At 42.3% G+C, this 123,510-nt stretch overlaps 2 protein-coding genes across 3 annotated transcripts; one reads left to right on the top strand and one right to left on the bottom strand.

Moving 5' to 3' along the window:
- Positions 1–5,125: 5,125 nt before the first annotated feature.
- Positions 5,126–101,172, bottom strand: MGAM (maltase-glucoamylase). Of its 2 annotated transcripts, none has more exons than XM_060415169.1 (48): positions 100,941–101,172; positions 88,879–89,005; positions 86,484–86,602; positions 73,147–73,267; positions 71,915–72,024; positions 70,919–71,070; positions 69,890–70,061; positions 66,563–66,662; positions 61,704–61,816; positions 61,271–61,396; positions 60,241–60,372; positions 59,974–60,090; positions 58,792–58,905; positions 57,237–57,321; positions 55,133–55,250; positions 53,983–54,154; positions 52,569–52,685; positions 50,803–50,957; positions 48,152–48,236; positions 47,331–47,387; positions 46,691–46,815; positions 43,143–43,231; positions 41,797–41,846; positions 41,231–41,398; positions 38,289–38,441; positions 36,897–37,097; positions 34,216–34,370; positions 32,967–33,135; positions 32,577–32,673; positions 31,388–31,500; positions 30,370–30,495; positions 28,731–28,859; positions 28,378–28,488; positions 27,794–27,856; positions 22,750–22,884; positions 22,195–22,282; positions 21,226–21,364; positions 19,917–20,050; positions 19,767–19,801; positions 19,316–19,432; positions 17,837–17,985; positions 17,182–17,266; positions 16,222–16,278; positions 12,029–12,153; positions 10,457–10,545; positions 9,095–9,144; positions 7,956–8,126; positions 5,126–6,151 (listed from the first exon to the last, which is right to left on the bottom strand). In XM_060415169.1, the coding sequence occupies exons 2-48, from the start codon at positions 89,003–89,005 to the stop codon at positions 6,068–6,070; spliced, it is 5,499 nt and encodes a 1,832-aa protein (XP_060271152.1). In that variant the 5' UTR covers positions 100,941–101,172; the 3' UTR covers positions 5,126–6,067. The 2 variants fall into 2 exon arrangements, with proteins under 2 accessions (XP_060271152.1, XP_027824191.1); XM_027968390.3 differs by lacking the exon at positions 100,941–101,172 and adding an exon at positions 93,256–93,358.
- An 8,535-nt stretch (positions 101,173–109,707) lies between these two features.
- TAS2R38 (taste 2 receptor member 38) lies at positions 109,708–110,709 on the top strand. Its single transcript, XM_004008306.3, has one exon. The coding sequence runs from the start codon at positions 109,708–109,710 to the stop codon at positions 110,707–110,709; it is 1,002 nt and encodes a 333-aa protein (XP_004008355.1).
- Positions 110,710–123,510: the final 12,801 nt, after the last annotated feature.

The following is a 123,510-nucleotide window of genomic DNA, read 5'->3' as shown; positions in this document are numbered from 1 at the left end:
GTATCGGTACCTGCAGGTATCAGTACTTTATTATTATTTTTTAAATCTTTTGGCTACACCATGCAGCATATGGGATATTAGTCCCTGACCAGGGATGGAACCTGTGCCCCCAGCATTGGCAGCATGGGACCACCAAGGAAGCCCCCTGCACTCCTTCTTCTGGCCAGATGATACAGATTGTAGTGGCATTCTGTTTATTCACTCATCAGCTGATGTACATTTGAGTTGATTATACTTTTTAGCTATTATGAGCAATGTTACTGTGAATGTACATGTACAAGTTTTGTGGAGATGTGTATTTTCAATTCTCTTGGGGTTATACTTAGGAGTGGAACTTCTAAGTCATATGGCAACTCCAGCTTTAACTTTTTGAAGAACTCTAGAAGTTTTTCAAAGTAGTGGCAACATTTTACCTTCACACCAGCAACATATAAGACTATTGCATATTCTATGTATAGCAATATATAGGGGCATACCATCTTTTGAGGGCATCCAAGTAATATAACTAAGGGCTTCCCAGGTGGCACTACAGGTAAAGAATCTGCCTGATAATGCAGGAGGCACAAGAGACATGAGTTTGATCCCTGGGTCAGGAAGATTCCCCTGGAGAAGGAAATGGCAACCCACTCCAGTGTTCTTGCCTGGAAAATCTCATGGAGAGAGCAGTTTGGTGGACTACAGCTCCTGGAGTTGCAAAGAGTGAACACACACAACACACAAGTAATATAGTACCCATAGGAGTTTATTTGCTTCAAATGTTCAGTGTATGACCAGTACACACCCACATACAAACACACAGAAACTTGGTTGGTTTCTGCCTCTACAAACTCGTGAAATGACGTATACACCTTATCTTTTGCTTTAAAACAGGAGAGCCTTTGTTAGAGGAAATAGCACCTGGATCCCATTTCAGACTGGGACAATATTCTGGCAAAAGATCAAGCCAAGAGATTTATTGTTACGCAAGATCTTTCTATTCTTTGCGTGGTTGTTTACACTTCACTCCCCACATCCCATGCCCACTGGTGACATCTTTCATGCTAAATGTTAACTGATGATCCCAGCTATCATCTGTTCCTAAAAGGCAGAAAACAGTGAGCTATGTCATCCCTTTTTGCTGACTAGCAACTGCAAGATCCTGGGTCACATGCTTGTGCTGACCCATGAAAAAGTAACAAACATTTTGAAGGAAAGAGACAAGTTTGGTAGCCAACATCTTCCCATTGCTTATTAACAAGAAGGCATGGGAAAGTGAGTACTGGCATAACTCTTTTCTCTCAGAAAGAGATAAAAGCAAACCAATGGTAGGACTCTTCAGATCAGAAACCAACAATATGTATGACCCAAGGCCAGATGCCAAACTCTCAGTGACATTGCTGCCAAGAAAAGAAGGGGACGGATGTTGGTGAAACCCAGACCATACCTGCCAAGGTCAACATAAGCTTGTCTTTGTAGGTACCTACAGTCACTAATGTTATAACAAGGATGCTCTTAATAGAAAAGAATGACTTTCTTCCTCTTTAAGTAAAAATATTTGGGATTGTTATTTTTTATTTTGGCATACATGAAAAGATAAAGTGAAATTATATGACCTGTAGAAGACAGAATATGTCAAAAGGCCCCCAGACTTTTCCCTCATAGCTTACCAGGAGTCATAAGCATAGGTCCATGTTTTGGGAGCTGCTCTGGGGTAGCCACAAATGTATGGCTCCATGTGGAGTGGTCTTCAAAGTCTGGGCTGTGGATCAACCTCTGGGAGGTCTTAGTGACCTTTTCAGGAGTTTTGTGAGGTGAAACTATTTTCATAAAAACACCAAGAAGCTATTTGCCTGTCTTATTGTCTGTTGTGAGCATATGGTGGAGTTTTCCAGAGGCTACATAATGTGCTATCACAAAAGACTGAATGTAGAAACAGCTGTGAGAATTCTTTTTGTTAATCCATTGAGCCATATTTTAAAGAAATTTGTAAAAATGCAAAATTATGCAACTCTTCTGACTAAATGTGTTTGTTTTGGAAAATATAGTTACTTTAATTTTTAATATGATAACTATCAATAGCTACAACCCCATGAACAAAAGCTCTGGGAATCCGCAACCGTTTTTAAGAATGTGAAGATGTGCTGGGACCAAATTATTTGAGGACTACTGATCTGGTACACTGATTTTCAAGTTTTTTACATATATATATATGTGCTATATATAAGGATGCATGCAGGTATACTCCACTTAAAGGTTTTAAATATATATAATGTATACTAAGTATGTGAAAGTGAAGTCGTGTCTGACTCTGCGACCCCATGGACTGCAGCCTGCCAGGCTCCTCTGTCCATGGGATTTCCCAGGCAACAATACTGGAGTGGGCTGCCAGTATGTAAATATATATATAATATTTAATATATTTAAATATACATTTAAAATCCTTTGTTTAACTAGAATTCCAGTATGTAAGCTAGTGAATGACCGAAGCCAGGATTAGGCACTCAGAACCCTGCCACTCTGCCTTCTCCCCACTCTCAGAGGGTAAGGAAGAGCCCAAAGCTCTGCACAGCCCATCATCTGGAAGTCACTGCTTCAGTCTAACACCAGTATTTTGCAGATAAGGAAGCAAACAGCATCCCAGAGAGACAATGTGACCTAACCAAGTCTCTGACCCTAAAGCTTGCTTCTGAGATTTTCTCATTCAGACAAAAGCCGTACAAAATGCCCTGATCAGCAGACCTAACCCCTGTGATGGAGCAAGGTGCGATCAACCTTAAACTCAGAAAAGAATACCTCTGCTCCAGAGAGAGAAACTAAGGGAGACCCAAATACCCCACTGATCTCCTTTTCCAGAGCTGTTCAGAATCTTTCTAATTCTAGACTAAATGTCTTCATGTCCAGATGCCTGCTTAAAACCCAAAAGGACAAATGAATTCGAGAGAAGGTGACAGACCAAGGCTTGGAAACTCTTGCAACAGTCACAGTTACACAGGGTCTGAGTTGCTGAACCGAAGTCTGGGAAGCTGGCATGCCTTAAGTTCAAGAGGTTCTTGAACTGGTGTCTCCACCAAAAGGTACAACTTAGGCAGATGTAAACATAGATGGGGAAAATATATCTTTTTTCCTCAATTTCTAACTGAAATTCCTTAGATTATGAATGGAGGCAGCGGGGCACAGTAATTTTGCTAGTGCACAGGAGTTTTACAAAAACGGAATCAACAATATTTTCATGTCACATTAAGAAACTGTAGTAAATATCTCAAAATATTGTTCAAGCTGCTCATCACATTGAAGCTTTGACATTATTAGACCCACAGTTAAATCTTGTTATTTAATGTTATAATTTTAAAACACATCGTGTATTACTATATTAAACTTTTAAAACATTTTGCAGAAGTATATTTTATTAAAATGAGGGCTTCTCCAGTGGCTCACCAGTAAAGAATCCACCCACAATGCAGGAGATACAGGTTTGATCCCCGGGTTGGGAAGATCCTCTAGAGAAGGGAATGGCTACACACTCCAATATTCTTGCCTGGAGAATCCCATGGACAGAGGAGCCTGGCGGGCTACAGTCCATGGGGTCGCAAAGAGTTGGACACGAATGAGTGACTGAACACACATTTTAATATAATAAGATTCTTTTCCAACAGTGTGCATTAAACTTCATGCATTTAAGAACATCACTCTTGGGAGGGGTTCCACAGGTATCACTAGACTGCCGAGAGGGTCCTTGACTCTATAAATGTTGTCAACCCTTCCATGCCTCACTCAGAAACTTGGCAACCAGGATTCTCTAGTCAGAAATGTTCTTGAGCATTTTGTAGCAGCCACAGCCAATTTCTACCAATATGTCCTTGATGATAACATGAAATATTTCTCAAATAGCAAATAAATAATTGTTTCCTTCTGGTAGCCTCCCTGGGTTTATCATAGGATAGCTGACAAGTTTCCCACCTTTTTGATCAAGGGGTCCCTGTGGCTATATTTCCATGTTTCACTAGTTGCCTAAATTCGTGCAAGCCCTCATCCAAAAGCTCTTTATTTTGATAATTAGAACACTAAGTCAGTTTAATAATGTTATCTTTCTGTAGCCTTATGGAGGCACTGACACATGAGTATACAAGTATAATCTGGCTTTCTGGCATCAAAAATAAAAGAAAGAAAGAAAGAAAGAAAGGGGAAAGGTGGGAGTGATAAATTAGGAGTAGGGGCATTAACAGATACATACTACTGTATATAAAATAGATAAGCAGCAAGGATTTACTATAGACATGTTCTCTGAGTGGAAACAGTATTCAGTATCTTATGATAACCTATAATGGAAAACATTCTGAAAAATATATATGTATGTATTAACATATACATATATAGCTGAACTCCAGTACTCTTGCCTGGGAAATCCCATGGATGGAGAAGCCTGGTGGGCTGCAGTCCATGGGGTTGCGAAAAGTCAGACACGACTGAGCGACTTCACTTTCACTTTTCACTTTCATGCATTGGAGAAGGAAATGGCAACCCACTCCAGTGTTTTTGCCTGGAGAATCCTAGGGACGGGGGAGCCTGGTGGGCTGCCGTCTATGGGGTCGCATAGTCACGACTGAAGCGACTTAGTAGGAGCATATAGCTGAATTCCTTTGATGTACAACTGAAATTAACACAATATTGTAAATCAGTTATCCATCAATTTTTAAAAGAAAAGAAATTAAAAAGATATAGAAAAGTAAACACTATCTTCAATATACTCATTTTCAAGTAACACTTAAATATCTTTGTTAAACATTAGTATGTAATTTCTTTATTCCCAAATTCTAACCATCTAGTGTTTTAATCAATAACCATTCCAAATTCTGGTTTTTTCCAGGGTTGATATGTTACCAAACATAGTAATTTTTATGATGATTAAAACAACAATCATCCAAGTACACTCTCCCACAAACCTAAACCTTAAGAGAAACCCATGCCAGAGACACAAGGAAAAGGGTGGCTAATCACAGGTCTGTTCATTCCATTGATGAATTAGCCTGCAGGCACTCTGATGCCAAAGAGAACAAGACCAGTTCACAAGGGTTAGCTGAATAAGAAGTCTTAATACCAAAGTGAGATTACCCATGGTCAAATTATCACAGAACTCAACATCTCAAAATCTTATTAATCTGATCATTTATTTTCCTTTGGCATATAGATTGCATGCATCTGTGTGAACTGTGGTTATGTACATTAGGCACAGATTAGAGAAATAAGATTTACACATTTCAAAGCATACCACAGTAAAAAAAATAATAATAAGTTACTTTTTACATTCAAACTCCTTCCTTCAACTTTGCATGCTCAAATCTCACCCCAGCCCTATTCCCTTGTGCTAAGAATTTCCTCCAAACTCCTCCTCTTGCTTTCAAATGAATTGGCTCTTCCTTCCTCCTTCCAATGAGGCTACTGTTCTTCATGTTTTTGCATAATTCTCTTACTTGTCATGATCACTTTTGTCCTTATCACCTGCTGTCTCTCATCTTTCCTACTTATCTTCCCTGCATTGGCCTTTTCTTCCCTTTGGATCATGCTCTTGGCATACTATCCCATCTCCTTATAACCACCTGGCAGATGTTCTTCCTGGATTATTTTGTGTGTGTGTGTGGTGTTAGTTAACTCCAGGACCTGACCTGTCCTGGAAAGCTGTAGCTTGTATATTTAGCAAGAGTGGGCCCATCGCCTAATTACACACATATACACATGCGCACATGCTTCATCATGGACCCAGTGCATCTTCAGTCAATATGTAATGAGCCATCAGTACCATACTAATCACATGGAGACATCAAGATAACCCACAGCTTTCCACACCGCCCTCCAGCCTACTCCACAGGGCTAAACCACTGACCAAGCAAAACAAAACTAAGAAAACATTTTCACCATACTGGGTATAAACTGATTAGCAACACACAATAATTTTATGAGCATGAAGCATTGGTTTGGCCAAAAAAGTAGGTTCAGGTTTTTCTGTAACATCTTGAGGAAAAACCTGAACGAAGTTTTTTGGCCAACCGAATATACAAGTAGTTTCAAAGCCGTTTGAAGTTAGGATCTTGCTCTAAAAATTCAGTGTGCTTCTCCATGTCAATGAAGTGAAATTATGTAGGCTGATGTTTCTGCTGGTCACATCAATATTTAACACCTGTTGGGAAAATCAAAGAAAAAGTGTTGGACATCTGGTAATGGAAGTTTCCTGCAGTTGAACAAAACAGATAGAAGCCAGTGGTCCACAGACACTTTCACAAGTTATTGCCTCGCTTCCAACCACCCTCAGATTTTCAGGTGAGAAGGGTGTTTCTTAATCCCTTAGAGTACAAAAATCATTCAGTGACAGGGAAAAGATGACAAGACCCTAAGTAATGGAACACACCACCACTGCAGAGAAGCAATTGCGCAGACAAATTGGAGAAAATGTTCTCATTTCCATTACTCAGAGCTCTCTTTTCATTTCCCACTTCTCCCTCATAGTGCCTTGATGATTGTCCAGTAAGAGTCAATATTTCAGCATTTCTTTCTAGGCAAATACTTTCCATAGTTTCACCACACATGCAGCAGTCAGCTTGTGTGTCGGTAACAAACTTGGGCAAAGTCCTTTATAAGCTCTTGGTAGAGGTGGGGAAGTTGGTTGACAAGAAAACCACAAACATGAGGAAACAAGGCCTTGGAATTAGGAAGGATTATGAGAGAAAGAGTTCTGTGCAAAGCAAGAAGCAAGCACATAAGGAAAGAGCCCATTTACCGTGAGGCTAGGTATTAGGACCACTATACTGCAGTAATTCCACAGTGCAGATTTTTCACATATTTAATATTCATGAAATCAAGGTCTGTTCTACCATCAACAGCCTAGGAATTACTGTGAACAAGTAGCTCTCCTGACGACTGTTTGTCTGTGCGTGTGTGAACTTATTTGTTATTCCTGGTATTATGAATGGATGGACTGCAAACTACTTCAAGATTATTTCAGAAATGAATATAAATCTTGGCTGACAGTAAAACCAAGAAAATGCTAGGATGAAAACTTGTATAAAGCATATAAGTGGCTTTGGAGAAAATTTCATAGGCAGCAGTGAAAGAATTTTCACGAAATGATATATCACCAATACCTCTGATAATAGAGAGGAAATACCTTAACCAATTCCATGCCACATAGTCTCCTGTTAAAATAATAAAGTAATTTAGATATTAACATAGAAATTTAAATTAAATATTTTGTGTAAGTTAATTATGAAATTAAGTATTTAATTTACTTAATTGTTAAATATTAAATTAAATATTTAATTTAAATTGTAATTTAAAGTAAATTAAAATTTTACATAGAAATTTAAATTGAAGAGAATGTGTGATACAAATTGGTTATGTTTAATATCTCCTCACATTCAGATTTTACCTCTTTTAAATTATTAATACTTTGATGCAGATGTCTCAGTGTCCATGTGTCTCTACCCAACATTTTCCTCTGTAGTATCATATTAAAATGATAAAAATCTCTGTTTAAAGGAGTTTTGTAAAGCTTCTATACTTTTAAAATAGAAGTTTTAAGTGAGAGGAAAGCATTGTCTCATACTTTTGTGGTCTTATTTTCTTTCTTTGTGGCACATGAAAAAATGTAGCAACCTTCAACTGATGGACGTCTTATCACTGATGAAAGGCTACTGCTGTTTGAAAGGTTAAAGCTGTTTGAGAAGTAGATCAAAGACAAGGTTTCCTTAAGTTTGCAGACAGGAGGACATACATGACAGATAAGGATCCAGACCATCGATTCCAGATGATGACAAACTCTGAACTTTCCCTTTATTTCTATGTTGTCCACCCAGATACCCTGAACACAGAGGGATTCCAGAAAGGCTTTGCAGGAGAGGGTGTTGTTGGGAATGGGAGCAGGCAGGAATTGCACTCGATGGCTCAGGGTTGGGAAATACCATTTGGACTTTGAACTGGTCACAAACCTGTGTTGTAGAGTTGTAGGAGAAGGTGGGTGTTATAACCACGCCACTCACAGAGATGCTGACACTGGAGATGGAGTCACTGCCCACTCCCCAGACCTCAAAGTAGCCCAGTCTCAAAGGGTTTGTATCACTGATGTATTTGTTGAAAATTATATGACTCTGCATGGTATTCTGTCAATTGGAGACAAAAGAAACAAGAGGAGGAGGGAAAAAAAAACAACAAAATTTGTTCAATTTCTTACAATCTCTTTTAGGCACAAATGTAGAGCATGAAATAAGACAATTAAAAGAGTCCCCACCTTGTGACCTTGGACAGTGAGACCATGGATTTAACATTCTGCCTCCTATCGCCAGCCACCACCCACCTTTGCACTGGTTAAACACCAGTAAGGTCTCTAGAGTCACTCCAACTCTAAGAAGACAAAGAATCTCAGCTAGCAGGAACCTTTATATCCTGCATGTGGAGAAGTAACAAAGCATGCCAATCATTCCAAGACAACATAGGAACAAAGGCTAGAAAACATTGAAATGGTCTGCCCATCTTGCTTGGTGAATTGGACTAAGTTACTGATGAAATATGAGTGTGTTTAATCACAGAAAACTTCCTGGGAGCACTTGACATGTCTATCTGAAGTCTAGAGAAAGGGTAAGATGCAAATTAGGGTTAGGACTCTTGAGAGTCCCTTGGACTGCAAGGAGAACCAATCCATCCTAAAGGAGATCAGTCCTGGGTGTTCATGGGAAGGACTGACGTTGAAGCTGAAACTCCAATACTTTGGCCACCTGATGAGCTGACTCATTTGAAAAGACCCTGATTCTGGGAAAGATTGAGGGCAGGAGGAGAAGGGGACGACAGAGGATGAGGTGGCTGGATGGCATCACCAACTCAATGGACATGAGTTTGGGTAAACTCTGGGAGTTGGTGATGGACAGGGAGGCCTGGCGTGCTGTGGGTTCATGGGGTCACGTAGAGTTGGACACGACTGAGCAACTGAACTGAACAGAACTGAACTGAAGATGCAACTTAGGAAGGTGAACAGTAAAGGAATTCTAAGTGATGATGTGTATCCTGCGATGTCCAGCGCCCTAGCAAGCTGGCAGAACTCTACATTCACCCTCATAGTCCCAGCCACACTCACCTGGCTGACTGAAAAGTGGGCCAGGTAATATTGTCCTTTTTCATAGGTATCTGCAAACAGACAACAAAGTAAGCATGGCCTGGAACTGCTCCCTGGAATTCTAATGGCTTACCTAACTTGGTTGGAAAAGTAGGGATGTTTTTTGTTTGTGATCTTTTTAAATTTCATTTTTCTTCTTTACAGACTTTCATTCCGAGAGATGAGTCAGAATCTGCCCCCAACCTCAGTTTACACAGACTGTCTGAAACAAGTGTATACAGATGCCTTGGTCTAACAGAGGTCCCTCCTATAAAGGAGTTTTCTAACATCGCTCTTAATCCTCTTCTCTCTTTTGTGATTCCCAACTTCTTGGTAGTCACCTTGGAATTCCCAGATTTCTTCTGCTAGAGACATATATGCACACAAATGCATGCACACCCACATCACAAACACCAAGACTGGTGTACAATTGGTCGGTTCATCTTGAGTGGTTTTAGGCGATTTTTTAAAATGCAGTCTCCAGAGAAAAGACTTCTTTGTTCTTATCCTTAATTTATGCCACAGGTCCAGGGAGAATATCTTTAAGGGTGGACTAGCCAAAGCCTTACTATTACAGGTACTCCCACACACACACCCTAACTCTGTGGCTTCCTCCCTCTTCCCTAGACGCTTGCCTCTTTCGGAGCTCCTTATCACTCAGTCAGAAGGCATTGCCTATCCTCTAGAACTGTGCTGTCTGAGATAGCAGCCACTAGACAAATGTAGCTATTTACATTTAAATTAATTACAATCAAATAAAATTTAAGCTTCAGTTGCTCAGATACTCTTGTCACATTCTAAGTGCTCAGCAGTCACATATGCCTAATTGCTACCATGTTGGACAACCCAGATATAGATCATTTCCATTGTTGCAGAAAGTCCTATTGGACATCCCTGGGCATAGAAATAACAATAGTACTTGAGACATCCTTCTGAGAGTTTACTAATTCCTGTAAACTCTTAATAGAAACCCCCTCTTCCGAATAATAGCAAAGCTGATAGAAGCATTGCTTTTCTTAGTGGAACACATAATTAGGGAATTGCCTTTGAACATAAACTATATATGGAAGTATAGCTCAGCTGGCTGCAAAGAAACTTTCCCTACAGCTCCTTATACTGTTCTTTTTCACAATGGATTAGGACAACTAGATAATGGTGAGAGATTCTGAACTAAGCTTCATATAGATGAGGCACAAAGATCATGTATTATACACTTAGAGCAACAAATGACTATATTTTAAAATGCACAATTGTCTTAACACATAAAAGGAAAAAATAGCAGCTCTATAAGATATCCAGGAACCTGGTATTGACATGAAGGAATTGGAGGCAGCCCTTACTCACCAATGCTTTGCCCATCATCCCAGAAGAGCCAGCCTTCAGCAGTCCCCTCATCATCCAAGGCGACCTTGAAACCGAAGAATTTCTGACGGCTGCAGTGAGGTAGGAAAGAGACATTGCATAAAAACAAAGCCACAGCCACAAACCAAGCATTTTCATAGAAACAAAAAGGAAGAGCTTCAAGATGTAAAGACTGGATACTAGGATTCTGGAGCCTTGGGGTCTAGTTCTAGTTCTGACTCCATAAGCTCGACAATTTCATGTCAGGAATGAATGAATGAATCAGGGGGAATTTTAAGGCTCTGTAAGTTCACAGGAGTTCTACAGTGTCTGCAAAGAACTACAGGTAAATGCACTGGTTTCCTTTCTTCCCCCACTGTGAGGAAAGCCTAGTGTTTCCATCTTTCTTCCTTCACGACCTGATCTCCACATGTACAGCGAAGTTCTGCTTACAGATGTCCTAAGCCCTTCAGTTTTTAACTGAATTTTTGCAATCAAATCAATAGGGCTTCAAGGATTTTAATTGGACATCAGATAGACATGGATTTTAGATAGACATGGATTTTAGTCTCTGTTCAACTACTTACTATATGACTCTAAGTTAATCATTTAACCTCCTGAAGCTTCTCGTTGCTTATCTGCAAAATGGGGATGATAACAGTACTTATACCAAGGGCTTAGTTTTCCTTTTGTTAGGAAAATTAGAAAATCTCTAAATAGAAGTCTCCATATTAGTACAGTTCTAGGCACAGAGCAAGCATTCACCTGATGTCAACTATTATCAATTATTATATAGGTCTAGAATATATAGGTTATACATTAGGCCTAGAATTTTTAAACCTGGCATATAAGGGATCTCAGCCTCAGTTTCCATCTGGCTTACACAAGTTTTTAGCAATAATATTCTTAGCAAAAAGACAATTATGATCCAGATGGTCTTTTAAGGTTTTTTTGATGTAGACCATTTTTAAAGTCTTTATTGAATTGTTACAGTATTCCTTCTGTTTCACATTTTGGTTTTTTGACCACGAGATAGGTGGGATCTTAGCTGCCTCACCAGGGATCAAACCCGAACTCCCTGCATTGTGGGGTAAAGTCAAATCACTGGACCACCAAGGAAGTCCCTGGTGGCGATGGTGGTTTAGTTGCTAAATCACCTAGACTCTAGCAATCCTGTGGACTGTAGCATGCCAGGCTCCTGGGTAGTCTTTTAAAACTAGCATGAACCATGGTTGCTCCTATTTGACTTCCATTTCAAATGTCACTATTTAAACCTAACACCTCACCCACTTAGATCTCAAACAGCTGTTAATTAAGAATTGTTTGACGAGTACAAAATCCAAAAAAGGCTAAAATCCACACAAGCAAGCAAGCAAACAAAAATGTTTACTATTGGGTTAGCCAAAAAGTTCATTCAAATTTTTCCATACCATCTTACGGAAAAACCCAAATGAACTTTTTGGCCAGCCCCATAAAAGTGCTTTTGGGTCTGAGGGTACAGTTTACAGATTGGTGGGCTTCACCAGGATCTGAGTTAACAGGCGTGGAAAGGAGAAATCTGGGGCCCTTGTTCACCTTAAGTGGGTGTTCTGTGCAGGCTCTTGCCAGGGCAGGACGTAGCCCCCACGGACATGAAGATTAATGTGGTCAAGAGGCGCTGGCAAGGACTTCCACTCACCCATCGATTGGATGTCCACACCCTGTGGATGAGAAGAAGGTCAGGGATGATAAGGGAACGCCTCTGTCTGGACAATGATCTACAAGCCATCGTGTCCACGCTCAGGGCCTGCTGGCGTCTGGCCTCGGTTATCACGCTTTTCCACACTTACCACCTACTGTGTGGGCTCCAGGCTGCCCGGACATGAGGTCAGGATCTCAACCATAGCTGCCTCTCACCCTAGGCTCACTCCACATCTGTTTCTGCATCCAGCAGCACTGCCAGAGGAGGCTGAATGATCCTTTTATTTTATTCCACTCCTGACTCACTCCCCACAACGACATGTCCAGACCTTCCCTTTGCTCGGTCCCCACTCTGCTTCCATCTCCCTCCACTGCCCCATGCCCTGCTCACACCAACTTCACTAACACCTTTGACTCCTACTCGACAGAAATTATTAAAGTGAATGGACCTGCTTCACAGATCCTTATCTTTAAGTCACTGTATCTTCCTTTATGTTTTACTTCTTGATCTTGCCCCATATGTGACAGGGAGAAGTGGCTCTCACCCCAAGCCATGAATCTCAATTCCTTCCTAACATGTTCTCAAGCTGGAGCCCAGCTTCTCATATTCAGCACTATGGACATTCTGGGCCAGCTAACTCTGTTGTGAGGGCTGTTCTGTGCTTTCTGGATGTTGACCAATGTTCATCCCCTAGAGGCCAGCAGCCTCTCCCCCACCTTCCACCACATTGTGACAACCAAAAATATCCCCAGGCTTGGCCAGTGTCCCCTGGTAGGCAAGTCCTCCCATCGGAGAATCACCACTTTAGAGGTAAGGAGCAAAGCTACCATTTCTTCACTTTTGGTCGGTCCCTGATGTTCATTCTATACAGATTTGATCTCTATCACATTCCCTGGGTCAGACTGTTCATGGGCGGCCTTAGGACTCCAGAGTCTACAGAACTTAATACAAATTCCAGCCCATATCTCTGGGCTTCTTCAATTTCCTCACTGATATCATGAGAAAAGTGAATTATATGCTCTCTAATGAGAATTTATTCCAGTATCTTATGAATACTGGACTGATGGCTCTACCTTCAAGTGAAACTTGATACATGTAAAAGTTATCTTCTTACCAAATTCTGTATTTCTTTCAATGGTTTTTATTTTTCACTCTACCACACATTGTGGCTACATAGGATATGATACCTTCTCATGATTTCCTTTCTAGTACCTGATGAGTCACAAGTTTGTTTACTTTCCTTGAAATCATTTCTGACTGGGCTCGCCTAAAAAGTGCCTGTTAAAATATCCATAAAGATATGACTCTAAGGTCAAATCTTAAAGCAGCACTATTAAAATAAGAATAGACAACTTAACATGACTTTGTACAGAATTCTCACCAACCGCATAATCACTGAATATGACTGAAAAACACTGGCTTTAAAATCCAATATATAGTCTACACTGTGAACAAACAAAATACCCACAAGTGAAGTAGATGAGAACTGACTCACTCACACACTATATGCTCTCAGTCTTAACTAAAATAGGTAATCAGTAAGACAAGTCAGAATAGTTCCATGCTTCTCCGTGTCCCAGTAGTTTGCAAATGATAATGCCCAATACGAGAGAAAGGAAAGAGGGGCGGATAGAAGCCAACATCACGGCCTGTGCAGTCACACAGGCACGGCCGAGACAGGCAAAAACTCTGCGAAGAGCTAGCAACTGCTGATTCTGCAGCTTGTTTCCAGAATCCGAGAGTCTGAGTAGATGGAGGTCCAGCTTTGGCAGAAGTGCACCAGCCTGTCCTGCCTCAAGATACCTGCCCCTTCATCAAACAGGTGGGGGCCTGAAGATCAAGAGTAAGCAGGCCATGCTGCTTTTGCAGTCAGATGAGCCCAGAAGGGACAGTGGGGGATGAGAGTCCACAGCTACCAAGGCAGCAATGAGGAAGAGTCATGATCCCCGGGAAGTGGGAGCCACCAAGGTAGGGAGCTAGGAATCTTACATTCTTCGCCCACCCTTCCCTCAAGCAATTGCTCACTCCCAGTTCCTCTGGACAAGCAGCAGAGAAACTGCGCAGAAATGGGAGCTCTCAAAACAAATGGGCCTTCTTATTTTTTCTTTTCCTGCTTTTCATCTCTTTGCCTGTCTGTTCTACTTTCTGGGTAATTTCCTAGATTGTACCTTATAATTTCCTTTTAAGCAACATTCCTGCATCATGCCTTTAATTTGCAAGGATTGCTTTGTGAGTATATCTTGTTTAAAAGCATGCTTTCTTATTTTAGGCATATCTTCTCATCTTTCTGAGGAAACAAAAGTTAACTTCTTAATAACATATGTACAGAAAATTATACAAATAACAAGTACACAGCTCAATAAAGTTTAACCAAGTGAACACACCCATGAAACCACCACCTAGATCAATGACTACTACCAGCATCTCAAATGGCTCTCTCTTCCCCTCTCATAATAATCACCACACCAGAGGCAGCAACTTTTCTGATTTTTATCATTTTTGCCTGGTTTTGAACTTGAATTTCATAAGTTGTATCTGGCTATTTGTGCTCAAGGCTATGTTTGTGATATTTATTATCTTTATTTGTGTAGCAACACTTTATTAGTATCTAGTTTTAAAAATAGAATACAATCTACTTATCCATTTTACTGTTGATGGACATTTGGCTTATTTCCAGTTTTTTGCTCTTTTACAAATCTTGCTGCTATGAAATATTCTTGGACTTTTTTGGTAAAATATATACGCTCTAGGAATAAATCTGTAACATTATCATTTCTTCCCAGATATACATTAGGAGCCTGAGAGGCTGCAGTCCATGGGGTCGCAAAGAGTCGGACACAACTGAGAGACTTCACTTTCGCTTTTCACTTTCATGCATTGGAGAAGGAAATGGCAACCCACTCCAATGTTCTTGCCTTGAGAATCCCAGGGAGGAGCCTGGTTGGCTGCTGTCTATGGGGTCGCACAGAGTCGGACATGACTGAAGCGACTTAGCAGCAGCAGCGGCATACATTAACATATACATAGTTATATAATTAATTGGTTTATATTAATTATACAATTGATTTATAATAAAGTGATATATATGACATATTAATTACATAATTAAATAACATAATTATATATTGTTACTAATATATAATTATATAATGAAGTAGGTATTAATTATACAGTTAGTATATAACAGATAGTGATATACTATCTAATATATGTTACTTCAAGTGTGCTTTTATTTTCTGAATTGACAATATTATTTTAATGTAATCTGGGAGAATATAAAAAAATAACAATGAAAAGCATTTCTGAAAAAGGATGATGACATATTGATCTGTCATATTATACATATTTACAAAACCCTAAAAAATCTACCAAAATGAAAAAAAGGATCAAAGTCTGACTTCTCTGTATCCCAGCAAAAGGTCCCTGCTGGAAGCTTCTGTGAAACACTCTGTTTCCCCAGCTGAGTCTCTGGGGTTCAGACTAGCCCAGAAAAGTTGTATGATGGAGAAGGTTACGTTCCTTCCCTATTTCTAAATGCAGTTACATTACACCAGTTCGCAGGGGTCAGGCCTTATACTTCTATGTACCTTTTGCACACTGCCAAGGACCTTGCTTACCTTAGAAAGTACATTCAACAACCCTTTGGGCATCTCTATTATAGAAGGAGGTATGTAAAAAGACAGAGAGGAAAAGGCTTCTAATACTTATGAACTTCCAGTCTAACAGGGAGGATATAAATAAAAACCATAGTTTCCAGCACAACTTCAAGCATTTTTCTAGTGTCTGCAGTATACAGCACTGTGAAAAGTGGTGGTGTAAGGAAAGAGACAAACTAACAAAGAACACCCACCAAAAGCCAGGAACTGCAGGAGATGCCTTTATGCACTTCACAACAGCTCTGTGAGGAAAGTGGCCTTTCCCACGTGGAGGTAAGAAAACTGAGTCCACAAGGGTAAAACTGCCTCGTTCAAGAGCACACAGCAAGTGGGCTACAGAGCCAGAATTTGACCTGAGGTCTGTCAGAGTCTGAAGACTGGGAGTGCTATCGTTTCCCCAGGTTCTATAGAGGCAATCAGAAAAAACTTACCGTATAGTAATCATACCAGCGGGCTTTAGGGAAATATGCAGTGACATCTCTAGCGTTCTAAAATTAAACAAAAATAAGGCGTGAGTGCAGTAGGCTCAGCTAGGGAGGGCAGAGTAACCCATTTGCATAGTAGAGGAGCCAAAGCAACAGTAATGGCCTTGACCCACAGACCTCCCCTCTCTAGAGGTCGCTGGTGTTGGGAGTGGCTTCCTTCCCTGCCCTCTTCTCAAACTGGGAGATTTGCCTAACCAAAAGTGGTGGCTTCTGTAAAACCCTTTGGGATCCGGAACTTACAGGGGGAAAAAAAAAATCATCATTTGCCTATAAGCTTATCCCATACCCTCTTCAAAGAGACAAACTGAGGTTGGGTCTAGAGCAGAAAAGAAAAAGAAAAATTGCAGGTTTATGGACATCAATACTTCAGAAATTATGACTAGTGCAATAAGTTTTGGAGAAAATCCATTTAACTGATATTTTAATCAGAAGCCTAATCATAGATAAAAGAAGTAAAGAAATAGCTGCCTGGGGACCTCTGTTGGAGGAAGGGAAGGGCTGGCCAGTGATGACATTATACACATTGTTGCAAAAAATTCTGAAAAGTTTTGCTTTAACAGTGACAGAGGGTAGGAAGGATTTCTTTGTATTAATAGTACTGCCCCCACCTGACTCCTACTCATTTCAATTAAAGAAGAAACAATTATATCTTCAAGTATATCAGAGGGTTCTTTTCCTTCTTGACTGTTCAATGAATCAGAACTTGATATGCTGCTTTTAAAGACGAGGGAGCTGAAGACCAGAACATCTAAGTGAAGGACTTCAGTTCAGAGGGAGAAGAGACAAAGGCAGATGAAGGATAAGAAAGCACCTCCCAGGACCCCAATCCAATGAGGCCTCTGCTTCGTAACTAGTCTCTGGCCACACAGTCGGGACCCCCTATTCATCAGAAGCCTCCATACTCACAGCCTCCAGGACAGGGCTGACCAGGAAGGCTGGGCCCAGCAGGAACTGACTGTCTATAGTCCAGGTCACCCGGTCTGACACAAACCTGGGGAGGGAAACCGAGGTATCACAGTTAGGACCCCCTCTACAGGTGGCCAGGTCAAGGCCTTGAGGAAACTCATCAAATTCAGACCTAAGTTGGAAATCCAGCTGCATTCTATGCCGTCTTTATTCTTTCCCTAGGCCTACCTTAATCAGACACATCTTCACTTTCTACATGCCATGCTCTTCAAACCCAGAAATGGCTGGGCTTAGACATGTTCTCCGCTATCAGTATCTCCAACTTCTTAAACTTCAGTGCAAGAATGGTCTTCATTCCTCAGATATCCCCCGGAATACCATCTTTTATGATGTGAGCTACTACAAATGCCCAAATTAGAAAGAAATTATTCTATGTTGCATTGTCTATCATGTTGAATTTTTAAAAATATTCAATACCCTTTTATCAAAGAGTGAAGGTGTGACTGACACCATGCTTAAAAGAGTCATAACGTATGGTCTGTGCCTAGAGAGCTTTTGGCAAAGACAGTCCTGTCTTTAATTTGGAAGAATTCTGTAATAGCTACTATAGAGAAGGAAATTATCACAGTCACTGGGATCCTGGCTGGACACTCACTCATGAAGGAGAGGCCGCACGACGGTGCTGCCCTCTGTGCTGGCCTTGTGCATCAGGGTGTAGAAATACGGCAACAGGGTGTATCTGGTCTCCAGGACACTCTTGGAGATTGTCACGAAGGTAGAATTCCAGGACACGGGGTCTTGCCTCTAAGGAGAGAAAAAAGAGTGTTCAGCGCTTAGGGGAGCTAGGGGACTTAAAGAGGTCACTGCATGGTTAGTCCAAATGAAGATCACATACAGCTAAACCAATGATGACTACAGATGAGGCTCAGCGAGTATGTTTAAGAGACTGAAAGAAATCACTGAAGCCTTCCCAGGACAGTTGAAAAACTTTCTCATAAGAAATTGGGCTGGGGGTGGGAGGTACATATCCGGTACAATGCCCAAAGCAAAAGAATAATCTGAAGAACATTGAGGAATATGATTCATTGAAACATGAAGATTCTTTCATGTATCTGTTGGCTATTTGTATATCTTTTTTTGGAAAACTGTCTATTCCATTCCTCTGCCCATTTTTAATTCAGATTGCAAGATGGACAGAGATGGATTGTCAGTTAAAATATAAGAACTTCTTGTTAGAAGTTAAATATTTCTGGTGATTAAATGTACAGCATGGTGCCTATAACTAATGACTGTTGTTCAATTGCTAAGTCGTGTCCAGTTCTTTGAAACCCCATGGACTGCCACACACCAGACTGCCCTGTCTTCTTCCATGTCCTTCACTATCTCCCAGAGTTTGCTCAATACTTAGTTTTATATATAGTTAACAATACTATATAATAAGGGCTTCCCTGGTAACTTAGTGGTCAGAGAATTAGCCTGCCATTGCAGGAGACATGGGGTCAGTCCCTGGGTCAGGAAGACCCCCTGAAGGAGGAAATGGCAACCCACTCCAGTATTCTTGCCTGGGAAATCTCACGGACAGAGGATCCTGGAGGGCTGCAGTCCATGCAATTACAGAGTCAGACATTATTTAGTGATTAAACAACAACAACACTGTATTATAAACTTGAAAGTTGCTAAGAGTATAGATGTTAAATGTTCTCATCACAAAAAAGGAATGGTAATTATGTGAAGTGATTGAGGCGTTAACTGACCCTACTGTGGTAATAATTTCATAATATGCTTCAAGTTTTTTTTTTTTAAAGGAACATAAGGGTTTAATGGTTTATAAGATGTCCTTGGGGAATATAAACAACATCGTGTGCTATGTCTGACTCTTTGCAACCCTATGGACTATAGCTTGCCAAGCTCCTCTGTCCGTGGAATTTTCCAGGCGAGATACTGGAATGGGTTGCCATTTCCTTTTCCAGGGGAGCTTCCCGACCTAGGAATTGAACCTTCATCTCTTGCATCTCGTGCACTGGCAGGCAGAGTCTTTACCGCTGCACCACCTGGGAAGCCTATACATTACTTGGAGTTCAAATGGGAGTCTGTGTTCCTGGTGAACTTTTGAGCTCTGAGCTTAATGTCCTACCCTGGTCCCAATGGTATTGTGATTCCTTGCGAAGGGGTAGAAGGCCCCTAGTTGCATCCAGCGAGCACACATTTCATATTCAGCATCTTGAAAGAATCCACAAATATCTGCTCCTGTCTGAAACAAGATAGAACAAAATAGGCCAGTTAATGATTTCTGAAAGATGTTACCATCTGCATCGTGATTAAGAGTGATCCCAAGGACACCACAGGGACTTCCCTGGTGGTCTAGTGGTTAGAGTTCCCCCTTGCAATGCAGGTGCCAAGTGTTCAATCCCTGCTCGGGGAACTAAGATCCCACAAGTTACAGAACAACTAAGCCCACATGCCACAACTACCGCGTCAGTGTACTGCAATGAGAGACCCCACATGCCGCAACTAAGATCCGAGCCAGCCAGATAAATAAATAAATAAATACTTTTTTTCTAAAAAGAACAGAAAAGGACACTTACGTAGGATATACCAAAGAGACTAAACTCCATCATGCCTGCAAGAGAACCATGGCTGGGTCAGACGAGGCACTCATGACCTGCCTCCTCCTCCCTCCCCAGAGAATCCTTGATCCAAGATCCTGACTCCGCTCCCACCAGCAGCCCACACACCAATGATTGACTTCTTCAGCTGGTCCCACGCGGCCGTGTTGTCTCCCAGCCAGTGTCCTCCCCAGCGGCCAGAAGAGGGGAACGTGGAGCGAGTGATGACGATCCCTCGCTGTCCCGTCACCTCCTGCACAGCTCTGCTCGGAGGGGGACAAGGGCATGACTTAGGGCAGAGCAGGGGAGGAAAGCCCCAGAGCTCCTGAGCCTACGGCTCAAGGACAAAGCATCTCATGCGTCCCAGAAGGGAATATGGAAAACCAGGTCATGAGGTCCCGACTGACTGATTCCAGGAGATGGAGATAATATCAAAACTTGTGCCTTTATATGGTATTTTACAATGTTTTATAAAAACTACAGAACATAATAGACTCACTGGATCACCTAAAAATAATAGCTAGTCACTGAATCTTGCTATCTCTTTACTCAATACTCAGTTTAATATACTGGGGAAAGAAGAAGGTGAATTCCTGTATAAGGTTTTCCTTAGGATAATTCTTATTAAGCATGGACTGAGCACACAAAATGAGGCAGGGATAATCCAGTAGAACACCAGTTGGCTAGCCAACAGGAATGACAAAATCAATCAATCAATCAATCCCAATAGAGCTGAGTCACTTCTGAAGTCAAGGAAAGAGATACCCAGTCCTCTGTGTTCCCTTCTAATAGCTAAAGTTACTATAGCATCATCCATACCCTGTGATGATTGCCTGTGTCTCTGTGTGTGTTTCCTCCATGAGGACTATTAGCCTTTCACCAGCACGACCAGCTCTTATTTAAATCTGTCCTCCTCACTAGGATCACAGGATGTGGCTACATGCTCATGAGTGTTTAATGCTGGGTTGGCAAAAGTGTCCATTGGGGTTTTTCTATACGATGTTACAGAAAAACCCAAACTTTAAGGCCAACCCAATAAGTGAGAATTGCTATAGAGCTATAATTAAAATCTACCCAACTCTTGATGCAAAGAAACCAACTTCAATGGAAGAACCTGAAGAACCGACTTATTGGAAAAGACCCCGATGCTGGGAAGGACTGAAGGCAGGAGGAGAAGGGGACAACAGAGGATGAGACGGTTGGATGGCATCACTGACGCGATGGACATGAGTTTGGGTAGACTCCAGGAGCTGGTGATGGACAGGGAAGCCTGGTGTGCTGCAGTCCATCGGGTCTCAAAGAGTCAGATACAAGTGAGTGACTGAACTGACTGACTGAACTCTTGGAAGAGGGAATGAGAGGAGGAGCAGGGTGGCTTCCCCAGTCCCAGGCTGTCCCCTCAGGCTGTCCCCATTGGAGAAGAGCAATGATGACTCACTCGTATGTGGGTCTGGTCTGGGCCCACCCGTAGAGGCTGTGCACGTCGTAGTGGCGCACCGGTGAGCCGTCAGGCAGGACCTGCTGGCTCTCCATGCACAGGGTCTTGCTGCTCAGGCCCAGGTCCCTGGACTCCAGATCTGAGGAGAAAGATCTAGCGATGTAACATTGACCCCTGCCTGACCCTGTTTAGCCTTGACCTCGCTTCATGGGATTGAAGGAAGGCAGTGTCTGGCTCTTAAGTCTAAGCTGACCTCTGCATGGGTCCCTCTTCTCCCCAGCGTCCTGGAAATGTGCCTGGCTCTTAGTTACAGTGGCACCTGCAGGTGTTGTCAGCATCCAGGACCCCGGAGGAGAAAGCAGTGGCGTGCAGAGGACACAGTTGTCAAACACAGACAGGCTCCAACCAAGCTTCTAGCATGTACATTGTTTCATATAATACTTATCATGATTCTTTGAAGAAGATGTCATGATCCTCCCTTTACAGTTTAAAAAACTGAGATTTGGAAAGAGCAAGTCATCTGCTGAAGCTCATACCACTCATAGAGAGAATAATAATTGGATCCAAGTCATGAACACAAGGACAGTGTCAAAGTCACCGTCTCCATGGTAAGGGGAGGGAGCGTGCCCACCCACTGGTGACACAACCAATTCCTGGGGAGGGACTCACGTGAGCCTGCGGAAGTAAGACACTGAGCTATAGGGTCTGTTGGAGACATTACCACTGTTGAGTGTTTTCTGAAAAAAACTGAGAAATGCACTCAAAGGGGCCAATAACTTGCCCACACCCAACTGGGTAAAGTTCTCAGGAATGCACTTGTCACTTTGCCGCCCCCTCCACCCCCCTGCAAAACAGAGCATCAGTCAGGATGTCCCTGAGCATCAGGGCAAATGCCAGGCTGCTGGGCTCTGGCAGGGCTCACTCCCTGTACCCATGAAGCTGCCAGCAGAGAAGGCCAAGGGTCCTCACGTGGCATATAGGGAGGGTTGTTCAGAGTGGCATTCTTGCAGCCTGGAAGGACTGCTCCATTCACGAAGCTCGCTGGTTCGTTCATATCCTAGAAATATCAAACCCGGAGATACTTTACTTTTAAAAAGAGTTACATCCTGTCAACCCAGAGACAAAGAAGCAGAGAGTATATTGTTCACCATCCAATAGTTCCATAGATACAAGCCCAGGGAGATTCATCAAATCCAGCTTGAGAAAAATCAGGGAAGCCCTACAGAAAGACTGGCTAGAGGATTTGAAAAAACTCTCACTGAGGGTGTAAAGTAGGCTTGGTTCCAAGGAATTCCTGGTTATCACCTTGGACTTTTATAACCAGAACTTCAGACAAGGCACAAGCTAAGAGGCGTATCAGAGTGGGCTGGTCCTGACTGGAACAGCTGCAGTCTGATGCGTTCAAAGTCTTTCCTGGATAACTATTACCTCTTCGGATTAAAGGTCAGGGATACATATGCTGAGGCACGCAAAGATAGAAACGCAACTGTCCCCATGTACACAGACACAAATGTGCACACTTACAATCCACAAGCCATCGAACTTCAAGCTCTTCTCTGGCTCCCGTGGATTGGTGTACAGTTCTTTCAACTCCCTCTTCCACCATGCGATGGTTGAATTACGGAAAAAGTCTGGAAAGGCCACAAATGCCCGGTATTTCTGTAAGAAGGAAATATAATTTATTTGTCCCAAATAAATATATTAGACAGAAAACTGGCATTTCCTGAAACTTAACTTACAAAACCCATACTGTGCGGTGATAGTTAATCCAAACAGAGCTTAAGGAATGTTCTTAGCTTATTTGAAATACAATGAATGCAAAAAATAGAATTGAGCACAAATGAATGAAACCCCTTCTTATCATCCGGAAAGCATTCATGGACTGTTTTCCTCTTTGATTCAACATGAATGGTAGCTACCAACACCCTGAACTCACTGTTTCATCTGTTAGATACCCACTCCTCAACCTCCATCCTGAAGTTTCCTAAGCTCTCCTCAAATACAAACCATGAGCCAGGGAGACTGCAGCTTGAAGGGGGCAGAGAGCAGATGTATTATCGACAGGTTGGAAAGAAACATCCAGGTGATTCTCCCCTATTTCATTCTCGGGAGGAAAAGGCTGTAAGAGGTAAGTTTGCATTTTATTACATTAAACTATCTAACCGATATGTATCTGGGTTTTCTATGGTTTCAGAGTCACCTGAAAAGTGCAGTGTCAAATACTTACTGTGTGACCTAGGCTTTAAATATGTACATTATTTCATGTAATTCTTATCTTAATTCTATGAAGAAGGATTAATTGTGTGTCAACTAAATTGGAAGAATTTAAAGAGAAAGTTTCAACTCCCCTTTCTCTTATCTTTTTCAAATGATAAAAACAGTGTGTTTATTTTAACCTGGAAAATGGACCCAAGGTATAACTCAAGAACTATAACCCTTTGGAGAGGAAGGCCCTCGTTGACCCTTGTATTCCCCCACCACACTGAGCTTAGAAACTGCATAATTGTGAATTCATTCCACTTAACAACAGCAAATCTTCATAAATTTCTACATAACTATGATGCTTGTTATGGACACTTACGGCCCTTTGTATGTCTTAGTAAATCGGTTCTTCTGTGTTCATCAGTGCATTTCAAGAGTTAAAATAATAAATAATTTATAATTCAATAATTCAATAATAATAAATAATAAAATAAATAATAAATAATTGCCACTAAACAATGCTGGTGGCAAGGTTGTGGGTGGCATGGGAACAATAGGAAGAGGACTTGGACTAGGGGACTTCCAGTTCTGATACACAGCAGATAATAGGCAAGTGGAAAACCAACGTCTAGATAAGAGACCACAAGGAGCAGCAAGAAGAAAAAACAAAGATGGACCAGCACACAGGGATCCAGCTCGCAGAGAGCGTCAAGGTGTTGAGTCACATCACTGAGCATCTTGTGGAGGGCAAGCATGTCAAGAAGGCCTTTTTTGTTAGAAAATGAAGGTAGAAGTATAGAAACAACAAAACAGAACCTTTCACCAGAAACAGAGAGCTCCGGCTCAGGCAGAGGCGGAAAGTGGAGGATTAGCGTAGACAGAGTCAACACCAGTCGCATCTGAGAGGTAACTGAGTCTCGAATGAGACACAAGTGAGCGATTTGCCCATTCTGATTTATGAACCCCACTAAAGGGGCTCTTGCCCATGAAATGAAGACATTTCTGCTGCTCTCCAAGGTCCTAGTTCTACCTCACTCCAGTCTGTGTTCCACTCTTGCTTCATTGCTTCTGCAATGCTATTTCCCCTCATCCTCAACCCATGACGTACCCACCTGGCCCCATTTCTTAGCAGGTAAACGAAAACAACGACTGGTAAAAAAAAAAAAAATAGACACATAGATCAGTGGAACAGAATAGAAAAGCCCAGAAATAAACCAATGCATATGCAGTCAATTAATTTTTGACAAGGATGCAAAGAGTATAAATGGGGAAAGGTAGCCTTCTATTAACAGTGTTAGAAAAACATGAAGAGAATTCTCTGGTGGTCCAGTGGTTAAGACTCCATGCTTCCACTGCTGGGGGCCTGGATTCAATCCCCTAAGATCCTACAAACTGGGTAGAGTGGGCAAAATAGAGAAAAGAAAATTGTGGATATCCACATGCAAAAGAATGGAACCGGGGCTTCCCTTGTGGCTCAGTGGTAAAGAATGCAGTGAATGCCAGTGCAGAAGACACTCGTTTGGTTCCTGATCCGGGAGGATCCCACTTGCTTAGGGGCAACTAGGACCGTGTGTCACAACTACTGAGGCTGTACTCTAGAGCTCAGGAACTGCAATTACTGAAGCCCGCATGCCCGGAGCCCATGCTCCACAACAAGCGAAGTCACCACAATGAGAAGCCCGAGCATCACGACTAGAGAGTGGCCCCCGCTTGTCCCAACTAGAGAAAAGCCTGTGCAGTGACGAAGACCCAGCACAGCCAAAAACAAAATGAAAAAAGAATGAAACTGGACTCCTATCTTATACTGCTCATAAAGTGAAAGTGAAGTCGCTCAGTCGTGCCCGACTCTGCTCCTCTGTCCATGGGATTCTCTAGACAAGAATACTGGAGTGGGTTGCCATTTCCTTCTCCAGGGATCTTCCCGACCCAGGGATTGAACCCAGATCTCCCGCATTGCAGGCAGACGCTTTAACCTCTGAGCCACCAGGGAAGCTCTAAAACTTAATTCAAAATGAATTAAACATTCAAAAGTAAGACCTGAAACCATAAAACTTCTAGAAGAAAACACAGGAAAAAAGCTCCTTGACACTGGTCTCGGCAATGACATTTTGGATTTGACAACACCGAAAGCACTAGCAACAAAAGAAAATTAAGTGAAATACATCAAATAAAAAGCTTCTCCATAAAAACCAATCAGCAAAATGAAAAGGCAGCCTACAGAACAGGAGGAAATATTTAACAGGCAAATACTCAATGAGTTGATATTTTAAATACATGTGGAAGTTATAAAACTCATTAACAAGGAAAATAACCCACAAATAAATTGATTTAAAAATGGACAAAGGACCTAAGCAGACATATTTGGAAAGAAGGCCTACAAAGGCCAACAGATACACGAAAAGGTTCTTCATTTCACTAATCATCAAGGAAATGCAAATTAAAACCACAATGATAAGCTGTTTTGACAGCTTTTATGAAAAAGATAACAGATAACAAGTGTTGGCAAGCACGTGAAGAAAAGAGACTCCTTGGACACTGCTCGTGGGAATATAAACTGGTATAGCCAGAAAATATATACAGAAAACACTATGGAGTTCCCTCAAAAACTTAAAAATAGAACTACCAAGTGATCCAGCAATCCTATTTCTGGGTATATCCTCTAAAGGAAGCAAAATTAGTATCTTGAAGAGATATGTCCCATGTTCACTGAAGCATTACTCACAATAGCCAAGACGTTGAAATAAGCCAAGTGTCTGCCCACAAATGAATGGATAAAGAACATGTGTATGTATGTGTGTGTGTATACAGTGGAATATCACTCAGCTATGACAAAGCAGGAAAACTTGCCATTTGCAGTAACATGGATAAACCTAGAAGGCATTATTCTAAGTGAAGTAAGCCAGATAGAGAAAAACAGACACTGTATGATCTCACATATGTGGAATCGGAGAAAAACAAGATGAACTCTTAGAAACAGAGTGTAGAATAGTGATCACCAGGTGCGAGGAGGTGGGGAAATGAGGAGATGCTGGTTAAAGGTTGCAAGCCTTCGTTTATCAGATGAATGAGTTCCCGGACCTGATATCCAATATGGTGATTATAGTTAATAATACTGTATTGTATACTTAAATGGTGCTAAGAGAGTAGGTTCTCCCCACACACATACACAAACGGCAACTATCTGAAATGATGGATGTGTTAATTAACCTGATTCTGGTAATCACTGCATGATATACATGTATATCAAATGATCACATTGTATACTTTACATACATACAATTTTATTTATCAATTATACCTCAGTTCAGCTGGAGGAAAATACTAAAAACTAAAATAAGTAAGTAAAAGTCAAGGAGCCCATGACCCTGAACTTCTCTGGCAGACTCCTATGTCCATGTGGCCTGCCTGGACCACCAATCTTCAAGAGATCTTCTGTGAGAAACAACAGAGATTGCAGGACGCTAGGTTCTCTCCCTTGGATCCTCATCTGAGATCCATGATAAGTGAGAACCTGCTCCCAGGAGAGAGCAAGCGCTAACATATGGCTAGAAACTTGGAGGTAAGATCAGAGTTGAGGGACATCCCTGGTGGTCCAGTGGTTGAGAATCTGCCTGCCAATGCAGGGGACACAGGTTTGATCACTGGTCCTGGAAGATCCCACATGCCGTGGAGCAACTAAACCTGTGTGCCACAACCTCTGAAGGCCACATGCCTAGAGCCCATGCTTTGCAACAAGAGCAGCCACTGCAGTGAGGAGCCCGTGCGCCACAACTAGACAGCAGCCCCCGCTCACAACTAGAGAAAGCCTACGTGCAGCAACAAAGACCCAGCACAGCAAAAGAAAGAAAAAAGAGATCAAAACTGAGAAACCCAAGGAAAGATGGGGGGATTCGTAAGAGTGAAGATGGAGAAGTCTACCCCCAAAAAGAGAGATGTACCAATCAGGAAAGACAGGGGTGAGAGACTGTTTGAAAAGGATACTCAGAGCAAAAACTGCAAAAGGAAGAATAAATATACTAATTCAGTCAAAAGACAGTGTTTCTTAGCGGTTTCATTCAGTGGAAATTTCCTGGATGTTTATAATCTGAGAGTCATGGAGTGAAAACCATCACTCTCTCACCTGAAACCATGGACACAAGTAATTTAAGATCTCTGAGTCTTAGTTATGCAAAGCATAAAAATACCTACCTCCCACCTGGGGTAAAATATTGCATGCAAAGCGACTGGCACAGAGAGATGCACAGGACATGTTCCCTGTGTGTTTCCTCATCTCGCTCGTGCTCACGGCACAGGGATGTCCAGCATCCTAAGCACGGTGGTACCTTCTTGACATCCCTGATCCCCCACATCCACACAAGCCCCTTACCTCCACTTGACTGTCCCAGTCTAGAGAACTGTTTATTACCACATCAGGAAAATCAGGCCAGACCTGGGAGGAGAAACATATTTTAAAGCAATGCACTAGATAATTTCTCTTATATAGCATTTCCTAAGAAACCATAGGGCTTTCAGGTGGTAAAGAATCCACCAGCAATGCGAGAGACATAGAAGACACGGATTCAATCCTTGGGTTGGGAAGATCCCCTGGAGGAAGAAAATGGCAACCCACTCCAGTATTCTTGCATGAAAAACCCCATGGGCAGAGGAGCCTGGTGGGCTATAGTCTATGGGGTTGCAATGAGTTGGACTCAACTGAAGGGTTAAGCACACAAGAAATTACAGACCTTGTTCTAGGGCTGATAGTACTTCGATTTTCTTGTAGGATTGATCTAGAGAAAACTGGATCACACAATGTACACACACATTCCTTTAAAATTCCTTAATAGTGGTGACAAATACCAACGGAGAATATGAGAACTTCTGACCTCAAAGTCCAAATGGAAAAAAGAAAAAAAAATGTGCAAACCCACTGATAGTGTGGGGATTAGTGAATCACTGCTCAGAGCATACCTTTCCCCAGACAATGCTCCCATCACTCGGATCTTTGATGAAGACATCATCCTCTACACCCCGTGTGAATGGCAGATAGGGCTTGGTCTCATTGCCAGAAATGGCTGGGTCCTAAAATCAAAGCACAGGTCAGGTGAGGAAACCAAAGCCAGAGAATGAGTCAGGGTAGGGAAAAGGAGAATTCCTCCCAAGAGGAGGCATGCCTTCCACCCGTGCTATCGAGCTTCTGTGAACCCAAGGAAATATACTTAATTTCTCTACTCAGAGCATGGAAGAAAACACACATAAAGCTTTCTCCACCAAAGTCCATTCAGTCTTCCAAACAGACTCCACCCAGTCACATAGCAACTAACCAGAATGATAATGACTCGCATCCCATCGGCCTTCATGCGAGTAATCAGAGCTGGAAACCCCTCAAACTCGACGTCAAGGGTGAAGTCCAGCTGCCGCTCCATGTAGTCAATGTCCGAGTACTGCACATCCTGGAAGAGGACAGAGGAAACTTACACAAGCCCAGGTCCACGCGAGAACAACGGTCCAGTAACCAGGGCCAGTAACCAGGGGTGAAGTTCAGATGGCATCTTCTTGATTCTTTCAAATCCCACCTCTGTTATTTGCTAGGTATTAGGTTCTGGAAAATTCACCTAATTCTCAAACTTTTAGTAGTAAAAATAGAAAGAAAAAAACTAAATCAGCAAAAAGCAGAATGATAATGTCGACCTCCACAATTTTGTCTGGGGAGATACATGAAAAAAGTCAATGAGAGTGCTTTGTAAAGGGCCAGAATAAGGAGCAAACAGAGGAGGAGATGGTTGGATGGACATGAGTTTGAGCAAGCTCTGGGAGTTGGTGATGGACAGGGAAGCCTGGCATGCTGCAGTCCATGGGGTCGCAAAGAGTCAGACATGACTGAGCGACTCAACTGAACTGAAAGAGTAAACACAGTTATGTCTTCCAGGAAGCCAACTCAGGTATCAGGGGTTCAGATTCAGACAAAATAATATACTAACACAGTACTAGCACAGTACTAACACAACAAGGACAGTAAATCCACTAAAAATAAAACAAACAAAAGCATCTCTAAGTGCTTTGGAACTACAATCCTGGGGGTAATCAGACACAGCTTTCTTATTAAGAATAAGATATTGCATGCTAGACTTTACATTAATAGGAAACAAGAGAAAATTCAGAGAATAATATTGATTAATAGAAAAATCAATGGCTCAGCAGTGCCTGCCAAAGCAGGAGATGCGGGTTGAATATCTTTGTCAGGGAAATCCCCTGGAGAAGGAAATGGCACCCCACTTCAGTATTCTTGCCTGGGAAACCCCATGGATGGAGGAGCCTGGAGGGCTGCAGTTCATGGCGTCACAAAAGAGTCAGATATAACTTAGAGACTAAAAAACAACTCATCTTCAAGTAAAGGTGAAGTTTGTCTCACACATATTTCTTCTGGAAACCAGTCCCAAGATCCCTACATTCAACCAAGAATTAGATCAAAGCTGGGGGAGCACTGAGCTTTAGTGCTGGCGAAGTGTCGGAACTGAGGTTATATCTACAGACACAATGGTCTGACTGAATTTGGGTCAATTTCTTTCAACGAAGCAAAACTACTCTTCACCTTTTACAAGGTAGCAAGGATGTTTTTGACTAGATGCCATGAAGTCATGTGAAAGAAATGGAAGCATGATCTAGTAGAAAGAACCCTAGAGCTGACCCAACGCCCCCCTCCTTTGGCAAATCACTGTGACTCTTCGAGCTGGGGACAATCACACACACACACACACACACACACACACACACACACACACACACACACACACACCCCTGCTTATATTATGACCACTGGGTAGAGGGAGACTGAGCATGATCCTGTATGAGAAAGTGCTCTGTAATTTCGTAGAGACTGACAAAAATCAGACAAATGCAGACATCGAGACAAGGGCTGACCACGAGGTCCCAGAGCCAGAACCCCACAGGCTGACGACATACATAGGGGATCTGTGCGGCCACCATCGCATCGTACAAGCTGGCGATCTCAGAGTCGTTCTGGTATCCATAGCGACACAGCTGAAACCCCAGGGACCAGTAAGGAACCATCACTGGCCGACCAATCAACTAGAAAATAAACAGAAAATTTAGTCCTTGAAAAGAAGAATTTGGATTAAAGTTGTACACAAAGTAATAATGTTTTTCCAGTGTCCCCAGTTAGATAATCAGCAAACTCAAACCCAGAGATGACAAAGAGGGTGCAAAGCCACTAGGATAACTTGGAGAAATCATCCTGCCAGACTTGGCCTCTCTTGAAAATCTGACTTTACTCCTGTTTCCAGTGATTTCTAGCTTGCTGGTTAAGAACATGAAATTCAGAAACAAAATGCCTGGCTTGCCCTATAGGGTCCAATCTCTGCTGGCTATGTGACTCTGGACAAAAGTGAAATAACCTCTCATACATGTTTCTTCACTTGTAAATCGAGGATAAGAACGTATTTGTTTCATAGTGTTTTGTGAAGACGGAGTGAATTAATATATGGAAAGTGATCTGACATGCAGCAAGTAATATATCAGCGACATAGAGTAAGTTTTATAACACTGTTTGTTTGGCTGATGCTAAAGCAACTGTGACGACCTCTGCGACCACAGTTATCATGTCCACTATCCCCGCCCTCACCACAATTACCACCACCATCACCACCACACCACCATCACCACCATCACCACCCTACCACCACCACACCACCATCATCACACCATCACCACCATCACCACCATCATCACACCATCACCATGATCACCATTGCCACTGCCAGCTATAACCAGTGGTACTATTACTACTTCTGCTACTCTGCAATGCTCTGAGAGGCTATGAATTTAAGTTATTGGGATAGATTTATTGTTCATTATTCTATAACCTACCTGTCACCCAGAAAGACCAACAATTTCAGTTATCATCTAAGAACTACAGAAAGTGCTGTATAAATACTGGGTAACCAACTGAATTCCCTCCTACCTCAGTGTACTGCTGAGTGACAAGCTCTGGAGTTGGCCCTAAAACCACATAAAAGTCCAGAATTCCTCCTGTGGTTCGGTATGTCAAGGCAGGCAAGGGCTGGAAGGTCACATCTGGAAATGTAGAAAATACCAATCAATATGGAAACCTTCAAGTGAGAAATCACCCCTGAAGTTCATACATTCTCCTCCTTCCTATGCCTCTATTGTGGAGTATTGAGAGAAGGCAATTTGTACTAAACCTACACAGAATTTTAAAAGTTAAGTGAAAGTCTTCAGGGCATATGTCCGCTATCCCCGCCCTTTTTTCTCTCTGATGCACCTATTACCTTATTATATGTTTTGTCCTTCTGTTCTTTTAAAACTGCTATTATTGATTTTATTTCAGAACAGTTTAAGACTTATAAGAAATTGCAAAAATAGTACCTAAAACTTTTCTTGGACACTTCCCCCAGCATCCCCCAATGATAACTCTTACATAACCATTGTTATGTCATCAAAACCAGGAAACTAATGTTGATATAATACTATTAACTCAGATACAGGCCTTATTCAGATTTCTTCAGTTTTCACAAGCACGCTCTTTAACTCTACTTCTTGATTCCCCACTGTCTTTCCAATATACTACTCAAATTTTCTTTACACCCTCGTGCCACCAGAGTGAGTGTTCTGACCAAACTCTCATCACTAACTCAAATTATATAAATGGCTCCCACTGACTAACCTCTAGGACGCTTGGGACTCCCTTGATTTTGCTATCCCATCCTACACTGTTTATGCCAAATGAGTTAATTCTTATTACTACATTTTGTTGTTGTTTTTTAGTTGCTAAGTTGTATCTGACTCTTGTGCAACCCCATGGACTATAGCCTGCCAGGCTCCTCCATCCGTGCGATTTTCCAGGCAAGACTACTGGAGTGGGTTGTCATTTCCTTCTCCAGGGCAGCTTCCTGACCCAGGGATTGAACCTGTGTCTCCTGCACTGGTAGGCAGGTTTTTACTGCTGAACCACCACAGAAGCCCTTACTACATGTTACTGAACTGAAATAAACAGAATGAAGAAAAAAAAAGAAAAACACTGTCCACAAGATAATAATTTTGACTTCAGGGGCAACATGATTGAACACATTCTGAAGTTCCTCAAGAAGGACTGATTCACAAAAACAGAGAAGATGCCAGCATCACCTTACCCATGGCATTGCTGTTCAGCAGGAGCACTCCATGGGCACTGCCATCCTCCTCCATTGCCATGTAGTAGGGGTGGACACCGTAGCAGTTCTTCTTGTACTGAGAGAGTCATGGGGAAAAGGGCAGGAGGTTAAAAGACAGAGATTGAAAAGAGAGATTGAGAAAAAAAAAAAAAACACAAAACTCAACAAATTGATTGAAAAGGTGTGTCTAGTCTTCTCTGTGAAATGAACACATAAGAAACAAAGGAGCCTGGGAGTCGACCTGCTTGTCTAAAAGCAGACTGTGAGCCTCCGAGTGGAGAGTGGGAAGAGGAAACACCCGCTGCGTGACGTGTACGCAGTGTGAGTGGACAGAGGCAACGACCCAGATCCCAAGTGCTCTGCCCTTACCCCCGGGGGTTGGTCTCGGGAGAACATCCCCCACGTGTTCCATCCCAAGTCTCTTCGGAAGGCTGTGTGCTCAGTTTCCCCGAAGCCGTAGAGGTACCGGGAAGGGAGGCGCGTGGAGATGCGGATGAACATGTCATTGAAGGTGAAGCCGAGGAGCTGAGAGTCCCAGCTGCAACACAAGAGGGCATGTTTGGAAAAGAAATGGGCTGTTCTAACGGCTTCAAGCCGCTAGAGTCTCAGGGAAATTGAACTCTTGATTTCCTGTGAACCTCCCACACAAAACATAAAGTCAGTACGATTAACATAATCACAGCAGCCAGGTCTGCAAGTCCAGGAGCCAGCATCTTTTTCTACTTTCCTTTATCACTCCCTCCCTTCAGTGGTCCTTCCGGAATGCCAGATCTAATCACTTTCATCATCTCAGTTGCCCCACTTCACAGCAGCCCTAGTTTCCACTCTTGCCCCACCAGAGTCCACCTGCTATGCAGCATCCTGAGTTGTTTTGTTTTTTTTTTTTTAAGTATCTCACATCATGTCAACCCCTGTTTACAGTTCTTCAGTGATTCTCACTGAAGCATCTGGTGAAGTCTTCAAAGCCATTCCTGATTTGAAGCTACCTAAACCCCAGCCTCATCTCCTGCCATTTACCTCCTTATTTGTGAAACTACTCCACCCACACTGGAATTTTTCCCCTTCATAAGGCAAGTTGACTCCTATTTCATGGCCTGTACACTGACTACTCAATCTGTCTGAAATGTTGCCCACTTCTACCATCTCCACATGGGAGGCTCCTTCTCCTCCCCAAGGTCCTATTTAAAGCTCACTTCCTTGGAGACATCAACTCTGACCACAGTATCAAATGCAGTCACCTCCCTATTATTATCAATTACCCTGTGATTTTTCCTGCATAGCATTGTCACTATCTAAATCTCTGCATATTTTAACTTAAATTATTTTTGTTATTTCCTTATTCTTTTTGTCATAGAAAGAGAGACCTCATCTTCTATAACCACCTAATATGGAGAAGGCACTCCATCAAAATTGGTTGAATGAACCCCTAGGTACATGCAGCTGACTCAGGAATTACTTCCAGGACACTAAAGAGTCCTCATAAGAACAGAGGGAAATGACTTATTCAAGAATCTGGGAGTGGCTGGTGCATTGCTTCGAGCAGGGTATCTCCAAGGACACTGGACCAGGCAAGGACACGGGGGATCATCAACTCCTAATCAGGCTAAGGGCCACTAACATGACAGTGCCTGTACTCTTGCGGCGAATTTCAATCCCAAATGGATTCTCCTTGATGAGGACAGCATAGAGTTGACTCTCAGGGGTGCCAGATGGAACGTTGGGTATGTTGAGAGGGACTGGAACTTCATAGCGGTTGTTGCTGGGATCGTAAATCTAGACCAGAGGAGACAGATTTTAGGTGAATATAGTAGTCTTGAAACCTATACCCTTAGCAGAAACCTGATGTCTTTGACAAAGAGTCTGAACACTATATTTGTCTTCTTTAAGCTCATGATACTGGGAACTTAGTTAAAAAATTGAAGAACAATGTCAGATTTATCATTTTGATCTGAGTCTGCCATAACTTATTTTTAAATCCTCTTAGAGCAACGGTTCTACCTTGGAAAATCAGTCTGGAATTTATGGATATATTCTTTATTATTTTGTTTGTGGGCATGTCAGTGTACATGACTACCTGAAAACTTTACTGAATTGAAAAAAATTTCTCCCCTAAAACACATAAACTCTTCTTGATTAAAATAATCATAGATATTCTCACTAAAAACTGGGGTCTCAATTGATTCACTGTGTACCTTCTATATTCCTGCCTGATACTGTGCTAGACACAAGGTTTACTAAACTGAGTAAGACACAGTTATTGCTTTTAAGAAATTCACATGAAAGGTGAAAGAGTGTGCCCAAAACACCTGAGTGAGATTGCAGGGAAGGAAATGCCTATCATTGTTTCCAGAAGACTGAGATGGTTTCATGGGGAAAGGGGCTGAATCTTCAAAGCTTTACAGCCATTAATCAAGCACAGAAAGAAAACCAAGTCATTCCTGGCAGAGAAATAAACGCAATGGCACAGAGAATTAAAAGAAAGAGGCAATTATTTTGGAGAGAGCTATTGTATCATCCAGGAGGTAGAGCAGGGAAGAGTTAAACCTGAAAAGTTGAGTGAGTTCATTTATTTCAAACCCACTAGGCACCTGCCACATGCCAATACAAAGGTGAGGATTGAAAGATACAATAGCATCATCCCTGCGTTACAAGATGTAGAATTCATAGTCGGGGTTGATATCAGATTGTGAAGAAGCTTTCAGGCAATGCACACTTACTTGAATCTTTACTCTCTCAATACACATTGAGAACTTACTATCTACTCGGCTTTGTGTTACATCTCAGAAGTACAAAGACGAAAGGACAAAATCTTATCCTCGAGAAACTTATAATTCAATAGTGAAAAAGACCGTAAAAATAGCCCATCGTTAATGGTACAGATGAGCATATTTGCAGGGAAGAAACAGAGGCACAGACGTGGAGAATGGATGTGTGGGCATGGCAACGAGGGGATGACCTGGGAGAATGGGAATGACATGCACACACTGCCTTGTGTGAAATGGATAGCTAGGCGGAAGCTGATGTATAGTGCAGGGAGCTCGTCTCGGGGCTCTGTGGTGACCTGGAGGGGTGTGACGAATGGGAAAGAGGTCCGGGATATAGGTATATACCCGCTGATTCACTTCGTTGTACAGCAGAGACTAGCACAACACCGTAAAGCAACTACGTCCCAATTTTTTTAAAAAAAAATTACAGAAATAAAAAACGAAAAACAGACCATCACTTGTCCTGAGATGTCATTAAATCATGAAAGAAAAAGAAACCAGTACACTCTTCTAGGTATTTCATATATCCCAAATTCAGTGTCCAAAACTGAATTCATCCCTGTATTCTGCCTAAGCCCAAATCTTTCCAGTGTACCCCCTCTGGTTCCCCTTCATGGATGACAGCACCATCCATCTGGAGACGCAAGCTAAAAACTTGGTGATTGTCTTGATGTCTCTCCCTCCCTCATGGCCTGTTTGTAATCAATCACCAGATCCCATGATGCTACTTCTTATTCTCTTGAAGTTGTCCAGGTCTCCCTCGCCTTTCTGTGCCTGGTCTAAGCTCAGGACCTCATCTGGATTACCCAACTGGTAGCGTCCTAGCTTGTCTCCTTTTTCACCCTTGTCCTCCCGACCATTTTTCTTACGGTAGAAACAGTAATCATTTCAAAGGGTAGTTTGGACCAGGCCTCACTGTCCCGTCAATGGTCCCAAATTACTCTTAGGATAATAATCTAGTATATTGTGTGTGAGCTCAGTCACTCAGTCCTGTCCAGCTCTTTGTGACCCCATGGACTGTAGCTCACCAGGCTCCCCTATCCCTGGAATTTTCCAGGCAAGAATACTGGAGTGAGTTGCCGTTTCCTACTCTAGGGGCTCTTCCAGACCCAGGGCTTGGATCTGCATCTCCTGCATCTCCTGTATTGGCAGGCAGATTCTAGGGCCACCTGGGAAGCCCATGTAGGATAAACTATGTACATCAGCTAATTTTCAATGTGTTTTCAGTTGCTGGAAGTCACAAATTTAATGTGTGCAAAAATTCACTTGTCAAAAAATCAGGAAAAAAGCCTCCATTGTCAACAGTGCCTCAAAAGCCCATGTGAAATATCAAGACACATTTGCCTTGCTTGATCCCTACCCCAAACGGATGGAGAACAAAACTATGAAAGTGTGTGCCAAGGACACGACAGTTTTCAATGGCTAACTCAGAAGAGCAAACTGATGGCATGGTTCTGTGATCCTGACAAGCAAAAAAGAATGAAACTAAAAAAGTGAGAAGTAGGAACTTGATACGTATACTGTCAACACATACCTTAAACTGCAGCATGTAATCCTTATGGTAGGTCACAGTCAGGCGGAGGGAGTTCACAGGTACTGAGGGGAAGGAGTGGGCATACTGAGAAGTCTTTAAGGAGATGACAGCTGAGGCCCCGTGTGAGTCATACTGAACATCACTGACAGAGTAGAGGTCACTGACGAAATAGCAAAAAGGGACTACACGAGAACTGGATTCCTGAAAAGTAAAGGCAAATTCAGTTCAGCATGAGCTCGAGGATGACCAAATTGAAAGGGGCTAGAAAATGGAGTTTTCAGGGAGATAAGGATAAAATCAGTCATTTCCTTATATACCCTTTGGTAGTGACGTAACTTTTCACTCCTGGTCTCCGTGTAAAATTTTGTTTAAAGAAAGACCCATTTCTGTCCCATCTATTCTTCACATCCAGATAAAAACTCAGGTTCCTTGGAAGTCTGCCCTTTCTATAGATTTTAAGTAGTGACTTAGGCACTGGTGCCATGCTCGTGAAATTGTAGATGGAGTGTAAAGGACTTTGCACAATTACTATGAGGTACCAGGTTACATGGGTCAGAATGGCCATCAGTAAACAGTCTCAAATGCTGAAGAGAGTGTGGAGAAAAGGGAGCCCTCCTACACTGCTGGTGGGGATGTAAGTTAGTGCAGCCACTGTGGGAAACAGTACGAAGCTCTCTCAAAAAATGAAACATATAGCTGCCACAGGATCCAGCAATCCCACTCCTGGTCATACATCCAGATAAAACTAAAATTCAAAAAGACACATGTACCCCAAAGTTCATAGCTGCACTGTTGGCAATAGCCAAGTCATGGTAACAATTTTAAGGTCCACAGAAAGATAAATGGATGAAGAAGATGTGATATATAGACACAATGGAATACTACTCAGTCATGACAAAGAATGAAATAATGCCATTTGCAGCAGCATGGATGGAACTAGGGATTATCATACTTAGCGAAGTAAGTCAGAAAGAGCAAGACAAGTACCACAAAGACAGATATCACTTATACATGGAATCTAAAACGTGACATGAACGAACCTGTCTACAAAACAGAAACAGACTCACAGATGTACAGAACAGACTCACAGTGGCCAAGGGGAGCTGCGGGAGGGATGCACTGGGAGTTTGGGGTTAGCAGATGCAAACTATGATATAAAAAAATGGATAAATGACAAGGTCCTACTGTACAGCACAGGGAACTATATTCAATACCTCGTGATAAACCATACTGGAAAAGAATATGAAAAGGACTGTCATATATTAATATACATATGACATAATCATTTTGCTATACAGTAGAAATTAATACGACATGGTAAATCCACTATTCTTCTATTTAAAACAAAGTGTAGAGGATTGTCATGTATATTAACACCGTCAGCATGGTTACCTCCCAGACACAACCGCGGGCAGTGCAATTTTCTGCAGAAACACCAGTCTGATCAGGATAACAGTCTATTTTTTCTTCATCTCGTATCTTCACATCCCACTCCACCGTGTATGTTCCTCCCAGAACAAGATCAATTCCTGTGATAAGGGCCACCTGTAGGAATGGGGAAATATCAAGGAAATGTATCCTCAGGACAAAGACCTAGCAAGGTATGAGATTACTCTCAGGAAAGAAAATAAAAATCAGACCAGTCCCTCAAGAATCCAAGTAACATGGCACTGGATGGAGCTTCCATGAAGAGAGAGAGAGAGGGCAGGGAGTTAGACAATAACCACAGGGAAAATGGTGCAATTCTATCAGAATCTTGTGCATAACATTTTGAAAAGAATCAGATCAACCGCAACCTTCTGTAATCACCCTTTCTCTCCTCCCCTGACTCCTCTTCCTCTTCCTTATTTTGTCAGGAAGACTCTCTTCCTGACAGTTCCCTTGTAGCACAGAAAACACAAGCATGCAGCGTCATCCTCAGTTGAGCTCATCTTCTTGCCCTCCATCCCCCAAACCAGTATTCCCCACAGGTCTGGAGTCGGGGCAAGAACAGAGAAATAAGAATCATATGGCCTGGGTTCTCCCCTCCATCCCACTGAGGAAACTTGGACAGATTCTTTCAAATTCCCTGGGTCTCAGTTTACCAATTACAAAACTAATAAGTAGGCAAAATCATATCTCCTTCCATTTTTAATATTCTAGTCTCTTCACTGGTCCAAGCCCAGAGCCTCAAAACTTGAAACTTTCTTTGAGTTCCATTCACTAATTCAAATACTTCATTTTTTCTATGTGTTTTTCTTCTGGTTGTCTCCTTGGAAAATAGTAACTTCCATAGTGAAAGTTCTCGTTTATCTAGAGTCATAAAATCCCATGCTAAGGATTATCATCCTTCCAGTCTCTCCCCAGTCTACGTTCATCTCACATTTCCCTATACCTCAAAAACCACCACAGAACAACAGTCTCACAATGGTGCATATTGATTCAAGGATCAATAGGAGACCCTTTGAGAATTAGATCACATCCTTCTTAGTTTGGCACCTAAGACCCTCCAAAAGCTGACCACAAGTTAATCTGTCCAAAGTAGGCCCTCTTCCAGATGTGGGTCCTACCTATTCCAGTTATACAGACTCACAGGCTAACAAAAGGCTTTTCTTAGTCCCAGGATTGGCTTATGCTAATACCCCAACCCTGACTGCTTTACCTATGCCAGTGCCCTTTCAAGGATAATGGTGCCCATTTGTGAAACAGACTTCTAGCCACCTGCCCAGTGGAAAATTCCCTTCTTACTACTTCAGTTTGGAACACCAAACTTCCCAAAGAAGAACTTTTTTTTTTTTTAATCCGTGTAACATATCTGCAGCCATTCATAGCTGAGTGCAAGTCCACCGGAAGTGGCTGGCCAAGGGTTTCTTTCTTGATTTAATGGCCTACCCCTCCCTTTCTTTCATCGTCACCTTCCCCTTTTCCTTCCAGCTCCTTCTTCTTTGTTTTAATTTTTTTTCCCCTCTAACAAGGCTAGAGTGACTGGAATTAAGCCATCACTTCCAATCACAAGAGAAGAAAAGACCTCAGCACTAACAACCTGAGGCACTGAGCCCATGCCAGAAACTGAGCACGTCCTAAACTCTCAGTACCCTAAGGAAAAAACAATCCCCGTTTGCTTTAACCACCATTCTGCTGAGTTTCCTGTCACTTGCAGCTGAACAAATCTCTACACAGATGCACCGTCTTTAAGGTCCAGCTCTAGACCTAATGCCGCCAAAGCTTTTGCTCAATGACTCCATGAAGCTTTGAACATGAAACTGGAAAGAATATAAGTTAACATTTCCTAAAGGTAGGATTAGGTTGCCTGTCCGCCACCTAAATGCAAATAATAAAAGAGTTCTTTTGTTTGTATATTTATTAATCTGTTTATCAAACTGGTAATTAGTTTATTTTCATATGATCATCTTACAAAGGACTTGCTCTTCGCTGCACACATAAATGAAGTCGCTCCATCGTGTCTGACTCTTAGCAACCCCATGGGCTGCACCCTACCAGGCTCCTCCATCCACGGGATTTTCCAGGCAAGAGTACTGGAGTGGGGTGCCATTGCCTTCTCCAATAACCAGTCACATAATACTTTATTTCTAACTTTATAATGTATGCATCATCAATGTATGTTGTTAGGACAAAATGTCCAATGATACCAATATATCATTTTAGTAGAAGACAAAATTTACTTATTTTTCTCCAAATTTGGAAGGTTCCTCACAAACCATCATGACCCCACTGCTCCCTATCCCAGATTATCTTGAAAACCTGTAGCAAACAGTGTTATGGAAAAGGATCCCTCATAATGCTAAAATTTCAGAGGAATTGATAATAACCTATTCAAGAACATCATCTCATTAAAAGTGATGAAAAATTCTTTTATTATTATCACCTAACCAAGTAAGTAGCATTAGCTAAGCTTATCACATTCATTGACTCAAAATATTTTCTAAGAATGTGTTGGAGTGAGAATCTAGCTCTATAGAGTAAAGAAAAAAAGAAAAGCACCTGAAAATTTAAATTAATGGGAATCCCACCTCAACCCTTCTAGCACCAATCAATCAGCAGCTTTCAGACCCAGTTTTCCTCTAATCCTGTTCCCCAGACTCCTGTCTTTGCTCTTCTTCTGTTCCAGGCAGAGAGAACAGAAGACTGAAGGGCAGATAAGGGAAAAAAGAGGAAAGGACCAGTTTACTTCCTCCCAGTATCTCAGCAGCCTCCTTGGTCATCCCAGCTCTGGCTCCCTCTTTTATTTTTTTCTATCCTAACCCTCTAATTTCCCCACTTCTGACTTCAGAGTGTGCCCTGGTCCTTTAGAAACCAATGCAACCTTGGCAAGAAGGAACATCTAAGCTACTTACCTGTAGGTTAGAATCGTAAGTGACATTAGGAGAAACTTGAACTGGAACACCGTTCTGTTTCACTGCAACGTTCTTAAGCTCCTGGGTTCCAAGGATTTTAATTTCTTTAAATGCTAAATTATTGGGGTCTGTGTAGGTTGACTGCAAAATCTTAACCTCCAGTCGGTTCTGCAAAACAATTAAACACAAAGACCTGCCTTGAATACACAGATCCTCAAGCCACTCAAGTTGTCTGTCCTAGACCAGCTACCCAAATGACCCTGAATGCTTCTTAGTCGTCTCTACTAATGTGTGCTCAAACACAAACTTATTTTTCCCCTGAGCCAGGGAGAAGGAGGATGAGAGAAACACATACACACACATGAAACTTCATTTGAAAATTCATTTAAAAAGACTGACTCTTTGATTTATCCATATCATTGCCTCTTTTGGACATTAAATCATAAACAGAAATGTGTCCCCCTATTGATATAAGTGAAGCTACAAATACACATACTGACAAACAGATAGGAGCTAATTATCAGACCAAAGCTCACACTTGAGATTCATAAAAATATACTACTCACTTGGGTGACGGAGAACTCACATAAGAGATAAAGGTTGTTGGCCACAGTATCTGAAAGGGAGAGAATGGCAAGTCAGACTCTGGCCTGCCGAATACGGAAAAACAGATTTCCTCCTGGTGCTCCTTGAAGCTTTTACAGGGAAGAAGAAAACCTACTACAAGTTGGATCTGTTTCTTTTACTTGAACCTCTGTTTCCCATTGCTTTTGTTCACTAAAAGAATACTGTCTATACATAATGGCCTGCCTCGGGGAACCCTGTCCCTAAGCCTGAATGTTAAATCAAAGTGCCTTTGTTCAGGGAGCCGTCCTTACCCTAACTGCCTGTGAACAGTTGCAGGAAGGAAGAAATTAACACACCCCCTCTCCAAGGCTGGCCATTCCAGAAGATAAGTGCAAGACTTACGACCTTTTAACTTCTTCACCTCCTCGTCCTCTAATCTATAAAAGGACCTGACATCCAGACCTGGATATGTGGTTATTTTGAGACATTAGTCTGCCATCTTCTCCATTTGCCAGTTTTCTGAATAAAGTCTTTATTCTTTGCCTCAACACCTCGTCTCCAATTCATTGGCCTGTCATGTGGCAAGCAGAGCAAGCTTGGACTCAGTAACAGAGCTTCACGTTGAGAATGACAGATTACAGATAGAGTTTCCAAGGCTGAGCCACTGTTTTCTCTTTTCCTTCCTACCTTAACCTTGAAAAGGTTCCCTCCCAAGTGCTTCCAAAGCATATGCCTCCAGTAATCTGCTTCCTAAGCTTGAGCCACAAGACTTCTTAGTGCACGGCTGCTGCTGCTGCTGCTGCTGCTGCTGCTGCTGCTGCTAAGTCACTTCAGTCGTGCCTGACTCTGTGTGGCCCCATAGACATCAGCCCACCGGGCTCCCCCATAGTGCCCTGGAGACAGACAAATGAGCTGAGAAGAGTGGCTAGATGCAGGTCCACTAGGAAAGTGTCTTCTCACTGCCTCACTCGCATGGGCGTGTTTTACACGTCCTCCAGGCTTGTTCATAAGCATTTGGAGTGAAGGAAAATGCACTGAATGGCAGAAACAGCCTTGAAAACATATTTCAGGGGCTGACAGAAAATCAAATGAGAGCCTATACATATAAAATATAGCTGGCCAGTGGGAGAATTCTAAGAGGTGGAGGGGAGTTTTCCTTCCATCCAAGGAAAACATCTACCATCCTTTCATCTACCACTATTCCTAAACAGCACAACCAAAACCAGAATTCTTCTCTTGAGTGATTAACGCTACCATGCCTGGTGAGAGAGAGGTCTCCCACTGCTGGATGAGCAGCAGGAGAAACTCAAAGATGCACGTCTGGAAACCCCAACGTGGTACTCACCTTTTGTTTCCCCATCATCCCAGAAAAGTTCGCCTTTTGCTTCTTTGTTCTCATCCAGGGCAATGATTAGACCAAGAGGGTTCCGCCGACTGTGGGAAACAAGATTTATGTAAGAGGCAAAGACTTGGGGCTCAAAGAATTTTGCTAAATGAACTGTGAAGGATTCCATCAGATTTCAAGTGGGAAAGGTTCCTAGCAGCAGATGGCTCTGCTCGTCTTCAGGCACAAAGGCAAAATCTACAGGAGCATCATTTTCCAGAATCACTAGTGTCATAGGAGACAGAAATACCCCAAACACTGGCGAGAAACATTGATGTAGGAGGCAAGAATTTAATCACCAGAATTGCTACAATAGCTACAATAAACGCTGTTAATGCTGTTATTATTTTGAATACAGACTATTAGAAGAGAAATCCTAGATGATAATTGGTTCAGCCTAATCATTTTATAGCTGATACATGCAGGGGAAGTATTCACTGAAGTCAGGAGGACATATTTTTTCCCCGCCTGAGAACCACGTTGACTCAGAAACCACGAAAATACAATAGAATCCATCTGTATGAGGGCAATTTTCCTAACTTGATTATTTATTTTCAGTTCATTTTGAGACAGATAAAGGAAACATTCTAATTATTTGCTACATAACTTAGAGCAGCAGTCCCCAACCTTTTTGGCACCAGGGAGCAGTTTCGTGGAAGACAACTTTTCCACGGACCAGGAGTGAGACAGGCAGTTTGGGGATGATTCAAGCACATTACATTCACTGTGCACTTTATTCTATTGTTACTACATCAGCTCCACCTCAGATCATCAGGCCTTAGATCCTAGAGGCTGGGGACCCCGACTTAGAAAATGAAACACAAGAAACCACTCAAAAGATGCTGAAATATATGGACACAGAGACAGAGAAAGGAAGAGCAACTGCATTTGAAATCTCTCCCTATTTCATCCCACCCAAACCACCTCCCAATTTCTGGCTCCTGTTGCACCCCTTACATCCCCTATTGTATTCTCTCACAGTTCAACCTTCCACAGTGCCCTGTGCAAGCCAGATTCCATTATCCACAAAGTCACCTGCTTTCATTTAACACACACGTACTGCGCAGCTTTCAATGCTAGGAAGTCTAAGAAATACAAAACCAAACAGACCACAGCTCCACCTTAAATATTGTAAGAAAGATTAAACATATTTACCAAATAATCAAAGCAGAAAGTTGAGTGGCACAAAAGTTAAAATCCTTACAGGAGTCTATACTGATACTTCTAACATCACGGTGACTTAGATACCCTGGAGGGTGCCGTATACTCTGAAGGCATATGTGCACGCTTAGTTGCTCAGTCCTGTCCAACTCTTTGTGACCCCATGGACTATATATAACCCGCCAGGCTCCTCTGTCCTTGGGATTTCCCAGGCAAGAATACTGGAGTGGGTTGCCATTTCCTACTCCAGGGGATCTTCCTGATCCAGAGATCAAACCCACATCTCTTGCAATCTCCGGCACTGGCAGGCAGATTCCCAATCGGCTATGTGGGAAGCCAATAGCCTGAAGGACTCAACCACTAAACTACTTGGCTCTGGATAAACTGGACACCTGATCCCTGAAGGTTGCTAATGTGAAACCCAAGGTGACAGCAATCCTCGTTTGCAACCAAAAAGGAGGCTAATCATCTCTGAAAGAATGAGACCTATAATTGGATCCTTGCAGTCACTGCATTTGAAAAACAAAAAAAATGACTAAACACATGAGGTAACTAGCCAGCATGAAAGATAGATGGCAAAAGCAACTAACAAGAGATTTATTAAGAGTCTACTAAGAATTTCAGAGACTAGAAATCTCAGCTGCAAAGTATAAAGCAACTATGATTGAAATACTTAACAATGTTAAGAAGGGGAGAAAAATTAGCTAAGCAGTAATAAAGTATAAATAATAAGCAGAAAGCTGCAAGTACCCGCACTCCCTCTGCTGGAGTTTTGGGGGAGGATTTCTCACAGAAGAAATCTGAGTTTAATTGGAAAGATCATTAAGAACTGGAGCCGATTATACAGAGTGAAGTAAGCCAGAAAGAAAAACACCAATACAGTATACTAACACATATATATGGAATTTAGGAAGATGGCAATGACGACCCTGTATGCAAGACAGGGAAAGAGACACAGATGTGTATAACGGACTTTTGGACACAGAGGGAGAGGGAGAGGTGGGATGATTTGGGAGAATGACATTCTAACATGTATACTATCATGTGAATTGAATCGCCAGTCTGTCTGACGCAGGATGCAGCATGCTTGGGGGCTGGTGCATGCAGAATTAAAGATTTTAAAATTTTAAAAATAAAAAAAAAAAGATACTAAAAAAAAAAATAAAAAAAAATAAAAAAAATAAAAAAAAAAAAAGAATGTATCAGGCAAAGAATGTTGAAAAGGACAATAAATAGAGAAGCCCAAAGGCAGGGAAAGAGGTGAGTATGTTTGGAGAATAACAAGACTGTTGGCATTGCTAATCTAAAGGTGTGTAGCAAGATGTGTCAGGAGACTCGTTTGTTAACTTGATACCAGATTATTTGGCCTTCCACACTCTGCTAATGACAGATTTTGGAGTTTAACCTGGGAAGCAATAAGTTGAGATCCTCATTTTGGAAAGACAGTTTTGGTATCAGTATGCAGAACAGCATAGCATAAAGCTGAATAAAGAAAAAGAAAGCAGGTGGTACTGGGTATATAAATATTTTCCATCAGTATTACAAAGTCAAAATTTGAAACATTATGGTAGGAAGGAATGTTCAAAAGAAAAGGATTCCTAACCTCCAAAAACTTTCCTGACTATTAAAAGCTAATAAGCTAACAATTTAGAGACAGGAATATGAACATGAGTCTCTTTAGTATCAGATGGAATGTATAATTTGAGAATCAAAACCATCAAGGAGAAAGTAGTGACATGAAGGAGATTTGAACTGCACAGGAAATAATTTTTGAACACTGTTTTGCATCACAAGAAATGGCTTATGGGAAGAAAGGAACAGGAAACTGAAATTACAGGGGAGTGGAAATGGACCCGACTCCCTAGAAATGGGGTGTCAGGAGCATAGCACAGTGGAATGATGGTCCAATTAAGGCACCTGAGGAGATCAACAGACCTCCTTTACCTGGAATTGAGATGTTCCCCAAAACATGAGACTTTCAGGGCTAACACTGAAATGGTCCTAGGAAAACTAGCAAGGTTCACCACTGCAGATGTCAGTATGTTTTGAGGAGACAGTCAGAAGGGTTAAGGAAGGACAGAGATTCAGGTCTTTGAAAATCCATTTGGATGCAGCTCTAAACCACAGCCTCTCCAGAAGAGGCCTAGGGAAATCTAGGGACAGAGTTTGATGACCTCACACACACACACACACACACACACACACACACACACACACACACACACACCCTTCCTCCCCACAGTCCATGCAATGCATCAGCCTCTTCTACGCAGACAACAGATGGGAACGGAAATGACCAGGTTTGTCAGCCTCCCCCTCTGATAAGGAAACCCCCAGCCACACTGTACCTGGCCACTGTGGTCGTGGCTGGCTGCTGCGTGGGGAAGATGTAGCCTCCTCGCAGGTGAAGTCCAATTTTGTCTCCAGGAAGTTCCATCTCCACTTTTTGCTTCCTCCATCTCTCTTGGACCCCCTGAGGCACACAGACAACTCAAACACGTCAGCATGCACACGTCACCTCTTAACCACATGCTGACTTACCTACAGCTGTGTCCTTCTCCCACTTAGCTGAACTGCTGTCTAGCCAGGCAATCAAACAAGAAAAGGGAAAGAATTTAAGAACAACAGGTTCTGGAATCAGTTGAGGGCTTGGGGGAACACAATGTCTTGCTGAGGCTGTTTGACATACATTGTGGGAAAAGCATACTAAATAAGAATCTGACTCAAAACCAGGCTCAAATTGTCTACCAGCCCCAGTATTTGCCCATGAGACCTTCTACTTCCATCTATATTTTATTGCTGAATAAAGTACATGGAAGTATCTTTTTCAGATTTCATCATGACTGATGTCAAGTGACCTAGGCTCATTTTATTGACTCAGCTGTGAAATTACTACTGGAAGCACGGCAGAAACATTCCTCAGTACACAGATAGATGTTCCTCTCTGCCTAGCAGCTTGAAGAGTGGAGAAAAGTCAAAGCTACTTACAGTCTCATAGTCATACCAGACAGCGTCAGGCATGTATGCGGTCACTTTCTCTGCACCCTGAAATTAAAACAAAATCTTGTCCTTCATGGCCCAGCCTCTGAAGGAGAAAAAAAAATGGATTTCTTAGCATTCCCTAGGGAAAGTTTTAAACATGTACTGAGAATGCATACATGGCCTTTCTTTCTGTTATCAACTCGTGCTTTTCATCTAATAGAGGCAATAACTTGGCAACTCAAAGAAAAACCCCAGGTGGAATCCCATTAAGAAGAAGAAGAATAATACTGAAATGCATGTTGTGAGAAAATAACAGTTCCAGGTTTACACTGTATACCGCATTTAACCTTCCCAAGAGTCCCCAGTGATACGGGCTATTGTTATCTCACCTCACAGCTGAGGAACTAGCACGTCATTTCCCCCAGATATCACTGGTGCCAAGTGGCAGAGGTGACAACCAACACCACGGCCAGCCTGACCTTAGAATGAGTGCTAGGGCTCTGCTCCACCCTGTCTCTCCATCACGGAGCAAGTTATGATCTGCTGGGTGAATCTGACAATGCATAGGACCGTTCTTGATTCCAGAGTCACCCATAGATGCTTCTACACTGATTGGAAACTTGGTCAAGGACAAAAGACCCCTAGAGACAAAAATGTGTACCCGTCTTTCCCAAGCTCCAGCACGCTGCCTTTAAAGCTGCCCCAGCCAGGCATGTCGGAAATGGTTTGGGAATAGGAAGAAGATACATGGTTGCAAGAAGAGAGGAGTTTGGAGTTAGCCGAAACAAAAGCAGAGGTCGCCATGGTTTCTCTGTGGGAACACTTGCCTCATCCAGGACTGGAGTGATGAGGAGGCCGGGCCCCCATAAAAACTGCTGGTGCACATCCCAGGTGTTGCTGTCCTGGTAGAACCTAGACACGGAGAAATCTTCCCTGAGATCTGGGCCAGTGCTTTCTGGCGGCTCTCCCCCAAGCCTGTCTAAAACCTGCAGGCTCCCTGCCTGGGGCAAATTCTCCCAACTATTCTGTGACCCCTATTCAATCCCTAGCCCTCCCCGCACTCCTGCAGGCAGACCTAATTTCCCAGCCTCTCTACCCTCCTATGCTTCCCCTAATTTGGACAGAAATTCCTATTTCAGTACTTGTGCTGGGCAGGTTCCAGGCTATAATTCTGTTTGCCATATCTCCCTTCAAAAATAAAACAAGCAGGATATTTTTGAAACTTCAGCTGACTATCCAAAAAGAATTGGATCTGATCACCCTCCCTCCAAAAAAAGAAAAACGATTAAAAACTTTACTCTTTACTCTTTTAGGATACCTGCGTTTTAATAGATAATTCCAGGAGATAGAAAAACCTTACTCACAAGAATAAATATATATCATAATATATACTATAATAATATAATACCTGAAGCCTAAAATGTCAGAAACATAAGGGAATTAACTGTGCTTTGATTTTGACAAGAAAAAAGTCTCTTTATTTGTAGAGTGTAAAATTATTCAATTATTCTGTTAATTTAAATAAATGAGACCTAGATTCTTTTCTTTTCTTTTTTTTTTTCTTTTTCTTTTTTTTTTTTTTTTTTGTGGCTGGTGCACAGGGATGATCCAGAGAGATGATATGGGGTGGGAGGTGGGAGGGGGTTCATGTTTGGGAACGCATGTACAACCGTGGTGGATTCATGTCAATGTATGGCAAAACTAATACAGTATTGTAAAGTAAAATAAAGTAAAAATAAAAATTAATTTAAAAAATAAATAAAGGTAATTTAAAAAAATAGATTCTATTTTTTTATGTGATGTGACCAATATAGACCTCAAAGATGTCCCCATTGATGACCAGCAAGTATATCCTCCAATATCCAGGTATTTGGCTTTCAGAACATCTGTGCTCAAAACTGTTAGAATGAATCACGTACAAGCCAATCAATAAAACTGGTTGAATTCTATGTCCAAACTGAGGCTTTGATCTAATTAACAGCAAACACTAGTTCAACCTAATATCTCTATTTTTGTGGGTCACTTCAATCGTGTCCAACTCTTTGCCATCCTATGGACTGTAGCCCGCCAGGCTCTTCTGTCCATATGATTCTCCAGGCAAAAACACTGGAGTGGGTTGCCATGCCTACCTCCAGGGGATCTTCCTGAACCAGGAAATGAACCCAAATCTCCCACATCTCCTGCGCTGCAGGCAGATTCCTTACCCACTGAGCTACCTGGGAAGGCCAGCTGAGGCAGGGTCCCCACCTAAACCACAGCCTCTGTCTCAAGCCGGCTAGCTTCACATAAGCTTCCTAGCATCATCTCAATCCTCAGTTTCTAAACACGGCTTCCTTCTCCTGATCCTTCTGGGGCCACTCAGGAGAATGCCAACCCCACCACAGAGCGACTCATTCTGCAGCCACTAGAGGGCCCCACAGCATCATCTCGGAAGCAAGGACACACCCTCTTCCTAGCACAAATCTCTATCCAGCATGTATTTCCTCACAGCTGCTTCCAGCCCCAAAACAGGATTGCCTGAAGACCCCAGAGCTACCTGCTGGCTAATCTGTTAAGGCATTAGTTCATACTAAGTGGCCAGTTTTAAGGAGAGTCTTTTAAAAGTGCTCTTTATTAGAGTCAAATTAGATACTCATTGGGTGAAGATAAAAATTCTGATTTCTGGAAATCCTGCATAGTAGTATTCTTATCAGTGTGTAAATGACAGGCTCATTCCTAGAGCCCAAACAGAGTGCATTACAAAAGCGACCATCAGCTCCAAGATAGCAAAGCCTTTAAATCAATGATCCCCAACCTTTTTGGCACCAGGGACCAGGTATATGGAAGACAGTTTTTCCATGGACTTGGGAGGAAGGAGTGCTGGTTTCAGGATGATTCAAACATGTTACATTTATTGTGCACTTTATTTCTATCATTATTACATCAGCTCCACTTCAGATCATCAGGCGTTAGATACCAGAGGTAGGGGACATTGCTTCCCTTGTGGCTCAGCTGGTAAAGAATCTACCCATAATGTGGGAGACCTGGATTCCATCCCTGGGTTGGGAAGATCCCCTGGAAAAGGGAAAGGCTACCCACTCCAGTATTCTGGCCTGGAGAATTCCATGGACTGTATGGTCCATGGGGTTGCAAAGACTGTGACATGACTGAGCGACTTTCACTTTCAAAGAAGCTAAGGATGAAAGAACTTAAATGATTTGTCTAAGGTATGGAGTTAGTTGGGAGAACAAAGACCCCCAACTCCCAAGACTTTTAGAACACTTCTCGTTCCCAAAGGAATAAGGCTATAAGATTTAAATATACTTAAAATAGCATTGATATATAGGCAGTAATAGAATTGCAAATGCCAAATGATTAGTCAAGTTGAAAAAACATATCTGATTAACTGGATTGTTTTAATTTTCCCGCTTCCATTTGATGATACAGTCAGTTTCACCCAGTTATATTGACACGATGCCTGTGGATTCAATGAACTTACTCATGCAGAAGGGGCCTGGCCACGGTGTCTCCGCGGCTGTGAGCACGGTAGAAGAGGGTGTAGAGATAGGGCAGAAGGGTATAGCGGACGGTCAGGTAGTGCCTGGAGGAATTCAACAGCAGCGAGTCGGCGCCAAAGGAGGCTGGATCCTGGGCCTGGGAAGAAACAAGAGGTGGTAGTTGTCATCTGGTTTTGATCTCAGCGAAGCAGCAGTGAGCGCTGAGTTCCCTGCTCAGGAATTGAACCTGGGTGACCTGAATGAAAACCAGGAATCCTAGCCACTCTAACCAGCAAGTGTTAGAGGTGAGAAGCAAATTTTCCCAGGCTCTTGCCTCTGTTTAAAAGCAAGAACGTTTCAAGGAGGCAAACCATAAAAGCAGGTGCAAAGTTTATTATTAGAGACAGCACAAGTGTGAGCGCACACAGAGAAACAGTCTGTTTAGTTAAGACAGAAGCAAGGCAGAGAGGCATACCTGGACACAAAAGGTGTGGGCATTCCCCCGCCACCCCCCGGACTGAGGAGGGGCTCAGGGAAGAGGTGGTTAAGTCATTTATATGGGGCAGTTCTTCTGGGTCTTTACCTTTGGCCAGCTATCTAGTTTCTTTTTCCACTTCTGACCTGCCCTAGGACCCTCCCCAACATGCATGTGCGACTTTTTCCCAGGGGAAAAAGTCCAGTCCTATGGGGGGCCTTAGCATCACCTATTCTGGGGTGGTACCCCCTCCTTTTTGATCCCCAAAGAGCCTTCCTGCACATATGCAGTGTTCCCCTTGCCCCAGGGAGGGGACATGACCTTGATCTTTTACTCAAGCAGGGTTTGATTCCTCTCTCTGTTCCTGCCTGACAGTTAAAAAGTGCCCCGTCTATTTACCCTGTTCTTGTTTGTTTTGTTTTGTTTTTTCTATCTCAAAGTGCAAATGGGAGGCTGTAAATACCTAGCCTAGGTTGTAAATACCTAGCCTGGAGTCCACTTGCCTCCTTCCTCAGAAAATGTAAACAGGAGGCTAGTGATAAATGTCTAGCCTGGAGCCCATCCACCTCCTGCCTCAGAAGGATCTGCAGAAATCAGACTCCATCCATCACAACTAAGAGTTTTATTCCTGCCAGACCCGGAGCTGCCTTGCAACTTTGCTTCTGAGCAATAGGGCTGAGAAAAGGGAGTTCATTTCACCCAGTAAGTGGGTGCTCTTCACCCTGTGATGCCTCCCCCTCGTTCATTCTAGGGGTGCTCTCCCAGCAGTGCATGCTTGCTTAGTTGCCCAGTCGTGTGTGACTCTGCAACCCCATGGCTCCTCTGTCCATGGGACTTTTTCCAGGCCAGAATACTGGAGTGGATTGCCATTTCCTCCTCCAGGGGATCTTCCTGGCCCAGGGATCGGACCAGAGTCTTCTATGTTTCCTGCATTGGCAGGTGGATTCTTTACTGCTGAGTCATCGGGGAAGCTCTCAGTAGACTGCCATTTAAATATTTGAAGTATTTCCTATTCAAAATGAGTAACATAGAAGTCTAGAGGTTTGATTGAAAACCTTCACAGACTCGCCATTTCTTTGACTGCTGCAGCAGAAATAGCAGAGGCCACGGCAACAGAGCATTTTAACGGCACCTCAGGAGTTCTGGTCAATTGCAAGCAGTGGTCCCAGTTAGCCTAAGTGAAGCACCAGGGAGGAAGATGGCTCAGCAGACTTCCAGGTGAGGATGCAGGTAGATCCAGTCCTACTGAATGCCAAGTCCATTTTGATCATATCTCCTGGGAGACTGACTTGCCTTGTAGCCTTGGCCATTGTGATTCCTGGAAAATGGATAGAATGCTCCCAGCTGCATCCACCGTCTGCAGAGCTCTTCAGAAGTGTCCAGTATAAAGCCACATATGTCAGCACCCACCTGGAAGGACACACAGACAGTGACAGCATGTGGACCTCACTTCCATTGCTGCCCCCTGCCCCTGGGCTTTGCTTTCTACCGGAGATCTGCCAACCCAACTTGGCTGATCTCTCCCTGAGAAGGCGAATGCAGTGTGATGGAATTAGGCTGTGTCCTGTGTCCACTCCTTACTGCCAGGTGACTTCAAATGAGTTACCCAATGCTCTGTGCCTCAGTTTCCTCATTTTATTAAAGCGGGCACTCTAGGGTTTTAGTAAATGAGATGATATAAGTAAAACATGACATACAATAGCTTTTTGGTGAATAGTAACTAGAAATACTGCTGATATTATCACTTTGACCGCAGCACTGGCACAATTAATTTTCCAACGGCTAAATCTGATCAGGTCATTCATCTCTTCAAAAATTTCCAGGATCTCCTGCTGCTCGTCCTCCTGGTAACTCATGGTAACTGGCTGCAACTCACCTTTCCAGCATCATTTCTCATTCCAGTCCTACATACCCATCCTTACAGATACATCAAATGCTCCCTCTTGCTGGTCTTTTTCAAGTTTATTTCTCAGTCTTAAAATGATCTCCCCTAACCATTAGTCTGATAAACATACCCACTTTTAAGGGTAAACTCAAGTGCCATCTTCTATATGAAGTCACTATTGACTTCTTCCCGTGACTCCCCTTGTTTCTTGTAATATTAGAGTTGAAAATTCCCTTTCTCGGGATTTCTTTTAACATTTAAATTATATGTTCCTGTTGGCACCTTTACCCTAGCTTGCCATAATTTTGTGTGTGTGCTTGTGTATAAACTTGGGGGTGGGGAGGAAAGGAAGGTGTTTTCATTACTATATTAATGTTTCTCTTCATGTACACCTAGCTCAATACTTTGCTCAGAGTAAGAGCTCAATAAATAGATATGTCGAATTTAACTAAAAGATCCCAAAGCCATCTCTAGGATGCTGATAGTATTGTGCTTCCTCATTTGGGTGCAAAATACACAGATGTGTTTCATTTGTGAAAATCATCATCTGTAACCTTATAGATATGTGCACTTTTCCACATGTAGGTTGTATTTTAATTTTTAAAAAAAATGTTCCAATGATACCACTTCAAGGCGGTATCAAGGTTCTATTTTTATAAGGCAGTACAGGAAAGAATGGCGTGGTATCAGTGTCATACCAATGGAGATGAAGCAGTGCTCACCAGACACTTAATCCTGGGCTGCGGAGGGCAGAGGAGGGAGGATTTATTATTTGGAAACCATCTAGAATGAGGCATTCTGGGGACTGTCATGTGGACTCACCATTGGGATACCAAAAAGGTTGAACTCAAGTATGCCAGGGATGGACCATCGGAGGTCGTTCCAGGTGGCTGCATTGTCTCCCAACCAGTGGGCTGCAAACTTGCCAGAACCCGCAAATGTAGAACGGGTTAAAATGAGGCTTCTCTTGTTGGGGAACACAGTCTTGACAGTTCTAGAAAGGGACAGAGGGAATCAGTGTGTGACCTTAGTGAGTCTTAGCCCAGAGGTTAATGTGATGATATTGAAGCTCTCAAGTTAATACCCTACTCTTTTCTTCTAGTTCTCTCCTGTAGGGCTAGATTTGCTATTGGGAGCAGACTGCCCCATTGGGTATGTTTATATTTTGTTTTAGGTACTTTATGTACATCATTAACTCCATAAAATCAAATTTCAGTACAAGGATACTGAGCTGGTACCTAAAATCCTAGAGCACATGAAGTCTGTAAGTTACTTAACCCTCTGTACGCCAGTCTATAGAGTATGGCAGAGAGGAAAATACATGAAACCTTGGACTCATGCAGAAATGAGTCCAAATTTTGCTCTTACAATTTATTAGCTGTTTGACCTTGGTCGGGTTACTTCTCTTTCTTTCTTCCAACTTTCCATTCATGCATGTATTCACTCTTTCTTTCATTATATACATTCCATAAATATTCATTAGCTTCCTTCTTCCCTTTGGGTTTCCCTGACAGCTCAGTTGGTAAAGAATCTGTCTACAGTGCAGGAGACCCCAGTTCAATTCCTGGGTCAGGAAGACCTGCTGGAGAAGCGATAGGCTACCCACTCTAGTGTTCTTGGATTTCCCTTATGGCTCAGCTGGTAAAGAATCCACCTGCAGTACAAGAGACCTGGGTTCGATCCCTGGGTTGGGAAGAGCCCCTGAAGAAGGGAAAGGCTCCCCACTGCGGTATTCTGGCCTGGAGAATTTCATGGCCTGTATAGTCCCTGGGGTCACAAAGAGTCGGACACTTGCACTTTCTTCTCTACGTGCCCAGGATTTTCTTCATTCGTTCAATAATAGAAGCCTTACTTATCCTGCCAAGTTCTCAAAAATAACACAGTAGCACCTGGAGTCTGACAAGACTAAGAATCTGGTCATGTATTAAGTCGCTCTGACCACGTATCGAGCCCACAGGGGTAATGGCCGTACTCTGAGGTGGCGATGGCCATGGAGTAGCCGTACAGGTTGTGGACGTCGTACTGTTGCCCCCAGTGCTGCACTGCGTCCATGCAGATGCTCTTGCTGAACAGGTACCCATCCAGGATTTCTGCGACAAAAGAGGATTTGGTCAATGAGAGCCTGAGCTACACACTCCCCGTTTCTCGACTATCACCAGACCAGGCGGCTCCCTGAGCAGGCAACTTTGTGGCCATCCCGGAAGTGGACATACACCATCCGCACAATCAGAGAGCTGCATACACCTGCAGTAGTTTCTCTGTTATGCAAAACAATTGTGCTGACTTGACACCCACACATCCTCCCACCTGGGTGCTCAGGTGACCAGAAGCAAGCACTTAGAAGTAAGTGGGTCCAGTTAGATTTGAAGTTAAATCTGAAGTCTGCAGACTTAGCTGAGTGGTCCAAGAACAAAAATATTTATTAAAAATAAATCTCTATCCCTTCTCTCTGTTGACCAGATACTATAAAGGATGATCGACCAACCTGTCTTTCATTCACCCAATCTTCTCTGCTCCCTTCACACCACTCTGGTTCAGATCCAAATTACTTCGGATCTTAACTATTGCAATCATATCCTTAATGGCTTATTGACCTCTGATCTATCGACTTTCTAATTCATATTAGAAGCACACATAATGCCAGATCACTATTTCCAAAACCATTTGACTGCCATATTTCCATTACTAAAATATCAGTAATTTCAATCACCAAAAGAATGAAGCCTCCCATCTAATTCCCTCACTGTTTAATCTTGACCCATTTGTTCCAATTTCTTATTTTCTTGTCAGATTCAGTTCAGGTCAGTCACTCAGTCATGCCCAACTCTTTGCAACCCCATGAACCGCAGCATGCCAGGTCTCCCTGTCCGTCACCAACTCCCGGAGTTCACCCAAACCCATGTCCATTGGGTCGGTGATGTCATCCAACCATCTCATCCTCTGTCATCCCCTTCTCTTCCTACCCTCAATCTCTCCCAGCATCAGGGTCTTTTCCAATGAGTCAGCTCATCGCATCAGGTGGCCAAAGTATTGGAGTTTCAGCTTCAACATCAGTCCAACCAATGAACACCCAGGACTGATCTCCTTGGAGTCCAAGGGACTCTGAAGGATCTTCTCCAACACTACAGTTCAAAAGCATCAATTCTTTGGCACTCAGCTTTCTTCACAGTCCAACTCTCACATCCATACATGACCACTGGAAAAACCATAGCCTTGACTAGACGGACCTTTGTTGACAGAGTAATGTCTCTGCTTTTTAATATGCTGTCTAGGTTGGTCATAACTTTCCTTCCAAGGAGTAAGCATCTTTTAATTTCATGGTTGCAATCACCATCTGCAGTGATTTTGGAGCCCAGAAAAATAAAGTCAGCCACTGTTTCCACTGTTCCCCCATCTATTTGCCATGAAGTGATGGGACTGGATGCCATGATCTTAGATTGGAAGTCTTCAAAAGATGCTATAATTCTAGCAGATTATTCAAGATACTATTCCTCTGTGAGCCTCTAGTTTTCTTCAAAATACAACAAATGCTGTGACCCTAGGGCCACACCCTGGGAGATTCTATTGGTCAAAATTCAGTCAGATCTCTCTAGCATTGTATTCACTGACACTGACTTTGTCCTCCCAAGCCATGGGTTCTGGCTCCCTCTCATCCTCTCATCCATATCTCTTCTTCACTCTCTTGACTTGACCAAACTTAACTTCATCTGAAGACCAAACCTAGTTATCTGGTCTCTCTCTGGTAAGCCCTGACCTGTCTGGGTCCACACTTGAGAGCAACATGAACCACCTACTAGCCTCTGGTTTCTGTCCCACATCTTCTCCGGGCTTTCCCCTAGAAACAGCTCAGATGTAAGCAGAAGGACTAGGTTACCCCTTCTGAATTTATGCCTCATCTAAGAAAGCAGTGTTTTGATTTTCTTCTCTGGTTTTCTATAAAGAAAAATGGTACCCACATTTTCCTTCCCCTATGCAATTTATGTACAAAAATCCTCAGCAGGTTATTCATACCTATCCTTATGAATTTAAAATATGAGATATGTGTTGCCACTTTAATCAGACTAATCAACGCTTACTGGGAGTGAATGGGGGATAATTTAGATTGCTCATGGAACATCCTGAAACTGAGCCATCCACGAAGTTGGCGACTTCATTCATATCCTACAAGACAAAGAGCAAAAACTATTAAGAAAGAGTAACATTTCCTCATATGTTGCACAGATGGTGTCTTTTTTTTTTTTAAGGACTCAGAGAAATAATTCTACATATTTCTTTTCTAAAGAGGTCCTTAGGTTAAAGAGAGAAACAGATGTTCCTGCCCTGTCTTCCCTACCTATTGAAGGCTTTATGGAGAAGGTTGTTAAAATCCCTTCAAAATGATATATGTCTTCAATCATTTAAACTGAAATATTTCTCAAAATATTGGGTTGGCCAAAGGTTCATTTGGGTCTTTCCATAACATCTTACATAAAAACCTGGATGAAATTTTTGGCCAATCCAATATTAGGTGAATCGTATTTCAATTTATATGATCCCATATAAATCAACTTATATTGATACATTCTCTAGATATGCAAATATAGCTATGAATACATACATATATATATGCATTTCATATATAAACATATGTAGAGAGAGTGAGTGAATAAGCAGGTACCCACAGCTGTGCAAGTGAGAGGTCTGTAAAGATGAACACAGAAATACTGATGGTACATGCCCTCAGTTGATATCATTTTTGCTCTTCTCATCTGTTTAGCTCTTCTGTTTACATTTTCTACCTTTCCTTTATAAATAGAAAGAATTTCAATGCTAGCGCTCCCTAAATTGTGTTGAACACCTCCTGCTCTGCATTGGTTTTCATTCACTATTAGTCTATGAGACATTTGTCCTTTCTGTAGCCACAGTTCTGTCCACACCTGAGTACTCTGGCTCTGGTCAGTGTATCCAACTTGTCTGAACTGGCCATTGAACCATTCAGGTACCTTGTGACAATGACAACGTCTTCCCTGGTGGCTCAGAGGGTAAAGAATCTGCTTGCAATGCAGGAGACCCAGGTTCAGTCGCTGGGTCAGGAAGATCCCCTGGAGGAGGGCAAGGTGATCCACTCCAATATTCTTGCCTGGAGAATCCCGTGGACAGAGGAGCCTGGCAGACTACAGTCCATAGGGTTGCACAGAGTTGGACATGACTCAGCCACTGAGCGCACACAGACTTGGATAGAACTGACACCTGAGTTTACTTCCATTCTAACAATCTGCTTTTGAGTCTAAGCTACACGTCTTGGTAAGATTATTTGAATAGTAAGAGAGGGAATATTTGGAATCACTGCCACTCTTGCTTTCCTTTCCTCTTGACCCTGTGCTCCATGATTCAGTGACATAGAGTCTGAGTGTTAGCCGCTTACTCAACAGAATGTTAAGAACTCTAGATAGTAATTGAGAACCTACTGTATAGCTGAGGGAAATTTACTCAAAGCTCTAAATGGGAAGGAAATGCAAAAATGAAGGGATGTATGTATACGCAGAGCTGATTCACTTTGCTGCACAAATAGCAACTAACACAACACTGTAAAGCAAATATACTTCAATAAAAATTAATCTTAGGGAAAGAGAAAAAATGTTAAGAACTCACAATCCAGATTCCATCAAACTCTACTTGACTGTGGAAAAGCTCAAATTCATTTGTCCACCAAGCAGTACACTTAGGGTTGGTGTAATCAGGAAACACAGTTTTTCCAGGCCAGACCTTCAGGAAGAAAAGAAAATAATTAATCAGAGAAAGTTAAATGAGTACAGAGTAAAATAGAGTAGAGTACTTTACAAAGAAATTCCTAATATGATTATGGCAACAGAGCTGCCCAGACATAGGTCATTTTCAGTTAAGGATGTGAAGCACTTCAAATACTCAGGATAAATAGGAGTTGTCAACTGACACTTGAAGAAAAGAAGTTATTTTTTTTAATGATTAAATCGTTGTTAATGTTCAGCTCCCAGTCCCAGGAATGATAAATGAGGGAATGGTGGTGGTTTAGTGACTAAGTCCAGTCCGACCCTTGCGATCCCATGGACTGTAGCCCGCCAGGCTCCTCTGTCCATGGGATTTCCCAGACAAGAATACTGGAATGGGTTGCCAGATCCTTCTGCAGAGGGTCTTCCTGACCCAGGGATCAAATCAGGGTCTCCTGCATTGCAGGTGGATTCTTTACTGACTGAGCACAGAGGAAGCAAATGAGGAAGAGTACTGTGTAATTTCAACTGATGCATCACAAGTTGTATGTTCCAACCATCAGGCACTCTTCTCTGTTGTCTTTCTATCCACTTCCTGTCTGACACTACGTGCTCAGGTCAGCAGAGATATTAGAAGTGAAGCAGCAGATAATAATTCGATGGAAGACAAGGACAAATAGAAATTTGAGAAAGAACTAGTCAAACTTGTCAGATAACAGAATAAATTGAGTAAGAAAAGGAAAGAAACAGTTCCACTGGATTTGCCAATTTGAAAATAACTGGTGCCATTTGTCAGAGGAGGGATGGGGGGGAAAAGCAGACTGCAGTCAGCTAAAGAGCGAATGGGGAGTGAGGAGGGAAATATGCAGTATCTATGTCTATTGTTCAAAGGGACTTTGCTATGAAGGGAATATAAGAGCTCAGATGGGTAGTAGGTATTTGGAGATGAAAGCACAAGGGCAAGTCGATCCCCAGCAAATATGATAACTGAAAATGTAAAACAGAACAATTATACACACACACACTCACACACATATAACACAGCCACAGCCCCCTCTACCAGCTCCTAGCTTCCCCATTAAGTTACCTCCCCAATGAGTGGAGTCACTCCATCTGAAGTATTCACCCATATCTTCATATCTGAACCCCTGTCGTACGGGCCATAGGGATTACTTAGGGAAGAGTTGTTGGAGATGGCAGGATCCTAAGAAGGACAAAAATACAGTGAGGAACCTAGCTTTAAGCCAGAGGCACTGAAAGGAGATTGGAAATTGGGGATGAGGTGGGGAGAGGGGGCTTCAATGACAAAGAAGAGCAAGGACTTGATGCGGGGGTATAAGAGGACTGCCCGTACCACAATGATGACCAGTTTCTGTCCATTATTGTGTAATTCTTTAACAAACTCAGGGAAGCCCTTGAAAGCTACTGGATCATAAGTGAAGTCCTTTCTTGCATCCATGTAATCAATATCAGCGTGCTGAACATCCTGGAAGAATACACAAGGCCCACAGTTTATGGGCCCATCCCTGGAATCAGATTAGCTGCATCACTCTGCTTTGTTGTCTGGCCCTCTAGCATTAAAGTCCAATCTAACAAACAAACCACAACAGTCACACAAAAAAATCACTAAGGCTGTCAAAGCACATCCATTACCTAAATGCTATGTCATCCACAACAAAGAAGGGAAGGGGCTGTGTCCCCCACCTCCTCTCCCTCATTTGACTGTCCCCATTTTGTCTTGTTGCTTCTCTTCTACTTCGAGCCATCTTTGACATTTATTCTTTCCTAATCTTACTCTTACGAAAACAGTGGAGCCCAGAATGAAATTGACTCTTGCTATAGGACCTTAATGTCTGCCTCCAAGGGCATGGGGTAGAGGAGAGAAGATGATTATTCCAGAGAACTTTGGGCTTTTCCCTTTGCATCTCTTGCAAAACCTCACTATTCATTATATAATAGACACATTCAAGTGCAGTCATTTAAAACATAAAAATATGTTACTACATGCATGTACTATATCCTTTTGCTCACTTAAACTAGGAAAATAAGTTTTTGAGAAGTCAAACAACAAATGCATTATGTGAAATGTAATCAATACAGTAAGCACAAGGAAATTTTACTATCAAAACATGTGGTAAGAAAAATAGAGAAAGAAACAGATTGTCTCCCAACCCCATAATTGTGGTCTCTAAGAACTATTACCTGCTATAAAGAACCAGTTGCTTTAAAGGAATGGTTGGCCCAACAAAAAAGTCTGGCATTCTGAATATGTAAAAATATTTTTGTTATATATTAAAAAAAAAACTCAGGAGGAGAAAATATAAACAGATGTTCTTATTCCCCAATTCTTTTATTTTTGGAGCGTTTTTTGAAATCTTACTTACATAAGGCAGCTGCGCAGCACGGTTTCTCTCCACGACTTCTTTCATGTTCTCTAGGGTTCCATAGTCATAACGACTGAGATGAAACCCAAGCGCCCAGTATGAGGGTAGGGCTGGCCGTCCAATGAGCTGTAAGAATGATGTAAAATGAAAGTTAGGAAATACTCTGCCTTTAAAAAATTTTACTCTGAGCATTAGTTTGGGGGCACAAAATATACCCACTTCCCAACACACCATTTCCTTTATGTTAGATGCTAGTCTATTTTTCCAGCCCCTTTATAAATCATGGAAGGTAGGGTCAAATTATAGTAGCACATTTGTAGCAGCTACTTATAATATTAACAGCATATGTTTATAAGTCACACTTATATTAAATTTCATTTTCTTTGTGTTATTTAAGATTTCCTTAACCATAATCATGATATCGTAAGTTTACCTCTAAGTATTCTTGAACAACTTGCTCTGGAGTACTCCCCAAGAACACGTAAAAGTCGAGAATGCCCCCGATGGTGCGGTAAGTGATAGCTGGGGTGGGCTGGAGGAAAACCTCTTGAAGATTAAAAATGAAGCAAATAAACATTAGAATTTGTTCTAGAGTAATAATTACAAAGTTTTAGACTAGAAGATCCCCCATCATCTGAACACTAATGAAGTGATCATAATACCTCGTTTTTGTATAAAAAGGGACAAACGCTGATGGTCAAAGTCCACTCTCACAGCATGAGAGGGGTCAAAACATTTGTTCTGTAGCAGATTTTCATACTGGTGATGGGAGTATTTTCAGTGTTGTATCAGGATTTCATGTAAAAGCAACCATCGTAGCATAAGAATGATTATAAGTTGAAGATGTTTGACTTTCTGAAATCCCTTATCAACCTAAACACAAAGCCTCTCATAAGCACTCTGCTGTCAGACTTCCATAGTGGTCCAGTAGTTAAAGACTTTGGCTTCCAGTGTACAGGGTTTAAGTCTGATCCCTGATCAGGAAGCTAAGATCCCGTGTGCCTCACAGCCAAAAAACCAAAACATAAAACAGAAACAATTTGTAACAAATCCAATGCTGCTGCTAAGTCACTTCAGTCGTGTCCAACTCTGTGTGACCCCAGAGACAGCAACCCACCAGGCTCCCCCATCCCTGGGATTCTCCAGGCAAGAACACTGGAGTGGGTTGCCTTTTCCTTCTCCAATGCATGAAAGTGAAAAGTGAAAGTTGAGTCGCTCAGTCGTGTCTGACCCTCAGCAACCCCATGGATTGCAGCCTTCCAGGCTCCTCCGTCCATGGGATTTTCCAGGCAAGAGTACTGGAATGGGGTGCCATTGTCTTTTCCAACAAATCCAATAAAGACTTTTAAAAGTGTCTACATCAACAAAATCTTTAAAATTAAAAACTTCTAAATGATGCTAAAGCTGAAACTCCAGTACTTTTGCCACCTCATGTGAAGAGTTGACTCATTGGAAAAGACTCTGATGCTGGGAGGGATTGGGGGCAGGAGGAGAAGGGGACGACAGAGGATGAGATGGCTGGATGGCATCAATGACTCGATGGACATGAGTTTGAGTGAATTCCGGGAGTTGGTGATGGACAGGGGGGCCTGGCGTGCTGCAATTCATGGGGTCGCAAAGAGTCGGACACGACTGAACGGCTGAACTGAACTGAAGAAAAGAACTTAGTTGTCATAAACCCCTGCCCTAGAGCAAAACTAATGTTCTCTGAGACAATAAATTGGCAGCACACCCAAACAGACATGGCCACAAGAATATCCCACTCCCACTATTCTCCTAAGGACTCTGCAATCTTTCCGAAAAAGTCATTTGTTGTCGCATTAAATGCCCTCTCACCCCTTCAGGGAGTCATTTGCTTCATCCTGAGTAGCTTTCTTCCTCTACCTTATTAGGATGGTAGTGTTAGTTGCTCAGTCATGTCTGACTCACTGCAACCCCATGGACTATAGGCTGCTAGGCTCCTGTGTCCATGGAATTCTTCAGGCAAGAATGCTAGAGTGGATAGCCATTCCCTTTTCCAGGGGATCCTCCCAACCCAGGGACCGAACCCAGGTCTCCTACATTGCAGGCTGATTCTTTACCATCTGAGCCGACAGGGAAGCCCGTAGGATGGTATGTAAATTCTAACTCAGATTCTAACCAACCCTTTTAGCTACTTTCACAGGCCCCCAAATACCTAACTTAAGAGGACAGAGAAAAAAATTTTCTCCTCAGACATTCACAGCTACAGAACTTGCTCTTCCAATCCCATTACCCATCATAACTATGGGAATATGACTCAGCTAGACTCACAGAGGTCATAGCCTCAGCAGATCTCACACCAAGCAAGAGCCAAACTAAAACAATGTCAGAGATGATATTATAAATTCAAAACCTCTCTAAGCCCCCATTGCAATTCTCAAAGATGAAGTCTCCCCATCGCCTTGATTTGCACTAGAGATAATGAAACTTGAATACCTCGTAACACCATACACAAAAATAAATTCAAAATGGATTAAAGGCTTAAATGTAAGGCTGGAAACTATAAAGCTCTTAAAAGAAAATATAGGCAGTACACTCCTGGACATAAATCACAGCAAGATCCTCTATGACCCATGTCCTAGGGTAATGGAAATAAAAACAAAAATAAACAAAGGAGACCTAATTAAACGTAAAAGCTTTTACACAGCAGAGGAAACTATAAACAAGGTGAAAAGACAACCCTCAGAATGGGAGAAAATCATAGCAAATGAAACAACTAACAAAAGATTAATTTCCAAAATACACAAGCAGCTCATGCAGCTCAATACCAGGAAAACGAAAATTCCGGTCAAAAAGTGGGCAGAAGACCTAAAAAGATATTCCTGCAAAGAAGACAGACAGATGGCTAGTAAACACGAGAAAAGATGTTCAATGTCACTCGTTTTCAGAGACGTGCAAATCAAAACTACAGTGAGGAATCACCTCACACTGGTCAGAATGGCCATCATCAAAAAAATCTGCAAACAGTGAATGCTGGAGAGGATGTAGAGAAAAGGGAACCCTCCTACACTGTTGGTGGGAATGTAAGTTGATCAGCCACTATGGAGAACAGTATGGAGATTCCTTAAAAATCCAGGAATAAAACGACCATATGAGCCAACAATCCCACTGCTGACCATATGCCCTGAGGAAATCGTAGCTGAAAAAAACACGTGTACCCCAATGCTCACTGCAGCACTATTTGCAATAGCTAGAACAGGGACGCAACCTGGATGTCGACTGACAGATGAATGGATAAAGAAGTTGTGGTACATATTGTTGTTGTTGCTGTTGCTGTTGTTCAGTCGCCAAGTCATGTCTGACTCTTCATGACCCCCTGGATGGTAGCACACCAGGCTTCCCTCTCTCTCACCATCTCCTGGAGTTTGCCCAAGTTCATGTCCATTTAATCGGTGATCCCATCCAACCATCTCAGTAATATTCAATATTACCAGCCATAAAAAGGAATGTATTTGAGTCAGTTCTAATGAGGTGGGTGAACCTAGAGCCTATTATACAGAACGAAGTAAGTCCGAAAGAGGAAAAGCAAATGTCATATATTAATGCATATATGTGGAATCTAGAAAGATGGCACTGATGAACCTGTGTGCAGCGGAGCAATGGAAATGCAGACAGAAAGAACAGACTCACAGACACAGTGGGAGGAGAGGGTGGACGAACAGAGTAGCATTGAAATGAATCCATTACCACAGGTGGAATAGAGAGCTAGTGGGAATTTGCTGTACGATGCAGGGAGCTCAACCTGGTGCTCTGTGGCTACTTAGAGGGGAGGGATGGAGTGGGCGGTGGGAGAGAGGTTCAAGGGGGTGGGGACATATACACCTATGGCTGATTCACGTTGATGGATGGCAGAAATCAACACAACATTGTATAGCAATTCTCCTCCAAGTATAAAGGAATAGATTTTCAAGAATCAGTCCGGCCAGGCTTAGAGGGAAAGGTCACAGGACCCTAGATACACTAAGCCACCTTTCAGCCACCGGAAACTGCATTTGCATTACCTCATTCTATTCTTTGACTATCAGGTAGCTTAGAATCATCTAAAATTCAATTAAGTATCTTAGAATCATCTTGTATCACTCGAGTTATTCTCAAACAATCTGGTAAAAAAAAAAATCAGAGCCTAATTTTTCAAATTTCTGATTCTTTGCAAACTGATGCTTTTGTAAAAATAACACAAAAATTAAACACTAGTAAAAAGGTTCATGCATGCACTTGGATGCTATAGCAATGTTTACTTTCAGTTTCTATATTTGTCTTACTGTAGACCTGAAACAGTCTGTGAACCTTCCACAAACCACACTTTGAGTGGCCCTCTACTCAAAGTAGGCTCAAAGTCTACTGAGTCTCAGTCGAGAAGATGGTGGGGATCAATATCCTATGCTGATCATCAACTCTGGGATTCTGACACAACTGCTCTTCCCCTACAGTGACTGAATCATAGCCCTGGGATTATATGTGATGGTACAAGTAGAAAAATAGTTAAGAATCATTGATCTGGTCTAAAACCTTCAAAGATAAGGGAGTGAGCTACTTTCTGGAATCCTATGATATTACCGTGAGATCTTAAACTGTCTGAAAATATTCTGCATGGTCTTCAACACTCACCCCACTTTACCTTGCTACCCTTGGTGTCTCAGTGCAACATTCACTGCTCAGTTGTATCTCCTTGGTTAGGCTCAGCTATTAGAACAACTGGACTTTCCAGGTGGTTCAACGTTAAAGAATTCACCTGCCAATGCAGGACATGCAAGACATGCAGGTTTGATCCATGAGGTGGGAAGAAACCCTGGGGTAGGCAATGGCAACCCACTCCAATATTCTTGCCTGGAAAATCCCATGGATGAATAAGCCTGGTGGGCTACACTTTATGGGGTCACAAAGAGTCGGACACAGAGCATGCACACACTAGAAGAATTACCTGTTTTTTACCAAAGTTGATATTAACCCCTGTACTGGATAGATGTCTGAGGAAGGAGAAAGATAAATTGGTAGAAACTGCCTCAGAATAGCTTATACTAAAGGTTAGCTGCTTTAACTCAAAAATAGGAAATTTTCCAACAGAGGCAAACAGATGGAAGAAAATCATAAGCTAGGAGAGGACACTCAACTCATGGCCACCACGGGTCAACAAGTAATGAAATAGGGATGATCCAATCAGAGAACATATGAAACCCTAAAGGGCGCCATTCCTTTATCATGGTGCTGTCAGAAAGGGACTGAAAGTCATTCCTGAGTACTTTTTTCATCAATATTCCTTTAGTCTTTTACCCATGGCATTGCTGTTCAGCAGAAACACTCCAAAGGACAATCCACTAGCATCTTCAAGGCATAGGAAGAATGTCTGTGCACCATACAAGTTAGTTCCATCCTGCAGAGAGACAATTTAAAATCAAAAATTTACAAATAAGCCCCACGTGGCCAGAAATAGCTTAGGAAATCAGTATTAATCATGCAAGAAATGGACAAAAGAACTTGTGGTCAAAGAAGACACAGATTTCTAATACAAGGTCTATATTGATGTTGATGTTAATCAAATGAATTAGTATTTTCTTATACTAATGAGTCGGCTGTGAGAGCTTACGATGTGTTAAGATGTAGAAGAACAGGAGTTTTGAAACTGTAGTACAGAAAAGCTCTTCTCTATAGGTATCAAAAACAAACTTATGGTTACCAAAGGGGAAACTTGGCAGGGTGGAGAGGGATAAATCAGGAGCTTGGGATGAACATACACACATTACTATCTATAAGATAGATAACCAAAAAGGATCTACAGGGAATCTACTCAATATTTTGTGATAATCTATATGAGAAAAGAATGGATATATGTATATGCATAATTAAATCACTTTTCTGTACACCGGAAACTAACATAACATTGTAAATCAACTGTACTCCAATAATTTTTTGAAAAAAGCAGCTCTCCCCTCCAACAGGCTTGACCTTGACTCAAAGAGGTTTGACCTAACCCCACCTGCAAAAACTCCATCAAGTCCTAATATAAATCAGTTCAGTTCAGTTCAGTCACTCAGTCATGTCCAACTCTTTGTGACCCCATGGACGGCAGCACTCCAGGCCTTCCTGTCCATCACCAGCTCCTGGAGATTACCCAAACTCATGTCCATTGAGTTGGTGATGCCATCCAACCATCTCATCCTCTGTCATATATAAATCAGGCACCATTTAATTTGCAACTAGATGGAGATCTATTTAAGATATCTGGTCTTCTAGTCTTTACAAGAGTAAACATTAGAACTTGAGCTGGGCTTCTAGACTTGAGAACAGTAGTTCTCAACCTGGGCCACATTCCACCTCAATTAAAACAGAATCTCTGGAGACAGAAGCAGGCAGCTATAGTTTGTTGAATTTCCTGGGGTGTTTCCAAAGTGTAATCATGTTTGAGAATCACTGCTCTGGGACACTACGTCTCAAAATTTGGCATGCATAAAAATTCCAAAGGAATTTAATTTAAGTGTGGGTTCTGATTTAGTAGTTAGAAGAGAGAGCTGAGAGCCCAAATTTCTCGTGTGGTGTTTCCTGTACTGCATACTTCAAGCAGCAAGGATCTTAGGCTCCTTATTAAACAAGCATCAGCAGCCATATCCCAGAGGACCTGCTCTGAACCAACACCTGTCCTGTTTTTCTGATAGGATGTGGTATGGTAAGGAGCATGGGCCAGGGGTTAGATCTTATCTCTGTTCCTTACAAACTATTTTTTGTTGTTGTGTTTGTTGTTTAGTAGCTAAGTCACGTCTGACTCTTTTGCGACCCCATGGACTGTAGCCCGCCAGGTTCCTCTGTCCAAGGGATTTCCCAGGCAAGAATACTGGAGGGGGTAGTCATTTCCTTCTCCAGGGGATCGTCCTGATTCAGGGATGGAACCCACATCTCCTGCACTGGCAGGCAGATTCTTTGCCACTGAGCTACTAGGCAAGCTCGTGTTTGGGTTTTGGTTTTTTCTTGTTTTTACATTGTGCTATTTATCTGGCTTCTCTAAACCTCAGTTTCTTTGTCTGTTAAATGGAGTAAAATAAACTTATTTTTTGGAATTCTTTTGGTAAATAGAGATAATGTATTTTTTAAAGTCATTTAATAAATTATTCCTCTAATTTCCTTTCATCCAGTCACTAGTTCTGCTTAATCAGGAAAGTTGCTGAACAAAACCTGAATGTAGTATTACTGAGCCTAGAAAATATCTCTACTTTGAATTTTAGCAGTAAAAACAAAACAGAGAAAAAATAAAATAATTAACAACAATGAAACTTTATTCCTTCTATTTTCTCACTGCCCCAAACATTCTTCAAGGAAAGAATGATTAATATAGAATTTTAGTTGGTATTTTATCTTATTTTGCTGACAAACCTGGTAAGTTGGTGATTTGTAAAGGTCAACCTAAAATGTGGTGATCAGAACCAACATATTGTGCAGAATCAATATTGGTTTTTTCCACAACTGGTTAGTTCAAAGGGAAAATAAAATAAAAGTAGTTGGTATTTATTGAGCACTTTCTATGTGGAAGACACTCTTATAGAGACTCTATATGTATCTGTTCATTTAATCACCATCACAACCCTATGAAGTAAGTATACTACCCCCATTTTATGAATGGGGAACTAAAGATACAGAGGGGAAACCTGCCCAGAACCACATAACTGGTGAGTGCTGTTGTTATTCTTCAGCCACCAAATCATGTCTAACTCTTTGTGACCCCAGGGACTGCAGCACATCAGGCCTCCTGTCCCTCACCATCTCCTGGAGTCTGCCCAAGTTCATGTCCATTGAATCGGATATGCCATCCAGCCATCTCATCCTCTGTTGCCCTCTTCTGCTACTGGTGAGTAGCAGCTCCAGAATTCAGATCCAGTAGCCTCAGTCTAGCAGCTTATTCCTAACTGTTATACTGTACTGCGTGCACGTCTCTTCATGACTAATAGATGGGGAAACAATGGAAACAGTGACAGACTTTATTTGGGGGGGGGGCCTCCAAAATCACTGCAGATGGTGACTACAGCTATGAAATTAAAAGCCGCTTGCTTCTTGGATGAAAAGTTATGACCAACCTAGACGGCATATTAAAAAGCAGAGACATTATTTTGCTGACAAAGGTCCATCTAATCAAAGCTACAGTTTTTCCAGTGGTCATGTATGGATGTGACAGTTGGACCATATAGAAACCTGAGCACTGAAGAATGAACTGTGGTGTTGGAGAAGCCTCTCGAGAGTCCCTTGGACTGCAAGAAGATCAAACCTGTCCATCCTAAAGGAAATCAAACCTGAATATTCATTGGAAGGACTAATGCTGAACCTGAAGTGAAAAACTGACTCATTTGAAAAGACCCTGATGCTGGAAAAGATCGAAGGCAGGAAGAGAAGGGGACGACACAGGATGAGATGGTTGGATGGCATCACTGCCTCGATGGAAATGAGTTTGAGCAAGCTCCAGGAGTTGGTGATGGACAGGGAAGCCTGGTGTGATGCAGTCCATGGAGTCGCAAAGAGACGGACACAACTGAGCGACTGAACCGAACTGTACTGCTAGGAGTGACCTCACGAAGAGGCTATGATATTCAGTGAAGGGGGGCCCATCTGAAAGCTTACCCCATTGGGGGTGGTGTCCCTGGCAAATATGGGCCAGGTCTTCCAGTTCATGTCATGCCGGTACTGCTGGTGCACGTGTTCTCCCAGCCCATACACGTTGGCACTAGGCAGTCGGATGGACAGCTGCAGGAACTGGTGAGCAAACAGCAGGGGCCCAACGCTGGAGTCAAACCTGGACACAGGTAGAAAACATGGGACAGGTGGGCAAGTGGTGTGGAGAGAATGCAGCTGCTTAGAAAATTGTTCTTACAGCTCAAAGACTCAGTGTGCTGTGCTCTGCTCAGTCGCTCTGCTGCGTCCACCTCTCTGTGACCCCGTGGACTATAATCCACCAGGCTCCTCTGCCCATGGGACTGTCCAGGCAAGAATACTGGCGTGGGCTGCCATTTCCTTCTCTAGGAGATCTTCCTGACCCAGGGATGGGACCCAGGGATCTCCTGCATTGGAGACTGGATTGGATCTCCTGCATTGGATTATTTACCACTAATGCCACCTGGGAAGCCTCCAAAGACTCGATGCTCCCTGTTTAATCGGCTCCATTTGCCCTCCTGTGATATTTTCCAACGGATAACAAGAAAGAGATCAGGTACCATTTGGCACATTTCTTAGATTCGTCCCCCTAATACTCTATTATGTGATCAGACTATTCTTACATTATTGTAGATGCTCTACAGAGAGCTACTGGTGCATAGGTGTTAGAAACATGGAAGGGAAAAAAGGGACAATAAAGAGGAAAAATGACCTAATGGAAGGAAGAAAAAGAAAAAGGACACAGCCCAGTGCCTGGCCTATAATAAATGCTTAGTCATAACAGAGGAGGAGGGGGAGAAAGAGAAATAGTGGAGCAAGAAGAAAGAAAGAGGCAGAAAGGCAGCAAAAAGTATGCATTTGAAGGTGGAGAGTCTGGTCACCATCAGTGAGCTTACAATCGTCTAGGTTATTATAGAAAGGCATTCTTTTTCAGGTTTGCAAACCTCCCTCCTCCATAACCTTCAGACTCAGCTCTCTAGGTAAGTTTCCAAAACTTACAGAACACGATTGTTGCTCGTTCTGATCACTTTGATGCCAAACGGCTGTTTGGAGACCTCAACTTTATACGTCAAGGAAGAGGCAGCATTTCCTGTGAAGGGTTGCACGTGTTCATGGGGTACTTCATATCTGTTCTGGTTTTGGTCAGTTAACTGTCCAGAGAGGTTAGCAAAAAAAAGTCAAAATGGAAACATCTCTACTTTTTCTAAAACAGAAGTATGCCTACCAACACCATGCTTCCCAACACCTATGCTCCTGGCACAGGAATCTGGGCAGCAGATTACATCCTAATCTGAAATTACGTCACCCAATTCAGATGTTTAACACTTGGACATAAGTTGGTCTTTAGGTAGAAACTTACACTGTAAGTCTGTGGACATGACTTATCTCAAGAATTTTCAAAGCTGTGATCATTCTTTTCTTCCCCTCCCTACCACATTTCACGTGGTATCAAGGGAAAATGCATGAAAGCCAAAACTCACCAGTGAACCCTATAATATATATCTGGGAACTTATCACACTGAAGGAAGGCAATAGGTACCTTCAACATACAGATGCTAAGTAAGAAAATGACAGTAGATAAAAATACTCTACTAGCAAATTTTTCTCTTTTGTAGTAACTGCAGTCCTCAGGAAGGGAACAAGAACTTCTCAAAAATTTTTCTAAATAAGCAGGTATCATCTGATACCACTTATATGTGGAACCTAAAATATGACGCAAAAGAATGTATTTACGACAGAAAAAGACATAGAAAACAAACTTTTGGTTACCAAATGGGAAAGGCGGTTGAGGAGGGATAAACTAGGAATTTGGGATTAGCAAACAAAACTATAATACATAACATATTAACATATATATAATACATAACAAAACTATAATATATAGCATAAATGTTTAAGAACCAAGGTCATACTGTAGAGCACAGGGAACTATATTCAATATCTTGTAATAAACTGTAATAGAAAATAATATGAAAAATATAAATAAACTACAACCTTAAAGTGGAAACGGTTAGATGTCTGGTATTCTGCTGTGAGAAGGACATTGTTGACATCATTTCCAAACAGAGATGGAGAAGACAACCTTTCCAGCTGGGCTGTGAATCCTAATGTGAAAAGGAAGAGAGTTTTCAGAGTCAGCTGTGTAAATTCACAAACAACAGCTGCATACAAGTAACCTTCGTGTCAAAGGGGCTGGTAAGAAGCCTTAGCTTCCCATCAGAAGAGGAGGCACAGATGTGGACCTCATCATGCATGCATACCACACTGGACCAGATTCAGAAGCTAGGCACTGCTGCTACTTTATTCAAAAGCTATGCCTCTCTTCTCCAAAATCTGAACAGAAACACCCCTCTCCTTCCATCAGCCCATCAGTCACTCCTACACCCTTTACACTCTCAGTCCTCGATGTGTTCATATCCATTATTCCCTCTCTGTTGTCTTCATGTTACATCACAGGTGATCGTAGGCACTAACGCCATCTCCTTAGTTAGGTGACACACCAGATGAGAGTCCAGACCTTATTAGAAAAGTCCATCGGGCCAAGAGGCCCTGGAGGAAGAGCATGCTCTTCCTTTATGCTAAGAGCCTCCCCCAAGTGGTCAACTTCTGTTATCCCCAGAATGTTCATTATTATGGCTGCATTTTATAATGGGAGAAAAGAAGGGGGGGGGGGTTGTTTAGTCCATGAGCAGTGACACTGACTAGCTAACTTTAATAAAATGTTGATAAAATTGAAATTGTTTCCATATCATTAAAATTGCATTGTATTAGAGTTGTTGGTAGTCTCAGAGGTGACTGAGTCCAAAACTCTCTCTTTAAAAGTTAGAAACTTGGGGAACGAAGAGATCACGATGTATAGACAAGGTTGCATAAGGAAATGGCAACCCACTCCAGTATTCTTGCTTGAAAAATCCCATGGACAGAGGAGTGTGGGGGGCTACAGTCCAAGGGGTCACAAAGAGTTGGACCCAACTGAGTGCACTCACACACACATAAGGACAAAGACAGGAACAGGACATGTCTCCCAACCCTTAAGGCAGAGAGTGATCTTTTCCCTTGATGCAAAATAGATTCCAGTCCATGCTTGAGAGCAGTGCCCATCCTATCACAGGCACTGTGGCCGTGCAGAGCAACACCCTGCCTGCTGCTACAGCTCTCTACTGCAGTGTACAGAGCCACCCTCCAGAGGACCTGGAGTTCCTTCTTCAGGGCTCAGTTCGGCTTACCTGCATTTGTGTTCATGAGGTCGCCCCCTACTCGATAGCCATGATTCTTAGAATAGTAGCACCAGGGCTTACTTATGGTTCCCTGAGGACTCCAGCAACAGCCACGCTGGTCACAGGTAGCCTGAAATAAGAGATCAGTCAGAGTAACTCCATTCATTGATAAATATGATTGGAGCCTGTGGTCTCATGAACCTTGTTTTACAAATAAGTAATCTGATAGTCAAAGGAATTGTGCCGCAGCCCAGTCAAAGCAGTGTTTGCCCTCAAAACTCATTTTTCTGGCTAACATCTTTCTTTGTTATTGTTATCATATAACAGTATATGATTGCAGTGCATTCTATACCTCTCATCAGAATAAAACTGATAAATTTATTTAAAGATTCTAGACTACAATATAGCTATATCACCAGTAAGCCAAAATGACAAATACAGCTTCATTAATTTTGGTTTTGGCTTTTTAAAAAAAGACTTGGCAATTAACTTTATTCAGAAGCTTTGAAATCAAAGTAAATTTGCTTCGACTTTTAAATGTGCATATTATAAATTTGTATACTTAGTATATGTGACATATATACATATATATTATGTATATTCGTAAATATATATACACATTTTTATATATAGTCTCTCAGTTCATCCCAAGGCAGAAAGCTACTGTTCCATGAAACCCAAATAGATTCTAATTCTTATTTTTAAAAGTTACATGCCTTTAACTATAATTAATGACTCAATCACATGGATACTACCGGCTACCCAGGTGGCACTAGTGGTGAAGAGCCCTCCTGCCAACAAAAGAAACAAGAGAGATGTGACTTTGATCCCTGGGTGGGGAAGGTCCCCTGGAGAAGGAAATGGCAACCCACTCCAGTGTTCTTGCCTGGAGAATCCCACGAACAGAGGAGACTGGCGGCTACCGTCCATGGGGTCATAGAGAGTAGGACATGACTGAAGTGACTCAGCCTGCATGCACGTGGATAACTGAAATGAATACAATCTCTTTCTCATGTCAACTAATCTGGAAGAAGCCGTCAAATTAAATACAACAAAATGCAAAGAAAGTGCTCCTCTTGAAGAGTAATAATAAAATATTATAGCAAAAATAAGTTGTAGCTTCCAAGATCAGATTACGGAAAGTCTCCTGTCTTCCTCCCTGTCTTTGCCTTGTTCTGTCGGAGCCCTCCCTCTGGGGGAAGTGAGGTGCTGCACTGCAGTGTGACCCACATGGTGAGGAACCGAGGGAGGCCTCTGGGCAACACCCGGCAAGGCACTCAGGCCCTCAGCCCAACCACGCTTGAGCAGCTGAATTCTGCTAATGATTACAGTAATCACAACACTCTCCCTTGAAAAGAATCATCCCTCCGTCCCAGCAGACACCTCGATCACAGTGTGTCAGAAGCCTGTTGGCCAAGAGCACCCAGATACACGAAGGCCAGATTTCCGACCATAGAAACTGTGAGGAAATAATGTTTGCTGCGCCAAGCCATTATTTTGGAGATAATTTCTTCCACAGCAACAGATAACGAACACACCCTGCTACATTATTTTACAAATGAAGAACCTCGGGCCACAGAATTCAAAGTTCACAGGGGTGAAGTGATTTGCCAAAGCTCACTTAGTTAGCTATTGAGAAGGCAAGGATCAAAATTTAGTTCTCTTGCTCTCTGTTTGTTTTTTTCTATAGTCTGGGTTAAGTATCTGCTGAACATATGACCAACCTAGATAGCATATTCAAAAGCAGAGACATTACTTTGCCAACTAAGGTCCATCTAATCAAGGCTATGGTTTTTCCTGTGGTCATGTATGGATGTGAGAGTTGGACTGTGAGGAAGGCTGAGCGCCAAAGAATTGATGCTTTTGAACTGTGGTGTTGGAGAAGACTCCTGAGAGTCCCTTGGACTGCAAGGAGATCCAACCAGTCCATTCTGAAGGAGATCAGCCCTGGGATTTCTTTGGAAGGACTGATGCTAAAGCTGAAACTCCAGTACTTTGGCCACCTCATGCGAAGAGTTGACTCATTGGAAAAGACTGATGCTGGGAGGGATTGGGGGCAGGAGGAGAAGGGGATGACTGTCAGGAGCCACCACGGGAGATCCCACCCATGACAAGGTCATGTGGAAGAGAACTGTTAAGCAAGACTTCAGGACTCAAAGGGCTCCCTAGGCTTTTTTGAGCATCTACCGCAAAACCAGAATCTGTCTGTTCTACTACTTCATGACTTTCACCAACTCCTCTGACATTAACAGGAGGCTATTCCTGACTATCTTTCTCTGGAGAAAATCAACTTAGGGCTATAGCTAATAAGTCTCTTGGACATGAGAAAAATATTTCAAATCAAACCCCTCTGTTAGCATTCTAACTTGCTTGGCAGGTATACCCAGATTCTTGCAGCTACGCATGTGATTATTCACAGCCTCCCAACTATGACAGGCACGGAAAGCCTAAAACATAGAGCCTTTCAAAGAGTTAAAAGTTATTAGAGTAGTGCTGGCATAGGATTTCATTATTGGGCCAATGCTTGTTGCTAAGTTCCCATATCTCTTATCCACTGTGCACCTAGAAATGCATTAGTTAACATAGTTGGAAAGTAAGAAAAACAAGTGTAGCCTTGAAATTAACCACATCAGACTTCTGAGCTAATTGGTTCTTTCTTGTAACTCACTGCCCCTTTGCTCCATGAGAAATGTAACTTGTTTAATACTTTCTGAGGCTGACATAGATTAGAAATATAACAAAAAACATTTTGAGGGAAAATAAGTTTTCTGGTTGAGCAGCCTTTATCAAAAGAGGGTCATAAAATGTTCACAGGTCTCCAAGGCCAGAAGATAATGTACACAATATTGTTTTTGGAAAAGGTTTGCAGAAAAAATCCTGGTTTCAATAAAGACAAAACAGATGTAATGTTTGGGCTGACTCTGTATGACTTTGCATCTTTCATTTCCCTCTATGTATAAGACAAGGTATAAAAGTACCATTTAAAAATAAAGCTATTGGGCCTCGCTCGAAGAAGCTTGGTCACCCAGTGTTTTTCTTTTTTCTCTTTTTTTTCTCTCTTACATTCTTTTTCAGGCTGATCCCTTGGAGCATAGAGGCTCCCTGCGTTCACTTACCTGCTCGGGTTTCTAAGACCTGAACGGGAAGATGTTCTGCATCTTCACTCCCTCGGGAGACCGGGAAGGCACCTGTGGCCTCCGTGAACAGGGCGAACTTCTTGTCTCAGAGTTTTATTGGCTCTCTATGTAAACCAAGGAATATCAGCCTCTTTCTCTCCTCCATTTTCTTATCTACAATATTCTTTCCTTATCTCTCTCTAAATCATCCACCGACACCATTTTTCCTTCAGGTTCCCCTGGATCCTGCGGGGGCTGGATCCCGGCAGACAACAGAGGATGAGATGGCTGGATGGCATCACTGACTCGATGGAGGTGAGTCTGAGTGAACTCCGAGAGTTGGTGATGGACAGGGAGGCCTGGTGTGCTGCAATTCATGGGGTGGCAAAGAGTCGGACACGACTGAGCAACTGAACTGAACTGAACATACTTTCAGGGGATATGGGAATGCTTTACAAATGTAAGACACATAAAAATTGCTTAGATATATAAACAATTAGATTTAATCAAATGCTAATTTTTATGCTAATAACTGATATTAACGATCAAAAAATGGTGTCCATCTGTGGCTTCTGTTACTATGGAATCAGGCTTCATCGTGAACTCAACTAGTCCACAGGTTTTGTTTTTTCTTTTCAAAACCCATTCAGATGAAACTTCAGTATAACAGGAAAAGAGAAAGGTGTTGAAAAGAGTGTTAAGTAGAATGATTTCAGGATGCTCCCTGGAGCTTAATAATCTCTTCATTGAACTGGAAAGGGCAAAGATCAAAGAGTGGCCCAAGCAGAAGGAGAAGTGTTGGCTGCCTGGAAACCCCAGGCCCTGCAGCTGAGCTAAGCAGTGATGGGAAGCAGTGTGGGAAGAAGCAGAGCCCAGGCACACAGACAAGAGAGTAAAGAGTATGTGAAATATCGGAAATGAGTTGCAGAGAAAAGCTATGAAAAAGACAATATGAACAGGATCGAAGGCACACAAAAAGAATCAGACCTAAACCCAAGACAAAAAACAACCCTTGAAGTCAAACCTGAGAATTAAAATTTAAGAGAAACTGCCAAAATAATATAGGGTGTAGCATTTCCAATACAGTACTGAGGGGAAAAAATTCTCAATGCAAAAAATAAGGAAAGAAACCATGTATATGGGAGTGAAGGTGAGTGGGGAGCAGTATGTGAAAAAAAGAACAAGTGGAAAACACGAAATGAGACTGTAGTTTTTCAGGTCAATTGCTATATGGTTTAAATTATTAACTTAGAAAACAAAGATGATCTGATTACATTTACAGAAATACATTCAACTGAAGCTGCTTATAGACAGCACTCCCAAAATTTAAGCTTACAAAAGCACAGAAAACGGGGGAAACAGTTATGTGAGAAGAATACTAACCAAACACCAGAACTATAGTAATAGCTGATAAGTAGACTTTAAGTAAATATTCACTATTAGGGAGACACAGAGTCACTATATGAAGATGAAAACTCACCAGGAAGATATGACATCTCAAATCTGATATGCACCTGATAATAAAGATTCTAAGCATTTACAGGAAAAAAACTTTAAAGAATCAAAACGGAAACCCGAAAAAGATATTAATTATATCATGGACTAGTTTTAAAGAACTCCCTCAGTAATTGATAGATAAAGTAGACAGAAAAGTAAAGCTACTTTGCTTTTTGCTTAATAGATGCGTACAGGCTCCTACACTAAGACAGAGGGAAACACTGGGTTGAACTCAGAGACGGTGAGAAACCAGATGCTGAAGACACTCTTTATGGCCTAGTCGAGCTCTGTTCCACCTGAGCCTTTCTCCTCTACCCCTCAATCCTTCTTAACATTTAGAGACAGAAAAAGAAACAAAAAAGCAAGTATTTAGCATCATAGTCAAACTTGAAAGAAAAAGGAAACTTAGCATCCAGTCTTATCCATGAATGTAAAAACCTAAACAAGCACACAGTTTTAAAAACAGAAATCAGCCACGTATTAAATAAAGAGCGGGTGGTGTTTCTCCCAGAAACACAAGAATTGTTCAACACTAGGAAACCCACTGTATAATTTGTCATAACTTATTAAAGGAAGTACACAATACAACCCTTTAAATTGATCAGCTATTCAAGATAAAATTCTTGGCAAACTGAGAATAAAAGTAAGTTTCTTAGCTGGATAATGGGTATCTACCTACAACCTATAATAAGCATCTCACTAAATGTGAAATGTTAGAAACATTCCCTTTAAAATCAGAAAAAAAAAGGTAGATGACCCATATCTATGACTTATTATAATTAAATATGTATAGGAGGTCCTAACACTATAAAACTAATAAGACAACAAAATAAAATTTGCTGTATGACTCAGGGAACTCAGTCTGGGGCTTTGTGACAACGGAGAAGGGTGGGAAGTGGGAGGGAGGTCAAAAGGGAGAGGATATATCTATATCTATGGTTGATTCATGTTGATATATGGCAGAAACCAACACAATACTGTAAAACAATTATCCTTCAATTAAAAATAAATATGTTTTTAAAAACATATAAATTAATTTTCTAAAACTTGTAAAACAAAAAGGATGAAGCTAAGATGTCATTATTTTCTGACATAATATTGTGTAATTAAAATCTAAGAAAATTTATAGAAATAAATTTATACAAAATAAGTTAATTATTATATTAGATCTGCTTTCTTTTAAAGTTACAATTTTTTTTTCTTTTTTTGCTTTTAGTGTTCCTGGAATTGTTCCTTGAGATTGAGCTTGATTACACTAAAATATAAAACATCTGTTCATTAAGACATCATAAAATAGGTTAACACCACCTCACTACAGCAGAAGACATCTGCAACATGTATAATAAAAACAAGGAGGAGAATCTAGAATAAGGCGAGCAAGAAATGTGTACAAATCAGAAAGACTGAAAATAATTTACTGATAAAACTACATATGCCTGGGAATGTGTTGATCATTAGGTCATTAGGAAGCAGCAGATGTAAGATTAAATTGAAAAATCAGGACCTCAGCAACTGTAGCATTTATAAAAGATGGAAAGCAAGGTTGCAAGGACAAGCGCAAACAGGCGAGAAGGTGCAATGAGCATCCCTGGTGCAATGAGAGTCGGCCTGAGTGAGTCAGAATTAAGCCATCTCCTGCCGCTGGAGGGAAAGGGTCCACAGTGGACCTTGCTCATTCAGCCCTGCCAACCATCCTGTATCGGGTACTGGTTCCTCTAGCCCTCCATCCCTCCGTCCTGTTCTTACTATACTGTCCAGTGGCTCTCCACATGCTTTATGTTCACCAATATCTACTCTGATCAAAATTAGAATGTATAAAGTGGCTGCATGTCCCTGACACATGCACCATCAGGAGAGGGGGCCTACCGCCTTTCGCATTGAATCGCACTGCCCCTGGGATGCCTCCTTCTCTCCTGTTTGCATTTGTCCTTGCAATCTTAAGAGAGAAAGACTCTAAGACCACATGGAAAGGGGGCGGGGCCCAGGTGAGGTGAACCTCAGAACCATCTTCACCAAGGTGCCAGACATGAGTGAAGCCATCTTGGACCCTCCAGAGCCCATCGGCCTGCAAGTGTGTAGCCATCCCAGTCCAGACCACATAGAGCAGAACAATTACCCAGCCAAACCCTTCCCAAATCTCTGACCCATAGAAACGGGAGATGTTACGAAATGATTGCTGTTATATGTTTGGAGCAGTTCATTTGGCAGCAGTGAATAAATACAGAGACCATGCTGTAAGAAAATAGGGGACCTAAACAATTTAGGTCTGGTTTTCTTGGTCCAACATGGAGGGAGTGTGGAGCAGGTAAGAAGCAGCAGGGCTCATAGCTGCCTAGCTCTTCTCAGAACAGTTTTATCACTGACCTTCAGGGAATCCAAAAACATTGGATGCATTCACTCAAATGAACTAGATCCCAAACCCAAATATAAATACATTTTTAACTATCCAGTTTCTGTATCTCTTCTGCCCTCTGTTGTTATGGATAATAAAGACTTTCCTAAAATACCAGGAAAACTTGATGTTGCAAATAAATATAGAACCAGAAAGTTTTTATACAAAGGTAATAAGAGTGAGGAAAGGTATCCCATTCTCAAATACTGGCATCAATTTTAGAAGTTGAAAAATACTCAACAAGACACTTCCAAATCACCTTCTACTTAGTCAAACATTACCTGGACACTTTTATGTTCAGGAAGTTTGACAAGTGAGTGAAATTAATCTCAATTCATTAAAGTGCCTTACTTATAATTTCATAATATGCACTTTAAGTTTGGTTTAGAAAGTTAGCTTGACCGCTTCTTTCTATCCCATAGTGAAGTCTTACAGCAAAGAACATGCCTTGTCTGCAATTCTTATGATCTAGAATCTTGAGTCCCCTAAATTATACCACAGTGAAGTTCACAGAACATCTGTCAGGGCCTCAGAGGCATTATTTTAAAATCTTGTTAACTATAGGATTTAGTAGCATTCCTGGCACTTGTTCAGTAGTCATTTGTTAATGAATAAATTTCAGTGTCCACATTGTCTCATGTCACTGATAAGGTCTTGACAGTCTGCAAGGGACAGTCTGCAAGGGAAATGTGATTTAGTGACCAAGTGGCGGAGTTTTCCAGAAGTACAGCCAAGACCAGGAATTAATATCCTGGCTCCCCTAACATGCTGCTGCCCAATGGCTACACTATTGGTTCAATAAGTCTATATTCAGGCCTTTGCAGCTTACTGCCCTTCCCAGTACAGTACAATGGTTCTTAATTAATGTTGTGTGGACACAGTAATTCTGAGGTTGGAGACTAATAATGATCTGATATACACCTGCTGCTGCTGCTGCTGCTGCTGCTGCTAAGTCACTTCAGTTGTGTCTGTGACTCTGCGCAACCCCATAGACGTCAGCCCACCAGGCTCCTCCGTCCCTGGGATTCTCCAGGCAAGAACACTGGAGTGGGTTGCCATTTCCTTCTCCAATGCATGAAAGTGAAAAGTGAAAGTGAAGTCGCTCAGTCATGTCTGACTCTTTGCAACCCCGTGGACTGCAGCCCACCAGGCTCCTCCATCCATGGGATTTTCCAGGCAAGAGTACTGGAGTGGGGTGCCATTGCCTTCTCCAATATACTTGCTAATATACTGTAAAACTTGCTCCATTAAACACTTATTGATAAGAAACTGGAATTTGGAAAAAGACATAAGTAATAAGTAGATAATTACCAAGTATGTTTGTTATCAAATATGACAAAGTTTCTGAATAAGAAATAGTGTGACCACTCAAATATCATCAAAAAGATTACCATTAGTATTATTATCAATCTTATCCACAGGAAACACATAATTGCAAATTGTTCTCAAGTTAACTAAATGGTTACTCAGCAGGTTTAGTTTAACCATGTAAATCTCTTTTTATACAATATATTCCAATCTGAAAACCAAAGAGTTGAAAATCATTACCCACCATCTCTCTCCCAAGCTGGATATCTGGAATTTATGCTAAATATTTCTGCTCCATGCCATCAGTGGGATCGTTCAACTAAATTCTGGAATGGTGGATAAAAGGCTTCATCAGGGAAGTGGAAAGTGACACGCTCTTTCAGAATGGAGAGGTTCAGGGTAAATACAGAGTGTGAGCTAAATTGCTTCAGTCATGTCCGACTGTTAGCTACCCTACGGACTGTAGCCTGCCTGGCTCCTCTGTCCATGGGATTCTCCAGGCAAGACTATTGGAGGGGGTTGCCATGCCCTCCAGCTGTCACTAAAATCTGCATCGGTGGGATGCTCTAAGTGACACTACAGAGGCACAGAAAAGGGTAATTAGGGTCTTAGACGACAGAAGGAAGTATTTGAATATTACCCACTGCATCGTAATGTATGCTGTACCAATGCATCGTAATGCATGCTGCGGGTACTCTAGTTAGGTAGAAATGGAACGGAAGTAGGATGTTCAGACGAGCGCTTCAGCCATGCATGCAATGAAACAGGCGGGAGGGGCAGAAATGGAATTCAGAAGAGACGCTCACAGCCTACTGAGTAGTCCAGGCACGAAGTAACATTTACTCAGTCTTACTCAGTGCTTGAGTATGCCAGCGGTGAGAACGGAAATGATGCGCTTTTTCTAGAAAATATTGTTGAGAAAAATGTTTTAAGATACATGAAATATTGACCAAAAGCACTGAGGGGAAGAGTCAAGCAAAAGTCATGCTGTTCCAGCCTCATAGACTAGAAGCATAACAGTACTGCCCAGACAAATCTGCAGTTGAGACAGGAAAGCAGATTTGGTGAGAAGGTGGTGCGTTCCAGAGCCGTGATTGTGAGCCATCCAAGTGAAGATGCCCTGTAACCAGCTCCTAGTCCAGAACTAGAGATCAGGACTAGAGGCTTAGCTACTAATAACTGAGCCATCTTTCCTTCTGAGACCCATGAAAGGGGCCCTTTGAGCCCATTCTCTCTAAAAAGGCTCCCAAGAGCACTGGGGGGTGGTTGACAGATGACTTTATCCTTTCCTGGACACAGGATTCCCTCCCTTCACTGGGATAAGAAACAATGGGATTTACAACAGAGAATCATCTGAAGGGAGACTTATACTGTCAGTTCTTCAACCCCAGAGGAGAGAAGGTGAGCGGAATAAGAAAACATTACAGCAATGGCCTCAGCAGTAAGACATTGTGCCCAGCCTGGCGTCATATTCATAATTTCTTCCCACTTCCCTCCCCCATATAGCCTTAATACTTTCCTTCAACAAATACACTTATCTATATGTATATAGATACTTTAATATTAAGTATCTGTAAGATACTTATCTGTATCTATACACACACATACACATCATTACCCATAGAATTAGAGCCTCTCAACAACAGCCTGGATCAGCATATAGCACCCAGGATACTTAAAACACACAACAAAATACCTAAGAAATACCTTCTATGAAAAACCCAACCCCTGAAAGTGCTTTCTAGAGTCTTTCCCTCTGGCTGAGCTGAAGAGGAGCAGGCCAGAGACTGAATGCCAAGGTCATAGATTAATTCCCTTGGGTATAACACATAGAAGCAAGGCAAAGGTTGTTTACTGAACTACGATCTTGATACCACAGCATTTATTAAAAGGCCTTATAATAAAACTAAAGACCGATTCCTGAGGCAGCAGTGACATGTGACGTTCACGTGGCCAGCAACAAGATGGGAACTGACTGAAGATGCATTAGTCTTCCAGGCGGGCTTCTGAGCAAGTAGTTTCCTAGCACGCTATCACAGGGGCAGGTAAATGGGTGTGGATCAGCTTTCTGGAAACAGCCTGCTTGGGTACAACCTGCCTAGACCACAACTTCCCATTCCTGCTGACAAAGCAGCACGGCGATGGCCCTCTACAGCAAGCTCCAATCTGCCGTATAGTCCCGAACTCTGCGTGCTCTCTGGCACCCATCCTATGACTTGGCCATTCGGGGCCGCTCGACACGTCCCACGTGCCCCACATGTCCTCTCTGTCACTTCCTGTGCACTGTCTCCTCTTTTCTGAATTCACTTTCCATTTCTCTCATCTCTGTCAAAAATCCTTGCTTGCTGGCTTGCTAAGTCACTTCAGTCGTGTCTGACTCCTAGCGACCCCATAGACGGCAGCCCACCAGGCTCCCCCATCCCTGGGATTCTCCAGGCAAGAACACTGGAGTGGGTTGCCATTTCCTTCTCCAATGCATGAAAGTGAAAAGTGAAAGTGAAGTCACCCAGTCATGTCTGACTCTTAGCGACCCCATGGACTGCAGCCCATCAGGCTCCTCCATCCATGGGATTTTCCAGGCAAGAATACTGGAGTGGGGTGCCATTGCCTTCTCTGGTCAAAAATCCTACTTACTGCTAATTCCAGACTGCCACCTTCTTCTTGGTAATAATCTCTTCTATTTCATGATCTACACAGTATTTTATTTACAACTTACAAATTTTTGTTTTATAGTCTTGTTATGTATTTACTTCAGTTATCTCCTCTACCTATTGACTCTATCATCTAAAACACTTAACTTTTTGACATTTGGCCCCAGACTGAAGTGCCTTTTTTTTTCTTTCTCTCTTCTACCTTCTTTTTCCTTTATTTCTACATCTTTTATTCTCTTTTCTTAGTTTCTGATTACATGATTTCGTTCAGCCCTCAGTGGCTTCTCCTAGATGCTATATGTCACATAAAAAAACAAACTCTACCCCAAATCCAAGGTCTTCCAAAATCTGAATCCACCTTTTTCTGCTCAGATTCATTTCTTCCTACTCCAAGCAGGCATGTCTCTTCACTAGTCTAAGACTGAGTTACATTAATTTTGCTCAGGATAAGATGACAGATGAAGGGTGCTAGAGTCTTGGTGAGATGAACCAGTCTAATTGGGATTCCTTCTGATTTTGGCAGGCAGGAGGAGAAGGGGGCAGCAGAGGACCAGATGGCTGGATGGCATCACTGACTCAACAGACATAAGTTTGAGTAAACTCCAGGAGATGGTGAAGGAAGGACAGGGAGCCTGGTGTGCTGCACTCCATGGGATTGCAAAGAGCTGGACATGACTTTTAGAAACTCAACAACCAAAACAACCATACTGGAGCTCTCTCTTGCCTTCAGCATGGCCTCTGAGCTTCCTGACTAGCTCTGTCAAATCACTCTTCTCCTAACTACAGTAATTTGAACAGAGGCACACGCACACACATGGAGAATGCCATGTGAAGGCAGAGGAAGAGAATGGAGTGATGTAGCTTCAAGCCAAGGGACACCGAGCATTGTGGCATCACCAGAAGCTAGGACAAATGCATGGAACAGATTCTTCCTCAGAGCTCTCCAAAGGAACCAACCCTAGACTGCCCTGGTAGCCCAGTAGTTAAGACTCTGCCTGCCAATGCAGGGGACACAGGTTCAATCCCAGGTCCAGGAAGATCCCACATGCCGCAGGGAAACTAAGCCTGTGTGCCACAACTAGTGGAGCCCACGCCCTAGAGCTGATGCTCAGCAACAAGAGAAGCCGCCACAATGAGAATCCCTCACCCCCCACCACAACTAGAGAAAGCCTGAGCATAGCCGCAAAGACCCAGAACAGCCAAAAATGAATAAATATAGTTATTCTTTAAAAAAAAAAAAAGGAACCAACCCTAGCAACATCTTGGTTTTGGACTTCTAGCCTCCAGATGTATGAGAAAAAAACAGAAATACAATGCCTTTTGGTATTAGGACCTTTAGACAAACTAAAATAGTATCTCTCAAGAACATCACAGATTTTTCCAGCCCACAAACAATAGGACAGCCCAGAGGTAAATGTGAGGGTGTCACATGCCCAAGACTCACAGGCAGCAAGCATCCTCTCCGTACCTGATACAAACCTGCCCATTACACGTCAGTGGACTTCACTCAGAAGCCTGCCTTTTGTGTTTATTCACTTCCAACATGAAATATGACTGATACGGTGTGTGCAATACACTTTATAATCCCAATATCCTGCTGGATTTCAGCTGATGATCAAGAAACATTGCCCTACAGTAAATGCCCAGATGTCTGTACTATCTTTAATCTGGTATTTATTACCTCTTCCTTCAACACTTGGCTCTGGAAAGTGAAAGTTGCTCAGTCCTGTCCGACTCTTTGCAACTCCATGGATTATACAGACCTTGGAATTCTCCAGGCCAGGATACTGGAGTGGGTAGCCTTTCCCTTCTCCAGGGGATCTTTCCCAACCCAGGGATCGAACCCAGGTGTCCCGCATTGCAGGCGGATTCTTTACCAGCTGAGCCACAAAGGAAGGCTCTGGAAACTTTGTCCTTATGTAAAATACTGTTTTGTGCCTGTGGTTGACTTTTTATTGTATCCTAGATAACCTATTGGAAATGTGTAAGGAAAAAAGAGAGACCAACAAAGGAGAGAAGAAAGAGTCAGAGAGAACTAGTAATCAAGCAGTGTTACCAGATAAAAGACAAATACATTTTTAGTATGAGTAAGCCCCAAGTCTTACTTGGAACATATACTAAAGCAAAATTCATTGTTTATCTGAAATTAAATTTAACTGGGCAGCCTATACTTTTATGTGCTGAATCCAGCAACCCAAGGTAATTTTCTAGTTCTTTTCCTAAAGCGGCACTGTCATTTAAGCATGAATACAGGATTACTTTTTCTGAATCAGCAATAATTGCAATGCAAACAACAATTCTAAGGGCTACAAACAAACAAACAAAAAACACTTTATCCAATCACATAAACTCTTAAATGAAAACCAGATTCATAACTCAAACCTTTGTTGGTGATTGGTCAGGGATGCAGTTTATCCGTTCCGAGTCATTTACCACTGGGCACTCAGCAGAACCAGGGGTGGTACTTGTCCCAGGATCTGGGCTAACTGTCGTCCCAGAATCTAGGATTATCCCAAAAACAAACATAAGATGAGACCATCAGACAGAATTAACATCACAGGCGTTTGATACCCCCATAGCTCTCAACACTTCCAATTCAATTGTATGGATGTCACTATTGATTGGGCTTCACTGTGTGACTTTGAAGTGTACATATTCACTTTATAAAGCTTCATTTTGTTCTTGCTGACTGCATTTAACCCTATATATACCTGTACCTGGAGATGAGCATGACAACCCACTCCAGTATTCTTGCCTGGAAATCCTATGGACAGAGAAGCCTGGCCGGCTACAGTCCATAGGGTCGCAAAGAGTCGGACACAGGTGAAGCAACTTAGCATGTATGCATACCTGTACCATCTCCTTCTACCAGCAAGGCCTTCCCCCAGTGCATACAAGAGCAAGGAGCTGGATTCCACCATTAGATTGGAAGCTCATCAAAGATTTCTTTAGGGCTCTCTACAATAAGCTCATAAGAATATTAGGACAAAACAATGAGGCTTTTAATAAGCTTTCTTTTCACTAGAGTTTCGAATTCAAAGTGGTGGATTGGGATTTCCCTGGAGGTCCAGTGGTTTAAAGACTTCATTTTCCAATGCAGGAAGTACAGGTTTGATCCCTAATTGAGGAGCTAAGATAAGATCCCACCCACATGCCTCAAGGTCAAAAACCAAACATAAAACAGAAACAATATTGTAACAAATTCAATAAAGACTAAAAATGGCCCACATCAAAAGCAAACAAACAAACAAAAAACTTTAAAAAAAAAAAATCAGCATGGGGATGACCCAGAGAGATGTTGTGGGGAGGGAGGTGGGAGGGGGGGTCATGTTTGGGAACGCATGTAAGAATTAAAGATTTTAAAATAAAAAAAAATAATAATAAATAAATAAAAATTTAAAAAAATAAAAATAAAATAAAATCATCAAATTAATGATAAAAAAATTAAAAAAAAATCAAACAAAATATCCCAAAAATGGTGGATTAAAAGAACTTCATATTTACGCCAGTTTCCGCATGCAGATTTTATTTAGTTTCATCTTTAGGATCAGAGAATTTTAAGAATTTAACAACCTTTGAGATTATTTAATCTAGCTTCCCACAAAAGTAGAAATGGCATGGCTGAGAATAAGGGAAAGAGGGAATAGTTTTTCCTCTGGCTACATACTGGCCCTCGTTGCGTGCCCTGACTTGGAAGCTGCTCTTAGATGAAGCCCAGATACAAAATCATGGATAACTCAGCACAATCTAGCCCCACTTTGAAAATAATACAGCTCAATAAACTTTTAATAACTCTATTAGCTATTATTTTCTTAAAGAACATACTTGGGCCTAATATACTTCACTTGATTATATACATATTTGACTATGTTTCATATCAGTTCAGTCACTCAGTCGTGTCCAACTCTTTGCAACCCCATGGACTGCAGCACACCGAGCTTCCCTGTCCATCACCAGCTCCTGGAGCTTGCTCAAACTCCATCGAGTCAGTGATACCATCCCACCATCTTATCCTCTGTTGTCCCCTTCTTCTCCTACCTTCAATCTTTTCCAGCATCAGGGTCTTTTCCAATGAGTCAGTTCTTTGCATCAGGTGGCCAAAGTATTAGAGTTTCATATAAGGGTATTATTAATTATTATTGGGGAAAAATACAAGTATTCAATGAAAGGCTATGGTTTTTCCAGTAGTCATGTATGGATGTGAGAGCTGGACCATAAAGAACGGTGAATGCTGAAGAATCAATGCTTTCGAACTGTGGTGTTGGAGAAGACTCTTGAGAGTCCCTGGGACTGCAAGGAGATCCAGCCAGGACATCCTACAGGAAATCAGTCCTGAATATTGATTGGAAGGGCTGATGCTGAAGCTGAAGCTCCAATACTTTGGCCACCTGATGCAAAGAACTGACGCATTGGAAAAGACACTGATGCTGGGAAAGATTGAAGGCAGGAGGAGAAGGGGACAACAGAAGATGAGATGGTTGGATGGTATCACCAACTCGATGGACATGAGTTTGAGCAAGCTCTGGGAGTTGGTGCTGGACAGGGAAGCCTGGTGTGCTGCAGTCCGTGGGGTCGCAGGGAGTCAGACACGACTGAGCGACTGAACTGAACTGAACTGAACTGTTCACTGTCTGTCACAGTTTGAGTCAGATGGTCCCCAACACACATATACAGGCTCACACCAGTGAACATGAAAGCATTACTTCCCTGCCATTTATGAGGTTTCTGCTTTGAAAAGAGCAACATATGGAGGGACAACTCCAGACTTCCTTGTTACCTTGTGATTCCAGGGAATCTCTGGCTGAAAGCACGAAGATGGGAATAGTGATGATAAACACCACAAGCAGAAGAATACTGAGCATAAGCTCCAAAGTAGTGAACTTTTTCAGCTTCTTTCTTGCCATCTACAAAGAAAGAGAAAACAATTTTAGATTTGAGTTTTCTTTCACATATAGTCAGCGAAGTTTTTTTAATGAAAAAGCTCAAATGTATATACAAGAGGAATGAGTAAAATAAAAAAGGCCCAGGTACCCATCAACTATTAATAGATTAAAAAAATATATCAATTGGCTAATCTCACTCTAAAGTAAGTGTTAGTCACTCAGTCATGTCTTACTCTTTGCGACCCCTTGGACTGTAGTCCGCCAGGCTCCTCTGTCCATGGGATTCTTCAGGCAAGAATACTGGAGTGGGTTGCCATTTCATTCTTCAGGGAAACCTTCCTGACCCAGCGATCAAACCTGAGTCTCTTGCATTGGCAGGCAGATTCTTTACCACTGAGCCACCGGGGAGGTCCAATACTATTCTAAATACCATTTCCCACGTAAAGGCAACATCTAAGGAGTCCTTAGAGACTGGGGCAGGAAATGTACAAAAGGAGCTTAGCTTATCATGTTAAACCAGCAGGTAGGGAGCTACCAAAGAGTACCAGGAACCAACTTGAAGAGACTCTCACTGGGTTAAGTGGGACAATATGAGCATTAATAATAATAGTGCCATCAGTGGACTAATATGGATGAAATGTATTTAAATCTACGAGTTCATAAAGATTTTGGGCCAGAAAACCTCATTGATTCCCTTTGGAGGATTCTAGGAGAAAAACTCCTTAGTTTGAAAACCAGTAAACAAAAAGTCAAATGTTTATCCTACCTTTCCTCTACAAACTGTTCCTGTATAAACCAAATGATGGATGAGGGGAAATTTCTTTCTATAGGAATATTTCATTTAATAAGTAAACAAAGAATGATAAAATTACAATGTCACTATATCACAATTTCTAATGAAATAGTGGAGTGAAGAAACGCTCCCCAATGGCTGTGAACAGTTAAAGCAAAAAAAGAATCTGCTAGATTTTATGCATGTCCTGCTGGAAGATGCTGTTCCCATCTATGCTCCATTCATGCTACAGAAAACAAATCTGTATCTGTCAAAACTCCAGGTCTAATAATTTACAGGAAATACAAGGATGGAGAGACATGTTGGGCTGCATGGAGAGGCAATCATCAAAGTTAAGTATTCCAAACCCACAGGAATTGTGAGATAATAAATGTTTATTGCTTTAAGTTGTTAAATTTGGGGCAATTTGTTATGCAACAATAGATAATTAATATACCTGAGTAAATATGACTTTTGAAAAAATATCATTTTTAAAATATACCTTTTTAAAAAATCTGTTTGCCTCTCATCAGAATGTCCTTTTGCATTATATATTTAAATATGGTTACCTGCTCTATGGGACAAAGATAATAAATTTCTAACTATAGGAGAGACATATTTCCTTAAGCCTTAAAGGAAAACATCCCTCATCAGCATCATCTGGTTGACCTCACTTCCCAAATTATAAGGATCTCAGTGGTGAAACCTTACCATATTCTAAATTGGAAATACGATTCAGAAAAAATTAAAATCAAGAAAAATGACAAACACGTATACTTATGGCTGATCCATGTTGTGGTTCAGCAGAAACCAACTCAATTTTAAAGCAATTATCCTCCAACTAAAAATAAATTTTTAAAAAAATTAAAGAAAAGAAAAAATGACAGGAGGCAAATAGAATAAGGAAGCAATTTAAATAGATCTAACTGCTTTTAAGAGAAAAATTGTTAAAAAAAAAAAAAAAGAAAGAAAGAAAGAAAACCTACTCAGCAGACTGTCGCCAGTCTTTGGATAGTCTATTTCATGTGACAAGCTTAAACTGTGCAATGATAACAATCACTACCAACAACTGAGTAACGTGCTAAGACGATTACATAATTTGTTGCAGGCAATCTTCCTAGCAACCCTCAGTGAGTTATTGCTACCATCTTCACTTTCAGATGAGGAAATTGAGCTTCAGCATGGTCATATAACCTGCCTGATTTCACACAGATGATAAGGGGCAAAGTCACAGTTTGAATACCAGCCCTTTGGACCTCACAGCCAGAACTTGTAACCACTACTCTGTTATTCCGTGCCATGATGCCCATGGTGCACTCCAGAGAAGCTTTTGGCAAGACTGCGCTTTTATCAGATAGTGTCTGGGTCATTAACCAAATGCTTAGAACGGGTGCGGCCCGGGGTGAGATGCATAACATGCATTATTTCATTTTGTCCTGACAACTATCCTCTCAGCTGAGACTGTACGACAGATAGGACTTTGATTAGTGCTCTGGAGAAAAAAAAAGCTTGGGTGGGGGGAGGATGAGCAATGGGGGAGAATAGGGGGTGGCGGTTGCAATTTTAATTAGGAAAAGTCTCATGGAAAAGCTGAAATGTATTGCTGTACATAAATCATGTGGACTCTGTGGTCATTTTTTCCCTCTTGAGTTAAAACACTTATATGAATAATTGCCAAAGCTCATTCTCCTAGTACTGCTCTAATAATTTAAGCAAAGTAGATAGATAAGTCAGGTGGGGCCCAAACTTGAGATGGCTATCTGAATTCACTCAAAAAACTAGATAATCAATTTTCATTTTTTTTATGTATAGCCAGTAGCTGATTGGCATATGGCAATTTAAGTCTTTTAAAAATTCTTTGATAACACAAGGCAAGAGCTCTTGTGGAAAAGAAAGGGTTCATTTTACAGAGACTGAGAACAACTTGCAAAGAGGACCCCAGCAAGTCATGGCTATTCCTCAGAACTCCTGGGTAAAATTTATTGGCTTGATACATTGTCATCTGGATATTTAGAGAATGGGAAGGAAAAAGGGAGCTAACGGTCTTTTTCTCCCAAGTCTTGTCACATCCAAAGTGCAAAGATCTAAAAGCTTGATCTAACTTAGCTGTGTGACCTTGGAAAAACTGCTGAACCCCTCTGGGTCTCATTTTCCTCATCCAAACCCCAAATCATCTCTGGATCATCTCTGGAAGACAGCTATGACCCAATTGTCACCCCAGCAGCAGGGTGTGCAAAGGCTTATTTTCTCCATCACATTTGGCAGTTTTGGAAATTTCCAGATGGAAAATCTCTTCTTCTAGGGCCATCTAGCCCTTAGTATTCCATGCTCAGGGAACAGTTTACATATAAAGTAATGGTATTAGCCCATCAAAATTCATTTGTAAGGGTTGCCTGATGCTAAAAATCATTGGCATCTGTGGAAGTGTGAGTGAAAGAGTGACGTGCTAGGCTCAGTTGGGGGTACAGAGCAGAGGGCCCCCCATCATTTGGTCCTTCCCAGCACAGCAAAACAAAGACCCCTCTCTCTTCCTCCTGCCTGCCTACCATGCACACATGCTGCTCCACACCATCACAAAGAGCAGTAGGCAGTTTAGAGGTTCGGAATACCCGCTCCGCGCAGGAAAGCCACCATTCAGACCTTCTATTGGAAACCCATGGAAGCCATTTCTAGTGAGACCCACGGGACTGATCGTTGTCTCCTTTCTGTTTCCCCAATTGCAACTCTTCCTTCTCACCTCCATGACTCATCGGAAAAGCAATGCCCACTGTGTTCAGCTAGACTCTCAACAACCAGTGAAGACAGTACTCTCTCTTTCTTCACTTTGAGAGAGTCCAGCAGCGATCCATCACCATTCCACTCCCCTAGGCATGCATTTCATTTTGACACACGACGGTCAGTCCAGACGTCAAGTCTTTCCCTTCATTTCCTTCTTCCAGACCCCACAGGAAATCTCTCACACTCCTGACATAACAAAGCAGGTACACACCCCAATACTTCACACACACACACACACACACACACACACACACACACACACACACACACCCCTTTAGACTCTTCCCCACAACAATTCTTTATTTGATCAGCAAAGGCACCAAACTCACAGGGATAGAAACAGATTTCTCAAGTTGCTGCCTGTGATGGATTCTCGAAACACCAGCTCCACGTCCATTTAGAAGGAACATCCCAAATTGCCCTCATCTAACTCCCAAATTCTAACTCCTTCCCCTCACCTCCCCCACCTCATCTCAAGAATCAGAATTCACCTCGAATATTATGCAATCATCACCACACACACACACACAAGTCTCAAGGACAAAAAGAGTTGTATTTTGTTGAATATGTGTTTGTATAACTTTGTGGTTTGTTATTGATGCTTATCTTTGTGTTTAACCAGTTCAGAAGGGCATCTGACTGAAGGAGATGAGCACAAGTCCACACACACTTGTACACGCGCATCTGGAGCCATCAGTGAGCACACGGTTTAGAAACATACCTCATCACCCCGAGGCTGCGTCCTCTCTCTGAAGGATGGGCTGGTAGTCCGTGCAGAGCACAGTCCAGAGAAAGCAGCCACAGCCCTGGTAACCGGTTACTGTGCTGATGTTAATGGAGTTCAAATGCAAATCACCGCCCAGCTTTTTCTCAGGCTGATTTGCTGGTTAATTAGTAATCAAGGTCTTCCTCTGAGGCGAACATCCTTTCCGACCGTGGGGCAAGAAGCGACCACCCTGAACCCAGGAACACAGAATGTCTCTGCAGCAGTGATGCTCCATGAGCCTGGTACCAGAGCAAGACAGACTCAAAGTGTAGACGACAAAGAAGAACAACAACAAAATGACCCGGTAGCCCAGAAGAGCCCCCTCTCTCCGCGACTCCAACCTCATTCGCTGATCAGTCTTTGAAGGAAATGGTTCTGAAAATGTTTACAAAATAGTTCTCTTCTTTTGCTGCCTCTTTTTAAAGCTGTATGTGTGTGCGTGTGTGCGTGTGTGCGTGGGCTAAAGAGGCCCTTTGGCCGTCTTATGCTTCCTCTGGACTTCTCTTAGGATTACATTGTTTTAATGCATGAGACAAAATACAGCAGTACAAAATAAGAATACAAAAGAAACCAATTTCATTGAGTTACAGTTACTAATAGATAAATAGAAGTCTTTCAGTCGTGTCCAACTCTGCGACCCCATGGACAGTAGCCAACCAGGCTCCTCTGTCCATGGGATTTTCCAGGCAAGAATATTGGAGTGGGTTGCCATTTCCTTCTCCAGTGGGTCTTCCCGAGCCAGTGATCGAACCCAGGTCTCCCGCATTGTAGGCAGACGCTTTACCTTCTGAGCCACTAGAGAAGTCACAGTTACTAAAATACTTCTTAAATTGCATTATAATAATGTATGTTCTTTTTAGTTCAGTCACTCAGTCATGTCCGACTCTTTGCCACCCCATGGACTGCAGCACGCCAGGCCTCCCTGTCCATCACCAACTCCCGGAGCCTACTCAAATTCATGTCCATCAAATCAGTGATACCACCCAACCATCTCATCCTCTGTCGCCCCCTTCTCCTCCTGCCTTCAATCTTTCCCAGCTTCAGGGTCTTTTCCAATGAGTTGGTTCTTCCCATCAGGTGGCCAAAGTATTAGAGTTTCAGCTTCAGCATCAGTCCTTCCAATGAATATTCAGGACTGATTTCCTTTAGAATTGACTGGTTGGATCTCCTTGCAGTCCAAAGGACTCTCAAGAGTCTTCTCCAACACCATAGTTCAAGAGCATCAATTCTTCAATGCTCAGCTTTATTTATAGTCCAACTCTCACATCCATACATGACTACTGGAAAAACCATAGCTTTGACTAGACAGACCTTTGTTGGTAAAATAATGTCTCTGCTTTTTAATATGCTGTCTAGGTTGGTCATAGCTTTTCTTCCAAGAAGCAAGCATCTTTTCATTTCATGGCTGCAGTCACCATCTGCAGTGATTCTGGAGCCTAAAAAAATAAAGTCTCTCACTGTTTCCATTGTTTCCCCATCTATTTGCCATAAAGTGATGGGATCGGATGCCATGATCTTTGCTTTCTGAATGTTGAGCTTTAAGCCAACTTTTTCACTCTCCTCTTTCACTCTCATCAAGAGGCTCTTTAGTTCTTCTTTGCTTTCTGCCATAAGGGTGCTGTCATCTGCATATCTGAGGTTATTGATATTTCTCCCAGCAATCTTGATTCTAGCTTGTGCTTCATCCAGTCCAGCGTTTCTCATGATGTACTCTGCATAGAAGTTAAATAAGCAGGGTGACAATATACAGCCTTGACATACTCCTTCCCCGCTTGGAACCAGTCTGTTGTTCCATGTCCAGTTCTAACTTGCTTCCTGACCTGCATACAGATTTATCAGGAGACAGGTCAGGTGGTCTGTATTCCCATCTCTTTAAGAATTTTCCACAGTTTGTTATGATCCACACAGTCAAAGTGCTTCTTTAAGGATATATTAACCAACAAACATAGCAGTTACTGCAGTTTCAAAACAGTGTAGACAGTATTTTGAGATTATCTTCAATATATGATATAAAAGTAACCATGACCTCTCTTGAAACCAGAGTCTTAGATACTGCTCACACGATGGTGATTCGTGGTCTGACTTTACACTTTGACAGATTAAATGTCAGTATTTCAGCAAAGAAAAAAAGCGTAAATATTTTCCCCTTCCAATTCACCTACTTTCTGAACTAAATGCATGAACCCCAGGTTAAGAACTCTATTGCTAGGCAGACCCTCCCTCAAAGTAGGACAGATAAGATACATTATTTTTTCTACATTTTGAGTCAGTCTTGCTCTGTTACCAGGCTCATAAAAAGGCAGACTGGGGTTGATATATGCACACTACCATATGTGAAACTGGTAACTAATAAGGCCCTACTGTGTAGCAGAGGGAACTCTACTCAATAGTTTATAATGACTTATAGCTGATTCACTTTACTGCACAGCAGAAGCTCACACGACAGTGTAAATCAACTCTGCTCCAATAAAATGAAGTGAAAGTGTCAGTCACTCAGTCGTGTCCAACTCTTTGCAACCCCATGGACTGTACCCTGCCAGGCTCCTTTGTCCATATAACTTTCCAGGCAAGAATACTGGATTGGGTAGCCAAAGGGGATCTTCTTGACCTAGGGATCAAACTAGGATCTCCTGGATTTCAGGTGGATTCTTTACCATCTGAGCCACCAGGAAAGCCCCAGTGATGCCAGTGATCCATGAACCCGTTATTGCCAGTCCCAAGAAAATAAGTATTAAAACTGAGGATAGGTATTTAGAAACATTTATTACCACCTGTCAGAGAAATTTCTGTTTCTATCGGAGAAGGCAATGGCACCCCACTCCAGTACTCTTGCCTGGAAAATCCCATGGACAGAGGAGCCTGGTAGGCTGCAGTCCATGGAGTCGCAAAGAGCTCGGACATGACTGAGCGACTTCACTTTCACTTTTCACTTTCATGCATTGGAGGAGGAAATGGCAACCCACTCCAGTGTTCTTGCCTGGAGAATCCCAGGGACGGGGGAGCCTGGTGGGCTGCCGTCTATGGGGTCGCACAGAGTCAGACACGACTGAAGCGACGTAGCAGCAAACCTAATAATAAAAAATGGAGCTTGTGTTTGTGTGTGTGTATATATATATATATATATATATGTATATATGTATATATGTATATATATATATATGTGTGTGCTTTTTAATTTAATTCTCCTGGCCATTCATTTTTATTTCATATTTATGAAAGTCTCGATCTGTGACCTAATGGAAAAATTTTTTAACCTTTTTTTTTTTTAATGACAGAGCATTTTAAAAACTCAGCTCAACTATGGTTAATGCCTGGTCATTTGCTTTTCTGGATAAGAGAAAATTCAGGAAAAATTCAGGCTAAGGGACCTAAATTTATAAACTGTGTATCACCTAGAAAAACTAGACAAAAGTCAACATCTCTTATTATTTCATTGTGGACACAGCCTATTAAAAATGGAATGAATTTATCATTTTGAAAAGTTTACTCTCTTGTCATTTTTCTCATTTCATCAACCAGTGGAAATGATGGGAACCAATAAAACCTGCAGACAGGTACTGGAAATCCCCCATCTACTGTGTTTGTTTGGTACCACAAAGAATTCAGAACTAGAAGAGGAAGGAAAGGAAAACTAAGGTGCGTGGAGGCCTGCTAGGTACTGCAGTCTTTTGTTGACGTTATCTCATCAATATTCACAAGGGCCCAAGGGCAGCGAGGGTCTCAACTGCCAGATGGGTGCTCCTCAACTCTGCATCAGAGCCCACGTGGTCTGTTTAGTATTAACCCTAAAGAACGTTAGAGATCATCACATCATTTTACAAGTGAGGAGACTGATCTGAGTTCAAAGCCCAGGTCTGTTTACTGGCTAGGGAAGTACAGCCAAGTAAATGTCAGTTTCCGTAACCTAAATGAAGATAAAAGTGGCACTAGAGGTAAAGAAGCCGCCTGCCAGTGGAGGAGACGTAAGAGACGAGGGTTCAACCCTGGGGTGGAGAAGATCCCCTGGAGAAGGAATGGCAACCCACTCCAGCATTCTTGCCTGGAAAATTCCATGGTCAGAGGAGCCTGGTGGGCTGCAGTCCATGGGGTCACAAAGAGTCAGACACACTGAGCATGCACGCACCCACACCCCATCAAATTATAAAGATTAAACCCTATAGCACAAGTAAAAAACGTGGTGTTGCACAATAAATGGCATCAAGTACAATTATTATGATTACTATGCATCTGTCACAGCTGCGACCAGAGCCCAGACCCTGGACTCCCAACCGCATGTGCCTTCAAATAGGCCAATATCTCCTTCTCTCCTAAAGCAGGATTTTGATTGAAGTTGTTGTTCAGTTGCTAAGTCGTGTCCAACTCTATGTGATCCCATGGACTATAGCACACCAGGCTTCCCTGTCCTTCACTGTCTCCCACAGTTTGTGCAAACTCATGTTCATTGAGTTGGTGATTCTATTCAACCATCTCATACTCTGTTGCCCCCTTCTCCTACCCTTCATCTTTCCCAGCATCGGGGTCTTTTTCCAATGAGTCGGCTTTAGGCATCAGGTGGCCAAAGTATTGGAGCTTCAGCTTCAGCATCAGCCCTTCCAATGAATATTCAGTGTTGATTTCCTTTAGGATTGACTGGTTTGATCTCTTTGCAGTCCAAGGGACTCTCAAGAGTCTTCTCCAGCACCTCAATTCAAAAGCATCAATTCTTCAGTGCTCAGCCTTCTCTATGGTCCAACTCTCACATCTGCACATGACTACTGGAAAAATTATGGTTTGACTGCATGGGCCTTTGTCCACAAAGTGATGTCTCTGCTTTTTAATACACTGTCTAGGTTTGTCATAGCTTTTCTTCCAAGGAGCAAGCATCTTTTAACTTCATGGCTGCAATCACATGTAGTTATTATATGTGTTTTATAACTGAGGGTCTATCAGAATAGCAATGACAGCAACATTTTTGGAACACTTATTAAGACCCACACATTACATTAAATGATTCACAGACAAGATTTCAATTTTTCCTCATAACTACACTATGAGGCAGTGACTGTTATCACCTCAGTTTTATTTTATCTTTTTTTTTTTTTTTTTTGCCAAGTCACACGGTATATGGGATCTTAGTTTTCAAACCAGGAATCAAATCCACGCCCCCTGCAGGGAAAGTGCAAACTCCTAACCACTGAACAACCTGGGAAGACCCTATTACCCCAGTTTTCAAGTGGAGAAACCTGAGGCACAAAGAGCAACTGCCCACAGGTTGTGTAACAGGAAGTCAAACCAGCGTGCAGATGCAGGCAGTCTCATCAAGCCTGCACTGGAATACCAATGTGAGTGGTGTCTCCATAACCTCACAGCCAGGAGCCGGTGAGAAGTTTAATGGCTCTGCTACAAAAGACAAGAGAGCACTGAAAAATGCCACTGGGAAAAGAACAACCCCAACCACGAGGGACAGGAAAGAAACCAAAGGCCAAGATAGATGCGAGTGGGAAGGGAAGGAGAGACTGAAGGAGACTGGGGGCTAAGGAATCAACAAGGCACAGAGGTTAAAAGAATGAGACCTGCTTCAGAAACTTTAGCAAAAAGGCAGAGGAAGACAGTTGTGACAAAGTCAGGGACAATATTGTAAAAGTACACTAGAGCCACCACATTACAGAGATTCTGTTAGCAAGAAGACTCCACCAGCAACAGGGACCCACCGCAGACAAGACACCGCCCAGGCTGTCATTAACATGAAATAGATTTCTGAGCCTAGGATCTCTGCCTAGGATTCAATGTGCAGGATTATCTGTCACTGTGAGTTTTTACTGAGAATATTGCTTCTTCCCACACCTCCAAACAGAACAAGACATAGTCACAGGGAACACTGGGACCTGTGTAAGCCGCATGTCCATTGGAGTGGCCCAAAAGCATGGAACTCTGCTACCATGAGATCCTCATGGGGCATTCCCTGACGACCAAAGAGCTGGTGGGTCACAGTCGATCTTGAGCAAGAAGACCACGCAACCTTCTCCAAACTTCATAGTCCAAACAAAATAGGCATGGTCTGTTCTTCAGGATGAATTTCAAACTCTTCTTTCTCTCTGTAAGGCCCTCCTTGTCATTTTGACTCCACTAATGCAGTGTTTTTTCACTGCTGCTGCTGCTATGTTGCTTCAGTTGTGTCCGACTCTGTGCGACCCCATAGACGGCAGCCCACCAGGCTCCCCTGTCCCTGGGATTCTCCAGGCAAGAACACTGGAGTGGGTTGCCATTTCCTTCTCCAATGCATGAAAGTGAAAAGTGAAAGTGAAGTCGCTCAGTCGTGTCCGACTCTTTGTGACCCGGTGACTGCAGCCTACCAGGCGCCTCTGTCCATGGGATTTTCCAGGCAAGAGCGCTGGAGTGGGCTGCCATCTCCTTCTCCGATTTTTTTTTCTAGGCACCATTAAACTTGGCTCATGGCTGCTTCTGCATCATTGCCTGAGGGCAGCCCTCCTCCAGGGCTGGATCTACACCCTCTTGGCCTCTGTCTTCTGTGAAAACCCCTCTCCTCTTGCAAAGCTAAGCTTAAAACCCACTTACTTGGTCTGATATTTTCTCTAAATGCTCAATATAACATTGTTGGTCCCCCATTTCTCAACAGCTAAAGTCACAGTACATTCAACACGGGTGTTCTGTTTTATAGGTGAGCATACCCCAAAATGCTCAGAGAACAGCTAGCCTCCCATCAAGTCCCTGCTGGTTGAGGTCCCACAGAGTTTCCATCAAAGCCCGACCCAAGCAAGGAGCCTGGACTGACCTCTGAGCAGAGAAGGGACAGATGACCGCCCAGTGTGTGTTTTCCATTCTCCAAGCATTGAACATGACAATGGAGTCTCCCTTCTCAGAATAAAAGCCTGGTAAAAACTAAGATACTCATTTGTCTGGGTTTTACCTGCAATGGACTGTGAGTGGGTTAGATGATTCTGAAAGTATCCATAAATAAGCCAATTAACCTGAAATAGATGGATGTAACATTGAAATCAAGTTAAACCATCTCTTGGACACTGTTTCCATGTTAAGTCTTCAGCTGGTGTCATAGAAAGAGCACGCGGTTTGGAATCAAACAAGACACGGTTTGAATATTGGATTCTCTTCTATGTGCCACAGATCTTGGGCAATCATTCCAATGTTCTGAAGGTCAATTGCCCTCTCCGTGAATTAGAGGTAATAATAGGCTTGACATATATTACTTTGAGCCTAACCTGAGATAGTAGGTAACCTGTTATCCAGGGTCGCAGTTTCCCCAGTCCCTTCCCAGCTGTCTTTTCTTAAAGTCAAAGAAAACCCAGCAAGTGGAACCATTAGCTTAAATTCTGTTAACAACTCTTCCTTCAGTTCATCCACCCCCAGAAACAGCCTCACTAGTGTGGGCTGGAGGAAGTGGTCTCTTCCCTCCGTGGACTACTGACAGACAAGTGCAGAGCATCAGTGCCTCCCACACTGAACCACAGGCTAAGGGAGAGACACCAGTTGAGCCCATGACTGTGTTCTCCATGGTTCCTTAACACTCCCTCTTCCCCCATCTCCCTCCTACCCCTTTACACAAGCACATGCCATCTCCACACCTTCATGTCACAAAGCATCTCTCACAGTCTCCATAGCCTACAAAATTGTATAAATCATACCTCTTTTTAGGGCTTCCCTGGTGGCTCAGACGGTAAAAAAAAAAAAAAAAAAAAAATCCACCTGCAATGCAGGAGACGCGGGTTTGATCTCTCGATTGGGAAGATCCCCTGCAGAAAGGAAGGGCTACCCACTCCAGTATTCTTGCATGCTTCTTTTTATTGCAACCAAGTTAGTTATCTTTCTTTTGCTCCCAAAATATGCTCTTCGCATCAGAGGCTATTTGGCAATGAAGAAGTTGCTCAGAGTGAAAGTAATTTGCCCACCCAGAAATGTTCAAAGGAAGGTGAGAATAAAGCAAACTGGGGATTACAGCATTTCCTCCTCTTGTGAAATACCTATTATTCAGCAGTTTTACAAGGCCTTTCATCCTTTTCTACCTTTCACCCCCATGGACAGGAACATGTGCAAATACCAGCATGAGTCCAAGGAGAGAGTTATTAGGGATATTACTTAGTATTCACATGTTCATAATAAAACTTTATATTTGTATAACATCTTTCAGTTTTCAGAGCACTTTAATCTGTACTATCTCTCTGATCACCACAAAGAGATAAGGTAGGATTATTTTTAAACCCCATGTATAATGAGGAAATAAATTAAGGAAAATGACTTGCTAAAGGTCATTCAAAGAGTGGCCCAAGTTGAACCTGTGCTAACTTATTTTTAATCTAGTAATCCAATGTTCACAGGGTCTGAAGGTAGTAAATCCAGAAATTGCTTTTTCAGATTAAATGTTTGTTCATTCACTCAACAAATTCAAAGTTCACTCACCACCACGTGTCCCAAAGAGGAAACCTCAGCTCCCTTCTGTTATCAAATCCTACCATCCTCCCCTCATAGACGGCTATGTCTCTTCAGTTCAAATCTTGTCCTAGAAATTTCTACCATTTCTCCCACGTCCCTCCTCCCCAAAATGTAAGATACACCAACAAGCTCCTGTAAGGGACCCTACCACAGCCCTGACTCACCGGTCCCAGCTGACTGGACCAGCACTGGACAGATGATCCAACTTGTTCCAATGGGGTGCTCTCTCCCAGAAACTAGGATTTGACACCTAGAGTCTGAATCAGACTCACATGTTACTGAGAGGCAGAAATTAAAGTTTTATTGAAAATACCTCTTTTCCCAAAAGAGAGTAGAATAGACACATAGAAAGTAGCAGAAGAGATTATTCAGCCCCAAAGAAGAAAAAGTAGAGACAAGCTGCCTGTATTTTCCCTATTCTGTGAAGAACAATGCACAACAGAATTTCAAGTGATTCTCCTGCTTCTTCACCAAAATACTACTTCTATATTACTATCACCACTGCATCTACTACTAACCCATCACCTCCACCACCAGCACCACCAGCATCATCACCACCAGCACCACCAGCACCACCACCATTGTCATCATCCTACCCCCACCATCACCACCATCGCCACCATCATCACCACCAGCACCACCAGCATCACCACCACCAGCACCACCAGCACCACCACCATTGTCATCATCCTACCCCCACCATCACCACCATCATCATAACCATTGCCATCACCACCAGCACCATCATCACCCCCACCATCACCATCATCACCCCCACCATCACCATCATCATAACCATCGCCATCACCACCAGCACCATCATCACACTCCCACCATCACCACCATCGCCACCATCATCACCATCACCACCACCACCATCATCACCACCAGCACCACTAGTACCACCACCATTGCCATCATCCTACCCCCACCATCACCACCATCATCATAACCATCGCCATCACCACCAGCGCCATCATCACACCCCCACCATCACCACCAGCACCACCGTCATCACTACCAGCACCACCAGCACCACCACCATTGCCATCATCACCACCATCACCACTACCACCATCACCCCACCCCCACCATCACCACCATCACCACCACCACCATCATCATAACCATTGCCATCACCACCAGCACCATCACCCCACCCCCACCATCACCACCATCACCACCACCATCACCATCATCATCCTTTCCTGAAGCCACACTCTATGAGTTTCTATGCCAAGCAATCCAACAGCTTCTGCTGGCCCTGCTCTTACAGACTTGTCTCCCTTTGTCCAGAGTAAATACCTTCACCAAAAGCCTCTGACCACTCCAGTTCAATCTACCAGTAGAATATTGTCAGTATTTTGTTGGCTTCGACAACCACTTGCAATTGTGTGCCCTTCAAATCCTCACAAGATGCCTCTGGATTATTTGGCCTCCCCATAGAAGTGTCTTTTTTAGTTCAAGATACATGTAACCTGGGGTTATGTGGTGACGCATGGAGAGGTACACACCTTGGAAAACTGACTTTAGTCAAAAGTCCTTGGAGAATTTCCCTGCTGGTCCAGTGGCTAAGACTCCACCTGCCAATGCAGGGGACACGGGCTTAATTCCTGGCTGGGGAAGAGTCCACGTGCCTCAGGGCAACAAAGCCCATGAGCCCAACTACTGAGCCTGCTCTCTAGAGCCCCCAAGCTGCAGCTCCGAGCCCACGTGTGCCCATGCACCCAACTACTGAGCCCGCTCTCTAGAGCCCCCAAGCTGCAGCTCCGAGCCCACGAGCTCCAACTACTGAAGCCTGTGAACTCTAGAATCTGTGCCCTGCAATAACAGAAGGCACCACAATGAGACGTCTACAGGCCACAACTCAGGAGTAGCCCCTGCTCGTTGCAACTAGACAAAGCCTGCACCTAGCAACAAGGACCCAGCACAGCCAAAAATAAAATAAATAAAAAATTTTTAAAAGGTCCTTGGAGAAGAATCAGTAATTTGAATCAATATTTGGGAATTACGAAAAATACGGCCGTATAAAGTAACAGCATGCATGAATGTTTTTCGATCCTGAACATTAAGCTTACAGAAATCTTCCTCTGTGATGAGCGCCTGGTAAATCTGCTTCCCCCAGGTCCCCACCCCAGGAGAAATCGTGAAAAGAATGGGGAGGGAATGTCTTCAAGGCATCGACAATGTCTCAGCCATGCTCAGGCTCTGGCTGTCCCTGGTACCCTCTTGCCCAGCTCCTCCTCTCTCCCACAAACTCCCTCTCTGTTCCCCTCTCTGGAAATCACCAGGTCACACCACCACCCCCGTCTCTGCTGGACAGTGAACCCTCGCAGTGTCTGCCTGAGACCACACTGCCGCTCCATGGTCTCTTCCTATTTCCACTAGAGCGAAACAGAACAAGGACGGATGGTCAGCCAAGGTCTCACAGTTCTATCAGCGTTTACTCACAACCTCCTCTTGCATCATTCATATTAGTGGGCAAGACAAAGCTCAAGGAGGGGTCCGAGCACCTTCTAGAGGAGCCCCACCGTGAGGTCCCTGCTGGGGAAAGTGACCTAAGTATGACCCAAATCACAAGGTTCCATGCTGGCCCCTGAGCTGCTTGAACCTGGGCTGGGCACGAACCCAAGAGAGCCAGTGCTCCCACTGACTGGCATCTCCAGACTCCGCCTGCTGTGCGAGCAGCGGACCACTCAGGTTCTCGTTCTGAATGGAACACACAGAGAATCGGTAGCAGGATCTGTCAGCAGGAGGAGCAAAGTGGAAAGATCGAGAAACAGAAATAAGAGCTGAGTGAAACCATCCTTAAATTCGTCTCCCCGCCTGCCTCTTTGCCCTCCTCCCTCTGTCAGTTCAAAGTGGACAGAACACGCTTTGAATCAGGGGTCCCTAACCCCCAGGCCATGGATCAGTGGCTCCCGCTAGGAACTGGGCTGCCCCGCAGGAGGTGAGCGGCAGGGGGCCGGGCAAAGCTTCGTCTTTATTTACAGCTGCTCCGCATCCTTCTCATTACCGCCTGAGCGCTGCCTCACGTCAGATCAATGACAGCATTAGAGTCTCAAAGAAGCACCGTGAACGTAAGGCACTTGAATCATCCGGAAACCGTCCCTCCACTCCCCACCTCCATCCGCGAAAAAACCGTCTTCCATGAAACCAGTCCCTGCTGCCCAAAATATTAGGACCGCAGCTTTAAATGCAGGGAGCAGAGGCTCCGTTTCATTTCCTCTCTTGCTTCCTGTTTTCTGCCTCTTCGTAAGTGAACCTAAACACGGAGCTAGCTGGACAAGCTGCCCTTCTCTCAGTCCACTTCCTGGCTTCAGGTGCTCAGAGGGGCAAACAGACTCAGAGCCCTTCTCACAGGCAAGTCATCGGTGAGTCACTGCGTCCGGCTTCCAGTCACAGAAGCCCAAGCACCGTGACTTAAAGACAGAAAGCGATGACCTTTCTCACTTTCTCTGCTCCCTCTGGAGCAGAGTAGTCGCTGGTGGGTTTCAAGAACTTGTAAAACTGCAGGATTGAGATTCTCTTGGCTTTTCCCTCCTGACTGGCGCTCCAACCATAACATCCAAGTTCAGGCCCAGACAGAAGAAAAGGAAACAAGGGCTTTCGAAGGGATTTTCCCACCCAATGTCTTCTTCCTGTGTTTCACTGGACACTCTAACCTGAAAGAAAGATGGCAAATGCAGTTTATATTTAGTTAATATTGACACACCTGATAATACGTCGGCAATGAAAAGGAAAGAACTAATAGTGTGCAGGCAGTTAGCAGCAACCTCCACTGTTGACTCAACGGACATGAATTTGAGCAAACCCTGGGAGATAGTGAAGGACAGGGGAGCCCGGTGTGCTGCAGTCCATAGGGTCGCAAAGAGTCGGACAGGACTTAGTGACTGAACAATAACCGCTATTGAACAGAATGGCAAGTTAGATGTGTGGACTCTGCCTAGGTCTATTGCATGCTCCAAACCAACTAGTATCAGAGCTCTTTCTTGGGAGCTCTTAGACACAGGTCTAGCTTTTAATAAAGCAATGCACCTTACACCCAATTTCCCTGTTGCTCCTCTCCTGTGATAGGAGTGATTGTCAGAGCTGGACATAGGAATTCCCAGGAATTCTTGGCTAAATCCCATCTAAAGCATCAGCATCCTAACTCCTCACTTAGTAATTTAGTTACCTTGGCCCAGCTACTTAACTAACCTTTCTGAAACTCTACTTTGTCATCAGTAAAATGGAAGTATCACCACACTCTTCACAATTCAGCCTACTACAGAGTGATACATGATGAAGTCTTAAGATTTCAATTCTGTAACATACGAGGTCACAGGGTTGCAAGATTAAATCAATAGCTGGGGTGAGCTTGCACAAAGTGAAAGGAAGTGAAGTGAAAGTCACTCAGTTGTGTCCGACTGTTTGTGACCCCATGGATTATACAGTCCACGGAATTCTCCAGGCCAGAATAGTGGAGTGGGGAAACTTGCCCTTCTCCAGGGGATTTTCCCAACTCAACCCAAGTCTCCCGCATTGCAGGAGGATTCTTTGCCAGCTAAGCCACAAAGGAAGCCCAAGAATACCGGAGTGGGTAGTCTATCCCTTCTCCAGCGGATCTTCCCAATCCAGGAATCGAACTAGGTTCTCCAGCGTTGCAAATGGGTTCTTTACCAACTGAGCTATCACCAGGCCAGGAATTCCAGACCTCACAGTGGTCTGGTGCCACCTAGTGGCAGCTGTTGAGTAATGATAGGAAGATTCTGGATCCCAAGCTGGCCTGAACTTGGAAAAAGGACAGTGATGTGGTTCAATTATCGACTCATCCTTAGACACCAGGCTTCCTGAGAGCCAGTTACCTGATCTTACCCACTGGTCTCAAACAACACTCCGTAACTGCCTACCCACAGGGTGAGAAACTCGCCAGTCCCCAGGTAGGAATGGGGGCAGGTGCCAGATGAGAAGCCATCCATGGATCACTTTATATTATAATTTACACAAAAGAGAAGGGAACCGGTCTTGGTCAGGAGCCCAGCCCCTCCAGTCTCCGCTCCTGCTGCAAGGCATCCGCTGGCCTCCTCTCACCCATCAGAGCACAGGCCTCCTTCCTCCCAGGGCACTTTCTGGTGGCCATGTCCTCCATCACCATGGCCCTAGTTGAGAACACCACCACCCCAGCCATCTGTTTCCTGTCAGTGACCTGTCCCACTAACATTACACTGCTTCTTTCAGTTAACCCTGTTGTCTCAAGTCACTTAGCTGTGCTTTCCTCTCTAAATTAAAATGCACTTTCTCCCAGAGGGGTATGCTCACGTAAACCACCATTTCCTCACAGTCCTGTTGCCTTTGGCTCACTTGCCCCAGATCTCATGGTACTTACTTCTCTATCACGTCTCCCCCATCACCCCTTTGCTTTGCATCTAGATAATCAATTATGTGAGGGAGGAAAAAGTTTGCTGGGACTGAGGAGTCTCAGCTCAGTGATGTTCAAACAGGAAGCTCACTGTGTTCTCAAAAATGTACATACTTTCTTGCAATAACCAAGATAGACAAGCAACCTAAGTGCACATCACGCAAGTGGATAAACAAGATGTGGTATATATATACAAATACTACTCAGCCGTAAAAATGAATGAAATTTTGTCAAATGCAACAATATAGATGGGCCTGGAGGGTATTTCACTTAGCAAAAATAAGTCAGAGAAAGAGAAACGCTATATGTTTTCACTTCCATGTGAAATTTGTATTCGATGAGAACATATAAGTTTTACTCTCTAAGATTTTATTTATACAATTCAGCATTATATATGATGTGTTACACATCAGATTCTCAGACTTTATTCATCTTCTAGCTTTAAGTTGGGGGCTTACCAGGTGGCACTAGTGGTAAAGAAGCTGCCTGCCAATGCAGGAGATGTAAGAGACATGGATGGGTTGGATCCCTAGGTCTGAAAGACCCCCTGGAGGAGGGCACAGCCACCCACTCCAGTATTCTTGCCTGAAGAATCTCAGGAGGAACGTGGTGGGCTATGGTCCACAGGGTCACGAAGAGTCAGGCACAACTGAAGTGACATAGCATACACTTACAACCTCTCCTTATTTCTCCTACCTCCCAACCACTGGAAATCACTTTTTTACTCCATTTCTATCAGTTTAACTCTTTTTCTCACATACAGTATAAGTGATACCATGCACTATTTGTCCTTCTCTGCCCGGCTTATTTCACTTAGCACAGTGTCCTCAAGGCCCATCCATGTTGTCCCACATCACGGGATTTCCCTTTCTCATGCCTGAGTAAGATTCCATTGCATCCATTCATCCATTAATGGACCCTTGGGGTGCTGCCATATCTTGGCTCTTGTGAATAATGCCACAATGAACATGGGAGTATGGATATATCTTTGATATCCTCTCTCATTTCCTGTGGATATATACCCAGAAGAGAAATTGCTGGATCCTATGATGGCTCTATAACTAGCACTGATTGACTGGGCTTCATGGGCCAAGTGTTGGTCACTCAGTCATGTCTGACTCTTTGCGACCCCATGGACTGTAGCCCACCAACCTCCTCTGCCCATGGGATTCTCCAGGCAAGAATACTGGAGTGGGTTGCCACTAAGCACAATCTCAATCATGTTCCCTGCATCAATTCAGGTAACCCTTCTGAGATAGGTGTTATTTTGATTGTCATCTCTATTTCATATAAGTGAATGAAGAGGGTTCAGTCATTTGCCAAGTTTGCACAGAGAGGATGAAGCAGAGCTAGGCCTTAACCTGCAAGAGCTTGTTGGTTGCTTCAGACCGAGCAGCCTTCAGATGAGGACATTTGAGAAGGGAAGGAGGTGCTGATTATATACCCAGGACCACTAGGTCACTGTGAAAACTCAGCTGAAATGGTGAGGAAGACAGAGACCCTAAAGGTTTGAACAGAGCAATGGCATGATCTTAAGTAAGTAAGTGAAGTCGCTCAGTCGTGTCCGACTCTTTGTAGCCTACCAGGCTCCTCCGTCCATGGGATTCTCCAGGCAAGAATACTGGAGTGGGTTGCCATTTCCTTCTCCAGGGGGTCTTCCCCACACAGGGATCAAACCCAGGTCTCCCGCATTGGAGGCAGACGCTTTAACCTCTGAGCCACCAGGGAAGCCGGCATGATTTTAGTTACATGCTAACAGGATCACGACTGCCGCTTTGTAGAAAGTGTGGTGTGGGAGTAGGGGTGGGAAGCAGAGAGAGCAGTTGCAAGACTTCTGCAATGATCCAGGCCAGATACTCCCCATTCCCCCTCCCTTCATAGTAAGATGCTGCCTTGTTCATGTTAACGGTCCTCTTGCCAAGCGTGGTACCTGGCATAATGATGATGGCTGAATGAAGTCTTTGGCGACGGCAGTCATACTAGTCAAACGGCAGAGGAGCCATGCCTGCCCTTGCCCATATTAAAAACATAGTCTGTGATCAGAGTCACCCTCAGGGGTGATGGAAGACATGCAAATGGAAAGAGGCACTGTTTCAAACCTCAGTTCCCAGAGAATATATGCTTTGCCTGCTGTCAGTTTACTGAAAACCCATAAACAAATTCTACTCTCTTCTGCACTCATGGGTGCCCAGATGGACATGCAAAACTGGGTTTGGGAAGTCAAGATCCTATCTTGTTTGCATCCCTGATGTCATGCCATGGCTCTCAGGGAAGGCTGTTATTACAGAACACCTGGGTTTATTCAAAGCTTCTGCATCACCCAAGGGACAGAACCATCATTCTTCTGCTCTCACGATGAGCATCTGTGAGTATCCAAGGGATATTCTAAAGAAGTACTGTCCCTCTAAGTTTACTGTCTGAACTTTTGATGCACTCACCTTGGGATAACTCTGGACCAAGAGCTGATGCCTTGTAAAGGAAGGTCCTGACTTAGCACACAAACGTACTTTCTCTCCTGGGCGGTACATGAGTCTTAGATTAGCCAAGTCAGAAGAGGCATCATGGTGACTCACATCGCATCTGTGCCCTCTGAAGTCAGGAACGCATTTCTGTTCTTTTCAGTCCTGGAGTTTGCAGTAGGGATCCTGGTCAACGCCTTCATTTTCTTGGTGAATTTCCGGGACCTGGTGAGGAGGCAGCCACTGAGCCACTGTGATCTTGTCCTGTTGAGTCTCAGCCTCACCCGGCTTGTCCTGCACGGGCTGCTCTTTCTGAAGGCCATCCAGCTTACTCATTTCCAGCGAATAAGAGACCCACTGAGCTTCAGCTACCAGACCATCATCGTGCTCTGGATGATCGTCCACCAAGCCGGCCTCTGGCTCACCACGTGCCTTAGTCTCCTTTACTGCTCCAAGATTGTCCATTTCTCTCACGCCTTCCTGCTCCGTGCAGCAAGCTGGATCTCCAGAAAGATCCCCCAGATGCTTCTGGGTGCTGTGGTTCTCTCCTGTGTCTGCACTCTTCTCTGCTTATGGGACTTTTTTAGTGGATCTCGTTTCTCAGCTGTAACTAGGCTACTGACGAATAACAGTACTGAACTCAATTTGAACATTGCAAAACTCAGTTTCTTTCATTCCTTCCTCTTCTGCAGCCTGGCGTTCATCCCTTCTTTCTTGCTTTTCCTGGTTTCCTCTGGGATGCTGGTGTTCTCCCTGGGGAGGCACATGAGGATGATGAGGGCTGAAACCAGAGGCTCCCGGGACCCCAGCCTGGAGGCTCACACCCGGGCGCTCAGGTCTCTCGTCTCTTTCTTCTGCCTGTATGTGCTGTCACTCTCCGCTGCCTTAGTCTCGATGCCGTTGCTGACGCTGTGGCACAGCAAGGTTGGGGTGATGGTCTGCATAGGGATAATGGCAGCCTGTCCCTCGGGACATGCAGTCATCCTGATCTCAGGGAATGCCAAGCTGAGGAGGGCTGTGGACTCCATTCTGCTTTGGGCAAAGAGCAGCTTCAGGGTAAGGATGGACCACAAGGCAGATCCCAGGACACCAGATCTGTGTTGAGAGCAGACATGAAACGGGCCCTGTGTGGCTATGCCTCTGATTGTTCATAAAGCCTTCAGAAACCCACTCCAATTTCTTCTATGAAATATAACTCCAAGTCTGTCTACATCAATGGGCCCTTCCACGGTAGAATAAAACAATGAAAGCTCTACACATGGCGTAGGCAAGTAGAATGGCATTGATTGCCTAGGTTTCTCTTGACAGAAAGTGGTGTTAGTCGCTCAGTCATGACCAACTGTTTGCAATCCCATGGACTGTAGACCGCCAGGCTCCTCTGTCCATGGAGCTCTCCAGGCAAGAATACTAGAGCGAGTAGCCATTCCCTTCTCCAAAGGATCTTCCTGACCCAGGGATAAAACCCAGGTCTTCTGCATTGCAGGCAGATTCTTTACCATCTGAAACACCAGGGAAACTTTTAAAAATGAACAAAATAGGTGGGAGGGGGGTTCATGTTTGGGAAAGCATGTAAGAATTAAAGATTTTTAAATTTAAAAAATAAAAACTAAAAATAAATAAATAAATAAATAAATAACAAAAAAAATAAAATTAAAAAAAAAATAAATAAATAAATAATAAAAATGAACAAAATAGAGAAGCAAAGTACTCAATGTAAATGTTCTGCATACTATGTGCAGAACCACATACCATATGGTTGGTATGACCCACACCATGAGAAATCACCTCTTATGAAATGATATCTAAATTCCAAGGGACATTGGTTGGCTTTTCACATGCTGGCTATTTCTTAAAATAGATGCAAGTATAATATTTGAACATTTTCACTACCTTGGCAATGATATTATCCTCCTCAAACTCCACAATTTTCATGGAAACATACAATATGAAAAGACAAACACGGGAGAAGTGATGTCATCATTTCGGTTTCAAGAAGCACTACATCAAAGCTCCTACAGGAACCAGAGGATGGGTCATTTTGTCTGAAAGTGCACTGATTCAGAAATGTATATTCAACCTGCTTTATACTGAGAGATATAAAGGAAGATACTTGCTCAGTGGGGTGCCCTGGATGCAAAGCCTGTCTATGCTTTCTGGTTCTATTCCCACTTGAGGTCAGTACCAAGCATTGATCAGTCTAGTTGGGGAACCCGCCGAAGTAGTCTTGCCGAAAAACATGTTTGTGGAGACCAGCATTCTCTGTCTTCCTGCACAGGAGCCTAGCCAGGAAGTCTTCCCTCAAATCAGAACCTAAATGACTCAGTAGAGAGACAGGTATACCAGGCTTAGATCTTTACAGGCTTGAATGCATAGCCCAGCCCTTCTCTAAATGTTTGATAGAATCTGCCTGTGAAGTCATCTGGTCTTGGACTTTTCCACTACTAGCATACACCCTAAGAAAATCATAACTCAAGACACATGCACCCCAATGTTCATTGCAGCACTATTCACAATAGCCAAGGCATGGAAGCAACCTAAAGGTCCAACGGCAGGGAAACAGATAAAGAAGATGTGGCGCAGGCATACAGTGGACCAATGGACTCTTACTCAACCATGGAAAGGAATGAGGCTGGGCCATTCATAGAGATGTGGGTGGACCTAGAGTCCACTGTGCAGAGAAAAGTAAGTCAGAAAGAGAAAAACAAATACCAAATATTGACGCATATATGTGGAATCTAGGAAACGGTACAGATGCACCTATTTCCAGAGCAGGAATAGAGACACAGATGTAGAGAATAAACATGTGAACACAGTTTGGGAAGGAGAGGATGGGACAATTTGGGAGAGTAAGACTGACTTATATACACTACCATATGTAAGATAGATAACCAAAGTTATCCTGTGTGTGAAAGTCACTTAGTCGTGTCCAACTCTTTGCAACCCCATGGACTATACAGTCCATGGTATTCTCCAGGCCAGAATACTGGCGTGGGTAGCCTTTCCCTTCTCTAGGGGATCTTCCCAACCCAAGGATTGAACCCAGGTCTCCTGAATTGCAGGTGGATTCTTTACCACCTGAGCTCTAGGTTTCCCTCAAAGACAGTGGTCTCCACTCTTGGCTGCACATTAGGGGAGCTTTCAAAATCTTAATGGCTAGGCCATACACTAGGCTGATTAAATCAGATCTCTGGAGGTAGAAAAGTTATGACCAACTTAGATAGCATATTCAAAAGCAGAGACATTACTTTGCCAACAAAGGTCCGTCTAGTCAATGCTATGGTTTTTCCAGTAGTCATGTATGGATGTGAGAGTTGGACCATGAAGAAGGCTGAGCGCTGAAGAATTGATGTGTTTGAACTGTGGTGTTGGAGAAGACTCTTGAGAGTCCCTTGGACTGCAAGGAGATCCAATCAGTCCATTCTGAAGGAGATCAGCCCTGGGATTTCTTTGGAAGGACTGATGCTAAAGCTGAAACTCCAGTACTTTGGCCACCTCATGTGAAGAGTTGACTCATTGGAAAAGACTCTGATGCTGGGAGGGATTGGGGGCAGGAGGAGAAGGGGACAACAGAGGATGAGATGGCTGGATGGCATCACGGACTCAATGGACTTGAGTCTGAGTGAACTCCGGGAGTTGGTGATGGACAGGGAGGCCTGGCATGCTGCAGTTCATGGCATCGCAAAGAGTCGGACATGACTGAGCGACTGAACTGAACTCAACTGGAGGTAGAACCTAGGCAACATTTTTTTAAGGACCCTAGGGTTACCAGGGTACAACCAATGTTGAGACTCCCTGTTCCTGTCAGTCTTAAGCGGGACGATGTGGTCCTTCAGTTGAACTGTACTGTGACCCTTTAATTCCACCTTCCCCTGGAGAACTTAGAGGACTATGAAAGAGAACGATAAAGGACAGCCTCTCTTATTTTTCTTCCTCTTGTTTTGCCTAAACTCTCTCTGGACAGGTCTCTATTACATCTTACTGCTCTCCACAGCTTTTTTAGCATTATATTTTGACATAATCTTATACTTAAAGTTGCAAGAATTTCCATAAACCCTTTATCCAGATGTACCCATTTCTTTCATTTGCCCCATTTCTATCCTCTCCTCCCCACAATTCCAACCCCAAAATATAAGGTTCACTTTGGTTTTCTTCTGCTATATATTCATAATGCCTTTAACCATGAAAATTACCTTGCATTTATGTTCAATATATTTGCCTGTTTGCGTATGTGTAGCATACAGAAAAAGTGGTTTCAGAGTTTCTATCCTGTAACACTGCAGAAGCAGAATAACAAGAGTTCAGTAACTATTTGCAGAATTTTTTCATTTTTAGGCAAAATTTATACACAGTAATATGCACAGGTATTAAATGTAAAACTTGATGAGGCTTGATTAATATGTATATACTTATATGTATATATATTCATGCAACCAATACCTCAAATATAATATATAATATTTCCATCAGCACAGAAAGTTCCAGTATTCCTCTTCCAATAAATCTTCACCCACCATGGGCAACCACTGTACTAATTTTTTCACAGTTTATTTCTTCCCATGGATGAGTTTTGTCTGTTCTTTTATGGAATCATGTGGTTTGGACTCTTGTTTTGCTACTTTCACTCCACATAATACCTTTGAGATTCATCCTTAACAGTATGTGAGTCATAAATTGTTATCTACTTTTGATGATCACTTGCATTGTTTGCACTGTGGAACTATTATGAATAAACATTCTTTTTTTTTAACTTTACAATATTGTATTGGTTTTTCCATACATCAACATGAATCCGCCACAGGTGTATACATATTCCCCATCCTGAACCCCCCCTCCCACCTCCTTCACCATACCATCCCTTTGGGTCATCCCAGTGCACCAGCCCCAAGATCCTGTATCATGCATCAAACTTGGACTGGCGTTTCATTTCACATATAATATTATACATGTTTCAATGCCATTCTCCCAAATCATGCCACCCTTGCCCTCTCCCACAGAGTCCATGAGACTGTTCTATATATCTGTGTCTCTTTTGCTGTCTCGCATACAGGGTTATCATTACCATTTTTCTAAATTCCATATATATGCATTAGTATACTGTATTGGTGTCTTTCTTTCTGGCTTACCTCACTCTGTAAAATAGGCTCCAGTTTCATCCACCTCATTAGAACTGATTCAAATGTATTCTTTTTAATGGCTGAGTAATACTCCATTGTGTATATGTACCACAGCTTTCTTATCCATTCGTCTGCTGATGGACATCTAGGTTGCCTCCATGTCCTGGCTATTATAAACAGTGCTGCGATGAACATTGGGGTACACATGTCTCTTTCAGTTCTGGTTTCCTCAGTGTGTATGCCCAGCAGTGGGAGTGCTGGGTCATATGGCAGTTCTATTTGCAATTTTTAAAGGAATCTCCACACTGTTCTCCATAGTGGCTGTACTAGTTTGCATTCCCACCAACAGTGTAGGAGGGTTCCCTTTTCTCCACACCTTCTCCAGCATTTATTGCTTGTAAACTTTTGGATAGCAGCCATTCTGACTGGAGTGAAATGGTACCTCATTGTGGTCTTGATTTGCATTTCTCTGATAATGAGTGACGTTGAGCATCTTTTCATGTGTTTGTTAGCCATCTGTATGTCTTCTTTGGAGAAATGTCTGTTTTGTTCTTTGGCTCATGTTTTGATTGGGTCATTTATTTTTCTGGAATTGAGCTGCATAAGTTGCTTGTATATTTTTGAGATTAGTTGTTTGTCAGTTGCTTCATTTGCTATTATTTTCTCCCATTCTGAAGGCTGTCTTTTCACCTTGCTTATAGTTTCCTTTGTTGTGCAGAAGCTTTTAATTTTAATTAGGTCCCATTTGTTTATTTCTGCTTTTATTTCCAATATCCTGGGAGGTGGGTCATAAAGGATCTTGCTGTGCTGTATGTAGGAGAATGTTTTCCCTATGTTCTCCTCTAGGAGTTTTATAGTTTCTGGTCTTACGTTTAGATCTTTAATCCATTTTGAGTTTATTTTTGTATATGGTGTTAGAAAGTGTTCTAGTTTCACTCTTTTACAAGTGGTTGACCAGTTTTCCCAGCACCATTTGTTAAAGAAATTGTCTTTTCTCCATTGTATATTCTTGCCTCCTTTGTCAAAGATAAGGTGTCCATAGGTGCATGGATTTATCTCTGGGCTTTCTATTTTGTTCCATTTATCTACATTTCTTTCTTTGTGCCAGTACTATACTGTCTTGATGACTGTGGCTTTGTAGTAGAGCCTGAAGTCAGGCAGGTTGATTCCTCCAGTTCCATTCTTCTTTCTCAAGATTGCTTTGGCTATTCGAGGTGTTTTTGTATTTCTATACAAATCGTGAAATTATTTGTTCTAGCTCTGTGAAAAATACCATTGGTAGCTTGATAGGGATTGCATTGAATCTATAGATTGCTTTGGGTAGTATACTCATTTTCACTATATTGATTCTTCTGATCCATGAACATGGTATATTTCTCCATCTATTAGTGTCCTCTTTGATTTCTTTCACCAGTGTTTTATAGTTTTCTATATATAGGTCTTTTGTTTCTTTCAGTTCAGTTCAGTTCAGTCGCTCAGTCATGTCCGACTCTTTGTGACCCCATGAATCGCAGCACGCCAGGCCTCCCTGTCCATCACCAACTCCCGGAGTTCACTCAGACTCACATACATCGAGTCAGTGATGCCATCCAGCCATCTCATCCTCAATCATCCCCTTCTTCTCCTGCCCCCAATCCCTCCCAGCATCAAAGTCTTAGGTAGATATATTCCTAAGTATTTTATTCTTTTCGTTGCAATGGTGAATGAAATTGTTTCCTTAATTTCTCTTTCTGTTTTCTCATTATTAGCGTATAGGAATGCAAGGGATTTCCATGTGTTGGTTTTATATCCTGCAACTTTACTATATTCATTGATTAGCTCTAGTAATTTTCTGGTGGAATCTTTAGGGTTTTCTATGTAGAGGATCATGTCATCTGCAAACAGTGAGAGTTTTACTTCTTTTCCTATTTAGATTCCTTTTATTTCTTTTTCTGCTCTGATTGCTGTCGCCAAAACTTCCAAAACTATGTTGAATAGTAGTGGTGAAAGTGGGCACCCTTGTCTTGTTCCTGACTTTAGGGGAAATGCTTTCAATTTTTCACCATTGAGGATAATGTTTGCTGTGGGTTTGTCATATACAGCTTTTATTATGTTGAGGCATGTTCCTTCTATTCCTGCTTTCTGGAGAGTTTTTGAATAAACATTCTTGAATCCACCTTTTAGTGATAGCAGTTTTCATTTCTCTTAGATAAATTCCTAGAAGTGGAATTACTGTGTCATAAAGTGGATGTGCATTTATTTTTACAAGACACTGCTGAAGAGTTTTCCAGAGTGAATCTAGTCTTTCAGGTTCCCATCAACAGTGCAGGAGATTTGTTCTACATTTTCACAAACATTTGGTACTGTCAGTCTTTTTTAATTTGGGCCATTCTAGTGGAGGTGAATGGTATCGCACTGTGGTTTTAATTTGGATTTCCCTGACAACTAGTATTTGCTTTTCTCTGTCTGGCTTATTTCACAAATGCAAAAAAGGAAAATGGTTGTCTGAGGAGGCTTTACAAATAGCTGAGAAAAGAAGAGAAGCTAAAGGCAAGGAGAAAAGGAAAGATATACCCATTTGAATGCAGAATTCCAAAAAAATAGCAAGGAGAGATAACAAAGCCTTCCTTGGTGATCAATGCAAAGAAATAGAGGGAAACAATAGAGTGGGAAAGACTAGAGATCCCTCCAAGAAAATTAGAGATACAAAAGATGGGCACAATAAAGAACAGAAATGGTATGGACCTAACAGAAGCAGAAGATATTAAGAAGAGGTGGCAAGAATATACAGAAGAACTATACAAAAAGATCTTCAAGACCCAGATGGTCACGATGGTGTGATCACTCACCTAGAGTCAGACATCCTGGAATGTGAAGTCAAGTGGGCCTTAGGAAGCATCACTACAAGCAAAGCTAGTGGAGGTGATGGAATTCCATTTGAGCTATTTCAAACCCTAAAAGATGATGTTCTGAAAGTGCTACACTCAATATGCAAGCAAATTTGGAAGACTCAGCAGTAGCCACAGGACAGTTTTCATTCCAATCCCAAAGAAAGGCAATGTCAAAGAATGCTCAAAGTACCACACAATTGCACTCATATCACACACTAGCAAAGTAATGCTCAAAATTCTCCAAGCTAGGCTTCAACAGTATGTGAACCGTGAACTTCCAGACATTCAAGCTGGATCTAGAAAAGGCAGAGGAACCAGAGATCAAGTTGCCATCATCTGCTGGATCATCAAAAAAGCAAGAGAGTTCCAGAAAAACATCTACTTCTGCTTTATTGATTATGCCAAAGGCTTTGGCTGTTTGGATCACAGCAAACTGTGGAAAATTCTGAAAGAGATGGGAATACCAGACCACCTGACCTGCCTCCTGAGAAATCTGTATGCAGGTTAGGAAGCAATAGTTAGAACCAGGTGTGGAACAACAGACTGGTTCCAAATCGGGAAAGGAGTACATCAAGGCTGTATATTGTCACCCTGCTTGTTTAACTTATATGCAGAATATAACATGGATGAAGCACAAGCTGGAATCAAGATTGCCGGGAGAAATGTCAATAACCTCAGATATGCAGATGACACCACCCGATGGCAGAAAGTGAAGAGGAACTAAAAAGCCTCTTGATGAAAGTGAAAGAGGAGAGTGAAAAAGTTGGCTTAAAACTCAACATTCAGAAAACTAAGGTCATGGCATCTAGTCCCATCACTTCATGGGAAATAGATGGGGAAACAGTGAAAACAGTGACAGACTTTATTTTGGGGGGCTTCAAAATCTGCAGATGGTGATTGCAGCTATGAAATTAAAGGACACTTGCTCCTTGGAAGAAAAGTTATGACCAATCTAGACAGCATATTAAAAAGCAGAGACATTACTTTGCCAACAAATGTCCATCTAGTCAAAGCTGTGGTTTTTCCAGTGGTAATGTGTGGATGTGAGAGTTAGACTATAAAGAAAACGGAGTGCCGAAGAATTGATGCTTTTGAACTGTGGTGTTGGAGAAAACTCTTGAGAGTCCCTTGGACTGCAAGGAGATTCAACCAGTCCATCCTAAAGGAAATCAGTCCTGAATATTCATTGGAAGGACTGATGCTGAAGCTGAAACGCCAATATTTTGGCCACCTAATGCAAAGAACTAACTCTTTTGAAAAGACCCTAATTCTGGGAAAGATTGAAGACAGGAGGAGAAGGGGATGACAGGGGATGTGATGGTTGGATGGGATCACCAACACAATGGACGTGAGTTTGAGTAAACTCCAGGTGTTGGTGATGGACAGGGAAGCCTGGCGTGCTGCAGTCCATGGGATCACAAAGAGTTGGACATGACTAAGCAACGGAACTGAACTGAACTGAACTGAATGTCCCTCAGGTACATCTATGCTGTTATGAATGGCAAATGGCAAGATGGCAAGATTTTCTTCTTTCTCACAGGTGAATATTTTATATATATATATACATATATATATATATATATGTATACACATATATATGTGTATATACACATATACACACACACACATGTATGTGTATACACACACCTATCTTCAGTATGCATTCATTTGTCAGTGAGCACTTAGGCTGTTTCTACATTTTGGCTGTGGTGAATAATGCTGCAATGAACATAGGAGTGCCTACATCTCTCTGAGATACTAATTTCATTTCCTTCACAATATACACCCAGAAATAGGATCGCTGGATCATATGAGAGTCCTGTGGGGCTTCCCAGGTAGCTCAATGGTAAAGAATCCACCAGTCAACGCAGGAGAAGCGGGCTCTATCTCTGGATCAGGAAGATCCCTTGGAAAAGGAAATAGCAACCCACTCCAGTATTCTTGCCTGGAAAGTCCCATGGATAGAGGAGCCTGGAGAGCTATAGTCGATGGGGTCGCAAAAGAGTGGGACGTAACTAAGTGACTAGATGACAACAACAATGAAAGAGTCCTATTTTTAACTTTTCAAGGAACTTCCCAGTTTTCCATAGCGACTATGCTAATTTGCATTCCCATCAACAGAGTGCACATCTTCATTAGATATTGTTATCACTTACTGTTTTAATCACAGCCATTCTAATATGTGTGAGGTGATATCTCATTCTGGTTTTGACTTGCATTTCCCTAATGATTAGTATACAAGTAGGTCAAGGTCAGGTTGTAGAGCTAAGCTCAAGAGCTGAGGTTTGTTAGTGTTAATGGTTATGTGTTAGTTGCTCAGTCGTGTCTGACTTTTTGTGACCCCATGGACTGCAGCCCGTCAAGCTCCTCCATCCACAGAGTTCTCCAAGCAAGAACACGGGAGTGGGTTGCCATTTCCTTCTCCAGTTAATGATTATAATGGAAACTTAAATAGGGAAGTGACATGATCATAACGATGATTTTATAAAGTTTTGTCTAATAGCATTTTCTAATATTGATTGAGAGGGTGAAGGTTGAAGGGTGAACATTAGAAAGGTGAAGGTTTCAGACCATTTGCACTCCAACTGCAGCGAAAGATTTAGACTAGGATGGGGGTGGTAGGAATGGAGAGGTGAAGTAGAGGTAACAGAACTTTCAAAAAACATCATCGACTAGGGTCTTCACATGGTGTTTGACCAAGAAGGAAGCGTCAAGGAGGCTTTCATTGTCTGCGTATGTTGTAATATGATATAATGACTAACAAAAATAAAGAAGTTGAGGAAGGAAGTTGGATTGAGTTTGTGGACAATGGTAAGTGTGGTTTGGAACTTATTGCAACTGAATTGACATCATGTCACGTACTTGGAAATACCAGCAGAGTCTTGGAAATGAAGAACTAAAATTCAGTTTAGAGGACTGAACTAGAAATAGACACGTGGTCATCCAAGGAGAAGCCAGTTTGGAAAAACATAAATTTTAAATGAGGTTATAAAGGTAGATGGAAAATGTTGGCAAGGTTGGAGGCCATAAAGTTCTGGAAGCAGCAAGTGGGCAAGAGGTAATGAGGACGGTTGGAATAGCCCAGGGTTGAGTGTGTGTGTGTGTGTGTGTGTGTGTGTGTGTGTGTGCACGCATGCATATATGTGTGTGTCCATGTGCCTTCCCAGCACCTTCCTTCTGAAAACAACCACTTTCATCTTGGAATAACTGCTCCTCACGCTCCAGTTAGACTGTTTACCATGATCCTGTCCCTAACCATATTTGATGGGTCTCCATCATCTGATAGACCCATCAGTGTCTACCTTTGGGATTTTTCTAACTTGTAAGACATGAAATACAACAGCTTCTCATGGCTATGATTCCTGCCATATTTCCTATCACAAGAGAAAGTGATTAGAGACAAGAGATGAATATGGCAAGACCTAGTTTTATCTGATTCTTGATGTTCCAGAGGTTCAGATATATCTTTGCTTTATTTTGGTTTCATTGTGTGATCCTTTGACATACGTCATGAGCCAATACATACCGCTTTTGCCTAAACTAGTTTGAAGTTCTTTCACTTGCCACTAAAAGACCTATGATACAATGAGTAGTACATAACCCATAGATGGAAGAAGAGGACGTGATTTGTGAATAGTACAAAGGAGTTCAAACATTCAATGTAATGTTTCATTTCTTAGATTAGGAGATAGCTGTTTATTAGATTATTCTTTATCTTTTTTGTACATCTGAAATATGACATGATACATTGGGTTGGTAAAAAAAATCCATTTGGGTTTTCCTGCAAGAGGTTATGGAAAAATCTGAATGAACTTTTTGACCAACACAATAGTTTTTAAAAGAATGCATCAAAGACTTAACGTTACATGTCATCTAAGTACTCTGAATACGTCTTTGCTGGGGCATTCACACTGTAATTAGATTTACTCTGTCCTACAGAAAGTCTGATTTGGGAAAACTCATTTAGCACTAAATAATCTAGTTTCACTTTCTGATCCAAAAGTCCTTATCAGAAATGAAACAAATGAGATGAAATAAATTTCTAAGGCTATAAAAAATTAATTTTCATTATATGTTCTCCAATTTCAAAATTATTGGACAAATGTTCTATTCATATTTAGAAGAATCTATACTTTCAAAGAACTATTTTCCATGTATGAAGCAGAATGCTGTTAAATATGACTCCTAGGTAAAAGGATTCAAGGATAAATTCTATACTTGACATCTCCATGCACAATGTTAACCTGAAAATGCAATCCACAAAAGAAAAAGTATTATGTTTTTAGTTCCAAAGATAGAGCAACTAAATATTTTAACATTCAACTTGTATTTTTTTAATGAATTTAAAACATCATCTCCAGTATCATGTATTTGTGTTATGTATTCAGCTGAGTGAAAAATAAGTTTCATATAGTTCTGGTAAGTGTTTGTCTTATGCCTGGTTAACTTCACATGTTATATTCATTGTCAAGAACCTATAGGTTTTTGGGTTTGTAAACTGCTGGTTTATAAACCACAACACTATAAAAATAGGTAAAGGAAAGATGTGCTCCACTCAAAAGGAGGGAGAAAGATCTCTGAGACTTATCTTTGGCAGAATTACACACAATATCCATCACCAAACAAAATGATGAAATTTGTTGCTTAATGTATACCTTAATGCAGTTAATTCATTGTTTGCACCAGCTAAAACTACAAAATTTGTAGGTCTTACCTTTACAACTGTGTATCTGGTCAATTCAAAAGTTTTTTAAAGAGAAGGAATTGTGTTCCTCAAAAATGATTTCAATTTCAATCTTAACACAGAAATTGCCACATTTAAAAAACATTTTCTTGCAGTTTATGCTTTACAATTTTCCAAAATCTTAAGACCATCTGTTAACAAAGACACTTCAAGTTTTCTTCTCTTGAGTCAATTTTGATGTATTGTGTCATGATTTATCTATCATGTCAATGTATGGCAAAACCAATACAGTATTGTAAAGTAAAAATAAAAATTTAATTAAAAAAAGAAAAAAAACTTTAATGGCTTAAATTTGTGGTATTTTCTTATCATATTTCACAGAGTGTAAAACAGCATCAGTTTTAGGATACATCCTTATTTTATACACCACTAAGGAAAAAAAATTCAAAGCTACCAATTAAGCAATGCTTTCTTATCATTGATTACATACAGCTTAAATCCAGAAATGTCATGTGGAAAGCAACGTGCTTCTCTGAGTCAGTGAAATATGGTATATTTTAAATCTCAGTGCAGGTGTTTCTTTGTTTAATTTTCAACGTGCTTAGTAGATGCATGGAGTACAATGGACTACTGTGTTATGAATAGCTTGAACTCATGCAAAACTCTGGTTTTGTGTAGTTCTAGACCTTTCTAGCGTGTCTGGCACACAGCTTTAATGACCACATCCATGAATACTTTACTACAGTGTGTTTCCTGACAAATGATGTGGTGAGTAGGCTTCAGTTCCGTGCCATTGTGAAATGTTGCCACAGCGGTTGGAATTAAGTAACATCACATACCATCACAGAATATACCCCTAGTCATGCTTACTAACTGGACCTTTCTACAGAAAAACGTCAAAGATTTTCTTATTACACAGATCATCTCTTGATGTTGTAGACATCAACAGTGCCATTTTAATAAATTCATTGGTTACATGAAGTTTTCAATCAATACCACAAGTAAATATAGCTAGCTACTTGGAATTATTATTTATACCCTTGCTTCATCCACTGCAATTATAACACACCACAGATTATTTAATTCCTCCCCAGGAAGTTCTAGCTCAGTTGGTAAAGAAACTGCCTGCAGTGCAGGAGACCCCAGGTTGATTTCTGGGTTGGGAAGATCCCCTGGAGAAGGGATAGGCTACCCACTCTAGTATTCTTGGGCTTCCCTTGTGGATCAGCTGGTAAAG

This window comes from Ovis aries, chromosome 4, assembly GCF_016772045.2.
Source record: "Ovis aries strain OAR_USU_Benz2616 breed Rambouillet chromosome 4, ARS-UI_Ramb_v3.0, whole genome shotgun sequence".
Classification (NCBI taxonomy): domain Eukaryota; kingdom Metazoa; phylum Chordata; class Mammalia; order Artiodactyla; family Bovidae; genus Ovis; species Ovis aries.
Note: the sequence above shows the minus strand (reverse complement) of the source record. Positions and strands in the feature narration are given on the sequence as shown.

Excerpts from the sequence above, each read along its gene's own strand:
- MGAM (XM_060415169.1), bottom strand. The coding sequence starts at position 89,005 with ATGGCAAGAAAGAAGCTGAAAAAGTTCACTACTTTGGAGCTTATGCTC. Across the intron at positions 22,885-27,793 it reads ACTGGGACAGTCAAGTGGAG|AAATACCGGGCATTTGTGGC; the intron begins GTAAGGGGCTTG and ends TCCTTCTTACAG. Across the intron at positions 19,433-19,766 it reads GTCTCTTTGGTATATCCTAC|ACAGGAGCAGATATTTGTGG; the intron begins GTAAGTGTCCTT and ends ATCTTGTTTCAG.
- TAS2R38 (XM_004008306.3), top strand. The coding sequence starts at position 109,708 with ATGGTGACTCACATCGCATCTGTGCCCTCTGAAGTCAGGAACGCATTT.